At 38.7% G+C, this 121,896-nt stretch overlaps 2 protein-coding genes and 1 long non-coding RNA gene across 5 annotated transcripts; 1 reads left to right on the plus strand and 2 right to left on the minus strand.

The window, feature by feature from the left end:
- Window positions 1–18,549: 18,549 nt before the first annotated feature.
- On the plus strand, window positions 18,550–31,304 carry LOC308666825. Its single transcript, XR_014026168.1, has 3 exons — window positions 18,550–18,741; window positions 30,770–30,978; window positions 31,260–31,304. It is a non-coding gene; the product is annotated as an uncharacterized lncRNA (long non-coding RNA).
- A 4,312-nt stretch (window positions 31,305–35,616) lies between these two features.
- GPR88 (G protein-coupled receptor 88) lies at window positions 35,617–36,669 on the minus strand (the record flags this gene model as incomplete). Its single annotated transcript, XM_081326091.1, has 1 exon — window positions 35,617–36,669. The coding sequence occupies one exon, from the start codon at window positions 36,667–36,669 to the stop codon at window positions 35,617–35,619; it is 1,053 nt and encodes a 350-aa protein (XP_081182217.1).
- Window positions 36,670–39,564: 2,895 nt separating this feature from the next.
- On the minus strand, window positions 39,565–120,600 carry CDC14A (cell division cycle 14A). Of its 3 annotated transcripts, none has more exons than XM_081325772.1 (16): window positions 120,153–120,600; window positions 119,298–119,388; window positions 94,287–94,362; window positions 89,468–89,560; window positions 80,870–80,949; window positions 68,257–68,323; window positions 67,158–67,220; window positions 66,038–66,125; window positions 63,553–63,783; window positions 61,338–61,476; window positions 57,667–57,826; window positions 56,475–56,584; window positions 51,907–51,954; window positions 49,345–49,473; window positions 48,373–48,604; window positions 39,566–42,313 (listed from the first exon to the last, which is right to left on the minus strand). In XM_081325772.1, exons 1-16 carry the CDS (start codon window positions 120,265–120,267, stop codon window positions 42,284–42,286), a joined length of 1,752 nt encoding a protein of 583 aa, XP_081181898.1. In that variant the 5' UTR covers window positions 120,268–120,600; the 3' UTR covers window positions 39,566–42,283. The 3 variants fall into 3 exon arrangements, with proteins under 3 accessions (XP_081181899.1, XP_081181898.1, XP_081181897.1); XM_081325771.1 differs by having other exon boundaries at window positions 48,373–48,697; XM_081325773.1 differs by lacking the exon at window positions 48,373–48,604 and having other exon boundaries at window positions 39,565–42,313.
- Window positions 120,601–121,896: the final 1,296 nt, after the last annotated feature.

The raw sequence follows: 121,896 nt of genomic DNA on the forward strand, positions 1-121,896 counted from the left end.
CTCTTCTCTGATTTTTTTCTAAACTCTCAACATCTTTTTTGTGATATGGTGACCAAAATTGGCTGCAGTATTCCAGGCGTGGTCTTACTAGGGCTTTGTAAAGTGGTACTAGTACTTCACGTGATCTTGATTGTATACCTCTGTTTATACAACCCAGGATTGTATTAGCTTTTTGGGTTGCTGCTGCACACTGCTGGCTCATAGTCAAGTGATTGTCCACTAGGACTCCAAAGTCCCTCTCACAGTTACTGTTTTTAAGCCAGGTCTTGCCCAATATGTATTTGTGCTTTTGGTTTTTCCTGCCTAAGAGTAGGACTTTGCTTTTCTCCACATTGAAACTCATTTTCTTGGATAGGGCCCATTGTTCGAGTTTGTCAAGATCTTTTTGGATCCTGAGTTTGTCTTCTGGGGTGTTAGCTATTCCTGACAGTTTGGTGTCATCTGCAAATTTGATGAGTTCCCCTTCAATTTCCTTGTCTAAGTCATTTATGAAGATGATGAAGAGTACTGGGCCTAAGACAAAAGCTTGTGGATCAGCCTCTTTAAGACCAGCTGTAGAATTTTTTCAGTTGTCAGTGTTAAACAGAACTGATCTGCAGTATATTATAGCTTCCATTTCTCTATGATAATATAGGAGGCTTTAGCAAAAGCTTCAGCTAATTCTTCATGATCATGAATGCAATTCACCCGGCCCTGGAGATGTAAACTTATTCAGACAGTTCTGCAATCACTGCTTTGCCACTGAAATGGGTAGATTCAAATAGGAATGGATTAATGATCAGCCCTTGTGACTTTCTGCATTTCACTCTCATTTGACAGCACCTATATCCTTTTTTTTTAAGGGACACGGTGGCTCAGTGGGTTAGGACGCTGAGCTTGTCGATCAGAAGGTCGGCAGTTTGGCGGGTTGAATCCCGAGTGCCGCGTAACAGAGTGAGCGCCTGTTACTCATCCAAGCTTCTGCCAACCTAGCAGTTCGAAAGCACATAAAAATGCAAGTAGAAAAATAGGGACCACTACGGTGGGAAGGTAACAGCGTTCCGTGCGCCTTTGTCATCTAGTCATACCTGCCACATGACCACGGAGACATCCTCGGACAAGTGCTGGCTCTTCAGCTTTGAAATGGAGATGAGCACCGGCCCCTAGAGTTGGAAACGTCTAGCACGCATGTGCGGGGGAAACTTTACCTTTTATATCCTTTTTTACATGAGGAATCACACCGTGAGATATTTATAGATTGCTGGTACATTTCACCCACCCACCCCCAATAATAATAATAAAGTTGGAAGGGACCTTGGAGGTCATCTAGTCCAACCCCCTGCTCAGGCAGGAAACTCTATACCATTTCAGACAAATGGCTGTCCAGTCTCTTCTTGAAAACTTCCAGTGTTGGAGCATTCACCACTTCTGGAGGCAGGTTGTTCCACAGGTTAATTGTTCTAACTGTCAGGAAGTTTCTCCTTAGTTCTAGGTTGCTTCTCTCCTTGATGAGTTTCCATCCATTGCTTCTTGTCCTGCCTTTGGGTGCTTTGGAGAATAGCTTGACTCCCTCTTCTTTGTGGTAGCCCCTGAGATATTGGAACACTGGTATCATGTCACCCCTCATCCTTCTGTTCGTTAAACTAGACATACCCAATTCCAGCAGCCGTTCCTTATATGTTTTAGTCTCCAGTCCCCTGATCATCTTTGTTGCTCTTCTTTGTACTCTTTTAGATAAGAAAAGAGCTTATTTTCAACACTGAGGAAGTTCTTGGCATATGAAAAAAACAGTTTTTGACAGGAGGCCACATTTTAGCCCAACCATCTCAGTTTCTTGCCTTCTTAGTACCTCATGACCAGTGTCCAATCTTTTAAAATGGACTCAACTTCAATCAATCATTTACTTATACGAATGATACTATACATTCTGCTTGGTATGAAGCCGCTTGATATTTTCATGTCATCCATCAGCACTTATATTTGAGGACCCATTTACTTTTTGCAAGAAATATATCGTGCCAGCCTTTCTCCGCACTGTAGTCTCTTTCAGTACCTACTTATCACATATGGAAAAGTCCAAAAACAGACAGGATGTCTAAACAAAACAGATTGAAGCACCATTTTATTCTTTGCTGAAAACAAGGTCCTGACATGGACAAAAGTAATTGATATTTTTTCCTCTTGCCACTGGCTCTGTGATTCTCCTGATAATGCTCTGACCTCTTTGTTTTTCAAGGCTGCTATTTTGGCCCTTATTCTAAGACAAAGGGAAGAATCCATTGGAAGGAAAATTGTCATCCTTGCACATTTTTGTCCAGAGCTGCTAACACCACCCCCCTGCAAAGCACCCACTTGGGTACACTGAGCTCTGCGGATAAGGGTGAACATCTGCATTGGCAACACTTGGCTTCAATTACATCCTCGAAAGGAAAGCGCTAGCAATAAAGCTTGTAGGGATTGTCATTTGTCAGCAAGGTCACCAATCCAGCACCCTTCCCAAGCCTGTAGCAATTACTAAGTGTCATTTCAGACAAAGGTGACAGCCATATGAATGAGACTTTCTCAATGGAGCTAAATTAGAAACTGCTTCCACCAGCTTATCTGCTATTCTAAGCAAATGGAAAGAGGTTTCTTTGAGCTACTCGGTTTTCAACACTGCAGCTTTTGGGGGCAGGAGTCATTTCATTATCACTGTTGTTACTTAAAGAGATTATTCTTTCTCCAGCCCAGGCAAACTACTATGCCCATTCATGCTTTTGGGATAGGTTTATGGCTGCTTGTTGATTAAAATAAGGAATGGTGACTTGTAGGCATAAAAAGATACATGTTAAACACTCGGGACAGTCACGGTATACTTGTAAACCATCTCCCAGTTTCAGGATTTTATGACCATTACGACTGTAATCATTCCCAGAAATAGGAAAAATTCGATACAGGCCTCTGATCTTTTCTTACAATACAAATCAATGTTCAGCTTGGTTTGGCGGGGCATGTCTTGGCTTGATTGACTTGTTCTTATGATTTGATTGAGCTGATTAGTACTGAAAAGTTGAGATAAAGGATATAAAGCTAGAATTTGCTCACAAAGAAAACAAAACAGGGAACAATCATATAAAAATCCTCCCATGCTTATGCTGCGATTACATGAGTGGATCAGGGAGCTATTGTGGATGTAGTACATTTGGACTTCTGTAAGGAATTTGACAGAATAGACCAGGGGTCCCCAAATATTAAATGTTCCAATGCAGAAAATCTTTTTATTATAGCCATATGGATTTTTTTTATATCAAAATAACATCTGATTTAATATAAGATTTCTCTTCCAGATGTTTACATTTTAAATCCCATTTGATGTAGACAATTAACCAAAATCTTATTTTAAAATACAGCACTTTCTCTTGAGAATAATCTTTGTTACCCCACTAAGAAAATGGAAATGACTCATGGATGCATATTTCCTGAAGGAAAAGTAATTATTAAGGTTAAAAATATACAAATTATACAAGTGACTCATAAATGGCTGTTCGTATATTTAAAAGGCATATCTTCATCAGCAATAGATAGTATTTCCCTTCAGACTGAAAACTATCCTCTATCAGAATTTCCATTTAGACGCTCAGATTGATGAAGTTACGTAAGTAACATCAGCAAACGACCAAGCTCAAAGGACACCAAGGGCTCCATAATTCAGCTACATATATTCTATTCTATTGACAAATTTACCATGTTTAAAAATGAATCTAAAAAAATGGTAGAAAGCTGAAATATTATAAGTAGTTGACAATGTTCACTGAAGGAATGCTTATTACTACTAGACTTTACTTTGTAAAAACCAAAAACAGTTATCAATCTAAAAACAGATTGTGCAGTAGACATAACTGGCTAAAGTTTAGTAATGTAATATATCTTATCATCATATGCAAATAGTGTAGTTTTGAATATATCAGATGTATTTTTTATCATCCTTTTTTTTTAAAAAAAAGTCAGTCTCTTGAAATGATAAAGAGGCCCGTAGAAAACCAATTCTCCTAATTAAGCTGAAGAGCATGCAAAAATTGAACCACAATAACACTAAGGATAAATAAGCATGTCAAGGTATTGATCTAACAGCTAACCAGCTTATTTAATGTAAGATGTAATGTAATGATGAAAATGACTCAGCAGGGTTTGTATCTCTTTAAGAGCATTTGTATAAAGGGAAGGCTCTGCTGATGTGTTCTCTCTTCCGTTTCCTGCTGTAATTGTGGTTTGTTGGATCCTGCTGTATTGGCAAGTGTATGTATATTGTTCCTGGTGTATGATATTGTAGACAAACCACCATTTAATATAAACCACTGTTTACTGTGTTTATTCCTGGATTATCTCAGCGCAATAAGATTGCATGCTCTTACAGAGCACCATGTAAGAAATGAGCCAGATAGAATCATAGGGCTGCATGGGATCTTGAAGGTCTTCTGGTCCAACTCCCCTGCCTAAGGCAAGAGTCCTTATTCTATCATGGACAAATGGCTCTCCACTCTTTTCTTCAAAATATCTAGCAATGGATCAGCCACAATTCTGGGAGCTGACATATGTTAACAAAGGTGCAATGCAAGCAATTTTGGGGGAGGATCAAGGAGACATGCTCAAGTGGCATTCTGAAGGCTGTTTCTGAAGTAGGCATAGATGGAGAAGTGTGAACACAATCAGTGGGGGGAATTAACTGGTGCAGTAGAAGAAAACTGACTTTTCCCATCAAAATAATGGGGGGAAGGAGCAACTCTGTACATTAGCTAATTGGAAAAGGCCCAACTTAACAGAATAACAGAGTTGGAAGGGACCTTGGAGGTCTTCTAGTCCAACCCCCTGCTCAAGCAGGAGGGCCTATACCATTCCAGATAAGTGACTCTCCAATCTCTTTTTAAAAAACTGCAGTGATGAAGCACCCACAACCTCTGAAGGCAAGCAATAAACAATGGTTTATTGTTCTCACTGTTAGGTAATTTCTCCTTAATTCCAGGTTGCTTCTCTTCTTGATTAGTTTCTGTCCGTTGCTTCTTGTTTGCTTTCTGGTGCTTTGGAAAATAGATTGACCAGTTCTTCTTTTTGGCTGCCCCTCAAATACTGGAACACTGCAATCATGTCGCCCCTAGTCCTTCTTTTCACTTGACTAGACAAACCCAATTCATGCAACCATTCTTCATATGTTTTAGTCTCCAGGTGCTTAGTGATCTTAGTCGGTCTTCTCTGCACTCTTTCCAGAGTCTCAACATCTTTTTTTATATTGTGGTGAGCAAAACTGGATGCAGTATTCCAAGTGTGGTCTGACCAAAGCTTAAAAAGTTAAAAGTTTGTAAACTTGAGGTGAGGCAGTTCCTGCGGAGAAGCAAAATGATTCAACCGGCTTAAATCTGAAGCAGAAGTTGTGTGATTCAATTGGGAAATGTGCGGGTTTGTTCCCAGCCTGAATCTGAATTTTGCCTTCTCCTTTCTCTCTCAAAGGGGATTGGTTAGATACAGGAGAGACACCCTAAGCAATGGTGCAAAAAGCACAATTGAAAACTAGTGATGGAGCACCCTGGCAGGGCGGATCAAACCCATTAAGAGGATCCTTCAGTATGATATACAGACATCAGGCAAGATGTAAAAAGTGTGACAGAATCTCCAGTTAAAGTAGAGGGCGGAAAAAAGATGGTCCAGCTTGGAGTCAGTAGTAAAATTCAAATAAATGTTAGTCTAAGGCAGGGGTAGGCAACCTCGGCTCTTTTATGACTCATGGACCTCAACAGTTATCATCAACTTCATCTAAGATGGTGGCGCCTGGAATGGCTGCGGCTACACTGGCTCTTGAAGGCAAATAGTTTTGGGAGGGATAGTAAGGGCTATAGGCCACATGATCAGGAAGATTTTAATGTGTTTGAGCAACATGGTGGAACTAAGGTAACATACGACATACGACCGACAATCTTTGCTGGCATGGCAAGTTTCTAGTTGTTTTGGAACTGTTTGGTGAGACCGTTAAAAGTCGTTGGTACTGTTTGAATTTGTTCTACCAGCAGCAAGATCTGACTGCTGGCCCAGTGATGGATTGTATTGCAAATCAGGGCTGTTTCCAGAGGAGGCAGAGGAGGAGAGGACCTGGAGCTTATGGAGTGAAGGAAATGGATGAGGCTGTTGGCAGGCCCAGAGGAAGAGAGAGAGGCTTTTGGAGGAGTTGGTGGCAGCAGCAGCGTGCTCCAGGGGCGAAAAGAAGCAAGGCCTCTTTAAGGAAAAGGTGGAAGAGTCAGGATCAGAAAAAGGAAAGAAGGCGAGGTTTCAGAATACAAGCGAATTTGAGGGCTAATCCACATGGAGCCCCATTTCCATCTGTCCTGTGTGCCATTGTTCACTCCCTAGAGACTAAAATGGACAATGTGAAATTTGAGCGGGCCACGAACAAGAAGTATATATCGGAGGTGGTGACCCTTTGAGAGCTGTATGCAATGAAATTTCATTTTGATGTATGCCGATTGGTGTACATTCAAAGTGACAATAAAGTTATCATCGTCAGTTATCATCAACTCCCAGAATTCCTGAGTCAGCATAGCTGACTCAGAAATTCTGGGAGTTGGAGTCCCTGATTCATAAAAGAGCCGAGGTTGCCTACCCTAGGTCTAAGGCAAAAATGATGGAAAGGAAGTATGATGCTGAAAATTGGTAAGGCTGCTAGTGTAAGTGGTTTAAATAAAGCCAAAAAAAATGGATTTATTTGGCTTGTAAAGTGGCTGTGTGACTTAGCAAACTTCTGTGTGAAGACTATTGCTTCTGTTTCACCATATAAAGGAAAAGATAGCACAAGTAGATGCAAAAACTACAAGATGATTAATTTGTGATTTGGCAGAACTCTTACTGAAAGGATGATGAACAAAGTTTGAGAAATTTAGTGCAGCTTTATGCCAGGCACAGGATACATATAACAGACTTTTTTTTTTGCTTATGAGGCATGTATGAATATGAGAAAGAAAAATAGTTGAACGTTTGTTAATTTAGAGAAGCCATATGAACAAATGTTATGACTTTTTTGTGAATATGGAATTAAAAATTCTTGCTAACGACAGAACAGTGTACTGTATAGTTAAAGTGAAAAATATATCAATATATCAGAAATGTATCATGGCATGCTTAGAGAAAGTTCAGCAGTGAATAGGAAGAAAGACAAAAATAGATATCCTGTTGCTTCTTAACATATTTATGATGGGGATGTTAGAGGTTGTAGATTGGAGTATGGGTATGAAAATGTATCAACAACCAACATAGCTGATTATGAAATGAAAACAGAGAACATGGTGGAAAAATGAAATATGGAAAAAGTATTAGAACAAGTAGATGAATTTATATAAGTTCATAGAATATTTATAGGAGCCCTGGTGGTGCAATGATTAGAATGCAGTATTGCAGGCTAACTGTGCCCACAGCCTGGAGTTCAATCTTCACGGGGCTCAAGGTTGAACAAACAAGGATAGTTTGCAAGGCTAACAAGATATGGAAAGGTAAAATGAACAGTACTGATGTATATTATAGCTTATTTTCTTTTATCTTATCTCCTGCCTTTAATTTCTTCTACTTATTTTTTCTTGTTTTTCATCTATACATTCAACAGAGCTGAATGAACCTTTTGTTACTTTCTTCAAACACACATCAGGTGGTGCAATGTAATTTGACAAAATAATGTAATATTTGCAAGTACATTTACCTCCCTCAGGCATGCCTTACCATAGCTTGGCTTAAACTGAGGCAATGGAACTTACTTTCTTTTAAAGTGAAACCTCTTTTACAGAATATATAGAAATAATAGAATATACTTAAGTATATAATCCTCCCCATCTTTTAAAAGGTGAATTTGCAATGAAATCCTTGCACTGTTTTGCAATATACTTATATTGGTCCACAAAGAAGAAAGATTAGTAATCTTACAACAGTGTTTGTGCCTACAGAAGCAGAACTTAACACTGTTTATTCTAAGAGTTTAGTAATTAGTATAAAGCGTATATTGCAAAATGGGAAACTGACATTCAGGGCTAGCATCTAAGATCTGCATATTTACCGCAGAAGAGAAATTAGAAGTGATCTTTATACATAGTATTCTCTTGATCAAGATATCTGGTTAGTTAAGAAACATTATGTAACAGGAAATATTTGGAATGGGTGTTATTTCTTGGCTTGATTTCTTTATTTACTGATATTCTCTGGAGCTGTTTTTCATCTTAAATATTCTAAGAGCATGATTTCTTTTTTAAATATATATATATATACCTTTCTTGAGCTTTCCTATGAAATCCTGAACAACAGAAAACAGATTGGACAATATTACTAGTTCATTAAAAGTGTTACAAATTTCCCTCATGTTCAGTTTTCTATTGTGTAAGTCTCAAAAATATTGAATGAACCCTTATTATTATGGGGACATTTTTAGGCAGCCCATGTTTTTAATTTGCTTCTTAATTTACCTTTTATGATCCTGTACTAAATACCACTGTTTATTCCTATTATAGAAAACCCTGATCCAGAAATATTAAAGTGCATTAACTGATATCTCTTGGACTACTTATTCTAATGAACTGAGCATGCTTTACTTTATAGGATTATTTTTGGAAATCAGATCTTTTGACAATTATGTATGTGCAGTGGGTGGCCATCTAAATCAAATAAATATACAACTATTATTTCTGTTAAATTTCTGAGGAATTGTAGACAATCCTTTGTAGGCTAATGATGCAGGAATAAATTATATAAGGATATATTAAAGAAAAATGCATTTCTGCTGGGGAAATGAGAATCATTTTTTAAAAAAAAATCAGAAATGGTTGGAAATGGAGTGGTTATTTTAAAAATATCCTCATGCTAATTTTAAAGACACTTCTAAAATTCAAAATTTTAGAAGTGTAATGACAAAACAGTGATCTGTTTGGAAAAGGTATGTTGTGTCCTCTCTTTTGATACACATCAAAAGCAACAAGCCTTAAGGAAGACATATCCACAATCTCATCACAGACAACCAATAATTATTCTGCACAGGAATTCTGAGAATTATATTCCAAAGCATTGCAAAAGCACCTGCTTAGTCTAAAACATACTTTAGAATAATATGTATAAACATTTGGGGAACTATCAACCTTGTGCTATTTGTTTACGCAATAATTCCTAGATTTCCAAACTTCCAGTCAAATGTGCTTCTGAAGATCCATTAGCAAGATGTGGCTTAGTTGAATGCTTCTGTGATTACTTCACTTGTCATAATAACTTCAGAAAATTTACTTCAAAAGCAGTCTATATGTAGTCCTCAACCTATGACACAACTGAGCCCCAAAATTGCATAACTAAGCAAGATAGTTGTTAAGTGAGCTTTGCCCCATGTTAGGATTTGATTTGATTTGATTTATTTGATTTATATACCGCCCTTCTCCCGAAGGACTCAGATTTAGATTTATTAGATTTATATACCGCCCTTTCCCGAAGGACTCAGAGCGGTTTACAGGGCATTTTAAAATCATACCAATACAAAATACAAAGTTAAAAGACAAATAAAAGATTAAATTATCCCTGAAAATAAAACCCAGTTAAAATTCTCAGTCTGGGTCAGAGAGCTCAAAGAGCCAAGTCTTCAGGTCTCGGCGGAATGAACGTAGGTCAGGGCGGTGTACAGGGCAATAAATATCAAGAATACAAGCTACAAAAGTTAAAAAATAATAATTGTGCCCAATACAAGAAATTAGTTAAAATCAATGTAAAACCCCAAACCCATCAGACCAGGCCGGCTTGTTCGAATAGATAAGTTTTTAGATCACGTCAGAAGGAGCGGAGGTCGGGAGCCATCCGGAGGACCTTTCTTGCCACAATTGTTAAGTGAATCATTGCAGTTGTTAAGTTAGTGACATGGCTGTTAAGTGAATATGGCTTTCCCCATTGACTTTGCTTGTCAGAAGGATGCAGAATGTGGTCACGTGACTCCGGGACAACCCTCATAAATACAAGACAGTTGCCAAGGATCTGAATTTTGATCATGTAACCCTGGGGATGCTGCAGCAATTGTAGATGTGAAAAATGATAAGTAACTTTTTTCAGTTGTAACTTTGAATGGTCACTAAACAAATGGTCGTACTTCAGGACTAACTATAAATAAAAAACTAAAACACATATGTCAGAAAATCCCTTCAGTTTGAAAAGTTTCCCTTTGAAAAGTAGAGCAATCTACTGTAAGCAATGGCATCTCTAGAGGCCTTTGAGGCCTAAAGTGGTAACAATTTCAGCAACATATGCCAGAAACCAAATCACACAAGTAACAACTTTTTCTCTACTAGCTGTAGAATATATTATATATTTTAGCAGCTACACAGTTTATTCAGATGTACCTAATATACAATCCGTGTTTTAGATAGGATAGCTTAAACCGAATGGAATTTTGGATAGTCATACATATTAATGTATGCAGCAGCAGTTCCCAACTTTTCCAGCTCTGTGGAACGGTGGCAGCAGCAGTGGTGTGTGTGTGAGAGGGGGTTGAAGTCCACAAGTCCTAAAGTGGCCAAGCTTGCGTTAGGGTTACTGTGTTAGCCTGCCAATGGAGGTAACTTTTTTTCTCTTTCTATGACAATGGAAGTTCTTTAAACTCTCACTCTTAGAAACATTTCATGCAGACATAGTGAATAAGTCATGCACACTTAGACACCTCCTCTCGGGGGTGGGGGATAATAGGGTATGCAAATGATGAATAGTGTCTCTAAGTCCACAGCACAAAATTTCTTCAGTGTAATGACATTTTACACCATCGGTTGTTAATATAGATACCTCCACCCTTCTTTTTGCTGGATGTTTCTGCAATTTTATCTGCTCTTTGAATCTGAAATCCTGGGATTTGCAAGCAGCTATCATTAATCGAATCATCCAACCATGTTTCAGTGAAGCAGAGGGCTGCTGAGCTTGAAAAGTCTGAGTTGTTCCAATTTAAAAGGAGCAGTTCATTTAGCTTATTTACAAGTGAGGGAAGATTAGGTAAATACAGCGAGAGGAGGGGAAATTTTCTTACCCCATGCTTTCTGAGTCTTCCTAAAATGCCTCCTTGCTTACACCCCCTTCTCCCTCTCTTGCTTCTCTTCTGCCTCTTTCTAATTTCTGTGCCAAGAGAGATAATTGCCATTCCCTCAGTCAGTATTTCCTCCACATTTGCAAAGAAGGGAGACATAGACCCAGAAGGCTGCTTGTTATTTAAAGTCCACTGTCTGATCTTCAAAATCTGATCTCTTTTGAGTATGAAATTCGCAAAGTCGCAGAAACAAGAAGAAAACATCAGAGCCACTAGAGAAAATATTGTAATATTGTAATGATGTATATTGTAATAACGCATATCACCAACAATAGCCATATCTCAGAGGCTTTAGGATTATCACATGGTATTATGACCATAAAAGCTGATTTTATTTAAAGAGTCTATACATTAAATGGGGAAAATGTGTTTTTCAGTTGCATTATTGGGTGTGTACTGTATATATGTCCACATTTGTACTGTCTATGCTGCTGTAATTGTACAAGGAAGACATAATAAGCCTACAAAGAAATACTTAAAATATAGAGGACTTTAATAAACTTTTGGATAAGATAAGAGGAAAAAAAGCTCAACAGAAAGCTTTAACAGAATTATTCCTGCATCTCTATATTCCTTCTTATTCCTTTTACTGTTTGATGTATTATTCAGTTGTGTAATTAAACTTGTTATTAGTACAATTATGCATTCTAAAACTTTCCTTATTAATCATGGCAATACAGTATTTATACATTTGTATATGGCATTATTTGGCATTTTATTCTGATGCTTTTGTCTGATGCTGCCAGATATATTCAAGCTAATTTTTGCATTAACCTAAATTTAATTGGAAAGTAAATTTAGTGTAGTGATCAGGCTAGAAATTGGAAGACCACGAATTTTAGTCCTGTCCTAGGCACAAAGCCAGATATGTGAGTTTAGGCCAGCTCTTCCTCTCAGCCCTAGGAAGGAGGCAATGGCAAACCATTTCCGAAAACCCTTGCCAAGTAAACTGCTGGGATTAGTCCAGGTAGTTACCATGAGTCAAAAATTAACTGGAAGTCACATTTTAGAGTGTAAACAAAGGTCATGTTTGGAAAGAAACCTCAGACTTTTTCCACCTTGCAATTGATATGACAGATGTATTTTAAATCAAATAAAATTTTAGGGCTGTTAATAATTTAGGTTTTTTTTTAAAGTTCTGTAACCAGATTAGTGAGTTTACGGATAAATTCCTTCAGTTGTTTAAAATGGGCATGCTTTAGTGGCAAAGAAAATATGGGCATAGCCAACTGTTACTATTTGTAGTCAATGTTTATTAACACATTATGTGTGTGTGTGTGTGTGTGTGTGTGTGTGTGTGTGTGTGTGTGTAAGTTGTTTTGGCTTGCTAACACAAATATGAGCTGCCACTGCTGTGGCTACTGCCTGTAGATGGCCTTGGGTTAGGCTGAAACAGGAAATAAGATTTGCCCCATGTTCAGGGCCTAAGCAAGTGTATTCTAAATACTTAACAGACATTTAAAACATATATATATATATATAGGCTTGATCACCATCAGATGGCAGCAAAGGGTTGGCATTTTAGTGGGCATCTAGATTTTTGTAGCCCGGAACATATTGCTCCATTCAGAGTTCAACTCTGGAGCAACAAAGATAGCATTTCTATTAAGTATTACTGACATCATTCCAAAATGATCCCCTTTACTGTATGGATATTACTTTTTCTTCTTTGCCTAACCCATTCTATCAGTCTGAACAGAACTCAGATATAGTTAGAGCTGGATCAAGATAATATTTTTGCTGGTTTTAGATTATTGAATTCAGTTGGTAGTTGCAGAATAAAAATAACGCTAAACTCTAAATATATGTGTTCTTTTTTTGCTGAGAAATACCAATATACTTCCTGCACTCAGGACCTTCCTGAAAAAGAATAATGGTTCTTCTAGTACCAGAGTGCAAATCTGATCTTAACAGAGTGTTTTTATCAATATTATAGTCAAATAAGCATTTTTGGAGGAAAAACGCTGATGTTGTAACAGCCTAGCTTTTCACTTTTATGAAAACCTTGGACATTTATCAAGATCCTACATACAAGTGACATGAAGGGTTAAGGTTTTTGTAAAACCTACATTGTGGGGATCAAGCTACATCTGTTAAAAAGGCAGGAGGCTGACAATTCCTTGAACCTTAAACAAACAAAATAGACTGCCAATGTTACTAACATCAAGCAAGAGTTTCCATAAACAGGATTTTTAGTTCCTGGAAATTATAATCATGTACCTTGTGTTCTCTTCCTTCTTCCATAGTTATCGCCAGTAATAAGTTTCTGTTGCATCTTCCTTAACTGCTGCACATTATAAAATATATCTTTTATTTTTCTTCATGAGACAGTTTTGTGTCTGTCTCTTATCAGGGGCTCACAGTATACAAAATTTTCCTGACTCTGTATTCCCTGAACATGTCATCCTCCTTAGCAATTTCTACAACAAGCAGTATCTTCAGTCAAGAAAATTATGGCAAGGGAGTCTCCTAACTGGATAAACAGAACATGGTCAATGCAATGCTGTACAGATTATCCTGTGCAAACCCTGCTGAAAGGAATGGTTACAGTATTCTTTTTTTTTAAAAAAAATGAAGGTTGGGAGTGAGGAATTAGAATCAGGGACTATTGGTCTATAAATTGCAAGCCATGAAATACTGTAGATATTTCAGGGGTTTGCTGATCTACTTAAATCAATCCATTTTATAATCTGTGTTAGTATGAGATCTAGTCCATTTCATTTTTTAAAAGAACATATTTTCATTTAAAATTCTATAATCTGTTTTCTTTTACACTATTCGTAATATGTATATATGCATATGTAACATGTATTTTTTCTAGGCCATCTATCTATAAATGTAAATTCCCAAGAATTCTGTTTTTAAAAATGCACATCTGATATTCTTAGTTATGCAGTTTTATCACTGAAAGCTCTTCTTACCTCTTTTTGTTCCCAATTTCCAGTGATATAGCTTCATTTTCACTAGTTCACAAATTTGACAGGGGTTACGTTTTAAACAAACAAAGATGGTTGCATTCAGTGTTGCCAGTAGACCTGACTGAGAATACATTTTGGCAAAACTGCTGCATATAAGGAAAGGAACGCTTTGTTTAGCTTGAACAACCTAGGCCTGGACTCTCCAAACTCGACAATTTTAAGACTTGTGGACTTCAACTTCAGTTGGCTAGGGAATTCTGGGAGTTGAAGTCCACAAGCCTTAAAGTTGCCAAATTTGGAGACCGCTGACCTAGGCCAAGAATCATATAAGATTATATTATATAGAATCTGTGCTTTTTATAGTACTATGTAAGCTAACTTCATAGTATACTAATTTATGTACGCATTTCCATAACGTATAATTTTTAAATTTGAAAACTGCATTATAAAGCTAGAAAAAGCATGGATTTTGTCATATAGCATTTATTTGATTCGTTGAGTTCCAGGAGTTCTAATTATATAAAATTACATGTTACATTAAATATATAGATCTAATAAATGTATCTGCATCATTTCTATACATCTATGCTTTTGCTCTAAAAAAGAGGATTTTTTTTTCTTTTTTGAAATGTGGAATTTTAAAACACTTTTAAATTTTTCATAAATTCTACATTTCCAGGGAGAAGCTTTATCAAAAGGCATCTTAGAAATACTTTAATAAATAATGTATTCTCTCCCATGACATGGGAAAACCCCTAGTTCAAAGTGAAAGTCTCTTTCACTTTGATACCCACTTTTCCATTTGTTCTATTTGTTCTCACCACTTTAATCTTTGGACGGACTTCCTCTGAAATATAGTTGCTAAAAAGGATAGAGCTTGTTTAATAAAATAGCTAAGAAACCAGCCTGAAATCCATGACTGAATTTCCTGTCTAAATACCTTTCTATATAAGGAATTTTCATGAGTAAAAAGAATTTTTAAAATACCCAGTGCTGCAGATTTGACCCCACAACAGCTTTTTTTTACAAATATTTAAAGGAATAATTATTCCCTATCATACTTATTCTATTTCTAGATACTTAACTGAATTTGACTTGATAATTTTAAAAAATAGAACATTTATTTATCGTATCTTCATATATTTCCAGAAATGTCTTTCAATTGGAACTCCTTTTTAAAAAAAATTACATAAAGTTTTTTTTAGAATTATGATTGATGTCATTAGATAAATAAAGTAAATTAGAAGATACGTAATGAAAGGGGATCATGCCATCCTCTTCTCAAAATTTAGCCACTTTCATCATCTGAAAAAACTCTCTGGAAAGGCAAGGACCTGAAGGCTCTCAAAAGAGACCGTTGGAGGCAGGAAAGATTTGCCCAATTTGATTTACTATTTCTTACGCTCAAAAAGTTCATTAGGAAAGCATGAGATTCTTTCAGATGGCCATATTAAATACTTCCCCCAGGCTTTCATTCAGCAGAAAAATATGCCAGCACAAAAAATGTTGGCTCCATTGCCAATCCCTATTTTGCCTTACTCCCCCTCCCTCCCAAGAATTCCAGAAACGATTTTGCTGGCTTTTTCCTTTCCACCAAGCGTTACCCGCTGGTAGGAAAACAACTAACAGGTTGTGAAGTTAGGCAGATGCTTAGTCCTCTTTAAATTTCCCTGATTATCAGATCTCAGACATGGAGGGGACTATGCCAACGTCAGTTTTTGTGTTTCTGTCCATTTTAGTGCAGTTGGTCTATACATGAGGTGGCTATAACTGTGGCATCCTGGTAGTAGTAGTCTTGAGCAGAATGGAAGACTCATATGCACAGATGGAGAGGGGGAACAGGTGCAGAGCAGTGGTCCTGTAGGAGAACCTACATATCTCCATCTTGGCAGCCTGTGCCGTTCTCACTTTGGAATTTGAAACTGTGACATCAGCCCTACCGCTAATTTTCCAGAGCCAAAGTAAGCAATAGCCATTGTGGTGGCTGGTAGCTAGGTATGAAGATATGGACTAGTGAGGACATCTTTTCAGATTTTGCTTAGAGTAGAAGGCCTGGATGTGCTGACCTTGCCTACCACCCTCAGACAGAGGTGAGGGAGGAGGTTTTTCTGTCAGCCATATTGGGAGTGTGACTCCTTAGTACTTGGGTGAGAGTATAGTGCCTGGGTAAGGAAATGGATAGAGATGGATTAATAATGTGAGTTGTGGAGACTGACAAACCTGGATTTGACACTGAGCAGGGTTACAGAAGTGCTGATAACCTGGGTGAATAGCCTCATTACTTCCTGTTATGTGTATGTGTGGGTGGGGGTCCAATGATTCCCTTTAGCTTGAAGGTGGGATGGAATGAGGGAAGGGGGAGATGGTAATGGGGGAGAGGGCAGGTAAGGTCACTGTCAGAGTGATGGGCATGGAGGCATGCCGACAGACAGGGGGAGGTCTTCTTCCAGAGAAGGCAGCCTTGGTGTTTAAGACCAATTTAATAGGACTTGTTAAAATTACTCTTAGAAGGAAGCTTACCTTTCTATTCTTATTTCTTTCCACTTTTAAAAGCCAGTTTGGGGGCCTGACAAATTACAAGATAGCCCAGAGGAGTGACATAGTTTCTCTTCTCCAAGAGCTGGTATTTCTGCCCTGCTTTGGGATCAGAATGCAAAAACAATGGCAATGGGATGATGGGAAAGGCATTAATCTTTTAATTAAGAAACTTGTTTCTTGCTCTACTTATCTTCTGGTTCAATACAATGACTATTTGGGAATAGCGCAATAGACTCCTTTTCTGCATTACAAAAATTAAAGATAAGTGGTAAAGAATAGAACATTTGAGAAACTTTATATAAGCTCTTCTTATAGGGGGATAAAACAATTTGTCAAGCAGAAACTCTGAGCTTCCGCATTTTGACCCGCCTTTACTAATTAAGGACATTCCAGCCAACTTTCTTGTCAAGTGCTTTAAAACAAAGGGTGCAGTTATAATTATTTTTAAAATTCACTTCTATAAAGAGAATCCACTTATTGGGTATAAACGGCATTCATTTTCACTTCAACACCAAAGAGCACCTTTCAGTTCTATTATGTTCAGAAAGGGAGTGAAACCAAACTTAGTGTGAATCAAGCAGCAGCTCGTTTTTGATGGCACATTTTTATATACAATTGAGTAAAGAAAGAAAGTTGAAAACTAATGCATATGCTTACCATAAGCAACAGTAAGACAGACAAAAAAATTAGGAGCTTGCTATGAAACCTGATTTCTAATCATTTGTGTCTGTTTCCGCTGATGCTTATACTAACATCCTTTCTCTGTAAGGAGAAAATAAATTTCAAATTACTCTTGTACCCTCAGGTGCCAGTCTGACATGAAATCTGACTTTAGATTTTTATCTATAGGTAGTCCTCTATCTATGACCATTTATTCAATGACGGTTCAAAATTATGTTGGCGCTGAACAAAGGGGGACCTAACCTCCCTCATAACACAGAGAGAATGCTCAATGAATGACAGGCCCTTGCCTAAGAACCTGGTGAATTGAACTGTGGCTGCCTCAGAAATGACAACCATTTCTGGGATTGCATGACATACAGTTCAGGATGGCTTGCTCTCCTTCCCTAACCCGATCTCTGGAGATCTTTGAAAGGTGAGTATATAATGGGTGATGCAGGATGAGGAGAAGGGTGGGAAGCAGGCCTAAGGCATGAGGGTGACCCTGTGTGGGGGCGATGGGGGCGAGAAGATAGGTGAGAGAGGCCATTGAAATGTCTCTGCAGTTGGTCACAAAGGCAATACACGGGGATGGCCATAACTCTGGAACAGGGTTGTAAATAGCTTTGTGTGTGTGTGTGTGTGTCATAATTTTGAATGATTGAAGATGGGCTCAATCAATTTTTGAATCTGAAATGGGTGAAAGTGTTTGATCTACTACTGGCGCACTTTTGTTGTAAACAACTATCAGCGCATTTTTAAAGAAGCCATGCCTTCCTCTGAGTTCATACATTGGCCATGGGACAAAAACTAAGGAGGTAGCAACAGGATGGTGCCTTGTGACTACACTCTATTTTTCCCCTTCTCCCCTGCTCTTGAAATGATCTGGTTGGTTTGGGGTGTGACTTGATCAATTTTGCCCACCAGGAAAAAAAAAACAACTTACACTTGGGAGTAATGTTTTAAAACATTACTCATCATAAAGGCCAGCATCCGTGTGATCTGCATCAAAACGTTTACAAGAGCAAGTTACATTGTTATGAAAAATCTCACAAAGCAAGCTTTTAAGAGACACGGACGACTGGATGTGAACTTTAATTCAGTCTAAAAAGAAAACAATATATTCATTCAGATACGTCACTTCATCCTTGTAGCTTCAAATCCCATCAGGCTTATCCCTGGATGACTAGAGCATTGTTAAAGGAGCAAAAGAAAATTTCATATGCAAAAAAATGGTTATATAATATCTGATAGAAATTGATCTGTACTTAAATAGCTCAGCAAAGAACCTGGTCTTTTAAAATTTGGTACGGTCCCCCCCCCCAAGTAAACTGATTAGCAAGTATGATTCATTATATTTAGCACACTTTCTGCAATGAGACATGTGCGAACATATTTGCTTAACAGTAACAGTAGTCAGGCAGCAGAATCACTTACTGTATGTGTTAAAGCAGAAACTGGACAACCATCTGTCAGGAATGCTTCAATTTGAATTCGGTCCTGAGTAGGGAATTAGACTGAAAAGCCTGGAGGGCCCCTTCTGACTCTGTAAATCTGTGCTCCAGGTTTCATTGGTCAAAATCAGAGTTCTCCTTTTTTTTTTTTAAAGATGGTTAGGTGGCTGTAAAATGACAACTTAATAACAATTGCATGATATTTCAGGTAATTCTATTTCTACATCTGTTGATTATTTTTAAAAAGAAAAAAAACGCCTCCTCTTTATCTTCTCCAGACTTTCCCAATCTCATTCCTACCTTGCCATCTTTATTTTTCATTTTTGTCTCTTTTCTTTTTCTTTCTTTCTTTCTTTCTTTCTTTCTTTCTTTCTTTCTTTCTTTCTTTCTTTCTTTCTTTCTTTCTTTCTCTCTTTCTTTCTTTCTCTTTCCTTCCTTCCTTCCTTCCTTTTTATTTTGACATTTTATTTGTAAACTGCTCAGAGTTTTGGGGACCTGGGCAGCATATACATTCAATAAATTATTATTATGGTTGGTCACATCATCAGCCAGATGTTCAAACTGGATTTGGCATTTTTATCTATCTATTGAGTCCTTCCTAAGGGTCTATTATTATTATGAATGGGTAATCCACAACCAGTTCCGCAGTCCAAGACTGGTGGAAACTTAACAGAAAGTTAAAGTTTTTAATTGCTGCCCAAGATTTTTTGTTACTGAACCCAATGGGCTTATAACCACTGGGACGATCATAGTGAGTTTATGCCAGAATTGTTCAGTTTCTATTTTCAAATCTTGATAGTGATCTTCTCTAATTCTTTATCTTCTACTCTACTGTCTCCTGGTATTGACACATCACTTTCTTCTTTTTAATCATAGTTAAATCTGATGGTTATAAGCCAAGATCATATTTAGAAATCCTACAGTGTTTTCACCTTCTTATTTTTAACTACTTTTCCAACTCTATGTTCCCACCAATATTTCATTACTGGCACATGATAATTTTTAACAGATGTTCCAATGAATCATTTTAACAACTATGTTGTGTTGTGGTTTATAATCAGGTGTGCGATCTTCTTGCATGAATTGAGCATATGATTTACTGTTTCTTCTGCTTCTTTGCACAATCTGAATCTTTTAATTATTTTTCCCCCAATTCTGGCCCTGATTGCATTAGATTGAATAGCTTATTCATGCTCTCAAGACTGTATATTTTTAGATCGGTTATCCATGTGTGCATAGCTAGTGCTTTAACGTGAAGGAAAAATAGACCCTCAAGTATGAACGCTAACAGCATGATAAGAAACATAGACAATCAAATTTTGTAGACAAGCCAAGTGAATTGTGACATGAACTGTTATCAGTGTGTTCCCCTTTCAAGTGGGATGTTGGCTGGGCATCAAAGATGACCGCCCTGGTATTCAGCTATACATATTTGAGGGAAAATGTTTGGCATGACAGCATCACTCTCTATCAGAAAGTAGGTATTCTTTGGAGATAAGAAGCGCATAGAAACAGATGTGATGTGTGTCTAGAACTGCTTGTATATATAAATTTGGGAGGAGTGTGTGTATGAAAAATGATTTTGAAGGAGTTTCAAAATAGCAGATTGTTATATTTCTCCCTGAAGGGTATGGATTTTGGATTGTTCCGAAGGAAGACCAGGAGACAGCAGGCACGGTTAACTGTTTTATTTTGGGCTCAGGTCCCGGGCGAGGCACCGCCGGGGTTCCCCCTTATTTATAGAGAACTGTGGCAAACAACAACAATAACAAACCAATCAACTGGCAGTGTTCTCCCGCCACGCGGCGGCAGCCAATCGAGCGAGATCAGCTGTGACAGCCGCGGCTGTCAGCGAGCTGTTGCCGTGGCCAGCTGGCAGCTTTGACAGCTCCGGCTGATCTGCGCATGTGCGGCCCAGGCCGGTTTGACAGCTGTCAGTGTACTGCGCCTGCGCGGCAGTTTGACAGCTGTCAAAATCAGCCGCTAGCTGCGACGGTGGGGGTGAGCCGCGGCAGCCCTTTTGACAGCTGTCAACGGGCTGCCGTGTTTCCCTCACGAACGTGTGAGGAGACTTAAACTTGTGTTTTCCTCACGAACGAGTGAGGCGTACAACTTGTTAACATTAAATATATAACAGATTTCATTTGGAAATCCCTCCAGCGAATGGGCAATGTTATGTATCCAGGTGAAGAGAACACATACACACTTACATAGCAGTCACCACCAGGGGGCGTTGAACTGTAACTGTTTTGGTGGGAACCCAGTTTCGGCGGGAAACAGGTTCAAACTGATTGGCTGGCTGCTCACCTGGCCAGGTATAAAAGGAGGGCAGGTAACCCCTATTCCCCAGTACAGTCACTTCCACCTAATAAAGATCTGCCATGCTGTACTCATCGTCTCGGTGTCCTTCCTGGCCTCCAGAACCCACTACACAACAGGCAATGCCACGATTTGAGGTCAAGTTGTACTTTTGAGCAAAAGAACAATATACTGTATCTGTCAATTTTTCAAAAGCGAACTAATTTTGGACAAATATTTGTCAGAAAACTGGCCCTTCTTTTCTTATTCAGGTCCAAAAGTGCCAGTCTTGAATCCACTGTTTGAAAGCAAAGAGACAAGGACCTTGGAAAAATTCAAGAAAGAAAACTCATGCAGGCCCCAAAAGGTACGACTGGGACTAATGACTTTTCATATCATTCGTCAAAAGCTGAAGAGAAAACCTGTGCTGATTACTATTATAGGCACAACAAAATATAATAATTTTAGAAGATCCCATAAATCGTTGAAGGGGAAATAAGACGTTAAATAAGAATGAGTTAGAATTCCAGTGAACCAAGAACCATCTATCTCTATTATTGAATGTTTGCTCTCCTCATCCTCACCTCCACCTCCATTATTCTGTTGCCTTAGTCTTAAAGGGATAGAGAGCACAACAAGACTGGATTGAAGGTATATTTGGCAAAATTGGAGCAGCCTTCCATTCAGACCAAAGAAGAAATATGTACAAACAATGAGTGAGAGCTAGTTGGCTATTCTAAATTGAGGCTTGAATCAAAAAATATTTTTTTCCAAATGCCTTTGCAGTATTTTGAGTATCTGCATGGTTTACTTTGGAAATACTAAGAAAGAGAAACTTAACTAAATTTTGGAGAATCTTCAAAAATGTAAAATTCTAGGAAGAACCAATCATCCATTTGTCACCTGGACTCAGTTGAAAATATTTTCAAAGCACCAGAATTTGTGTTCTCTTTTCCAAGAGGTTGAATAAGGTAATTGTTTTTTTCCCTGAGTCTTCATATGTGTTCAACCATCTGAAAATCTTGTATCATCCAGCTTATTAGAACTGCACACCGGTAGTAATTGTGGTCTAACAAACAAACAACAACAACATACATCCAGTAAATTGAAAAAGGCAACTTAATCTATGAAGACTAAAGCTCTATTTAGTCAAAAATCTTAATTAAAGGATCCCAGCCAGATGTAGCCACAACACACTGCTGGTCATGTTCACTATGCATTAATTACTGTATTTTATCTTCCATTTATCTTTTTCACAAGTACAATTATCAACCCAGGAGTCCTCCTATTTATACCTGTGCCTTTGTTTCAGAAATGAAGAAATTTCCACTTGCCTTGGTTAATTTAACCTATCAAGACAGTTTTGAATGGTATTTCCATATTTTCGAATATTAGCTATTCTTCCCAGCGTTGTGTTACCTGCAAATGAGAGAAACACCACCTTCACCTTTTCATTAACTTCATTAACAAAAACAGAAAAGACTAGAAGATCCAGGACTGATCTTTGTGGTATCCTTTCTCAGATTTGATAATTAACATTGTCCAAATAAGATTTTAAAGCCAGCTGCGTGTCCACTTAATATCATGCCACGCTGCTTATACTCAGCTATTTTTCTGATCAGCATGTCATGGGATACTTGGTTAAATGCTTTCCTGGAGGCATTATATTTGATCTTAAAAGCATTCCCACTCTCTACTAAGGAAGTGATCCAATGAAAGTATGAGTTACATTAGCCTTGCAACATTTGCATGTATCTAATCTATCCTGACATTTGGTCGATATTCTCTTCTTTTAAGATGCTTATAAATCAATGCTTATATAAAAAAGTTGATCTTACAAATCAAATAATATTGAAAACATTCATTGTTTTAAGTTCCAGTGTCAAACACAAATGCAGTTTATTATAGGTTCCATTTTTCCCTTTTTTTTTTAAAAAAAAAAGGGGGAAGTAGACAGGATTTGTTCTCCACAAGTCATCCTGTACTTCACCAAAGCAAGTAAAGGAATTCTCTAAGATAATATAGGAGGCATCAAGCAAGAACATCAGCTAATTTCTCACGACCACGAATTCAATTCACCCGGCTCTGGAGATATAAACTCATTCAGACAATCCTGCAATCACTGCTTTGCCACTGAATTGGGTGGATTCAAATAAGAAGAGATCAGTGCTCAGCACTGGTGGTGGCTTTCTGCATTTCTTTCTCATTTGGCAGCAACTATATATATTCTTTTACGTGAGGAATCCCACCGTGAGATATTGAGAAGTTGCAGGTGCATTTTTCCCCCCAAGGCAAACCTGTTTCAGTTTCCAGGTGGCTTTATAAAATCCCCTGACTTATGCAGAATGTGAGGCACTGGTTATATTTCACAGGATGATGGATGATGTTCTGCTAAGGTTGCTGTTTGGACATAGCAGGACAGTTAAATCTTGAAAATGAAGTATTATTTGGGAGAAAAAGTCCTTGACAAAGTGCATAGGCAGTCTCTGAAAATAAATACTGTTTTAGATGAGAAAAGAGCTTATTTTCAACACTGAGGAAGTTCTTGGTGTATAAAAAAAACCCAACCCAACCCACTGTTCTGGAAAGTAAAATCCTTCACAAGAGGCCATACCTTTGCCCAATCACCTAAACCCCAGATTTCTGGTGCCTCATGACTAGTGTCCAAACTTTTTAAATAGATTGAACTTCAGTTAAACAATTACCTTTTTTATGCTGCTAGCATAATAAATACTGCTTTGCTGTCCTTAGTCTTCTTTCCCTTCCCCAAACCTCATTGTCTGCCTCTTTCCATATTATATTAAATACTGTTTCCTCCTTCCCATACAACTGAGCCCAAAATTTCTGTTGCTAAGTGAGACATGTTTTAAGTGAGTTTTGCCCCTATAAGTGAATCACTGCAGTTGTTAAATTAGTAACAAGGTTGTTAAGTGAATCTGGCTTCCCCATTGACTTTGCTTGTCAGGAGAGTTATAGAAAATGGTCACATGACCCCGGGACCCTGCGACGGATATAAATATTGGTCAATTGCCAAGCATCTGAATTTCAGTCACGTGACCCTGGGGATGTTGTAATGATTGTAAATGTGAAAAACAGTCATTAAATCATTGTAACTTCCAATGACTAAATGAACTGATGCAAGTTGAAGACTAACCAATAGTTTCTGATCACACCACTCCCCACTCCTTCCCCCAAGGACCTCACCCAACCGACATTGTTTCCCACGTACTTCATAGCCACCCACTTATCCTGCTTGGTCAGCTAGACATGAGATCTCTGGAAACTGAGGTTTTCTGCTGAAAGAACCCTCTGGAGCTGAATGCCCAAGGCTAGTTTAACAAAAAAGGGCTGCATAGCAAACATAGTTTTGACATGGATGGAAAGCAATAGTCCCAAGGATATCACTGCTATGATACTTGCTGCCTTGCTCCATCTACCATATTGTCCCAAAAATCTTCTGTCTCATTTGTACCATGCAAAACTCCATAGTTCCTGTGCTTGGCCCCATCTTGGCCTGCTGCCTGCCGACCCCACCCGCAATGGCCCCCTTCCCCCTCCCCCCATGCCTCTGCCTCCACCTGCAAAATAAGACACCCCTGAAAATAAGCCCTAATGGGTCTTTTGGACCAAAAACAAATATAAGATTTGGGCTTATTTTCGGGAAAACACGATAATGGTAGCTCTGGCCTTTCTTCATTGGCAACAAATGCTTCACGAGTAGAAAAATATGTGAGTGAGGCAATACCATTTTTTTGCTTTGTGGTTCTCCCTTCTCTATTTTATTTATTCATTTATTTATTTCTCACATTTCTGAACCACCCATTTCTCTCAAAGAGAGAGGGAGGCTTATACAGATGAATTATAAAACCTAATCTATAGATTTATAGTTTATCTTATTATCACATTACTGAATATGGTGTTCTGGCTCTTAAGCTGCTGGAGAGTCCTTGGCCTGTGTGAAACAATTAGTGATTTTCAAAGGATATTAACTGGATTCTTCAATGAGACCTTCATTACGTTATAATATAAGTCCTCCCTCCCACCCTGGCAAGCTCCACATTATATTCATATATACTCAATACAGGTAGTCCTTGACTTACAACAGTTCATTGAGTGACCATTCAAAGTTAAAAAGGCACTGAAAAAAAGTCATTTGTGACTGTTTTTCCACACTTATGACCGTTGCAGCAATCCCCTGGTCACATGATCAAAATTTAGATGCTTGGCAACTGACTCATATTTATGATGGTTGCAATGTCCTGGGATCAAGCAATCACTTTTTGCAACCTTCTGGCAAGCAGGTTCAATGGGGAAGCCAGATTCACTTAACAACCATGTTACTCACTTAGCAGCTGCAGTGATTCACTTAACATATTTGGCAAGAAAGGTCGTAAAATGGGTCAAAACTAACTTAACAATTGTCTTGCTTAGCAACAGAAATTTTGAGCTCAGTTGTGGTCGTAAGTCGAGGACTACAGTTATCAAAGAGTGTATAGAAATATGAATATGAATATGAGAACCATTGTGCCCATCATTAAAATATAACCAGAAGCCTTTGCAGTACTAAGGGCTATAATCCAGATGTTCAAAGGACAGGGGTTTTTTTTTAAGTGAAAAGGTGACAAATCAATAGAACAACACCTGAAGAGGACTCAACTACTTTTATTATCTTTATCAAATAATATAGCAAATATAACTGCTTTCTGCCCTGTATCACAAGCTACAAATGCTGATAAGATTGATTTCCTTTCTGGTGAAAGAACAGAAACAGCTTCATTGTCCTCTTTTGCTCCTGAGCCTATTCTACAAGGCTCCATAGCTCAAACGGCTTTTCTTCTTGATTTATGCTTTTGATTTCACTTAGTATAGTGAATGTTTCAGTATAATGCATGATTATTTCTGATTGATTGGATGGGGGCAACAGTATTTTAGTATATAAACATGCTGGCTTGTGTAGAATAGCATGAGTATGTTTGAGCTCTGATTGCACTTATGGGATATCAGCCATGATATGTCAAATGCAGTATGGCTGTAACTAAGATGGTTAATTCAGTTTATTCTTTATCTTATGCAAACGCCTCAACTGACCAAAGCTATAATAGGCATGGAAAATAAATATTCATGAGCCTACTTGCTGACTTGCAGTATGGAGTGTAAGAGGAGTAAATGATAAAGAGCATGAATGAATAAAGTTAACTAAAATAGATCATTCGTGTGTTTGTAAAATTAAAGAGAAAGGTGAAGGATGCAATAGATCTGAATAGGTCTGCCTGATTTTGTGGAGAGCAGCTGATGCACGTGTGCAAGAAAATGAAGGCGTAGGTTTAATCATGAATGAAAGGCTGAAATGTCTATCAGAAAATATGAATTAAATCTCATGTAGGACATTCTAAGTTTGTAAGAATTACAGAAAGGTAACAGTTGTAGTTATGGATAAGGTTCCATGATAAAGTAGACATCTCTGAAGGAGTAGGGATGGCTTTGTGGCAGAGATTGATGACCCAGATTGCCCACTTGCACTTTGGATGGTTGCTCCTCAAGAGGAGACTATAGAAATAAGAAAAGATGGGATCAAGAATGAATGGCTACTAAGAGAATATGAATAGAATACAAGAGTAAGCAGTATGAAAAAAAAGTGTAGTGAGATGGCTTGGTCATACAAACACAATGAATGTTGAAGAAGAGTTAACGGAAGGGGAAGCATGGAGTTGACGAGTTCCTGAAAAAGAGAAGTTTGGCATTGAAAGTACAAAAGGCTGTGTGGATGGTTTGCAAAGATGGAAAGATATGGAGAGGTATAATGAATAGTGCTACAAACTACATTTAATCAGAGCTCACTTCCTTTTATCGCCCGCCTTTAATTTCTTCTGCTTATTACTCCCTATTCTTTGCACATTAAGTAGAATTGCTTGTCCTGAAAGTGGATAGCTTATGAGTACGGATGGGTGTTGGACCTCACTTAGAATAAAGCAGAAGGCAATTGCTGTGTTTTCACAGTTAAAATTTAGATTTTTGTGTTGAAACAGGTATCCTACTCTCTTAACTGTAATACTTTGTGTTTTATCATCCAGACTTTCTCTCATCGAGTAATCTTGGGTAATGTTCCATTGTTCCTTTCAAGTTGGGCTACGCTCTTTACTCCACTTGCCCTGAGATGAAAGAAAATGAAGTTTTCATTACTGTTTGTCTGACACAAAATAGATAATTCCAGGTGGTTTGCTCAATATATGTATTATCTATATTTACCTTCTGCATGTATGTTTTACTATTAGCCTAAATTTAGGAGATGAGGCAATGGAAGTTTCTCTCCTTTAGAACCTAAAATGCAAGTATTTTTTAAATATTTACTGATATGCTTGAAGCTATTATCTGAAGCTTAGTATTGTTCCCCTTTATCAAATGGTACATTTGCAATGAAATATTGGCACCATTTTGGCAAATATTTATTTTTTCCACAGCCAAGAAGGATTAGTAGTCTTACAGCACTATCCCATGCATGTCTACACCAATGTTTGTGCCTATAGGAACAACTATCTTTTGTAAAATACTTATTGCGTTGCAATAAAATGCAAAACCTGTATTGAAAAATGGGACGTATTCAGAAGTAACATTTAGTTCAGGGGTATCAAACTGGCAGCCCACTGTCCGGATGCATCATGCACAGGCCACGCCCACCCCGGCTCCGCAAAGGCAAAAAAACATTGTGTTTACTTCACAATACATCATGTGAAGCGATTGAGTTTGACACCCGTGATCTAGTTTAAAAGCAACAAATTTAGCAATGAAGAGAAATTCAAATGGAATTTTATACTTCACAGGGTGATTTCTTATCCAGGGAGTGCTAGGTAATCTTTCTTTCTTTCTTGATTAAATTTAGGGCTAGGTAAAGGTAAGGTAAAGGTTCCCCCACACGTGCGTGCTAGTCGTTTCCGACTCTAGGGGCTGGTGCTCATCTCCATGTCAAAGCCAAAGAGCCAGTGCTTGTCCGAGGACATCTCCGTGGTCATGTGGCCGGCACGAAACGCTGTTACCTTCCCACCGTAGTGGTCCCTATTTTTCTACTTGCATTTTTTACGTGCTTTCGAACTGCTAGGTTGGCAGAAGCTGGGACGAGTAACAGGCGCTCACTCTGCTACGCAGCACTCGGGATTTGACCCGCCAAACTGCCAACCTTCTGATCGACAAGCTCAGTGTCCTAACCTCTTTATATTTTGACTAACAAATATTGCGTAACAGGAAATATTTGGAGTGCTAACATTTCTCATCTTGATTTGTATATTTAGTGGTGTTGTATGGGACTTTTTTTTTTACCTTAAAAGATATAATGAGATGGATCTGAATCATAGATTGTCTTATTTCCTTCTGGGCTGTAATATATATATTTTAAACAGAACTGCTAATTTTTTTTAATTAAGACATTTGAACTAAGATCCTGATATTGTATACTGAGCAAATTAGGTTAACCAGTATAGGCGATACATTTATCAGGTTGTTAACTCGTTGTATTATCTTATATATATTCACTATATTTTTCTTTTACCAATTTTATCCCAGATAAGATCATGTATTTAAATGTGTTTTTAATTGACATGGTCGTAAGACTAATCAATTAATAAACTGTACTGTACTGTACTGTACTGTACTGTACTGTACTATACTATACTATACTATACTATACTATACTATACTATACTATACTATACTATACTATACTATACTATACTATACTATACATAACATAACATAACATAACATAACATAACATAACATAACATAACACACCTTACTGCTGTCACTTAACATACAGTACTTCATCAGACATAAATTTTATTTCTTTTTCTTGATTGTTTACTAAAGAGTTTTTAATCTTCTTTGTCTTCACTATAGCAGTTTTTAAAAATGTAATAGCTGAAATGTATTTTTAAAATAGTACCATAATTATGTTACTATGGTACACAATCTAAGTTCTTTTGCCACAGTGATGTTCAGTATAGATCTTTGGAAATTTAATTAAACACAGTGATAAAAACAAGAAGAAAAGAATCATGTTACATATAAATAATAGTTAAAATAAAGCGGGGTTTTTTGCTTCTTTTGTAAGTAATTCTGAAGAAGTACACCATAGTGTTAAAGAAATTCAGGTATGCCATTAAGCATAACAAAATAGGACCTGGGTGGTACCCTCCATGCCTGCATCTGAGACAATAATCTTGAACCCATTTGCCACAGAAGAAAATCTTATCAAATTTAGCAAAAAAAAAAAAATGCTGAAGAAATATTACAGGACTATATAATTCATACAATGATGGCTGTAGCAAAGAGCTCCCACAGCCCATAACCAAAATATGGCATTTCTCATCACAAAATATAGCAATGGTGCCCAGCTTGGACAGTTACAAAAGTGTTCTTAATGCGAATTAATGGAGAATAAGTCTAGCAAACCTTGCTGGCATGATGGCTATATATTACCTCTAGCAAATGGGTGGCAGTAGATTTCTCATTACCAGTTGCTAGGAAACCAAGGTGAGACAGTGTATTGTGCTCATATCTCACTTATGGGCTTTCTACAGATATCTTATTGACTAGTGTGGAGGCATGACTCTGGAATCAACAGGGCTTTGACAGTAGATCAGTATTTTTGACACTAAAAATGCTGTGAAATATAATCATTAGGAAGAAACAGTTGCATGTAAATGTTTAAACATTCCATGGTCAAACTGTACATCTCAACAAATACTTAAGTGAATGGAAGTTACCGGTACAAAATTAAACACATCTTTCTGCAATATAAACACACGCTTACTATTTATGTGCAGCCATTTACGGAATTAGAATAAGGAAACATTGACTATGATGGGTTTGGCTGGTCTTTGAATTGCTTCATGAAGATAATTCATTCTTGCAAAAGAAATTTCTAAACACTTAGCAATTTTAATAGTGACAAACCCAAGAAATCTGTGCTAGAACAGCCCCAAACTGGTCAACTCTATAAAACAACTCCACTGCAAATGACCTCTTGAAAAATTCACATGTCTGTCAAACAATGTTGTTTATACAACAGTGATCCATGTGTAAGAGATGACAGGTTGAATCTTTTTCTCTAACCTCATCATCTAAAACCTGCAGAAGAAAACTTTGATAAGCCTGAATCCATATTTTGGATTCATTGTTTTTATCCTGAAACCATAAATGACTGCACATAAACAGTAAGCATGAACTCATATTTTTCATAAAGCTGTTTATGTTAACTTTTTACCAGTAGAGGTTGAATCAAAGCATGTTCATCTAGAGCAAGGGGTAGGCAACCTTGGCTCTTTTATGACTCGTGGACTTCAACTCCCAGAATTCCTGAGCCAGCCATGCTGAGGAGAAAGGGAGAGGTTTCCAAGCTGAGCCATGCTGGCTCAGGAATTCTGGGAGTTGAAGTCCACGAGTCATAAAAGAGCCAAGGTTGCCTGCCCCTGATCTAGAGCTTCATTTAAATCAGTGTTTCCCAACCTTGATCACTTGAAGATGTTTGGCCTTCAACTCCCAGAATTCCCCAGACAGAGTTGAACTCCAAACATCTTGAATTGTTCAGAAATATTGATTTAAATGTACAATTTAACCAGAGATACCTAAACTTTTGTGTGCAATTGAAGGAAAGACCTATTTTGGGAGGATCGTGATGATGTTTATAAATTAACAGATATGGGCTAGAAGGAAATAAGTAGTTCTTAATGGATCTATTCATTTATATCCTTTGCATTAAAAAGCTTGAATGTCAATAAAATAAAATATAGCATCAGCAGTATATAACAGTCTATTATTTGTCTCTCTTTCAGAATTTCCTACTACCAGCTTCTTCTGCAGTTACCGTGTTTGGCATGCATGTTTGCCTGTGAAAATGACCTGCTGGAACCTCATCAGGGGTAAACCGTGTGTAACACAAACGGTTTCATCATAAGAACCTTGGCAACTGAATAGAGATTGCAGTAAGATCCTGAGATACGGCAGAAGCAAAGCATATGTTACAATGAAAATGCGGCCAAAGGTAATTATGAAAGGAAAGAGTGGAAGGAAATAGGATGTGCAAGGAAGCTTCTGAATGCCAAACTGAACTGCAGCAAAGCTAGGCAACCATAGCTGGGGTTCCAAAAATTGTCAGAAACACTAGATGGCAGCAAAGAGGCAAGGAAAAGTTAACTCTTTGTGGCCATTTCGTAGTCATCTGGATTTTTGTGTTCCAGATCTGGCAGCTTTTAGCAAAGATATTTGATGCCTGACAATTTGACTCCACCTGTAACACAATACATCTTTTATTTCTGTTAACAGGAGAGACTTGTTACTTACATCAAAGACACAAAAGAATTCCTGGGTAGATATTTGCCAATGAAGAGTTTATATTTCTTGTTTGAGGACTGAACTTCCCTTTCCTAATAACTCTGTTACCCTTGTTGGGATTCTAACTGTAGATCTCCCACTATCAGCATGGAGCATTTCTCTGTTAACATGTATCAAAGCATCTCTTGCCATTCAGTCCAGGTGAGAACTGCCCTATATTCTTTCACAGGTTCCTGAGCAAGTTATAAGCAAAATTTAAAGAGCAAAATCCTGTGGGAAGTGGGGGGTCTGCCTGTATTTCCAATGGGACTGTATTTGGCTATGGCTGTCTGTTGAGGAATTTCTAAGCAGAAAACTTTGAGGCCTTTCCTCAAAGTCAGCAGCCCCCCTTCCCTAGAGAAGGAAATATTTTGGGGGATATTAAAAAGGCAGAATATTATATTTCCCAAAGGAATAATGGGGAAAAAATCTTAAAAGGCAGAAACTTCTCCCTCTCCCCCAAGCAGAAACTTAGCAGGCCAGCTCTGTAGAAATGCAGATTTGATAATCCTATTCAGAAAGACTGGGCCACCTATTCATAAGCAAAGTGCCCCAGAAAAGGGTTGAGCTGATGGGATTAGGAAAACAAAGTCTCCAAGGAACATGACCTTTAGGAGGATTAACCCACCACCATTAGAATACCAAAAGGGCACACTGAACCCCAGGTCAAAGTTCATTGCACAGGAATGGGAAGAGCTTCAAATACAATGCCACAGGAACAGAAACAATTCCAAATACAAAAGCCCCAAAAGGTATAAAAACCCACCTCTCCCAGCTCCATTTTGTCAGCCACCCAAGAAACATGCTGCTGTCACTGAAGTTTCCGGCAACTAAATAAACTGGACTTTCTTTCCTAAGCAGTCTCCATTTTGTTTATTCCCAGCTTGAACTGGACCCTGAAGATTTTTTTTCAACCCCTATAGAAAGTGTTCTTGGGTTTCCAAACATATTTCTTTCTCTTTCTGAACTCTTAAAAAACATTAACTTGATAAATTACAATTTAGAGTTTTCATCTTATTGTTGCAGTTTGCTGTGCAAATGGCATTGTTATAAAGGAGGCTGCAATATAAATAGAGGTCCCTTATTTTTTCAGAAAATTGTAATACAAGGCTTCTGAGATTTTTAATAACAGTCTCTGCTACTACCCTAGCTTCTCCTTACATCACAAAAGCTGGTAGGCAAAGTTAAGATTGCCCCCAAATTTTGATTCCCAAAAATTATTTGCACATACACAGCAAACTTTCAAGATGTACATTTTGTTTAAAACAGTACTGAATAGTACTGAAAAATGTCATAGTCACTAAATACTTTTCCTTTTAGATCTTTGACAATAGCAGAAACAGAAATACATAAGACAGGGTTACTTTACAGTAATTCATAGCATATCCCACAAGAGGCTTAATTTTGCAGCCTACCTTCTGTCAAATATTCCTTGTCTTCCTATTCTGGAGGAGGAGGGAAATGTTAAGGCAAGATGGAAAATTTCAGGTAAGGAAAGAAGAAAAGAAGTAGTAGGTGATTTGAACCTACAAAAATAGTATGCTCTATGTAAGGACTGATATTCTGAATCATAGGATGAAAGTAATCAACCAGATGGTCATTCCAAGCGTTAGGATTAGACCTGGGCTATAGGTCTAGATTCAAAAGCCATCTCTTTTCCACATAGTGAATAAGAAACAAAAAGTATATTTGTCACACAATTCCATCTCCTGAGAGCTCAACAAAAATACAAGACTGAAGTTACAACAAAATGACTTCGAGTTAATCTGTGGAAGAGCATATAAACATGCTGTAATATTGGCATGTGAGGTTGAGTTGTGTCTCTTCTCATAAATAAATATACCCTTTTTTTCTTAAAAGTGAAGCATAAGTTAAATGTCATTTTTTTTAAAAAAATGACACTTAACTTATGCTTCACTTTTAAGAAAAAGCAAATGTATCACTGTTGAGTTAAAATTTAAAAGGGCTTCCATTGGTCAGATACAATTTATCACAGAGAAAGATTTGGTCTATGACTATTAGTTGTGCATCCAAGATGTGTCACAAGAAAAGTATCGTCCCAGACCAGCTTTGCCTAAATCAAACACCTTTTGAATGTTCTTTTTGGTCAAGAATATTTTACTGGAGCAGTAATAAATTAAATCTCAGTGCTCCATTTTTTGTAAGATACAGACAGCAGTTATCTGGATCTAATTAGAAAACTATAGACATATCTAAGTATTTTTATGAAGTTATATTTAATTGCTTAAATCCTGTAAAATATTAAGGAAATTTGTTTCAACAGAGTTAAAATATGGTAATAACTTTTAAAATGGTATATAATGGAAAAAGAATAATGCATTTAACTTTTAACAATGAATACTTTGAGCTGAGATTACTTTTTTGATAATTAGTTCCATAGAAATTGATACAGCTTCAAAACAGTGAATAGGAGAGAAGATTATCGTTGTAATTTCTTGTCTTAGTTAAATCGAAATACCATCTGTGAATACTTTGTCTGAGTACCTATTCTTACATACAAATAACATAATCTAAGCATAAGACTACGTCCAAGCACAGTTTAAATAAGCCTGGGAGAATTTCAAGAGTTGCAAAAGTAGTGCAGATTAAAAACAGGGAGAAAAATAATAAAAAGCAGACCCCACAAAACAGCTTCTTGAAGCTTGAGGAGGCCCTTAGATATCTATCTGCTCATAGACTCAAACCCAAAGACTCCTTAAATTACAGTTATTCTCCTTCATTCTTTGTATCTTTCCTTGTCTATACAAGTACTCATAGCCGTGCAGACGATCTTAAACATAGCCTTATGGGAAGCTTGTGAGATATCAGACTAGGGTCTCCATTCACTTCCTGAAATTTACTTCCCAGCAGTCAGATGACCACAGGCAATGAAGTGAGAGGCCTAAAAATGTAGCTCAGCCATATTAAGCCAGCCGCTTCCCCAAGTCTGCATGATACCGCAAGTGCCGTCTCAGCTTCACTCTGTCACTCACCCTCTAGCTCAAGGGTCACCATACTTGAAAACTTTAAGACTTGTTGGCTTCAATTTCCCAGAATTCATTCTCTATGCTGAGTTGGGAATTCTGGGAGTTCAAATCCCAGAGCCTTGGTGGAGCAGTGGGCTAATGCCTCCTTAAGTAGTGCAGGTTCGCATCCCACCAGGCTCAAGGTTGACTCAGCCTTCCATCCTTCCGAGGTAGGTAAAATGAGGACCCAGATTGTTGGGGGCAATTAAGCTGATTTTGTAATAATGCCGCTTGGGTGTGTGTGAAAGCCCTAATGAGCAGGCATATACATAGAATGAAGGCTACTGCTAAGCTTGTAAGCCGCCCTGAGTCTTCGGAGAAGGGCGGGATATAAATGGAATTTAAAAAAAAATCCACTAGTCTTAAAGTTGCCAAGTTTAGAGGCCCTTGTTCTAAGCCAGGGGTGTCAAACTGCTGGCTCATGGGCTGGATGTGTCATGGCAAAACTGCGCCCACCCCATTGCTGTCAAGAGAAAAAAAGTCGCGATACATTGCGACACGTCACGTGAGATTGTGAGTTTGACACCCCTGCTCTAAGCTTATTACAAGGATAAGCCCTATGCTAAAAATCAAGACTACTATGCTGTTAATGATAAAAATATACAGGATTTCCCACCATCCAATTCTCATGCATACTTTCAATACAGAAGGAAGCCTTGAAGTCAAGGACCTGTCTGGCAACAACTTGTGTAGGTCACAAGTGCAGGTTTTTGTCTTTTCTCTTCTTCTAATTCTATTGCTGGGGTGCAATGTGGAGATGCTAGACATTTATCCTGGGATCCTTTTCATTATTATCTATCAGCATTATCTCCATGCAAGGGCAATTCCTTTGGTTCACCTTAATACTTTGGAGGACTGTTTAACCAAGAAAGGAGTGCATATATTTTCTTACCAAAACAAAACACACAGGCACATACACATACATCCCAAACCCCATACTTGTTTATCGTTAAGACATTTATAAGCCATTTGAATGGTACAAAGTGGTACAATATGCTTGCTTTAGCTTGTGTACAGTGAGCTCCTGTAAAATTGCACACAGTAATGTACTTTGTTACAAATACATACACTTTTCCCCCACAGTGACAAGCCTATCTAAAGAAGCTTCTCCTAAATAAAAAGCTTCTCCTTACGGAGTTGAAGTCTTCCTTTCAGTGAGTCATTTCCAATTGCAGCTTCCCTCTAGTACTTTTTCATTCAAGGGCGCTGTAGGTTTTCTTTGGTGATCACTGAGGTTTTAAGCTCCCTGTGCGTTCTAACTTGGTGCTGATCTGTAACGGCCCTCAGGTTGGAGGAGACACCATCGGAAGACTTGTAGAGGCTTCTGCTGCAGCTACTGCTACAGTTGTACTTTCTCTTCCATGTAGCATTAGGCGCAAGCAACGCCGAAATTCTTCATTCTTCCAAGTATAGAGCAGTGGGTTGAAGGCAGAGAGAGAACAGAAAAGGAGCCAGCTGGATAACTGCAGCCCCCGGGGGGCAGGCTGAAAGAAAAAGCTCAGGAGGCTTACCCACACCAGTGGTTGGGTTGCCAGGAGGAATATCAGACAAAGGAGCAACACAGAGATGCTGCTCAAATGGCGCTGGGCCCGACGGGGAGGTTGGCCAGTAGTATTCAGAAAGGGCATCTGTTGCAGCAGATGGAAGTCAAGGACACTAACCCGTTTGATGCTACCTTGAACCCGCTTCACAATCCTCATGTAGCAATGGAGCAGGAGAACTGTCTGGCTGAGAATCGCAAGGGCTATTGCTAAACTTGCATAGTTAGCAGTGTTGTTACTGGTGGCATTTTTAGACTCTTGCTGGATTGGTTGCCATCTTTCCAATCCTGGTGGAACCAAGGCAAGGAGAAGAGCAAATAGCCAGGTGAAACCTATCATCCAAGTAGTATGCTTCCTCTGATAAACAGTCTGGTATATGATGTGTGGTTTGGTGATGAGCACGTACCGGTTGAGGGCCACCAAGAGGTGGGAAAGTAATGAAACAAACAGCCCAAGAGCAACAAGACTCATCCGGAGTAAGCGGTAGCTTTCTGAATGAGCCGTAGAGGAACCAGAAGGTAGCAATCCCTGCATTGCTTCTTGTGGCATCCAAAAACCACACACACTTAGGTCAGCGATACAACCATTCACAATGAAAGCATTGCTGATGATATGCAGCTTTCTGGAAGTGAAGACCATATAAATAACCATGAAGTTGGATAAAGTTCCAGAGATAGCCAACAACAGATAGAGTAGAGACAAAGGCAGCCTAGTTCCTAGGGAGTCTTCATGACAAAGGAACAGTTGTAGGGGTCTGGAGCTCCGGGAAGAGGAGAAGGAAGAAGTGTTGACCATCTTGTTGCAGAGAGAAGTTAAACTGTCTCGAACCTCCAAACAAACATATTCCCTGCTTGATTCTAGAGGTGATAATTCAGAAACTAAGACATGTCTACAAGACTATACACAACAGACAGCCAAAGATGGAAAAGTCGAAGGCATCCCAAAGCATGCAGATAATATCTAAGAGAAGCAGACAAACTGGATCCCAGAGAAATCTATAAAACTCCCCGAGCATTCCAGATTTGGTGCCGACTGTAAGCAAGACTCAAAAAAGCATATATGGGATTCAGAAAATAAAGTGAGGAAGATGCAGCGCTGTCTGAACTAGCAATGAGATCCAAAAAGATGTAGTCTGGGTGAAGTGTAGCAGTTGCGAATAAGCAAATAATAATAATAATAAATCCAGAGCGAAAAGTAATTCAACCACATAGATGCCTTTCTAGATGCCCAGGAACTTCTATGGTAGCAATGAGCATCCTAAGACTGGAAGACGAAGAGCATTCCTCAACGAAGGAAAAGAAATACCAGAAATTCTAAAAGGTCTGAGCAGTGCATCTGACGATGTGGCGCTCTCTCTTGAGCTTTTCAAAATGCTTGCTGTATCTATCAGCACTAGGAGAATGTAGTGCTTCTGCGTCTGATCTTTATGAATTATTCAGAGATTATAGGAGGGAGAAGGGGAGTGAAAAGAAAATCCAACTTGTTTTGAAAAGGCAGCTGTTGCAGAAATTGATATTTCTCCCCCTACCCCTCCCTCCACCCACTGTGGTTCCTGAGTCACCTTTTGTTTGAGATGGTACTTCTGTTCTCTGCCCTCCTCCTACCACTGATGTTCAGCCCAAGCTGTACAGAAACTCTTGCTTACACATATTCTTAAGCCTAGGTTTGTTTTATGGTGAGAAAAGGTTTGATGCTTCTACCATTTTCAAAATATATGACCTAATTTTAGAGCATGTCTTAATTGCAATATTCAAACCTTGCTTTGATTACATGCTTCCTGCTCCTTGGCAACAAGGATTGTTATGTTACTGAGCTGGCCTGCTAATATAATCCCCTCTTCGCTAGGTAATGTCGTGTGTAAAATTAATATATTATACAACTTTCCAAATGTAGATGTTTGAAATTTTGTGTAATGTATTATTAATTTGCAGGAAAATATGTGCCATTTTGATCCCAATTTTGAAACCTGTATGGAAATGAAACAAATCGAAACTACAAATACAGAAATGAGTAACTAAATTTGACCGATATATTCTTTCACTCGTAGCTGTCCTAACTTCCCTGCAGCCTGTTCCATCATTTTCAAGAAAATAAAAATCAAGGAAAGTAACTGTAGTGAAAACCTGGTTGTCAGTAGTACTAGATGGGAGTGAAGGGTGTAACTCAGCGGTGGGGAACTATGGCCCCTTCGTGACTTGTGGACTTCAGCTCTCAGAATTCCTGAGCCAACCATGCTGGTTCAGGAATTCTGGGAGTTGAAGTCCACAAGTCATAAAAGGGCCATAGATCACCACCCCTGATCTAACTGGATATGAGACCTTCTAGATGAACTCAGGTTTTAGAGAACAGTTGGGACTACTCCTGGTGTACTGCCATCCTTGCTGCATAGCATCTTTCCTGTTGGAGCTGCAGGATTCCATTACTGAGTTGGTGGTGGACTCTATAAGGATAGTAGCTCTCAGGGATTTTAATATGCCTCCAGGGCAGGGTTCTTCAAACTTGGCCCTTTTATGACTTGTGGATTTCAACTCCCAGAATTCTTCAGCCAGGTATGCTGGCTGAGGAATTCTGAGAGTTGAAGTCCACAAGTCATAAAAGGGCCAGGTTTGAAGAACCCTGCTCCAGGGGATATTGAGTCCATAGCAGCTTAGGGCTCATGGCCACCCTGACAATCAGGCATCTGTTCCAAGTAATCAAAGGCTTGACATATACCAGGAGTTGCACTCTTAATAATTAATCTACTTTTTTCACACAGCAATTATGGTGTGATGTGTCATTGGAGAATATTAACATCAGTCCATTCCTGTGGACAGAATTCTTCCAACTTGATGTCACCAACTCTCTAGGGAAGACAGGGTATGCTGGATTGGCCCATCCCAGACAATTTAAAGACCATTTGGGGTTCTAGACGGAGCCTGGGATTTTCCCTGAGGATCTGGTGAGCAATTTGGCACAGCCTTGGCTGTAGCCTGGAATAGGCATGGGATGGAGGCCTTGGGCTTGTTTAATGACCACTCATCCAGTGATCATTCCAATTTATGATGGCATTGAATCAATGAAAATTATGACTGGTCCTTGTACGTACAGCTGTTGCAACATCCCCATGGTCACATTGATTGTGATTTGAGACTTTCCCTGCTGGTTTTCCATAAGCAAAGTCAATCAGGAAGTCAGCAGAATGTTGCAAGTCATGGTCATATGAGATCCTTGCTTAACTACCTGCATAGTGCTCACTTAACAATGGCAACTGGAGTTGCTGGAACTGCCATTGCTAAGCAGCATGGTCATGTTTTCTGAACTATTTTCTGTTTATCTAGGTATTCAGTAACACAGACTGCAAATTATTGATTTGTAATGGCGATGTACACATAGTCTTACAGAAATAATTAGATAAAGATTTTAAATGCTACCTTAATCTTACCCAATTTTTTAAAAAAATGATTACATAGGAACTCAATTTACAAATTGTTGTGTAGAGACTGGCAACAAATGTATTTGAAGAACAGAAGTAAATTTTTATTACTCTGATATAAAAATAAGCATTAATAGTTCCAAATGTTTTATAAGAAAGTGAGAATAACTGCATTTCATGAGAAAATATAAAATGGAATCTTTTAAATAAAATACAGATAACAAAGTTCAGAGACTATGACCACACTGAAATAAGAAAGCACCATTAATACTGCTTACCAATTCAATCATTTTTTAAAAACTAAATTTTATATTCAAATCTAATTAAAAATGGTTTTGCTCTATAATCCGCCTTGCTTTCAACTTTTTCTCCAGTTCAAAAAAACCACTCTGTATCTTTGTTTAACCACTCTAATGCTGTTCTCTATAAGGAAACATTCTATATGCTGAAGGTTATTCCTAGTAGAGATAAAAAAATAACAGACGAGATCAAGAAGGACCATGGTTCAAGCATGTCAATAACGAGACAACAAAGTGCTGGTATTAACAATAGTATTGTATTTCATAATATCTGATTAAAATAAAGGATAAACCTATGCATAATTCTGACATTCATTAGCATTTATATTTCTACATTGGAAAAATAATACATCTGTCTCATAAGTAGTTTAATAACAAAATACATGTCAAATTTTAGAGGTAGAATTACCTTAGAATTTGCCTATTATTCACTCATATATAGTACATTTGATGTACATTTGATAAAATATTGCATTCAGTAATTAAAGCAGCTGACAACAAAACACAAAACACCAAAAATTTACCCATCATAATTGGAACTACATATTTCCCTCAAATATTTAAATACCAATCATTGTTAGTTAATATGAAATAATCTATCAGCCTTTGATCTTCCCCTTGATGTGATTCATCAAATTAGCAAACTTCCAGTTAACTGGAACTGTGCATTTTGTTCCATCTTGGAAGCCAAAGTTGCCAGATTCAGAACAAACCATTACATTAAACATGAGAATGTATTTTATCATACTAACCTGTTATAAAACAAAGAATGATAATTTCTTTTTTTAGATTAAATAAGAGTATTTTGACTAACCACAGGATCCAGGGTTAATATAGTTTGCACAAGGAAGAGTGGAATGGCGGCATAACATGCGTAAAAAAAATATTCTTTCCTTGGTAGCCATTAATAGGGGAGCATTCTTGTAATCATAATACAAATGGTATGTGAATGTTATCAATTAGCGCATCCAGAATGGCACTAAATTAGTACTACAGACCCAAGACAATGCAGTTTCAAAAATAAATTGTGAATAGAGGCAGATAAGGTTTTACAGTCAGAGGGCCGTACTTCAATTTTCTTTATATTTTGCCATTTAGGACCTCAAGGCCTCTTAGCCAGTGACATGGTGAGATCATTAGAACAAATAATGAGAAGGAAACTTAGGAACAAGGAAGAAAAGACAGACTTTTTTTTTTTCTTCAGAGAAAAACAAGAAAGTCCAGTTGCCTTGTGAAAAAGGACCTTTGGAACAAGAAAGAAGTGCAAAACCTTATAAAAGCTTGATGGACATATTCTGTTCCTTATTTCTCAAACTGACAGCCCCGCCCCCAAAAATTAAGTAGTTGAAAATTGTCATTTTACTCTCAAAGTGGGGGTGTTCTTGGGGAACAAAAATGGGACTGGAGACTATTTGCAGCTCATGGCCCATTCTCCTCTGCTTTCAAATGAACTGGGAATTAAATGTTCAAGATTACATTAGCCACTAAGCTTCGCAGCATTTGCAAAGAATAATATTGATAGTATGGTTGAATGTATAAAAAATAGTGGAAAATAAGGAGGGATATACAGCTTTAAAAATGTTCTTACAATCTATAATTAAAATGTGAGTGAAAGACTTCCTGCCTCTTGGTCTCAATGTATAAGAAAAAGAAAAGCTGTCTGTCTTATTTCACTGAATAACCCAATGAAAATCAGATGACATTGTAGTCTCACAAATTCAATCAGTATATTAAATCTTCTCTGCTATGACAACCTTTTTCTCATGTTGTAACATTATACAACTTTTAGACAAAGCTATACAGAAAGGAAAACACAAGAAATAAAATCCTTTGACAAACAAATTATAGAGCCCAATTATTAAGAGATACAGGTTTTAATTAAACTTAGTTTCTCTTTGTAATTAAAGATGCTAAGGCAAGTCTGTTACAGACTTCCTGCAGACCTTTAAAAATGAACATTTTAAACATCAGCGTTTGAAATTAAAAAGTGGTATGACAAATATATTTGTTTTTCACTAGTAAAATTCATAAACCTAAAGCACAGTGATAGACAGATACAATAAAGCCAACAAGTAGCAGGATTGGTATAGCCAGGATCAAGAGATGAACAATTCTGCTTCCAAATCTGCAGACATAATTGAGCAGATGGTTGGGGTCTCTGGAGTCACACTCACAAGTTGTGAAGTACTATCAGCCATGCTTGCCCAGGATGACTGCAGATGGACATGTTTCTCTGGATCTTGGCTCACGTTTGAAGTATAAAACAATATTTGAAAAATACACATTTTTGGTAAAAAAAACACCACCCCACCTTGATTTCTAAAACAAAATATACTCTATTTTTATACAATATGCATGTTTTTGTGTACACATGGACACACATCTTTTACTCAATACATATACATTATAATACTGAACCCAGAACCATCATTATAAATTGCTATTGCTACAGTTCATTAGAAGTATTCTCAATATTAAAATCTTGATCTGTACACAAAATTGTAATATTCAGAAGTTCAATTACAACATATTTGCAGTAGTCACTACTGAAGTCCCTGATTATGCAAAGAGTTGGGGGTTAAGTTCTAATCATGTATGAAGAAGTATTTCTCCAGTGAAGTGTCTGCTTCAACATTCTTCCTCTTTGAAGAAAAATGATTTTTAAGAGATGTCCAGCTTTCACCGAAGCAGTAAGGCTTTAGTACTGAACATATTCAGACTGAAGGGACTGTGTAGGTAAAAACAAAAGCTGGTATTAAGATTCAGTTAAAAGTACTTCAATTTCAATCATATGAACTTTTTAAAAATCAGACATTTGCTGTCACAAACAAAAAAAACAGCTTTAGAGAATTTAAGACACATACATCCAAGTGTACTCTTCTTATAACATAACAAAAACTCACATGAGGGGCCCAGAAGCTGTAAATCACTAACCTGAAACTAACCCCAGTTGAAAACTGTAGCTAAAATATACATCTTTTTAGACAAATGAATTATTCCCTATTCCACTCTTCTGTAAGGCTTTTGCCTTCCTGTTAGATGTAAGCCTGGAGCAGTGACGTAACCTTCTCTTCAGAAAGCAAAAAACAACAGTAAGAGCTGAAGAAAAGATACCTTGGCTCACAAATTAAGAATTTTATTTCTTAACAGAATAACAGTTCCTATTCATTTTACCTCCAGGTTTAGAAAGCAACCTACAAATATTTGTAAATATTGTAATAAGCACTTTTTCTGGTTATGAAAATTCAAATAAAGATATATGGAAGAGAACAGAATATTTGGGTAACCTTATAAAACTATTTTTTTAAGTGATAAGACAATAGTTGTGCAGAAACTGGGCATTCAATAGTTCTTTATATTTTGTCTTTGTTAATTAAGAACATTCTAGCTGCCTTTGCTTTCAAGTGCTTTAAAACATAGGGCAGAGTCCTAATTATCTCTAAAATCTACTCCTGTACAGAAAATCTTATTGTATCTTAATTACATTCATTTCAGCTTCAATAAGGAAAGTATTCTTCAGTTTCATTTTGTTCAAATATGAATCAAGCAGGAATACATTTTAAAAGATGATGACACACTTTATATATATTTGAGAGAAGAAAATGGAGGAAGAAATAAAAATGAAGATATAGTTAATGTAAGCAACAGTAAGAGGGACAGGTAGAAAATTAGTAGAATTTAAAGCTTGCCGTGAAATCTAATTTCTAATAATTTGTGCTTCTGTCTGCTGATATCTGTAACAAATATTGGTTCAACTGCTAATATTTTCTCTACAAAGAGAAAGTAATTTTCAGCTTACTTTTGTCTCTCTAGTGGTAGTGTGGCATGGAATCTATCTGATTTCTGTATTTTTCAATAATAAGCTCATTTACCTGGTAATAACTTCCAGTAAAGACAACTGGACTTATTTCCAGTTAAAGAAACTGGAAGAAACTCCTCCCCTCATATGCCAGCAAATGATAGACTTCACTAGATTGCCTGGGTGACCTTACAAAGCCAGTACATATGCAAAAATAGCATGCAAATTAGTACACTTGTATAACAGAATTGGCTTAATGAAGTAAAACTTCAATTGTGAATACTCAAGTATATTTTAACAGTGTTACCTAATTATTTAAGCTGAAAAAACACACTGATTTGTCAGAATGAAGTTTTCGAATTAAGTTTTGAGAAATAAACCAGGTACTATAAATCCAGTACAATCAAAATCATAGGGCTGGTTTAAAAATGCATGTCGTGTATACTCAGCAACATTAGGAAACATCCTTGTTTGAACACAGTATGTCTACCTATTTTATACAAGTCAACAGAGATTTTAAAAATCAGAAAAAAGCATGGGTAATAGGAAAAATGCTTCCTAGCAGGGTTTCTAGTCTACTTTTTCTGTTTTTCATCCATGTGAAAGAAATGTCAGTTATTTATTTATTTATTTAATTGGTTTTATATACCGCCCTATTCCCGAAGGACTCAGGGCGGTTTACAGGGCAAAGTTAAAAACAATATAAGTTAAATATAATAAGTTAAATATATAACTTATAACAATATAAGTTAAAAATAATATAAGTTAAAATAAAGTTAAAATTAAATTAAATAACAATTAATAGCCCCAAAAGTTAAAAATTTAAAAATTTAAAACCCCTCAGTCCAGGCCAGATAAATCAAATAACCAGGTTTTTAGGTCCCGGCGAAACGAACGAAGGTCATATACTTATTATTTACATTTATTATTCAAATCCGCACATTTTATTCCACTGAGGCTGTTAAAGCTTTCTCTAAGTCAGTCACATGTATTACTATTGGGTTTTGTTTTTTTCATTTTTAAGATAGAAATTTTATGGAGGCACCTTTTCTCAGTATTATAACCTCTTTGTGCCTTTTCACAAAAGAAAATAGCAATATATCACAAGTGTAAATATGTACACTTATACCGAGTAACTAAGGAGTACTTCAAATATCAAATATCAATTTTATTGAATCATTCATTGTCTAAAATAGAATATTCTGTTGCATCTTTTTCTGTCAAGATAGAATGTTCTGTTCTATCTTGATCTGTTATGAACTATAAAAGGCTGTCCTTTTCTTCTTCAGAGCAATAACAGAAACAATAATAATGAACTTCAATATATATTTTCAGAAATATTTTTATGGAATTGAAGTTTTACTTCGATGAAGAGAGTGAAAGGTTGATGGTCTTCAAATTTGGTTGTGACTTTACATGACAACTCTTTTTTAATTCAATCAATACTGGTATTTTCAAACATAAGACAAAATTGGCCCTTATGGTTAAATTCACTCTGATAGTTTACTCATTTGTTTTCAATTTTTCTGCTAATATGTATAAACCTAAATCTGATTTTCTACTGCAATTACACCATGTCAAGTATGCATTTTAATTTATATAAAGCAACATGTCTCCGTTTATTATCTATGTGTGTGCCATGTTATATTTATTAAACCAAAATATTATTATTTTGACAGTGCTTTGTTTGTCGTAGAACGCACCGGAACAACATTCTGGCACCTTTTTTCAATGGAGTTTATGGGGCTAAAAAAAGTTCAGTCAGACCTTCCAACTTCTCGTGAAAAAAAAATCTGTTCACCATCACTCCATCTTGACTCTGAAATGGCGGAGGGGGACTAGACCTACCCCACCCATTCCATCCGCCGTAGTATGGCAGTCCGGCTCGGGGGGGGGGCTGAGTTCTGGCACCTTTTTTTCTTACAAAAAAGCACTGTATTTTGATATTTCCAGCTATATAAATATATCACTGTGAACTAAACACTTCTCAGCAAACCCAGCAGCAAATGTAGTATTTATAGCCAGCATCTATGTCTTTCAGCATCCCTTTGCTCAGGAAAGCAGGTAAAGACCATTTCAGTCAACAGATATCTTCTTCTCACACTTCTCAAAACTATGATGGATTTATACAATCCCATTTCTTACTACTGGTAGCAACTACTTAGAGTAAGAGAGTGGATGGAACTTAATGACACTGAATAATAGCAATAGCACATAGACTTATATACTGCTTCACAGTGCTTTTCAGCCCTCTCGAAGCAGAGTCAGCTTATTACCCCCAGCAATCTGGCTCCTCATTTTACCAACCTCGGAAGGATGGAAGGCTGAGTCAACCTTGAGCCCATGAGGATCAAACTGCCGAATTGCAGGCCGCCAGCAGAAGTAGCCTGTAGTACTGCATACTAACCACTGCACCACCATGGCTCATAATAACAATAAAGTTACCACCACCTTTTAGACTAGAAACAAATATTTAATGCGCTGAAACTATGAACACTATGAAGTCCAAGCTAGATGTTTTGGGGTAGATAAATATTGGTCTGATCCACTTCATTTCACAAGGAACCACTGCAATATGTTATCTTTTATATTTATGTTTGAATAGATTTTCTCTTTATATTGTTCTAACTTTTCAAACATTCGGGATGTTTCCTGGATTTCTCTTAATGTGTAATATTCTAACAAAACAACTGTGATCTAAGTTATGAAGAACTTTCTATTTTTAACATGCTCTTATCTTCCAAAAATAACTTACATTTTATGTACTATGCTGCAGAAATGTATTTTTATAATACAGAATGGTACATACTGTGTCTTTAAGCTCTCTGAGCAGAAAGATGTAAACAAGAACAAAACTGGTCACATGGTGCCTCCTGGTGGTCAAGGTAACTGAGAACACCACATAGGACACATACTGTATAAAAGTAGACAAATCCCGTGTGTGTGTGTGTGTGTGTGTGTGTGTGTGTGTGTATACACACACACAAACACACACACACCATTCTGACAGCTTGTAGGTATTCCTTCTTACAACCACTGAATTGCAGGGCCTGGATAGCTCCTAAAGCTAATGTATTGCATGAGGTCACCTGACTGGCAAAAATCCATGTATTCAATTTCCAGCAGAGGATCTGAACCCCAAAGAATAACACCTGGCTACCCACATGTGAGGAGTCCCAATAAGGATGACAATGATCACATGGTGCTTTCTGATGGTATTTAATTATAAGAACAATTTTCAGGTATGGAAAACATACTTGTTCTGTTGTTGTTTTTTAGTGGTGACTGGAATGAACTTATTTTAAAATAAAATCCTGAGATTACCGTAGTTTAGTTTCAAATTTGTGCAATATATTATTTCATCAGAAAAAATATTTTCAAGAATTCTTTTTAAAACAGAGTGGTATATGCCAGATGCTCTCAACAAAATGAACTCATATTGACCAGTAAAATAAATAAAATAAATGGCTTAGTTCTTTACTTTCATACTACATTCAAAAATTGATCTTCTAAGAGATAAATCTTACAAGTTCAAGTAGGTAGACAACAGCTGAAGTTGGAAATACTATAATTCCTTGCTGTTGCAACAAAGGCTTTTGCAGAGGAGATAATAGTTCTACACAAATGGCTTAAATTATATCTTAGGATACCAGTTTTTTGGCATTTTTTTAAAGTTATGTAAAATGGTGATGGTAGTCAGATGTACTTATTTATCCATTTCATTCACACAGAGGAAATATATATTCTAAACAAGAACATAAGACTAAATTTAGAGTAGACTGAGAACCAATACTGATTTTTCCCCTTTGTGGCCTATTATCTTACAGGTAATAGGTAATCCTGACCTCATGACAGTCATTTGGACTGGAATGTCCATCATTAAGCAATGCAGTCATGAAGTGCAATATCATGAGGCCATATCACCAAGTGATGGCGGCTGTGGCGGTTCTCACTGCTGTTAAGTAAATATCGTGGGTCATTAAGCAAGGACTTATATGGTTGTGACTTCCTGCCAGCTTTCCACAAGCATAGTCACTGGGGAAGCTGGCTGGAAGTCATGAGTCCTGGATGGCTTGCGAAGAATCCAGTGGGCAGGTGAGTACTATGAAGTGAGGTGAGCTGCAGCACTGTGTGAGTGTGTATGGGCTAGAGAGGGAATGCTGCAGTACACTATGGAGTATGAGATCTCTGGGCTCTCGCATTCCATAGGCAGTTCCCTGGGAGAAAAGGTAGCAGGAGCGACTTGCAACCTTCCTTGCAGGGTTCTCCAGTGACTTTGCTCATGTGAAGCCAGAAGGGAAGGTTACAGATGGCGATCACATGACAGCAGGATGCTGCAACCATCACATAAGCTAGTTGCCAAATGCCTGGAACTTTGAATTTTGAGGACTGATTATAAGCACCACTTGTTCAGCACTGTCACAACTTTGAACGGTCACTGAATGAGTGGTTATCAAACGAAAAGTACCTACAGAAATTAGAATTAGAATAACAGGGACCTTGGAGGTCTTCTAGTCCAATGCCCTGCTTAGGCAGGAAACAATGTAATTAATTCTTCTAACTTAGATAATTCAAAATCCTATTGAATCTCTCCATGCTCTTTGCATGTATTTAGAAAAAATGTAAAAAAAAACCCAACAACAACCTTGTACCTATAGGAACACCTGACACTTTCAGCATTTTGTTTACAGTGAGCTGAAATGGATATAAAAAGGAAGGTGCGCTAATGGAAGACACTACAAAAATTAGAGAATGAAACTATTATCTTTTTCCCTCCGAAGTGTCCCAGAAACCACAACAAAAAGTAGCTTGACTGGTTTTTGATTTGAGATAATAAGATACGAGTTGCGCAAGAGGAAGAGATCATAAATGAGAAAAAAGACCAGGAAAGAAGGTCTAAGAATTGTTAGGAGAAAACTTTGGAGAAAGCTTTGGTTGAAGGGAAGTTCTATAAGGTCTCCGAAAGGGCTGCTGAACTGTGAACTTACAGGAATTGATCGACTCAGGTATCTTGCTGAAGAAGCAGCGAGCCCCGTAAAAGATCTGAAGGTGTTGTACTCCTCTGCCAGGACGTTGGGAGAATTGACATAGTTGTTGAGGTTGGTAGTGCTATTGCCTCTCCTGTTGTACAGGTTGTTGTTCAGCTCATGATAATTTCCGGCAGGCAACAGTGCACTGCCATTCAAATGACTGGAGAGTTGGCTTACAGAATAACCTGTCCTAGAGGATGATAATGTCAGTTTGCTCTCAGCATCATCTGAAGCAGCATGCAGGTTCCCTAGAGAACTGGCTAACCTGGAGTTTATGGAAAAGCTGAATGGAAAACACACGTGGGGTAAAAAGACACACAAAATGTACGCACATGTGATGATCAATGCAAGACATGCTTTAAAAGGCACTTAGGGAGAAAAATCACTTTCTCGATATTAAATGGGGGCAACATACAGCTTAATTCTTTCGGTAACTTATGGGGAAACCATTGGGAACATTTTAGGATAAAGAACAGTTGCAAAATAATTGCAGTGCTTTGAAGAAATACATAGATGTTTATCTCCAGTGATGCTGGAACTTTATGCAACACTTTTCTTGCTGGTTATTTTTATCAGCTGTTATTTAAAGGGGATTTCCTTTAGGTTTCTATAAGCTGGAGTAGGCCAGTATGTGGGAAATTATTTTGAAAAACATGCATGTAGTTCTTTTAACATGAGATCAATGGGATGACATGAATGTAATTTTATTAGTGCTCACAGACACTTATTCCCATAGTCAAACTAAGGTATCTGAAGCAAGTATTTAAAGTTACATCATTTAAAGTTACGTCATTTAAAGTTACATCATTTAAAGTTACATTCAGAATTTCTTACACAAGAGATCCCAAATTGCAAATGGAAAAATACAGTATTTGTTCCTATACTCCCTCTTCCCAAAAGCTAAAAGACATAGCAGAGTAAAAAAAATACCTTTTAAAATGTGGAACTGAAGATGGAGCATGTCTATTTATTCTCTTTGCTGCAGGTGATGCCGAAACCATAACTTTGGTGGCTTTCAAAGGAGATATGGACCCTTGAGAGAGAGCTGCTGTATTCAGTCTGAAAATATACCAATAGGAAGCAAAAATATGTTCATATGATTGAAACAATATTTACTTTTCTACCCTTCATTTAGTTTTCATACCAGGATCACTGAATATAAATATTTACATAAATAAATATTACAACTTCCTCAGGGTTTGCGTATGATGAATTGTGTCTTCTACAATTGGGATCTAAAGATGTCTGGACACAGTAAAACATGGAGGAACAGGAAAATATTTTATTCTATGAGCACAGTTCTGTGTGTGAATCAGAACACTATGCCAAGGGATCTTCCTATCCTTTGGGTACTTTTCAGGGCTCGTGTTTGGTCTTGGACTGTAAATAAAATTTTGACCTAATTCAGGGGGGTCTCTAAAGAAGAATATAACTGAAAAAGTCTTTCATATTTGAAGAAAGCTACATATGAACCTTTGGGTACAAATTTCAAGCAGTGAACAGCATGGAGGTTTATTGCATAAGTATGTTCCCCCCACCCCCAATTTCTGTTTTTGAACGTTATTAATTCATTTAAAATTGTGGATGCCTACATAGTAAAACAGATTCTTAAAATATAAGTGCAGCCTCTTGCAGATGTTATTATTTTTCAGTACCAAATGCACATGTTAATTCCAATATTTTGATTCCCCCCTAATTATTTCCTATTTTTTATTTCATTTTACAAGGCAAGCCCCCCCCCAAATCAGAAAATTAACAGATATATCACTGAATATCCATTTCAAAAGTGACAACTATTTTGATTACAATCATGTTTGAAATTTAGCGGCAAATAATCCATCTCTGAATATCTGTATTGACTTGTCTACTGGTCTTCCCCACTAAGACACTGCTACCCTATATTTTTGCCTCTGGAATGTAAAATCACTCGAGGCTCTGCTAATCATCTTTGCTGTTCAGGTTCTGGATGAAATCATTTAAAGAGGTGGGAGAAAGTGCCGTTAATAGGTTGATAATAAATCTCCCTCTCTCTTTTCTCCATCTTGTAACAAATTCTTTGAAAAATAGTGGAAACCCCTAACACAGTGTAAATGCCAATGGAATTAGGATAAACAAACTGAAACACATGATCCTCAAAATGGATTAATAATGGCTTGAAGTATAGGTTATGTGTAGAATTTAAAGATTTAAATCAACAGTTTGGACATGCTTTTTCAATTTTGTAGTAACAGAATTTAGTAATAGAGAAGGTGGTTAGATATATATTTTATATTTCTAGTTAGCCAACTGCACCTCTTCCTAAAAAGGATGGCCCTGAAAATCATTCAAAGATTCGTAGCATCCAGCTTTATACCACACAATGCAATTTCCATAAAATCACCTCTGACTTGAAATTTCAGAGGTATTTCAAAGAATGAACCTGCTATTGAATTAACCAGGCTCCAAATCCATAATATCTGCAGACAATTGAGAAAGCTGATTTATACAGTGGTATCTTTGGTACTCATCATTAATTGGTTTCAGGAGGTGCAACGAGTAGCAAAAATGATAAATACTTAACAAATTTTTCCTATAAGGAATAATGTAGTGAGTCACAAGGCAGCCGACAACGACAAGTTCTAGCTTGTGCAATTAAGTACCAAACAAACAATGAGTACCAGGACAAAATTTTCATGTCAAAATGCATTGAGTACCAAATTCGATGAGTTTCAAAGCAGTTGAGTACCAAGGTACCACTGTACCTTTAAACTGCATCCCATCCTTCAGGTTAGCCTTCCTTAATGCTGGCATTTCTGCGTCAGCTCAAAGCAGTTTTCTCCTGGCAGGCATTTGAGGCTGTCTCCCTCACGTTTAGTTTTTAAATTGCTGCCAATAGTTTTCAGGAAAAGACAGCTGCTCTAAGGAGCTGCAGGCAAGTGACAGATAATGCTTTTTTGGAACTGAATCCAAAGTCCCATACATCTTCAAAAGGTAACTTGCCCCATGGAAATGTATCAGTGCTAGTATACTGCAACATATGAATCAGGCTTCAATGAGACAGTTCAATTTGCTTTAAATATTAGTATAGTTTTATCTATGAAGAATTACATATCAAGCCATGAAGCTGTATGTAAGATAGTTTTCCAAAATTTAATTTTTGCCCACTGAAGTCTCAAAGAATAGACAATAGACATGTGTCGTGTGCTATACATGTATAGACCCAGTTTATCCACAAGCACGATTGCATGGGATCACAAATATAAATGTTTGCTATTTCACAGTCTGATTAGTAAGGTTATGAAATATTATTAGTAAGAACAAATTCCAAAACCATTCTTTGATCTACAAATTTAACACGGTGAACAGCTTTTACAACTACAGCGCTATTCTATTTAGTAATATTTAGAAATTACTAGTAATATGTAATGATTACATAATTATTATTGCAACAGGAAAAATTCAGAAGGCTTCTATAAATGAACTTGCTTTTTTCTAAACAATCAAAACAAATACCTGAAAGGCTGGGATATGGATCTGACGTGTGTTTTCATATCTTCTAGCCTAAAAAGTCAATAATATTTTACATAAGAAGTGTCAAAGTAAAAAGGATATATTATATATTACTGAATTTATATAGCCAATATTTATTCGCCCAACAATCTAATACACTAAATTAAACACATATCCCACAAATTCAGAAAAGCAGTCAAGCAAGTGGGCAGGCAATTAAGTAAGTAAATATGTCAATAAATAAATAAATAAATAAATAAATAAATAAATAAATAAATAAATAATACATAAATACTGGAGTGTCACCCAGATCCCTCTCTGAATCTAGCAGATGTCTTCCTTAAAAGGAAATTATTTCTACCATTGCTCATGAAGACTGGAAATTGGCTGAATCCATCTCCCTATGGAAGGAATTGGCAAGACAGTGCCATCAATAAAAAATCTTCAGGCTTGGTGCTCGCACACTGTCGTTTACATAACCTGGTACTCAAAATAGGATTCTCTTCAATGATCCTAACATGAAGAAGGTCAAACATGCAATTGAATTACAATCCCCATCACCCCATGCTCTCATTTTGTTGGCTAGTACAGTAGAGAGTTCAGAGTTCGACACACTACCCATCTGTAGGATAAGTGATAGGAGTAACAAGTCAATAGTACAGCACACAAGGTTGTCATGGCCAGGTTCAATCACTAGCACCTTCATATAAACAAAATGAGGGACATATAGTAGATTAGGGCTAAAACTTTTAGCTGAACACTGGAAATATGCTGCCAGGTGATCATTTCAGTTTTTACTTTTACTTTCCATCTCGGTTATCGTTTATCAACCGGAAGAAAAGCAAGGTAGGAAAAAGCATGGAGAGCATGGCAGTTGGAATTCTCTCCAGCCTCCTCCTCATCAGTAGTTATAGGAGGATCTGCATTTTCTTTTGTGTATCAAAGAACTACATTGCATCTGCAAGTCCTTGCCCAACTGCCTTCCTCTTAGGAACACCCAGGAGGATTATATTCTTTTCTTCTGCAGACTTTTCTGAACCATTTCAGCCAACTTTTTCCTTCCCCCCCCCCGCCCCATAGTAAATTTTGCTGTTTTTCCATTCATCTTTCGTAGTTTTGTTTATGAACCAAGAGTCCCTTTGTATAATTTCTTTCCAAAATTCTGTTGGGTTGAAAAAAAATGATAACTATCAACAACTGCAGCGAAAATAATCAGCCGATATAAAAACCTTGGCTGGAAAGGAAGGAACCATAATTACTGGGACAGAACCGATGCATCAATAATCTGGAAGCTGATGCCTCGTTTCAGCTGCCTCAGAATTTTACAAAGCTTTTCTAGCATCCCTTTCAATTCATCTTGCTCTTTTAGGGCCTCTGACCACAAGATGACTATTAAGCAACCAAACGTATTCTGAACTTTATTAAAAATGCAGCCTGATTTTTTTTTTGGTGGGGGGGGGTGACCTTCATGGAACATAAAGACAAAAACAAATAGTACTCCACAGTCTAACGGACTGCTACAACCTTAGAAATGTCATAAGGATTGCCAATAGAGGCTTATCTCCCTGATAATCTTATGGACAAAATACATCCCTTTTTGTCATTATTGGTAGTCCTCGACGTACAGTCACAAATGGGATCAGAACGTCTATCACTAAAGTGGCTCACTAAATGGTTAAGTGAGTCACACCCAATTTTGCAACCTTTTTTTGCCACTGCAAGCGAATCACCACAGTTGTTAAGTGGGTATATGTCTGTTAAGCAAATCTGGCTTCTCCCATTGACTTTGCTCCCCTTCCCCCCTGCCGGAAGGTTGTAAATGATGATCAGATGACCCCAGGATGTTCCAACCGTCATAAATACATGCCAGTTGCCCAAACTAGATCACCTGACTCTGGGGACGCTGTGATGATTACGAGTGCAAGGATCAGCCATAAGTCGCTTTTTAAAGCACGTCATAATTTCAAACAGTCATTCAATTAATGATCATAAATCGAGAACTACTTGCCACTTCTTGTATGCTTTAGCAGCTGATCAAATTTACAGACGGCGCTTGGGTCTATACCTATCTCCCTCACTCACAGCCCGGCCGACGCCTTGGTGGACGCCTGGGAAAGGGCTGCCACCGAGGCGCTTGACCGTGTTATACCCTTGCGACCCCTGATCCGGCGCAGATCCCAATGGGCCCCATGGTTTTCTGTGGAGCTCTGGGAGATGAAGCGTCGGAGACGGGGTCTGGAGAGCAGTTGGAGATCCAGCCAGTCTGAATCTGACCGATTGCGGTTGAGAACCGCTACGAGGTTTTACCTCGTGGCGATGAGGACAGTGAAGTCTACTTCGCTGCCCTCATCGCGTCTGCAGATAATCGCCCGGCCGCCCTGTTTAGAGTGACCCGCTCCCTCCTTAATCAGGAGGTGAGGGGGGAGCCCTTGCAGGGGCGGGCCGAGGAGTTTAGTCATCATCTTGCGGACAAGATCGCTCAGATTCGGGCCGGTCTGGATTCTGACTGGGCGGAGACTGACGGGGAGGAATCGAGCGGTCTTGAGAACGTCATTTGGAATGAATTCGATCCTGTGACCCCGGATGAAGTGGACAGGATCATGAGGAGACTGAGTTCCACCACGTGTTTATTGGACCCGTGCCCCTCCTGGCTGGTGTATGCAGCTCAGGAGGAGACACGAGGCTGGTTCCAGGCAGTAATAACTGCTTCTTTGAGGGAGGGTATCTTTCCCGCTGCCTTGAAGGAGGTGGTGGTGAGACCCCTCCTCAAGAAGCCTGCTCTGGACCCCCCTATTTTAAACAACTATCGTCCGGTCTCCAACCTTCGCTTTTTAGCGAAGGTTGTTGAGAGCGTGGTGGCGCATCAGCTTCCTTTGTTCCTGGAGGAAACTGATTATCTAGACCCGTACCAATCGGGCTTTAGGCCCAGGTACAGCACGGAGATGGCATTGGTCGCGCTGGTGAATGATCTCTGGTGGGCTCGGGGCAGGGGTTGTTCCTCTGTCCTAGTCCTGTTAGAGCTCTCAGCGGCTTTTGATACCATCGACCATGGTATCCTACTGCGGCGTCTCAGGGGGTTGGGAGTGGGGGGCACTGTTTTACAGTGGTTCTCCTCCTACCTCCTGGGCCGCTCGCAGTCGGTGTTGATGGGAGGGCAGAGGTCCGCCCTGAGGCCTCTCATTTGTGGAGTCCCTCAGGGGTCGGTCCTCTCTCCCCCCTTGTTCAACATCTACATAAAGCCGCTGGGTGAGCTCATTCGTGGTTTCAGGGTGGGGTATCATCAGTATGCTTTTTCTTTCCACCCCGAACCAACCCAGTGATGCCCTCGACGTGATGTCCCGTTGCCTAGAGGCGATCTGGGTTTGGATGGGGAGAAACAGGCTTCGACTCAGTCCTGCCAAGACTGAGTGGCTGTGCATACCGGCATCTCGGATGAACCAGTTTTGTCCATCGTTAACTATGGGGGGTGAGGTATTACCCCCCGTTGATAGGGCTCGCAACTTGGGCGTCCTCCTGGACTCACGGCTCAGTTTGGAAGATCATATAGGAGCCGTGACCAGGGGGGCTTTTGCCCAGGTCCGCCTGGTGCGCCAGTTGCGGCCCTATCTGGACTGAGATGCCCTATGCACAGTCACTCATGCGCTCGTGACCTCCCGGTTAGACTACTGCAATGCTGTCTACATGGGGCTGCCCTTGAGGACCACTCGGAGGCTTCAGCTGGTGCAGAATGCAGCCGTGCGAGTTGTGATGGGTGTCTCCTGATACTCCCATGTAACACCTCTCCTCCACGAGCTGCATTGGCTTCCGGTTGCCCTCCGGGTGAGATTCAAGGTGCTGGTGATGACCTATAAAGCCCTAAATGGCATGGGTCCGGATTATCTTAGGGAGCACCTGCTGCCAGCATCAATTTCCCATTGTCCTGTGCGCTCCCACAGGGAGGGCCTCCTTAGGGTGCCGCCAGTCAGTGAGTGCCGGCGGGTGATCCCCGGGGGAAGGGCGTTCTCTGTGGGTGCGCCTGCCCTATGGAATGATCTGCCTGTGGATCTCCGGACTGCCCCCGACCTTCATTCGTTTCCCCGGGACCTAAAAACCTGGTTATTTGATTTATCTGGCCTGGACTGAGGGGTTTTAAATTTTTAATTTTTTAACTTTTTGGGCTATTAATTGTTATTTAATTTTATTTTAACTCTATTTTAACTTATATTGTTTTTTAACTTTGCCCTGTAAACCGCCCTGAGTTCTTCGGGAATAGGGCGGTATATAAAACCAATAAAATAAATAAATAAATAAATGTACTGTGGAAGGATGCTATAACCATACCCTAAATCAGGGATAGGCAACCTTAGCTCTTTTATGACTCGTGGAGTTCAACTCCCAGAATTCCTGAGCCAGCCATGCTCATGAGCCATGCTGGGCTCAGGAATTCTAGGAGTTGAATCCACGAGTCATAAAAGAGCCAAGGTTGCCTACCCCTGCCCTAGATCATTAGAAAAGTAAAATAAAATTCAGTGTGATTTTTTTTAAAAAAAATTCAATATTAGTACAGAATCATTCAAGTCTGAATAGGTTACCTAAGAGCTCCTGTTGTAGCTGAACGTGGCTGCCTCTGAAGTTTTAAGGCACGAAGTTGATCTCCCTGAGTCAAGTCACTCTTCATTTCTAAATCTTCTTCCAAATCATTCTGGAAAACACGAAATAATTTACTTAAAAAAAAACATTTTGAGGACAAAATCTATGACACAAGAATCACCACAGGTTTCTCTCTCTCTCTCTCTCATTATTTTGACTCCTCCTGACAATTTACTGGTAGCATTTATATCTATGAAAATATTTTAAGCAAAAAAAAAAAGGAATAACACAATGAAGACAAACTTAACAGTGAATGCGTGCACAACAGACTGAAGGGAAATTGTTGGAAAAGAAATACTTTATTAATAAAAGTACTACATATTTAAGCAATGGGGAGTTTAACTTGTCCCAGATTTCCATATGACTGAAGGTCAAAAAGCACAATGTAGTGTGAGCACATACATGCTTTCCTTCTTTTTACAGGGTTACTGGTGGGAGGCTGGCCAAGACTTTACAGTTAAGGTGGGGGGGAAAACCAGCTGCAAGACCACAGCTGATCACAGAGTTCTGGGTGACCATGGGCCAATCACTTTCTCTTAATCCAAGCTACCCCACCATTGGTATGCCCACTTAAACTTGCAGAGAAATGGTGCGGTACAAATATAAAACAAATTTAATAAATAATCACAGCGATTCTTTCCACACCTCTTTAAAATAGCAGGAAAACCTTTAACATTGACACGTGAGAACATTTTTGCCTTCTGCTTCTTTACCTTGCTCCTTGGAGTGAAACTTTTGGCTTAAATTAAACCAAAGTTTTATGATGTCAGGAATCAAGTTACAAAGGAGGAAAATAAGTCATCATTAATATGACGACACTGATTAATTTTCATAGTCACTAAAACACCTATTTTAGACTGCAGTTTTGGCAAAGGGCTATTGAACCTATCATATTTGCATGGGATACCACTGCGTTCCACCTTGTTCTTTATTCTTTCTTTGCCAAGTCCTGCAATTTGCTACTTCAATAATCATACTGACTTCTTTAATTATAAGGGTTACAACACAAATATACTATATATGTCAAACATTTTGAATATATTGCGCTGTTGTGATAAACTTCAAATATTTTATTTCTGAAATTATTGACATGTTCTTTAGGTGTGATTGGAGGTTATTCCAGTGCAACCTTACCTCTATATATTTATCCAAATTTTCAATTTTAGTTGAGGTTCCACTGATAGAAATTTCATCGAAGCCAGATAAAACTTTGCTCAAACTATCTTCAGCTACTTCTTTTGTTTTCTGTTTAGTTCGGAATATGTCGCCTTGGATCCACAACATCGACTGTTTTCTGTTCAATAGTACCAGAAATAAAATTAGTACCAGTGGTATTGTACTATAGAAGATGAAGTGTGGCTTTCTTTCAAAATATGTGCCTTTCCAATCTTTAAATCTGTGCAATCTCACACAATTATTGGATGATCTAGTTAGGGACACGGTGGCTCAGTGAGTTAGGACGCTGAGCTTGTCAATCAGAAGGTTGGCAGTTTGGCGGGTCGAATCCCGAGTGCCGCGTAACAGTGAGTGCCTGTTACTCGTCCCAGCTTCTGCCAACCTAGCAGTTCGAAAGCACGTAAAAATGCAAGTAGAAAAATAGGGACCACTACGGTGGGAAGGTAACAGCGTTCTGTGCACCTTTGGCGTCTAGTCATGCCGGCCACATGACCACGGAGACGTCCTCGGACAAGCGCTGGCTTTTCGTCTTTGAAACAGAGATGAGCACCGGCCCCTAGAGTTGGAAATGATTAGCACGCATGTGTGGGGGAACCTTTACCTTTACCTAGTTAGATTTTGGCCCTTATAATTAAAATGTTTGTCACTAGAAAAGAGCATTTGGAGGTCAGGGTCGAAATAAGAGGTCCTTAGTGCTCTCTGAGCTTGGTTGTTTTCTTGCAGACTTTTTATTATCCAAATTAGGTGACATCATCAGATGCAACAATACAATCAAGCTCAGAGAGCACCAAGAACTCCTAAAACACTTATTTTGGATATTCTCTGGGCAGCATTTGGGGTTTATTGCAGGTAAGAAAATGTCCACTTAGACGTTTGAAACTAACAGATGAAAGAGACTGTGGTTGATTTAGAAAAAAAATCAACACAACAACTGAATCTTATTTACAAAGCCTATTCTTATAGAAAGGGGGTTCGGTGACTTAGTGGTTAAGGTGCTGGGCTTGTCGACTAGAAGGTTGGCAATTTGAGACCCAAGTAAAATGTGATGGAGTAAGCTTCTGTTCTTGCCCCAGCTCCTCCCAACCTAGCAATTTGAAAGCATGCAAACACACGTAGATAGATAGATACTACTTTGCTGAGAAGGTAACAGTGTTTGATGCATCTTGGTGTATAGTCATGCCAGCCATGTGACTATGAAAGCATCTTTGGACAATGCTGGCTCTCTTGGTTAGGAAACGGAGATGAGTAACACCCCACTATACTCAGTCTAGACTGGCAGGGCAAACCTTTACCTTTTTAAAAATTCTTATAAAGTTAAATATATCAGCAGTATCCCTTTCTTTAATTTGTTTTCTTCTCTCCTTACATGTATGTGCTAAATTTTGCTCCTCTCATTCATAAGCAATCTTTCCCACCAGTTTTGCCTAGCTAGATAATTAAATATGACAGCTGTGGCAATAGACAGAAATAAACTGTCACCCGTATATTTAAATTCAGACAAAAATTCCTGTTGGGAGGTTAATGACTATGAAAGAGAATAGGATTAGGAAGATGAAAACAATATCCTTGGAAGGAAACTGCATGCAATAAAATTAAATAAGGCAAGCCAAGCTAACTCCTAGAAAAATTTGCTTAATGTGTATCATAAACACATAAATCAGGAAAAAAAAAGTCCTTGCAAGAATCAGTGAAGTTTATGCTTGTTTAGAATGATTTTACCTGTACATTGGTGGATAAGGACACCTCTTTCAAAGTTAGGTTGGAGACGTTATTAAGCTGACTTCAAAGATTGTTAATGGTTGTTAATCCAGAGCAGTATCACCTAATGAGCAGCAGTATCACTGTTTTAACTGCAAAGTATTGTATGCCTCAGTCCAATTTTTTTTAAAAAAATAAAAAAATATCCCACTCTTCTTCCTTATTTTTTAAAGCCCACTATGATAACTATCACCGATAACAAAACAAGGGGTCAAGGCAATGAATGTCAAAAAATTAGAGACAAAGGCAGTTTGTAATAGCATAGCAAGGAATATACAAGAAACTTCAATACAAAAATCTAATTTATGGCAGAAAAAGGTTTGGATGGTTAATCTGCAACACTTGCATACAAGAAACAAACCCATAAATCTCAAATCAATAATGGACCCAAATAATTATTTTTCAGAATTTATCCTGCCTGCTCTTTACTGAAAGTTGCCTTTCCACTGTGATATTGAGCTTTGCTATGTTAACCTCCATTGGACTGAGAAGATATTGCAAAATTGTCTGCCCTGCTCTCACCAAAAGCAGCTTGCCAATAGTTGTCTGGAGGAACAAGGCACTGATATAAACCAGCACAGAGAACAGGGTGAACAACTCCATGAAATCCCTAACCCCTGGCATAATCATCATGAAGCAGTGTCCCCCAAGCCCCATCTCTGGTCCCTTGTTACCACAGAGGGCACAAATCATGGGCATAATGCTCTGCATTTGTCAAAATACTATAATGCTGGCTGGGGAATTCTGCCACAGTTAAAGTTGCCACAGCTGAGGAACACTGGTTTATATTGGTCTATCTATATTGTTCCAAACCATTTCATACATGATCATGTACAAAAAAAGAAGGATGGCTTGTTTCAATAATTATTTTGAAGGTAGGGCGTTCACTACCTTGTTAAGTATGAAATAATACGCAGTAACACAGTAACAGTTTGGAGGCATTCCTCACACCTCATGCTTCATTTTATATGGCTCTTAGCAATTCATCCTGAAGGAATACCTGGGCAATATTACAGTATTATTATGGTATTACAGTATTACAATATTACAGTACTGGTATAAAATCAGAAAGCCCTGTGCAAATTTCATCCTTGGGTGATGTATTTATAGCGGGTATGTGCACCCAAGTCACGCTGTGGGGAGGATCATGCATTTTGTTGATGCACTAAATCAATTTTTATCACTGAGACATAACTACCAGATGTTCATTGCCACTGCCATAAATCCCATAGTGCAAACCAGATGGCTTGATCTGATCCATACCAATTAGCACCACAGATAGGCAACCTTGCTAATTATCAGCTTTTCTACACCTTTAGCTACTTCTAGCAAAGTTAATGAATGCATTTTTTTCTCCTTTTTCTCCAAAGGCAGATGAAAAATATTAGCTGACTTCAAACAAAAGTTGGAGAGTTACAAATGAACTTTAATTAGGTCCTGATGCTCTCTTTTGAGGATTAGATTGAGATACAGTTTACAAAAAAGCACAAAATATTGACAAGGGGAAGTAACTCGTTGAGATATGCTCAGGCAACAAAACCAAGAGAAGGGGCAAAGATTTTCCAGATACTTAACCGATTCCTGGAACTCTTTTATCCTGGAACTCTTTTTAAAAACGGCATATTGAGACATGAGTAATACAATAAACTGAATAACATAAAACATTACAGCAGCAGTGTAATACTATACACACCTTCTCCAGGACTCATTAAACTGTATAATCAAAACAATATACACAATTCGGTAGACGGAGTTCCCAAAGAAATTACCATGTTTTGTGGCCTTAATAAATATTTATTAAGCAGTGCAGGTGGGGAAAAGAACATATTCTGGAGCATCTATTATAGGATTAATGTAGTTCTCATACTTACTCTTCCAGGAAGTGTTGCTGGGGTCCAATAATAGAACCTGGCCGACACATTCGTATCCAGGCGATGGCTTCAGAATGGGTAAATTTATAGTGTTTGATTATGTAACAAGCAATCAGTGTTCCTGTTCTTCCTAGCCCAGCTACATTAATGAAAAAAAAGACATAAACATTGAATTTTTAGAGATCCAACAGCTGAATATTTGGCACTGAACAATGCAAAATATATTCTAAATATTTGTTTCTAGGTCTCAGGTTTTACAAAATTCATAGTCAAACGAGAGGAGAAATGTCATAGCTGTATTAAAGAAAAATTAACCTGTATATTCTATACAGCTTGATCTATGTTTTAACCACTGGGGCCTTTTCTATTCCTGATGGGGATAATCTAGAACATTTCACTTCCTTGTTCTACAGAACTCGGGTATATTGGTTTTTTTTCCGAGTGCTATAAATCAGAATACTGACGTAGCCATAGCTCCTGCTGATTTGACCAAATTGACTCAAGTCCTTTTATCATGATCTTCTCAGGTATATCCATGCACAGAAAATACTTCCAAAATGAAGAAGGTGTACTTTAAGCATTCCAAGCTTTGCCTTGATCCTCCAAAATGTTGATTCGGAAAGGTACTTTGATTACTTCTCAAGGGTTTGTGTAGCCCTATTTCTTACAAATGTCAATTCAAAATCATTTGCAGAGCTAGATCTGCATGGCTGGTTCTCAGGTTACAACCATTCATTGACTGACCATTCAAAGCTAAGATGGCACTGAATGGGGGGGACTTACAATGGGACCTTGGAGTTCCAGTCATTGTAGCATACCTGCAGTCGCATAATCGTGATCTGAGTACTTATCGCCCAGCTCATGGCTACAATGTTGCAACAAGCCACAGATATGTGATTGCGATTTCCAACTTTCCCTGCCAGCTTCCCACAAGCAAACTCAATGGGGAAGCTGGTAGGTAGTCAACACTTGTGGCCACACGAGGTTGTTTAACAACTCGAGTGGTCCTCACTTAACAGTGTCACCCAGGATTGCTGGAATTAATATCACTAAGTGACACAGTCACATGATGTCACACTTTACAACTACACACTTTACAATTAGTGGTCCTAATTGCTGTTGTAAACCAAGTACTACCTTAATATTAGTATCTTCCTTTTAATGTGTGGAACCATTTAACAGGGTGAAGATGTTAGAATATGAATTAAATACAGTGGTGGGATTCAGCCGGTTTGGACCAGTTCGGTAGAACTGGTAGCTAATTTTTTGTTGACCTCAGTGAACCGGATGATGCCCTAGCCCTTTTCACAAGTCCCAGAATGGACTGCTGGAAGTGCATGGATGACACTTCCGGAACTCCGTTCTGAGCCGGTCTCCCCGGTCCAGAACAGACTTCCGGAAGTGGCGTCCACACACTTCTGGTGGGCTGTTCTGGGCCTGAGAGGCTTCCCCAGCTCAGAATGGACTTCCGGAAGTGGCATCCACACACTTCCGGTGGGCTGTTCTGGGCCTGGGAGGCCTCCCCGGCTCAGAATGGACTTCCGGAAGTGGCGTCCATGCACTTCCGGTGGGCTGTTCTGGGCCTGGGAGGCTTCCCCAGCTCAGAACAGACTTTCGGAAGTGGTGTCCATGCACTTCTGGTGCGCTGTTCTGGGTCTGGGAGGCCTCCCTGGCTCAGAATGGACTTCCAGAAGTGGTGTCCACACAGAGAACCATTTGTTCAGGTATTTGAATCCCACCACTGATTAAATATATTATATACTGTATCATGAATTGACACAAATGGAGGCAGTCTGAGAATGTTTTTAATAACAGTCAGTTATTAATGAAAAAAGTGACATTGCTTCCTCTGTATTTTCAAGTGAAATCATTTCATTGAAATATTATGGAATAGAAGATTCAAGATGTTAAGGCATCCCACCTACAAGTCATGGAAGTTCATTACTATTCTTACACATGGATAAGAACTGAACATTCTAAAGAATACTAAAGAGAAATCTTTACAAAAAAAGGTAACAGCATCACTCAGTGGAATAAAAATGGCTCTGCATAGATACGAAAAAAAAAATCAATGCAACATTTTAGCTAAGGCCAGAGTTTTAAAATGTATAATTTGGAGTAATTTATACAAGTCGGCAAATATATTAGGATAGAAATTTTAATTCTAATTTTTATTTTTATGTCGAACGGATTTAGTATTGCAATTCAGACTTACCTTTACAGTGTACAGCTACAGCGCCTTCTGCTTCCTCACAGATGTTCAAAAACTGTTGCAATATACTGTCACTCGGGGTGCTACCATCAATGAAGAATAGATCATAGTGGTCAAACCCACCATCTGTGAAGCGTTTTGCTTCATAAATCTTTTTGTTGAGTCTTATGACGGTTGTTATGTTGTGCTTCCTAAAGTATGGGAAATAGGCTTCGGGTGCATGAAGCGGATAACCTACAACAAGCAGAGTGAGAATACTTGGATGTTTCCATCTCATCTCCAAGTAGCCGAACCCTTAAGAACACTATATGAGGAAAATAAATTATTTTAAAATAATGCACATATTGAGGGGTTCTGGCGCTCTTTGAGCTTGGTTGTTTTCTTGCAGACATTTCATTACCCAACTAGGTAATATCATGATGTTCTCTTCTATTGGTAATACAAATATTTATTAGGCAAGTCTATTCAAAGTTGCAAAGCTGAATGCTTTAGTGTTATAGCCAAAAGATCTTCAATAACAACATCACAGAACATTAAAGAGCTCCAGCTAATATTTGGAGAAGTTATTTCTTCTTGTTAGTTCTAAACCGGAAGAAAGCTTTTTTGTGGAATCTTCATCACCATGAAAAACAGATAATAGTTTAAAAAGTTTGAATATTTGGAAAGTACTACATACAACTGTAAATATTTGAGAGAGATTTGGCACAGTTATTTTGACTGATTTGCTATTTCTTCCTGTAACTAACTATATCCAACACAATGAAATTTTACATGCACACACTTTTATTTCCATCACTTCTTTTTATACAATTTCTTAAAATAGTACCAAAATGAAATTGTTTTAAAAATGGATATGTATTTAAGGTAATATTCACTGATTTTATAAGGCTGAGATAAAACTGATTTTTTTTGGGGTGGGGTGGGGGAATCAATTGGTAGTGATCATGGAATTGCAGGTGCATATCAACTATGTTTTTCTAAACATTCAAAAATCAGCAACAACCTTGTAATCTTTTATTATGCTGTAGTTTTTCTACAGATTGGCTACACTGCGTTGTGTCTAATCCTTGGAAAATAAAGTACGGTACCTTCATGTGATTACTTTCCAGAATCAAAGTTCTAATTACCCTTTTGATGTTTATTCAATTTTTTTTTCCTTAAACCTATATATAATCTTTCTTTTGCTAAGAATTGAAAGAAACTCACCCTGTGTGTTCAGACTCATTGATCCAAAGGATCCTAATAGCTGAAAAGCATTTAAAAAGCAATTTCTAAAAGTGATTAGAAAAGGTAGTATATGAATCTAGTGTCCTTTGAAGGTTCCGATGGGTGGTTTGAGCAAGATGGCTATTCCTTCATCTCCCAGAGCTCTAAACCCACTGGAGATCACTATCCTGCAGTCTCCTCATGAGGAACAACTGTGGGTGATCTCAAGTCCTCTCCTTGCCCAGAGAGGAGTTACAAAAAGCTACTCTACTAGCTGGCTCTTCATTTTACCACGGTTGTCACCTGTACCCCTTCAGTTTACCATATATTCCCCAGAAGTCACAAACCTCACTTCCTAATCACTTTTAGAAATTGCCTATTTATCATTTTCAAGTTCGTTGGCGCAAATCTTAATAGCTTTAAAATGGTTAAAATGTTTTCATCAGGTGAGTTTATCTTCAACTCTGAACAAAAGAAAAATCAATCATAGGCTTAAGAACTTAAAGAATTTGAAATAAAAAAGAGCTAAATAAGCTTTTGATTTGACTTTGGTTATAAGATTTTGCAATTAGCTATAAAAAATAAACAGCTTCTTGTGGGGAACAGATGTATTTTAGCTATCTTGAATAGAGTAAGTCATAACAAAGATAAATAATGATTTTAGAAACTGGTTACTAGAGGAGACTGAAAATTACAAGCAAAAGAAAGGGATTTTCATTACAATGGATGGCCTTAAAATGATGATCAAAATTTCAAAAATGTGTACTTGGATAACGTGGATTTAAGAAAAGAAATTCAACTGTGTTATGGGACACAGAACTCAATTCCACATTTTCTCAAAATCTACCCTGGAGATTTGAGGGTATTTTTAAAGGGGAAGAGGTGAAAAGTTTTAAAAACTAGAGGTAAAAACACAGACTTTGCTACTATAAGCAAACTCTCCCTAGATGGACTATTTTACTTGCTGAAAATGTGAAGTTGCCTTCATACTAAAAATTAATTTTTTCAGTATTGGTAAACAATTGTTGTTTCCTAAACAATATAATGTCCAAAAGCCTGCATTCACCCAAGGCCTTATTATGCATGAGATTCCTTCCTGGATTTCAATATTACCCAAAGTTGCTACTCAGGATTGCTATCAAAAGATTTGTCAAAACAATTCTTGTGGACAGTAATTACTTGAGTAAACATAGCAACTCTGGACTATAGTCAATGATTAGCCATAGGAAACAAAACCAAAATTCTACGCCACCACCCCTCAAAAAAAAAAAAAGACAAATACCATTTTCAATCTTGGTCTTCGGATGCGGTCCACTAAATGCTAAGAATTTTCCAGGGACAATCCAATTGAAGTCACCATTTTCTACCCTCTATGGAAAATGAAAGGAGAAAAAAAAGACTTAAAAAATCTCTTTTCAATTTTTGAATAGCATTTTGTTTTGAAAAGTTCATTAAAATGTATCTTTGCTTTAATGTCACTCAGAGAAAACAGTTTGCTGAAAGATTACCCAAGGAAATTTGCTAGTATTAAAAAAAACCCATCTAATTCTACTGATAAATCAACACAAGGACCAACAATTACTTTTATTTTCAGAATTCACAAAAGCAATGGAAGTATGCCATATTATTAACATTTGTAAAATTGATGTTTAAAACAATACACAATTAAAACCAATCACCGTTAACATTTTATGTTGTGAATACAGCTTGCTGCACTTTAATTTTTTTTACAAGACCAAATGTAACTCCTTTTATATCAAATAATGAATTATGAGTAGGATTTTGTGTCAGTTGAAATCACTGTACATTATACTTTTAGTAGCAAGATTACACAGATAAGTGGAAATAATTTTGAAGATTTAAGCACTGCTTGAAAATGTCAACTTAACAAATTATCTTAACATTACTTAAGGTAATGATTTTACATAGCAATTGGTTAATCTGCCTATTATTCCTTGTTGAAAAAAATGTGACTTAATGCATATATATTTTCAACTATACTCTTGAAGCATTGTTTCAGATTTAGTGCTAATATTAGGCTAAAAGATATCACATCACTTGCTCAATAAAACAGACACTAGTACAACCTAAAGTAATGAGGAGATTCCACAAGCTAATTGTCAAGTAAATGTAAGTCTTTTCTAGGTCTGGGAATTAATCAACCAATACATTTTCCTAGATTTGTAACAACAATGAATTTTCAATACCATTAAATATTATATAAATTATCTTATTCAGGTGTCAGATAATTCTGGAATTGTAACTAATCTTTTATTCCTTTTCCTTAGTACTTTTATGATAAAGAAACTCAAAACCTACAGAACAAATTTAGAAATCATTACTACTACACCAAATTTCCTATCTGTAAATTAGCAACTTCAGCATTTAAAAGATATACAGACCTCGTAATGTTCATATTCATCTGCATCAAATGTCTTGAAATCAACAAATCCATGTTGTAAGGCCTAGAAAAAAGCATATCAAATTTTCATGGAGCTATTCATAGAAAAAAAAGAATCCAGTCCCTTCTGAAATAATATACATGGAATTAGTGCTTATTTTACATCTTTAGACACTGTTTTTATGCTGTTGATAGTTATAATCAAGACAAGATTACTTGTTGCTGTAGTTTGTCACTTAGCAAAACCAACTATCTTGACTCAAAAGCTTCCATTTTGATCCAGAAAGAATAGCTAACTAAAAGTAAACAGACTGTAATAGAAACAAGAAACATGTTGCTAGAGATGCTACCTTTTATCTCTCCCAATGATTAAATTCAGAAGATGTATGTGCTTCTTTCTTAAACTAGAAACTTCTTGCTTTGGGGGGGGGGAACTTATCAGGAACTTTTGAAATTATCCATCCAGAGGCGTGGCAAGAAAAACAGTCCACTTTCTAAATTGGCTTAACATCTTGTTAGAACGTAACACCCAAGAAATTGGAATTTTACTGTTTGCCATTGTTTTTGCATGGTAACCCCCTTTTCTCTCTAGCAGCCTAAACAGACATAAGAAAAATAATTATTTTTCTTTAGGATTTATTTTCACTACGCTAGATACTGCACGTTCTTTGTTCTGTCCCAATCTGATATTCACATATTGTTAATACTGTGAAGCAAACCCTCCCCGCCTCAAAAAAAAAAGTAAAAACAAACTGGGGCTGCTTCAACCAAAACACCTTGATTGGTTTTATGTTTTCCATAGACTGGAAAATGTTCCTAGGGTATCCTAAATGGGCACTTAAAAAGGTTTAGTCCACTGCCCTCCCAATCTATGTTGTTATTTATTCTTAATTATGTCCTCAAAGGTTTTAAAAAACATGTAAAAAAGAAAACCATAAAACACCCAACTTGAAGCTACTGAAAAATTACTAAGCTATTGCTTGACTTGAAGGATGAAAAGGAAAGTAAGGCTGATCCTGGCCTACCAATGTCCCGTGTTATTACACTCTTGGAAAATTTCTAGGAAGCTATTTCCTTTCACGTAAACACTATGATGTTACCTTTTTTAGTCCTTGTAGACAGTCGAGGATAGATAGATTATATGTGCAGTTCCCAAACGAAGCATCCCTATGAAAAGAAAATATAAACATGTCAGAGCAGGGGTGTCAAACTCAATTTCATTGAGGGCCGCATCAGCATTGCGGTTGCCCTCAGGGGGCCGGGTGGGTATGGCCAGGATGGGCGTGGCCTACTGGGTGGGCATGGCTAGAGTGCGTATGGCCTACTAGGTGGGCATGGCCAGCTCTACATCGTTCGCATCCAGGGTGCCTATGGGGGCCTGGGCAGGAGTGGGACAGATCTGAGGGTCTCTGGGCCAGGGCCAAGGCAGTGGGGGCCGTTCCCTCACTGTTTCCAGGATGGCTTCGCGGGCCACATGAAACCACTTCCTGGGCCGGATCTGGCCCCGGGGCCTTGTGTTTGACATGTCTGTGTCAGAGGAACAGAAAGCAGCAATAACACTGAAGTGAGTGACATGTGGCCTCCAAGCTTTTAGATTTCTAAAAAATTCAATCTTGATATCACAGTTCAATTATATGTCTAAATCTGTAGAGGGGTTGCTTCTACTAACTAAAGAATGTGTACTCATCTAAAAGATTAATAGGATGATTTTTAAATCAAGTAACTGATTTTTTTAAGAGGATGAAAATTGTACAGTATCTCTACACACTTTACATTCCCATTTAATGGAATTATTCTAAAGCCCATTATTTTAGTGTATTTTAGTTAACAGTTTTCATACATTACTTTGAATAAAAATAAAATAGAAGACAACATAAGGTGGATTACATGTAAAAAAGCCCCCAGTAGTCCTCGACTTTTGAGCCCAAAATGTTTGTTGTTAAGTGAGAAATCTGTTAAGTGAAATTTGCCCCATTTTACGACCTGTCTTGTCACTTGTTGTGAATCACTGCAGTTGTTAAGTTAGTAACATGGTGGTGAAGTGCATCTGGCTTCCCCATTGATTTTGCTCATCAGAAGATTACAAATGCTGATAACATGACCCCAGGACACTACAACCACCCTGAGCATTTGAATTTTTATCATGTGACCGGTGGGATGCTGCAACAGTCATAAGTGTGAAAACAGTCATTAGTCACTTTTTGCAGTGCTGTTGTAACTTGGAAGGGTCACTAATGAATGGTTGTAAGTCAAGGACTTACAGACTTACAGACTTGGCCCTTTTATGACTTGTGGACTCAAACTCCCAGAATACCTCAGCCAGGCACACTGGGTGAGGAATTCTGGGAGTTGAAGTCCACAAGTCATAAAAGGGCCAAGTCTGAAGACCCCTGACCTAGATGAATATTATTTTAGGTTTTTTATTTATTTCTAAAATTCATATTACATAATTAATATTACATCTCTCAATATTTCTGGTCAAAATAGTTGTACTACCCTTGCGGTTATCTGATTCTGATTTGAATGGTTGGCAACTGGCTTGCATTTATAACAATTGCAGCTTAACTGTGTGATACAATTAACAACCGTAGCAAAAATAGCTGAAAATCACATGATGGCTTGCTTAATGGCTGCATTGTTTAGCGACCAAAATTCCAATTGTGGTTGCAAGTCAAGGAGTACCAGTAGTACGATACTGTTGACGTGTAAAAGCAGTACAGTTACTACCACATTCATATAATATATATTTCGTGATTACAATTAAAATTGAATACCTTAATGTTTACCAAAATGTCCAGTGTCTGTAGACAATTATGAATCTCTAATATCCATTTTGTAATTCCAATTAAAAACATAGTGATGTACTATTAAAAGTGTTTAGTTTTATTTTACTGGATTACTGTTAAGAGGACAACGTGTATATATTTCTGCTTTAATATATTTGTTATACAAATTTTTGCATATATATCAATCCCCATTCCTGTAACCTCCAGTTCAATCGACTTCTAAGAAAATGATCTTCACAGTAAGAGTATATGCCTGTTCTCTTTAACTTATGAAAGATATGGTTATTCCTATAAAATAATCAATAGTAAAAGGAACAAGGTGTATTTTTTCTCCTGTGAGAATTGTGTCAGTTAGTGCAACAAATATTACAGATATTGATAGAATTTGAATATTTACAGTTTGCTCCTGGAAGAAGCAGAAACCATATTTTTAAAACAGAGCAATTTCTTTGTTAATTAAACTTGTTAATGCTTTATAAAAGGAAAATTTGAAATTTATGCATGGGAAAAGCTGGGCAAAATACAGTTTCTTGCCCAAGGCGAAGTATATTTTTTGATTAATCATTCAACATTCAACAGAGTTTTACAGTGTTTGAGGCTTTATGATCAGGATTAGTAGCAAAGGCAACTAGATTCTTCCCAATGAGTTATATTAAACATAAAAGTTTGTAACGGGGCTAAAGTACAAAAAACACTACAATATATATAGTTGATTTCAATCAAACAGAGAACTCCATAATGTTTTAAAGGAGATGTAAGTGAAGATGAATTAACATGAAATAGCAAATGAACCTTTAAGGCAAGTTCTAAATGCCTGTCATCTAAGAACCAAGTGTGTGAAAATGATGTTCTGCCAGATCTGCTAATTAAAATTCACAAGTCTAATGTGACAACAACGAGCTATAATACTAAATGTGATCTAAAAAATAATCTGTTCTCAGAAGAGATACAAATAAATTTCAGGATCCCATTATTATAAAAGATACATTTTGTATGTTGGACAGGCTAACACACCTCCAATATATATCTTATTTAAGTACTTTTCTTTAAATGTTTAATCCCCCCCCAAAAAAACCCTTTAATTCATTGATTAAAACAAATGTTAAATAATATAGCCCAAAGTTTATGGATGAATCTTTCCACCTGCAACCTGACTAAACATCAAAGTGTCAGTAAGCTAATTTATCTTTATATCTTATTTCTATGTTATGCAACAAATATCTGAAAGTTCTCAATTGTAATTTATATATCAATCTAAAAAAAGCATAGAACTCCCAACTTCAAAATGGTTTTAACTCTTTGCTTAGTGTTCTGTACCAGCCTGCTACCGGCCCTGCAGAAAAGGCAGGGACAACCCCTCTACAAATGGCAAGAGGCTGGAATTACGCCTGCCAAATTTATTCACATAAAACAGAGCAAGACAAGACACCAACCATAAAACACGAGCTAAGAAGCAGGAACAATCCAAGCGGTTGCCTTCAGCAAACCAGCCCTCCCACACATTCCCCTTAAATACAGTTCAGGGTGTGGCCTCTCTGTGCCTCCTTCCGAGGTGCCCCATTGCCTTCCTGTTTACTCCTGACTGACTGCCTCCTGCGTCGGGTGTCCTTGAACAGGGCCAGCTGTGGGTCATCTTCATCCACGCTGTCAGGCTCACACAGCTGGGTCTGCATCGTGACCAGATGAGAGGGGCCTTGCTGGGGGCTCTCATCAAGCTGTCCAATCCCCTCAGCAAGCTCTTCAACACCCCCCTCCTCCTCCTCTGAGTCGTCCGACCCAACTGCCGAACCCACAGGCTGACCCTGAATCACAACACTTAGTATCTATGTTGCATATGTAGTCCACACTTATAATAGTATCCTGGCAGCAGATTTTACTGTAAAAGCACTTTTTATAGTAGTGTTTTTGTAGTAGTAGTTGCAATTAACAGAAGATGCTTAGTTAAAGCTCAGGTATCAAGATAAGATTAATAAAAATATGTGCAATTTTCTAGCTCTTCAACTAATACTAGAAAAAAAGTTGTGAAGAAGTATAAATTTGTATAAGTAAAATTAAGTTATCTTGATAAGCAGTATACAAAATTCTGCATGTGAAAGTTCCTCCTTAATTGTAAGGGTGAAGCACCTATATCTCTCCTCATCTAAAGCAAGACAAAATAAATGCACATGCAATATTGCAGTATAAATGAATATCACTTGATGGTCTCTGAGTATTCAGAAACAGAACTGAATTAGCAAATATTTTTATACCATGTAAATTACTGATTATAATATACCCAAATAATTTCTATTCCATCCAAACTGCTCTTTGTGTAGCATCTGAAAATTACTAATTTTCTTCCAGAGTCGATTTTTCGGAAAGTCTACTTTTGGATGCAAATATTCTAGTCTTCCTTAAATACACAGAACAACTTTACCCGGGAAACAAGCAGTCCTTTATTCAAGCTCTCTGAAGGAGGATTTGATATAGGTATCCAGATGCCAAATCTAATTTCATATTATGACATATCAGTAGCAAATTTGTATTTCTTTGTGCTGATATATTTCATCTTCCATGTCAGAAATCGGGCTGAATGATTAACAACTACGTTGCTCTTAGTCAACATCAAGGTTTGATGATATTTAACTGCATAGTATAATCCGATTGCTAAGTATTTTAAAACAAACAAACAGAAAATCTGGGAGAAAAGATACAGAAAATCTTTCAAAACACACTGTACTGGATTCTGTTAGGGCTGAGACCTAACATACAATTTGATTCAGATAGCGCTTGCACAATTCAGAAGCCATCTTAAAAATCAAATTTTGGTACTTCCCCATTCAACTATCATTGAAAAATTAAGAAACAGGTGTATGTTTAGCAATTATACTTAACACTGCTTGCAGATTCTGTTGCCTGTTACGGACAGAAAAAAAAATCCTCTATTGAGAAAGCAGTTACAAGGAGTTTTGTGCAAGAGAAACTTTTAAAGTTTGGGAGAGTTTCATTAAGAATCTTCCAGTTCTATATAGGCTGGGCAATTGTTATGAAAATGACTTACATGACAAAGAAAACTTCAGGAACAAATCATACCAATTTTTAGTACACACTTATTCAGAGAATTTAGGAGTAATCTCTATAGGTAGGTGTCAATTAATGCCATTACTTCAGTATTCTGCTGTGGTTCTTCAAAATAAGCCTTTCCCCCCCCCTCAAATAGAAACTTTTCTCCATTTTGCACAATCAAGTAGTATCTAAAAACCCAGCACAACTGTGCTCGTGCTAGCGTCAACCATGTGCATGCTAGTCGCACACTAATTGAATTTTCGATATTAAATGGAACCTGGTATCAAATTTTAAAAATCATATTAAATCAAATTTCACACAAATGGATTGGCTACAACCTATGTACATTGCAGAGCTGGCGCCAAATAGGGTTAAAAAACAGGATTTCATGTATAAAAAAATTTACATTTGGTAAGTTTCCTGCTCAGCTGACCACACTGAAGTCACAACATTAAGCGCTTCCTCCTTAAGTTAGTTGTAATTTTATTTTAAAAATTATGGAAAATTATACAATGTTGAAATTGAACGTGTTGTGCAGGATCTATAGGGGGATCTCGATCTATTTCTTTTACTACGTTTCAGTGACATGATCTTAGGATACTTTAGGGGCCTGAGACAATATTTTACTTCAATGAAACTTGGGAAACCAAAATTCAACCAACTCCATTTTGTGGGGAAAAGGAAGAGGGAGTGCTCGGTACACCACCTTGAACCTATGAAAGAAAATGAAGAAATAAAATAACAAATTCGATATTCACATCCAGTGATTTGAGCAAAAAAACATGCATTGGGGAGGTAATTTAGCAAATTAGCCTTTTTCAAAACACTGAAAGATTTGCAGGAACATCTTATGAAACCACAACTAAGGAGTTAGTACTATACTAAATCTCTAAAAGCTTGTCTGCTGAAAACACTCTTTCAAAGTGTGGGAGCCTTGTTTTTATTTGTACAGCATGTTCTGGCAAGACCATATTTGCAATGCACTATTAACAAAGCTATGACTATACTATATATTCTTTCCATAGCAACAAACATCAAGATGGGGCACTCATGTAAACAAAGAACATTCTTCAATGCCAGACATGCTTTAAAGCTCTAAAAGTTGTATATGTAATAAATTCTTTAAAAACTTTCTTCCACTAATTCCTCTAATGTATTACATTTTCAAATTGTTCTCTGTTCAGAGCCATGTGGATTACTGTAGTGTATAAGGACTGTTTCATTTTTGTATAATTTTCCATTGATGGATCCCATTCAAAGTATCTTTGTTATCCAATTCAACATACCTATGGTTTAATACAATCATCAAAATTAAATTATTAATTATGATAAGTATGATATACATAACATTTTTGCTCAGGTTGAATGTTTGGGCTATTGAAGTGGTACATATATTTGACAATTCATGCATGCATGAATTGTTTTACTGGCTAGTAGTGATTATTACATTCAAGAGGGCTCAATTTACAGCACAATAATTGAAAGGTCATATCTGCTCATAAGTTTTTAAATAAAAAGATCACTCAAAATTAAATCAGGTTATTCAAAATATCTTTTCTACAAAATTCAAGTACATAACACACTAACAAATATTCATTTCATGAGCAATGTTCGTTCACTATATGAGAAATTAGTGTACCTTTTTTAACCAACAGCACAGGAATTTAATGGGAGCATTGTTCTGTAACTTTTTCTTATGACTAATGTTCTAGAGATGAATTTCAACACAGCATGGCTCAATAGAAGCCTTTCTAAAATATATGAAAACTTATTGGCTTTTACATCTAGCAGTGTCCCTGTATCAAATCTATCCAATGAGGAATTCTTCAAAAATAAACCAATCAGAAGTCCCCCTACATAATCAGCAGTCCCAAAGACAGACCAACCAGAAACTGATACTCCTAAAATTTCTTCAGATTAGACCAATTGGACAAGGAACCAATCAGGAATCAGCTTTTTTGGATTGATGTGACATGGCCCAGCTTGCCAGGTTCAAATACAAGAACCAAGTCAGCCCAGTTCAGAGGCCTTTGTTACTGAAAGGTATACACAAAGCAACTCGTTCTGCTTCTGACGATGCCAGCCACATCAGTATAAAAGAAAAGCAGATGAGAGTCATTCAACCTTAAAGCTCAACAATACAGTGAAAACCTGTTTTAGCAGACTTTGATGCAAAGGTCTACTTGTTAGAGCATAATGTCAATACAAAAATAATGTAAATTGATATAAATAACATGCTGGTATCATGTATGGCATCAATGAGTAATTGAACTGAATTCCTAAATAACAGATATACTTCCTCTCACTTAATCTATAAGATTTAATTTTTTTGATATAAGTGCTTACATTTTTTGCATTTAAATGAACAATATTCTGCACTCTAGAGCTTGTTGGAAAAACTAATAAACAAAACCAAGAAAACACTGAACATTTTCCATTCCAGAGGCGACAGGTCCATCCTTGCTGCTACAAAACTGCTTAAACCTAAACCTGTTCCACAGATAATTTATGGTTCACAGGTATTCATCTATAATACCTTTAAAACCCCTGGATATTTTTCAATTCCAAGTTTTTGCATGTTTTCTTCATGATTCTTTGCTATGTCTTAAATGCTCTGATACGTGTGGAATCCAGACAAATTTTCCTTGAGGAAATAGCCTGCATTTGTCACCTCTTTTACTGGCTAAAACTTTCCTTCCCCTATCATTTTCTGGCCCTCTTAATTCTGACAACTCCCCTTCAGGACGGAAGACAAACATTCAGCTGACTTGCATTTCTGGTCTCCCCCAGTTTCTGTAGAGAAAGCCAGAGCAGATATCTGCTCAGTGAGTTTACGACATAGCATGGCGGATGGTCCTAGCGGTTATAGGTGCCTGCCATGGGCGAGTTCTAGATCAGCATCCCCTTGTTCCTGTTAAGTATCTATTCAATCCCACCTCTGCAAACCCTACAGTCTTTGACTGGCCTGGTTTGATATTTTTTTCCACAGCAATACTGAAGTGCCAAAACAAGCAAACAAACAAAAACAAGACAAAACAAAAAACAACCCCTTCTGTGGAAAGAGTTTGTTTTTGTGAAAAAGAATCTGTTTGGTCTAGTGGTTAAGGCACTGGGAAAACGTGAGCTTTAGTCCTGCCTTAAGCATGACAGCCAACTGGATGACCTTGGGCCAATCACCAGGAGACGGTCAGTTCTAGTACTAGCTTAGGCATGAAAGCCAGCTGGACGTCTTTGGGTCAGTCACTCTCTCTCAGCCCAAGTCACCTCTTGGACTTCAAAAAGGCACATTATATTAAACTCAGATAACAAGGAGAATCTACTGCAGAGAATGCTAATGAGAAAAGGAAATCAAGGTGGTTAAAGGTAAAGGTTCCCCCGCACATGCGTGCTAATCGTTTCCAACTCTAGGGGCCGGTGCTCATCTCCGTTTCAAAGCCGAAGAGCCAGCGTTTGTCCGAGGATGTCTCCGTGGTCATGTGGCTGGCATGACTAGACGCCAAAGGCGCACAGAACGCTGTTACCTTCCCACCTTAGTGGTCCCTATTTTTCTACTTGTATTTTTACATGCTTTCGAACTGCTAGGTCGGCAGAAGCTGGGACGAGTAACAGGCACTCACTCTGTTACGTGGCACTCGGGATTCGACCCACCAAACCGCCGACCTTCTGGTCGACAAGCTCAGTGTCCTAACCCATTGAGCCACCGTGTCCCTTCAAGGTGGTTACAAGTTCCTAAACAAGAAGAATTCCAATTAGGAAAACAAACAAGCAAATGCTGCAGAAGAAGCTCATCTGAAAAGCTTAGTGAACATTTGAAAATAAAAACCCCAAAAGACACATGCAAGAAATGCAAAAGGGGCCAAATCACAAAAGAGCTGCAGAGAGCCTGAAACTGTAAAGTTGATGTTAAGAAAGCAAAAACTCTAAACTAAGGTTAGCAAAACAAAAAGAATCAGGATACCAGTTAATGAAGATGGGAAAATGTTAATGTGTAACAAAGAAGAGACATGGCTATTTATCTTGGTTCAGACTTTTCTGACCAAAAAAAAAAAGGCATGTTGCTCCAACCAAGAAACAAGACTGAAGTTCGAGATTAAGAGAACTCCAATATGGAGTCCCTCTTTACTTTTGAATGAATTTAAATCTCCAGAACTCCATGAACTGCATCCTGGGAACTAGCTGATGGTTTGGCTAAACCCTTATGACAATTCACGCGGGTCAGACAGGGACAGGCAAAGGGCCAGATATGGCCCAAGGGCCGTAAATTGCCAAGGATTGCCTTATGGTGAATAGGCCAAACAGATCCTATTTACAAATGGAAGAAAAAGGAAGGTCCAGCAAACTGTAAGCCAATTTCTTTGACTTTGATTCTTACAAAGATTCTAGAGCATATGTTACACTGATTGGTCTCCACGTATAATGGAAACAATACAACAAATTCAGGCTACAGCAGAGATTTATCTAAAACAATTCTTGTCAGATTACATTTATCTCATTTTTAACTTTTATCATAGATTGTTTGAATGCGATAGACATGAAGTACCTTGACTTCACCTATCATATTCACTGCTGGATGAAAAAACGAGCACATTAGTATTTATTTACATATTTATTTGAAAGAAGAGAGGATCCACGGAAGAAGAGAAGATGAAAGGTTTATGCCTGCTTTTAGGATTTCAGAAGATTAGGTGTGCTCTTATTGATTCAAGGCCAACATTAAACTTTGTGCATTCCATTGAAGGTGCATTCTGCGGGTTTTTTTGGTCTTAAAAGTTCCCCAAATCCCCACAAAGCTCAAATTTTTAGTTCTATTTTAGAGAAGGGTAGGACTTTGAGAACAGCACAAAGGAGGCAATACTCCCCCTCACCTATAATTATATTCAGTACTGGATGGTAAATGAAAAAGGAAGGAAATGTATGTAGACCTAATAGCTTATGATCTTAAATACTGCAAAATAATAGTGAACGGGCGTTAATGTGATCATTCTTTATCTTAAGTCAAATAGTTTTTAAAAGTATATTCTGAGTGATATGGAGATGGTATTAAGCTGCAAAATCAAATGATTATTTTTTCTCTCTAACTCCAATACAAATTTCACATATGCATTCTTGTTTGTGATTTAACACAAATACAGATGGATATACAACCCAGCAGGCTTTAAAATAACTTCCCTATCATTGATGAACTGTCTCTAGTTTAAATACTAATATGTTCTATTCAGAATACATTCCTGACAATATTCTAAATTCCAGGTGATTACAAATAGCTTTGTCTGACAAACCTTTGATCTTAGCATTTTGCCAGGTTCTTCAGGCAACTGAATCAGCAGCTATTTTGCATTAATCAAAAGGTTTATCAAGCAATTTGTAACAATACTTTTTTTAAAAAACCAAGCACTGCAAAGTCATTGTGAAAAGGACAAAGAAATAACTTTCAATTGCAATACATACATGTTACGTTTCAATCCTGAGTTTATCATATCTATTTTAATCCTATAATTGCACTGAATTTGCACAAGGCAAAAAGCCTTAAAGAAACTAAATACAAATAGTCCTCACTTACCGACAATTCGTTCAGCAATCATTAAAAAAAACAATGGAGAAAGGGAGATCATTTGGCACTAGATGGATAGGAAATTTATTGCTGCCTAGAGTCACTTGATTGAGTTGGGTAACTATAGAAATTTAATTAATTAAATATATTTACCTAGCAGTAAAAAAATATTGAGTAAGTGGTAAAAGAGAAGATACAAGAGTCTTTGTGTAAAGAATTATGATCAAGATGGGCAATGAAGAGCTGAAGTTTTTGCCTGTGAGGGAGCTGCTTAGTATGTGCCTACATTTTCTCAATTCACAGTGCTCGTAGCATTTCAGAAATTTTTCCATGGCATCTCACAGTACCCAAGAAGCAAATTTACAGAGGCACTGTGGGATATTTTGAATTTTTGAGAAGCACGGCAATAGTAGGCTAATGCTTTGTGCTATGTTCTGCAGATGTTAGGTATTGCTATGTTTCCATTAAAAATGTGAAGTATCTCACAGTCTAGAGTTCATTGTAGCACCATGGCACACAGTTTGGGAACCATGGATCTAAAGGATTTAGCTAGAGATGAATTAAGGTTTGGAATGCCAAGAGGAGGGGAAGTGAAGAGAAGCAAATGAGAGGTGTAGGCCATAAGGAGGGAAGAGAGTGAGAGAATAATTGCTAGATGAATCTGCATGTCAAGGCAATCACAGTGAGCATATTGGCCTAATTTATTGGGGAAAGCTAGATTGTTTAAGGATGTTCTAGGTATCAGAAATAGGGACGTGGTGGCTCAGTGGGTTAGGACACTGAGTTTGTCAATCAGAAGATCGGCAGTTTGGCGGGTTGAATCCCGAGTGCCACGTAGCAGTGAGCACGTTACTCATCCCAGCTTCTGCCAACCTAGCAGTTCGAAAGCACGTAAAAATGTAAGTAGAAAAATAGGGACCACTACGGTGGGAAGGTAACAGCGTTCTGTGCGCCTTTGGCGTCTAGTCATGCCGGCCACATGACCACTGAGACGTCCTCGGACAAACGCTGGCTCTTCGGCTTTGAAACGGAGATGAGCACCGGACCCTAGAGTTGGAAATGACTAGCACGCATGTGCGGGGGAACCTTTACCTTTAACTTAGGTATCAGAAATGTAATGCATTTTTAAAAGGAATCGTTCAGTCTAATGTATAAGAAGCCAAGAGCTAACTAGGTTTCATGGTACAGTGTTATATATGCACAGTGGAAAACTGGGAAAAACTGTGGTGCCTGCACAGCCATCTGGTTGCCAGCTAATGACAAGAGAAAGGGAACAGATCCAGAAAAAACACAAGGAAGAAAGAGGTCTGAGGGAATATGTTACCCACCCTTAGCCATTCAGGTCTTTGGATTAAAGCAGTTTATATATTGTGGCAAGTGACTAACACTTTCCTTTCCTTGTTCCTTCTTGTAGTTTTATGTATGCATGTGTTTGCCAAACTTGACACCTGTTCCTTATCATAAATTAAAGATCTTATATATGAATTGCATTGTGTCAGATAATATCACCCAACCAATTAAGAAAATTAACAAAAGCAACAAGGTTTGAAATCAAAGTAGAACTCTTTAAGGCTGTTATTAATCAGAAATATGGCAAACTAATGATTAAATTAGAATAACAGGTTGAAAAAAAAATAAAGATTAGGAAAGTCATCAAGACCTGTACATTTTGTTTAATAGATATTTTCTGAAAAAGAAACAAGCTGGATGAATTGCTTGGCTTATCAACTGTGCAAGGAACAAGATATATCATTTTTATTTGGGATGCAACCAGACATATTTCCACAATAATAAAGGATGTGATAGAATAAGCTGTTAAACATTACTCAAGACTTTACAATAATATGAGCTGGAGAAAGCTGGAATATATTTGAACACAATCTTATGAAATTTATAGACCTGCTTTAGGCATGAATACTAGTTGGGTGGCTTTGGGCCATTCTCTGCCCAACACACCTCACAACGTTATTGTTGTGGGAAAATAGGAGGAAGATGTATTACATATGTTTGCTCCCATAATAAAAGTAGGATAAAAATCTTAAATATGAATATAGCCCATGAACAATCATCAGTATTAAGCAACATATTAGTATGGAATATATACAGGAAAGAATTCAGTACAGACTTATCCTCTCTTGCCTCATTATTACATTTTCATTTTTACGATGAGGAAAGCCCAAATAAATTTGCTCAGTGGAGAACACATATTGTATAGAATGCAAGATTGATGTCAGTAAAATATGAAATAATCTCTTCAGGATGGCCACAACTATGTAAATTGCTTTCAATATCTTGAACATTTTAAAGCATTATACAAAATTACAATTATACCTAAAGGAAAGATAGGGTGGATTAGATCCAGATAAGAGTATCCGATAAGCTTCTTCTGGTGTTTTCTTCAAGTAAGCTACCTGTGAAAAAAATGAAGATAAAAGAAACAATTTAATTTAGAAAATGCAAATGTACTTACAATTGTGTAATTCATTATATCAATATAAAGTCTGAATAGAAATCAAACATGACTTTGAGTTCAACATTTTAATTCCTACTATTTATGCTTGAGATTATGTTGATACTTCAGAAAATTGTTTTTATTCCAAGTTTAAAATAGGAACTCTCCAAATCAAGCTCAGCTCCTGGTGACTCCATAGATACAACCAGAAAGTTTATTAGGCAATAATACAGGAGTGTTTTCATACTGACAGCGTAGCTAACAGCCCTGCTAACTCCTTCTCTCCTGTTTTTATTGCTTTCATAAGAAAATAATACAAAAACATTTTTCTCCATTCTGAATGCAGATAATTGTTTACCTTCTCATGGGAAAAATAGGAAGCATTAATCAAATAAATCATTATGCATTGAAACAAATATACCCAAATATAAAAGATATATTTTTTAAAAACAGAATTATCAATAAAAATCAACTTGTAGCAATGAAGTAACACATTTTTAAAAAAGTATTCCCCAAATAGTTTTCTTCCTATTAAAATAACAGACTGATGCTTCCTTGAAAGGGAGCCAAAGTTATACAAAATTATTTGGATTTTGCACTTTCAAATTGGTTTGCTTCAGTAGCTTAAACCAGGGCTTTTCAACCTTTTCACTCATTGTACCGCTTTTAGGATATGGCAACATCCGAGTACTACCAGTCGCCTAGCAAGGTGTCAAAAACATGATGACATCCCCCCACCAAAAAGGAAAAAACTGATGAAGTACAGGTAGTCCTCAACTTACAACAGTTCGCTTAGTGACTGTTCGAAGTTACAATGGCACTGAAAAAGTACCCCCCAAGCCACAGCCAAGCAAGACACCTGCCTGCCCACCTGGCAGTGCTCTTCCTCCTGTCTGAGGTTTTCATTGTTGTGAGCATTTCTGTTGAGAATTGGAAGTGGGGGTGGGGTGGGTGTTTGGTTTTTACTTCCCCCGTCTGCTGGTCACTTCACACCACCCCGGGACACTGTGACCATCATAAATATGAATCAGTTGCCAAGCATCTGAATGTAAATCACAAGACCCTGGAGATGCTGCAACAATCCAGCTGATCGGTGCTTCTTCTGGGCTCAGAAGCGCCAGGATCAGCGCCGAGCTCCAGCTGGAGCCTTGACAGCCCCAAAGCAGCGCTGATCCTGGCACTTCTGCTGAGTCCTGACAGCCCCGAAGAAGCGCTGATCCGGGCGCTTCCGCTGAGCCCTGACAGCCCTGCAGCTCCAGCCGTCTCTCGCTCAGGCTTGTATGGTGCTGCCACTGGTTCAGCTCATTCCCCTCCCCTGCTACTTTTTTGGGATGGTCGTGTACCACCTGCCAGGTGCCAATGTACCACAGGTGGTACCCGTACCACTGGTTGAAAAGCCCTGGCTTAAACCTGTTTAGTAACTGTTTTTAAATAGTTCCAATATTTCAATTATTATAGCCTAGCATTTTTGTAATTCTCTTAAAATCCTCCACCCAATACAGTAAGGTAGGCCCTTAATACTTTTGTCAATCTTCCTTTATCATGAGTATTATTTACGCCCAACCTTTCAGAATCCCCAATATTTCTTTGGTTTATTTATCCTTTAGATTTTCAGAGCATATTATACAGGTGGTCCTCGGCTTACAACAGTTTGTAGTAGTGACTGTTTGAAGCTACAACACCAGTTAAAAAAAGTGACTTATGACTATTTTTCACACTTACAACCGTTGCGGCATCCCCATGGTCACATGACCAAAATTGGATGCTTGGCAACTGGCTCATATTTATGATGGTTGCTGTGTCCCAAAGTCATGTGATCCCCTTTTGCAACCTTCTGACAAACAAAGTCAATAGGAAAGCCAGTTTCACATTAACAACCACGTCACTACCTTAACAATTGCAGTGATTCATTTAACAACTGTGGCAAGGAAGGCCATAAAATGGGACAAAACTCACTTAACAACTGTCTCACTTAGCATCAGAAATTTTTGGCTTATTTGTGGTCGTAAGTCAAAGACTACCTGTACTAATATTTTTAATCTGAATTCATCAGAAGTGGCTTTCTTGAATTCCAAGGAATGTGATTAATATTTCCTCAGCTTTTCCTTTCCTACTTACCTTGCTTGCCAACATATTGTAGTTGCCTCCCTCAAAGTGACTGATACCTATGTTAATCAAGTTTTAATTCAGGATAAATGACCTCCTTCCTGAAATTTGTTCTCTGTAAACATGCTGCAGCATGTTTCAGGTATTGAAAACAAATGTATTGATATGCAAGGGTGTTTTGCCTTATACCTACATATCCTTCTGCCAACCTAGCACTTCGAAAGCACATAAAAATGCAAGTAGAAAAATAGGGACCACTACGGTGGGAAGGTAACAGCGTTCCGTGCACCTTTGGCGTCTAGTCATGCCGGCCACATGACCACGGAGACGTCCTCAGACAAGCGCTGGCTCTTCGGCTAGCATGCATGTGCGGGGGAACCTTTACCTTTACCCTACATATCTAGGGAGACTTTTAGAACCCCTTTTAAGATAGACTGAAATAGATGCTGTGGTGATATTTTGCAGATGAAGCAAATTACCACTGCTGATACATTTGGCAAAAAATTTATGGATGAAACTAGACTAGCATATATTTAACACTTAGACATGACAAAAGTGTTATGAGCGGGATTTCATACTCTTTAGTAAACTATTAAATATATGGATAAGAGCATTGTCCTTCTAACAGATGGATGGAAACAGGGAAAAAAAAGAATGAATGGTTGCATTTTTATAGCCAAATATATTACAAATAATGACAAACATTAAAATATAGGTTTCAGAAAAAAATTAGGAAGTCACAGTGTGTTCCAGTGTAGAATACACAACTGCCCCAGGAAGGTCTATTTGTAGCACATAATCTAGTATTTACCAAATCTCATTTGACACAATACTTTAGCATTAAGGCAGTACAAGATTGCTAACACAGCTAAGAATAATATATATGCAAAAAAATATCAGAAAACTATTTACCACACAGTATGATTATGCAATGCTGCCTGTTTTTAATTCAAGTTTATTGCTGCAAGTGCATGTATATTGCAATTCCGTTTTCCTCCAGCAGGAATGTAATATATACTATGATGTAGCTATAACAATCATTCTTGTAAATCAGCCAAAATTATTCCTTTAAAAATGTACAGATCTTACCCAATCTGAGAAGCAGGATTCTGCTTCTTGGTTGGGAATACCTATCCTACTAAAAGATTATCTTGCATCTACACACTGCTTGCAACATTTAAATTGGGCTAGATTTGCTCTACTTGCCAAAGCAATAATTAAATGGTATCAAAAACCTGCACCTGATTTGTTTGTTGTCCACATTAGGCTGCAAAATTAGAGATGAGTCTATAATTTTTTTAAAAAGTTTATTACAATCACTGACCAGTAATTAACCAGTAATATTTAATTATTCAGCTGCTTAAACAAAAAAGGAGCAGTGCACAAGAGGCCATAGCATAGGAAGGAAAAAAACACCCAGAAATATCTAGAAAGAACAGAAAACATGTTTAAAAAATGTTTCAATAAGAGTGCACACAATAATTTACTATGATGCAATGAGTGCAAGCATAAAACTAACAGAAAGTGATGAATTAATTAATAAGAATCCATTTAAGTGTAGAATATAGATAGCCTTTAGTTTAAGATGGGAATTGAGACTGGATTTGCCCTTGTTATCCAATGTGGTTGTAAAGAACAACATTAGGTGACCATGCTAGTCCCAGTTGCCATTTTTAAGCAAGATTGTCATGGGATCATGACTTCTGACTTCCTGCTGGCTTCCCCATTGACTCTGTGAGAAGCCAGCAGGATTATTAGAAATTGCAAACCTGTGACCACGGATTGTTATGATGTTGTAATTGCAAGCCTGGTGCTGAGCACCCAGATCATGATCACATGACTGCAGGGACATTGCCAGGTCAGAAACTTAAGAGGACCAGTCCTAACTACCACTTGTTCAGTGTCACTGTAAATTTAAAAGGTTGCTAAATGAGTGGTGTTTAAACTAAGACCACCTGCAGTGATTTTTTTTTAAATTTTATCAGTTTTTAATCTTCATGTTTGAAAATGACCTCCCTATGATTGAAAGTATGGATTTCGCATAACTGTTGCTGTTAAGCACAAATTTTCCCTAGATAATCAGGGATACCAAAGTCTGTGGCTCTTTCATGCTGCATCAGCTGCCAGAAATGCCCTTCAAATGTTCTTCTACTTTTCACGTGGGCAAACAGAGCTAGTCTTTCAGGACAATTAAACACTTATTAGACATTTGAAAAATTGGTAGAGAAATGAGTGGGAAAGCATTTTCCCCAGTCATACTGGAGCAGATCTTTAAAAATAATCATATTCTAGGAAGAGTTTCAAAGATAAACGTCTGTGGAAATTGCAAAATCAGAATCATTATTTTTTACTCTGAATAGAAATGTTGATTCTATAGATAGGACATGCACTTCTTTAATGTTTATTTGGATTATTCATCACCAGCAGCCTCTATGTTGTCAGGAAAAAGTCTCAGCTATGCTGATTTATTGTTTGGTTAATTACCTGGATTCTATATTTGCTTATCCTCTCCACAATACAACATCACTTGTAAAATAACCTCTCCAAAACACCCAATTTGTTCCCCTCCCTGAACAGCAGATACAGATTAAGGCAGAAGCCTCTGCGCATATTTGTTAAAACAGAGTAGAAGCTTATCCTAAGCTTCTCACTTTTGAGTGTGTCCTTTTATTGTATTTAGTATTATTTCAAATTGTATGCACTGAATACAATAGTGCTTATAAATGAACAGGAGGAAAAATAATGTTGATATAGCGTTAAACTGCTTTGTTATTATTGCTCAGAAAGTTTAAATTAAAATGCTTAGAATTTTCAGCACAAGGATTTAAATTAAAAAAAGAGATACAGAATGCTGGTAAAAATGCACTGTGTTGTGTTACAGTTTGCAGTAGACAAGCAAGACGCTACTCCTAAGATATTACATTTGGCCTTGACCTAGTTTATCTGAAGTGAAATGGTTTCGTGTAGGAGAAGGAGGAAAAATCTGTACCAGAACCCTTAAATAACCTGGGTGAAGATTATATGCTAAAGAGGATAGGCAGCTTACTCACACAACACAAGACTAATGACTGAACTATCTCATCTGCCTTTTCACCGTTGATCATTTCCAAGGCAAACATAGTTCTCATACTGTTATTCCTTCCTTTCTTCAACACAAAGATAAAATTAAAGTTCTACTAATTCATCTGCCTGCAACGGTGCTTTGCTGCTTCATAATGAACTATTTATTTCAATTAACATGATTATCTTAAAAGGGAGATTAAGAACATGAGCTATTTATATGAAAAGTTATTCATAATTCCATTTCACTTCATCCAGAGGCATTATTTTATAGCACATTTATTTTACAGCACAGTGAAGTACTAAAAAGAGTGCAGAGTAATACTAGATCGTATTTACTACAAATACAAAGCTAAGAGGATATGTACACATTACCTATTTAAATTAACAGTACTGTATATTAATAAAGACCTAGGTGATTGTAAAACAACACAAAGCCCATAAATCACAAAATACTAGCTTTTTAAAAAAAAAGTTCTACAATTTTGACCATTCATGTAAAAACATACCCCAAAGAAAAGTTTCATTTCTCTAAATAACTATTCTTAATTTAAAAATTAGGTAAAACATCTACAATAAAACAACTGCTGGGCTGCGGAACCGACCAGATGGTTCCGCCCCAGGCGCCTAATGGATCCAGAACGGTTCCAAATGGTGCTTGGGTCTATACCCATTGCCCTCACTCACAACCCGGCCAGTGCCTTGGTGGTTGCCTGGGAAAAGGCAGCCACTGAAGCACTCGACCGTGTTGTACCCTTGCGACCCCTGACTCGGCGCAGATCCTGCTGGGCTCCATGGTTTTCTGTGTAGCTCCGGGAGATGAAGCGTCGGAGACAGGGTCTATAGAGAGTTGTTGGAGGTCCAGCCGATCCGCATCTGACCGATTGCAGCTAAGAACCTTTATAAGGTCTTATCTTGCCGCGATGAGGATGGCGAAGGCTAACTACTTCGCTGCCCTCATCGCGTTCGCAGATAATCGCCCGGCCGCCCTGTTTAGGGTAACTCGCTCCCTTCTTAACCAGGAGGTGAGGGAGGACCCCTTACAGGGACAGGCCGAGGAGTTTAGTCAGCATCTGATGGACAAAATCGCTCAGATCCAGGCCGGCTTAGACTCTGACTGGTCAGAGTCTGACGTGGATGAATCGGACAGTCTTGAGCATGTTATCTGGACTGAGTTTGATCCTGTTTCCCCTGATGATGTGGACAGGATTATGGGGAGGCTGAGCTCCACCACCTGTTTGTTGGACTCTCCTGGCTGGTTTATGCGGCTCGGGAGGAGACACGAAGCTGGTTCCAGGCAGTAATAACTGCTTCCTTGAAGGAGGGTATCTTCCCCACTGCCTTGAAAGAGGCATTGGTGAGACCCCTCCTCAAGAAGCCTGCCCTGGACCCAGCTGTTTTAAATAACTATCGTCCAGTCTCCAACCTTCGCTTTCTGGCGAAGGTTGTTGAGAGTGTGGTGGCGCATCAGCTTCCTCTGTTCCTGGAGGAAACTGATTATTTGGATCCGTACCAATCGGGTTTCAGGCCCAGTCACAGCACAGAGACGGCATTGGTCGCGCTGGTGAATGATCTCTGGTGGGCTCGGGACAGGGGTTGTTTCTCTGTCCTAGTCCTATTAGACCTCTCAGCGGCTTTTGATACTATCGACCATGGTATCCTATTGCAGCGTCTCAGGGGGTTGGGAGTGGGAGGCACCGTTTTACGGTGGTTCTCCTCCTATCTCCTGGGCCGCTCGCAATCGGTATTGACGGGAGGGCAGAGATCCGCCCCGAGGCCTCTCGTTTATGGAGTTCCTCAGGGGTCGGTTCTCTCTCCCATCCTGTTCAACATCTATATGAAGCTGCTAGGCGAGATCATTCATGGTTTCGGGGTGGGGTATCATCAGTATGCTGATGACACCCAACTTTTTTTCTCCACCCCGAACCAACCCAGTGATGCCCTCGCCGTGATGTCCCATTGCCTGGAGGCGGTCCAGGTCTGGATGGGGAGAAACAGGCTTCATCTCAATCCTGCCAAGACTGAGTGGCTGTGCATACCGGCATCTCGGGTTAACCAGACTATTCCATCTTTAATGATGGGGGGGTGAGGTGTTACCCCCTGTTGATAGGGCTCGCAACTTGGGTGTCCTCCTGGATTCACGGCTCAGTTTTGAAGATCACATAGGATCCGTGACCAGAGGGGCTTTTGCCCAGGTTCGCCTGGTGCGCCAGTTGCGACCCTATCTGGACCAAGATGCCCTACGCACAGTCACCCATGCGCTCATGACCTCCCGTTTAGACTACTGCAACGCTCTCTATATGGGGCTGCCCTCAAGGACCACTCGGAGACTTCAGCTGGTGCAGAATGCTGCTGCGCGAGTTGTGATGGGGGTTTCCCGATACTCCCATGTAACACCTCTACTCCGCGAGCTGCATTGGCTTCCGGTTGCCCTCCAGGTGAGATTCAAGGTGCTGGTGATGACCTATAAAGCCCTAAATGGCTTGGGTCTGGGATATTTAAGGGAACACCTTAAATACAGTTCCCTTCGTCCTGTGCGCTCCCACATGGAGGGCCTTCTCAGGGTGCCGGCGGTAAAAGACTGCCGGCGGATAACACCCAGGGGGAGGGCCTTCTCAGTGGGTGCGCCTGCCCTTTGGAACCAGCTGCCCGTGGAGCTTAGGACTGCCCCCGACCTTCGGTCATTCCGCCGGGACCTGAAGACCTGGCTCTTTGAGCTTTCCGGCCCAGGCTGAAAGTTTTTAAATGGGGTTTTATTTTATTTATTTTTATTTATTTATTTATTTATTTATTACTGCTAAGCTTGTAAGCCGCCCTGAGTCTTCGGAGAAGGGCGGGATATAAATGGAATTAAAATAAATAAAAAAATAAAATAAATAAAGAATGAGCCTGCAAATCCCAGGGTCCTGATGCTAAAATTTAGCAATAAAACTTCATCAAAATTCAGCAATAATTTGCCACTCTATGTTGATGGCATAATCTTTTTGTTCCCAACTCCACCCTTCAAATCTGTCTTGCAACTCTCTAAATGGGTGGGGTGGGGGATAAGGGACAGGAATGAGCGTGGAAGTGTGTGGGAGGCAGATCATGTTCATCCCCTCCCTTATCACCTCCCAGGTAGTAATTTAAGCAATACTTTTACGGTTGGGAGCAGCTTAAAAATGCAAATGGGAACTGCTTCCTTCCAGAGCCTTCTTCCTCTCACTGTTAAAATCCTAAAAAAGCAGGGTTGCTAGCTTTTGCAGTATCTATTTAGAGACTGAAGTATCAGCAACTTTTCATTAGAAATGCACACAGCTATTGATACTTACTGCGTATGCTCCTATTAAAAATGCTGCATTTGCTCTTTTCCGTTGGTCAAAGCTGGTATAATACACAATTTTCTTTCTTGATAGACTGAAAGACTGTTTTAAGATACAAATAAATAAAAAGATTAGGAGCAGACCACAAAATTATGCCAAATGTCTCAGCTCACTGATTCATCAGTTAAACAGGCTTCTGGCATGTCCTTCAAATCAGGTCATATCCCAATCAAATTTAAACCAGAGTACAAAGAAAGTGCTCCCTAAACCCCTTCCCCCATATAATGGGAGTATTTCTTCTCTGCATGCAATTCTTTAGACCCTCTGTTAGTCTGAATACTATGTTAGGTGTAGGGAATCAGAATATCCACCCTCTTCTATCTCATGAATTCTAAGACAATTCGTCCTTTATTTAAGATTACTGTGCTTTAGAATTAAATGTCTAAATCAGGCATCTTCAAACTTGGCCCTTTTATGACTTGTGGACTTCAACTCCCAGAATTCCTCAGCCAGCATGCCTGGCTGAGGAATTCTGGGAGTTAAAGTCCACAAGTCATAAAAGGGCCAAGTTTGAAGACCCCTGGTCTAAATCATAGGCGTCCAAATGTTGGCTTGTCTAGGTCAGGGGTCCCCAACCTCTGAGCCATGGCTCACTACTGGGCCATGGCCTATTAGGAACTGGTCCATGCGAGTGGCGGGCTGGCGCATGCATGCACAACTCAACTTGCACAAGCAGTGAGGTGGGGTGCGGGCACACACACAGCTCAACTTGCAAACATCGAGCTGCACGTGCATGCGCACCAGCCCGCCACTCACCCACCCCGGTTTGTCCCTCTCCCCCCAACCCCCAGCCAAGCCACCAAGCTGCAAAGGTTGGGGATCGCTGGTCTAGGTCACATCTTGGGCGACATAAAATATACAATGTAGTTAATGTATATCAGTCACATAATAATGTTAAAAGTTTACAATCTTGTGCGGCCGCATTATTAGCTGTCCAGGGCCACATGTGCCCTAAGGGCCGTCAGTTGGACATGCCTGGTCTAAATCATGTAAATCATCTATCTGCCTGGCCCCAATTTCAATTTGTTCTTTACTGTATAGAAAATTAGCCATGTTGAATCTTAAGTCTCTCATATAAATAACAAATAGGACAATGACATAGGGAGGTTTTTTAAAAAAATCCATCCAACATTAACCAAAGTATATTAGTAATACTCTTAAAGAAATGAGTATTCAGAGTAAGCAGGAATAGGTATTAATTCTAAACACTGGTCTTGATAGCTATAATTTATAGCTATAATTTATTGGGAACACAGGTAATCCTCCATTTACAACAGTTCGTTTAGTGACCATTCAAAGTTACAACAGCCCTGAAAAACGTGACCTATGACTGTTTTTCATAGTTTCCACCTTTACAGCATCTCCATGCTCATGTAATCAAAATTCAGATGCTTGACAACTGGTTCATGTTTATGTCCCAAGGTCATGTGATCACCTTTTGCGCCCTTCTTACAAGCAAAGTCAATGGGGGAGCCAGATTTACTTAGCAACTAGGTTACTAACTTATTAATTGCAGAGATTCACTTAACAACTGTGGCAAGAAAGGCCTTAAAATGGGGCAAAACTCACTTAGCAACAGAAATTTTGGGCTCAATTATGGTCGTAATTTTCAATTCTTTTGAAAAACTGTTTTTTAACAATGGAGTCCTATATTACAAACATAATGTATATAGATATTTAAGATTGCTAAACATGAATTTGCATAAAATATTATTTTACTTACTAGTTTTCATGCTTAAATCACCATTAATATAATAAGAAACTGAAACCATAAAAATAGGTTTTCTATGTTGCTTTTATTATACATTTAATTTAACATTACAAAAGTAATTAAAAGCTGCTCTTGTGACCAGTCCTTGATGTTGCAGCATCCCTGGGGTCATGTGATTGTGATCCAGCTGCTGCACAACTGGCTTATAATTACAGTGTGATTGCATCCTGTGGTCCCATGATTTATTTAATTATATCCCACCGTTATTGTTTTTACAGATAACTCAAGACTATGAACATACCGATACTCCTTACTCTTTCTATTTTCCCCACAACAACTATGTAAGGTAACTTGGGTTGAGAATAAGTGACTGGCCCAAAGTCACTCAGCCTTAGCCTCATGGGCCATAAGATGGGACTAGAATTCACAATCTATTCCTTTCTAGCTTGATGTCTTCAACCACTAGATTACTACTTGCGTCCTGCTCTACAGGTTTCCCAGAAACAAAGTCACTGGGAAAACAAGCAGGTCATCACAAATCACTCCAGGAAGTCGCCCCCATTGCTTTTTCTCCCAAAGTCTTCCTGGGTGGTCATGAGAACTGCATGTCCTGTAGAGCCCACCTGGACTTAGTGCTTGCCCATCTGCCCGTACACTGTAGCGCCCACCATGGCAACTGACAACCAGCTCATACTCCATAGTCTTGTCGCCCTGCTTGCCTGGGATGCAGTTTCATTGCCTCTTTCCACATTATGGTCACATGGGGTCCTTGCTTAACAAAACTGCCATAATGATGGTATTGGGGACTGCTGGTATTACCATCACTAAGTGATGTGGTCATGGAATATCACACTTTAGAACATTGCTTAGTGATGGAAATTCCATTCCCAATTGCCATCATAACCTGAGGACTATTTGTACGGTACCATTTTATTTTTCGTCTTATTATTAGGTGGTAAGAAGACAATTACATATATTGTTTCACGCAACTCCCTTATTAAAGGAAAACCTTTTGTGTTGTACATGAGTAAACAACAAGGTGAGAGATTAATTCAAGTATGATTTTAAAAGAGGACAAGATCTTAACTGTATTAGTAAATATACTGTTCATATCATCATTCAGAGGATCTACTCTCCACAGGAAGCAATATATTGGACATTTAGTTAACATGCAGCCCAATCCTATTTATGTTTATTTAGAATTCATGGCACAGCTATAATATTTCAGTGAGGTAATAAATGTAAACCAGTTCTTTTTAATACCACAAAATCCTGTTGTTTTGTTTAGAAAAATTAAACTTATCTGCTCAGAATATTTACCCTAAGTGATCTCAGCTATAGTATTTCATACATCTTTAAATTAGACAGGTGGTGAATATTTACAATAGAACATGTGCACTTATCACGTGCTTTTACACATAATCCAGGAACTGGTCAGAACATGCATAATTTGTTTTGCTCTAGCACGTTCTTTTAACAGTAATTAGCCAAAATCACTTTCCTCTAAGAATTTATTTTTTTTATTTTTATTTTATTTTAATTCCATTTATATCCCGCCCTTCTGATAGGGTGCTGTAATATTGGGAAGGCTCCACTAATTACTACAGGACATCTTGATTGGAGTTTGGTAGACAGACTCTTTACACAGCCTTTAGCTCACCCACTTTCACATATATAGCACACCATCAGTCACTTATTTATTTATAACGCTGCTTCTTTGATCCATCTGGGTATTATGATACAGAAGCATATTCATTTATACAGATTTGATATTTAGCATTTTGGGGAAGACGAATCCTTAGTGGATTTAAGGACTTTTTTTGGTTTAATAAAAGGCAAAAGGACAAACTAAGGGTCCAGATGGATTTGAAGAACCTTCCTGTAGGAAAATACTTGTTTTAAGTTCTTAAAAAAACATAATATGGACTTCGATTGTTAGACACTAGAGGGTACTAAAGATTATAATTAAAGGATAAGAATGTTTAAATTTGACTTATAAATACAGAATGTAGCAGAATATTCTAACATTGGATATATTGAAGTTTATTTTTGAACAATGGACCTGGTACTTAATTATAGTAATGTGTGCCTCTCTAGATAGATTCTGTTTAAAAGATCTTAGAAGAAGCAAGTTTTACTTGACAAGATTAAGACTGATCTGAAAGTGGATTTTAAAATCACAGGCTACAAAAGTAACATGGAAAAAGAGATTACATTGGTCATCAAAAAAAACAACCCCCAGCTGATGTCTTCATAATTAAAGGAGAGTGATCTGGATAATATTCCTTTATTTGATTTACAGAACAATGTTGTTGGAGGTTTGAATAATTATGTGAGAAGGAATGAAAAAATATTGGAAAGAAATTAAGATCTAGGACACTATTTGAAGGAATTGAAGATCAATAATTGTTAGGAATATAAAATTATTTCATTTGATCAAGGTTGGAATACCGGTAGATATGCTATCTCTGAAATGACTTCATGAACTTTTGCCGACATCAGAACTGAAATGACAAGGATTTTTTTTTTATAAATAAGAGATGAAGGGTAATTGGTGCTCTTTGAGCTTTGCTGTTGTTTTCTTGCAGACATTTCATTACCCAAACCAGGTAACATCATGCATGCACTAGTTTGGGTAATGAAATGTCTACAAGAAAACCACCAAGCTGAAAGAGCTCCAAGGATCCCTCATTTCAATCATGAGTTACAAATATTCCCCCTTAAATAAGAGATGGGATATGGGAATAAGAAATTATCTGTTATATTTTAAGAGAAGGTGATGTTACTAAAATTGTTTATACTTGTTATGAAGGGGAAGTCATTCCTTTATATATTTCCTTTCCTTTGCTATATTTTTTTCATTTTTTTTCCTTTTCTGCATCTTCTACTTTTCTTTTTCTTTTTTATTTAGTTTGCATTAATTTTTATTGTTCAGTGTAATTTTTATAAAATTACTATTTAAAAAAATCAGTTACTAAAGCCAAGCACTCACCTACACCTCTGGAAGCTTACAGAGATTAATAAGATCAATAAAAAAGTAATAAAGGACATTCTTACCTTTAATTTTTTGTTTACTTTGCAGCAGAATCGATACACCAGAGCCAAGTTTAAAGGTCCAAAATCTGCATAAAAACTAAAACATATATATCCAGATGAAACATTGTTCAAAGTAATATTAACAGCTAATCAAATACTTCTAAATGTAAGTACTTCTTTTATTAGGTAGCTACATTTCTATTGAGATCTTTTATATGGGTACTGGGTAGCAGCATTACAACCAGAAATGTGTCACACTATCCATTTAATATTTTCTGTTTTATATCACTGGTTCTCAACTGCAGGTATATAAAAAAATCAATTGGGAAATTGAAGTACACAACAGACACCTGCACCGTATAAATTTAATCTACCTCTGATATAATACTGATTTGCTAAGCAACAGGTTGCTGCATTTTAGGACTTTTATGAGTAAGGCATTGACCTATTATCTGCTTTTGCAATTTATTACCTAGATAATGCACAATGCATATAGTCTGTTCTACAATTAAATGAAAGCTCAAACTCCACCTTGTAATTTTGCTGATTAAGGTCCACCTATTCCAAAGTTCAGAAATACATAAGAAGTAAAATGCCTAACAATGTAATGATGGACAATCTTTTGTAGAGAGGGACTGTGCTTTAATGGCTAAGAGCTGAAGAAATGGCTGGCTGGGACTGAAGAAATACAAGATAGTCCACATATTAGCCTAAATGTTACCAGCATTATAAAGATAAACCCTTGGGACATTCTGATTTTATAATTCTGCTACACTGCTATAAAGAAGGCATAATAGCTTCATCAAATATTTGTGCAATTTGCTTAAATTTATAATAAATATGGATTTTGAGCATTAGCTTTCAACTTTACTAGATTTTTTCCCTACACTTTCACTTCAAATCAGAGGCATATTCAGGTGTAATACAATTATGGTATAATAGTTTCAAGCTTCCAAGGCAAAAAAGTATAGACTGGAAAACCTAGATCTTGTTCCATAGTAAATGAATATATTTACTAATGAATTAATCCAGAACATTTTACTTGTAACAGTATATAACGTTCTCTAGGAGTCTGTATTTTTGTGGCTAACTGAAATGTCATGAGAATAGTAATTTTTAATGGGGGGGGGGGGAAGGATTACCTGTAGGATCTGGCAGGTGCCATGTTCTAATACCTCATGTGGTACATTGCCATATAATATTGAACAATTAAAAGCAACTAAACAAAACAAAAGCAGCTAAATGCATTTTCAGAAGGTGAAAGTCATATTTTACTGAGGTAAAATGAGCTATTTCATATGGAAACAGTTACAGGCCACCCTAAAATATGCTGAGCAAATGAGTCTATTATGAATTAACAAGTGAAGTGTGACATGATCAACCTAGATCCCCTTACAAAGAATTGAGTAAGAGCTAACATTCCTCTTGAATAATCCAGTTACCAGTTTCTAACTCATTAAATAATTAGAAGACTGACTAATTCAGCTCTTTATCTACCAGCAATGTTTTCCTGTTTTAATTTCAGCCATCTTAATTAATTAATTAATTAATTAATTAATTAATTAATTGAATTTGTATACCGCCCTATTCCCGTAGGACTCAGGGCGGTTTACAGGGCAGTTAAAAACCATAAAATACAAAAATTAAAATCAACTAAAACAATTAATTAAATTCAAGCCCCAAAAGTAAATCTAAAACCCAATTAAAATTAAAAACCCCTCAGTCTGGGCCAAACAGCTCGAAGAGCCAAGTTTTCAGGTCCCGGCGAAATGAGTGAAGGTCGGGGGCAGTCCTAAGTTCTGTAGGTAGTTGGTTCCATAAAGAAGCAGTACCCATGAGTAAGACAAAGAAATACCTTTAGTTACTTGTAAAGCTTTCTTTACAAAACATCTGTCAACTGAATTTGATTTTCAACAGGTAGCACTTGAATCCTACAATTGGCTCATTTGGCCTTTTATTTCAACTAGCAATACACAGGCTCATTCATATTTTTTGGCACAGGTTCTAGTGTTTAATAAAGTACTTAAAAAGGCTTGGCACACTTATGTTGATAGTTAATGGCATTTTAATAATTGCAGCTTCTACATCAGGGGTGTCAAACTGCTGGCCCACGGATCAGATGCATCATGGCAAAACCGCGCCCACCCCATTGCTGGTAATGGGGAAAAACTCCCGATACGTCGCAACACATCACGTCACGTTGTGTGTTTGACAGCCCTGATCTACATCATCAAAATAATGCTGCTACCAAATAGATGTAATATATTGCTGCATTAGCACTAATAGAAATTACAAATGAATAAACAAGATTTCAATCATAAATTCGGGTCCATGGATTTTCACTTTGTAAAATATACAATATTCAGATTATCACTAAAAGCATAGCATGGAATAATACTTAACACACAATCTTTGAAAATAGCCTTAAGGACAAAGGATCTAACTATTTAAATAAATAACACAGTGATAAAAATGTCTGTAATAATAAAAATAGGATCAGTCTAGCATAATCTAGAAAAAGTTTTAGAGTTAAATGTGCACATGCTTGTATTAAAGCAAATCTTGTTCTTAAATTATAATCGTATGGGGGAATGATCTTGAGGGTTGAGTGGAACAGAAGCTGCCTAGGGAACGATACTTAGTGATCAGAGAATGAAACTTAGGAAAAACCTGCCCTAATTGATAGGTGGTTAAAGCAACTGCAGAAGGTTTGTATTTTCAGACTTTGAAAAGCCTGTCAACGTTGTTGTTGTTGTTACTTGCGAAGTCGTGTCCGACCCATCGCGACCCTATGGACAACGTTCCTCCAGGCCTTCCTGTCTTCTAGCATCTTCTGGAGTCCGTTTAAGCTCACGCCTACTGCTTCAGTGACTCCATCCAGCCACCTCATTCTCTGTTGTCCCCTTCTTCTCTTGCCCTCAATCATTCCCAGCATTAGGCTCTTCTCCAGTGAGTCCTTCTTTCTCATTAGGTGGCCAAAGTATTTGAGTTTCCACTTCAGGATCTGGCCTTCTAAAGAGCAGTCAGGGTTGATCTCCTCTAGGATTGACCGGTTTGATCGCCTTGCAGTCCAAGGGACTCACAGGAGTCCAGCACCATAGTTCAAAGGCTTTCACTGGGTATGACCCAGTACAAAGCACTGATTACAAAATTAAAACTACAGTACATTTATAAAATGACTTTGCAATGGATGTTTGTTATTTATGCAACAAATGAACAAACTCCCTACCCTCTACCAAGTGAGTTTGCTTCAATAATTCAGGGTACATCAATAATTCTCACCCAGAGGTCTTCCGGTGGCGGCGCGGCGCCGAAGACAGCCTTCCCGGGCTGCCCGCGGCTCAGCTGTTTGTTTTTTCGCCCGAAACAGCGCCGATCAGCTGTTCGGGCGAAATTGAAGCCCCCTCCTCGGGAGAAGAGGAGGGGGTGAGGTCTCAGGTAGGGGTAGAGTTCTCCGGGGCCGCCTGAGCTTGGAGCTTGGGCGGCTGAAGGATTGAACTCCCCCGAAGCCTGGGTTGCTCCCAGCTGGCCAGCGTCTCTGCTCCGAACTTCTTGGAGCAGAGCCAGGCGTCTGCGAACCATCCCTGCCTGAAGAAAGAACTATGATTTAAAGGAGCAGGCAGAGCGGTACAAGAGGGAAAGGTGAAGAGGATTATTTTACTATACTTTCTAGCTTGTTGGACTTTTTAAACTTTAAGTGAAAGTGCGTCATAATTGAGGACTAAAAGATGGCGGCGAAACCTCCCCCTAAAACTCTTCGGAGCGGTGGATCCTCGCCGGTGCAACAATCATCACTACAGGCGTTGCACCCTCCTGAAGTGCTGACACCGAAGGACTTACGAGATGCTCTGGATAAACTTTTGGAATCAATCAATCAATCAATGGGTGATAAATTTGCACAGATGGAGGAGAAATTGGAGAAATTGGAGGAGAGAATGGAAGAGAGGATGGAACAGAAGTTCAGCGTGATGAAGGTAGACATTTTGTCTTCAGTGCATAAAGTGGCGGGATGTGTGGAAGAATTAGATGAAAAAATGGATGATCTGGCTCAAAGGAACGCTATATTAGAAGTAAAAGCACGGGAGAATGAAAATGCAAGAGACAAAATGGAAAGGGAGTTAAGCCTAGCCCAATATTACCAGATGCAGTTTGCTGTTAGAATCAGAGGGTTAAAAGAGAATATTAAAGAAGATTTAAAGCAGCTGATCTCTGAGGCTCTTGAAGTGGTATTAAACCAGCCAGCATCTGAAATAAGAGCAGCTATGGATAAAGTGTTTCGGGTGAACTCATGGATTGCCAGACAGAGAAAGTTGCCCAGAGATGTGGTGGTTTATTTTGCAAAAAGAGAGATTAGAGATCAAGTTATACAAGCTGCCTATGATGCTAAAGTGGTGATTGCTGAACAAGAAGTTTTGGTTTTAAAAGAAATTCCTCCAAGGATTTTAAGGGGAAGGAAGGACTATACATTTCTCGTGCATGAGCTTAAGCAAAGAGATATAAGGTTCAGATGGGAGATTCCAGATGGGCTGATGGTGATGCATGAAGGCAAAAGGTATCGGCTGATTACTGTGAAGCAAGCGCGTGATTTCTACAATAATGTCTTGAAAGCAACCCCATCAACACTTCTGGAAGCTGGAAAGGGATCGGGAGAAGGAGAACATCAAGAGGATGAAACAGAGGAAAGTGGTCCTGGAGCAGATCAAGATATAACTTCTTTGGATGATCCTAGAGAGCAAAGAGTAACGCGTGCTGCTTTAAAACGAGCAAAGAAAATAAAAGAACAAGATCAGCAAAAGTCTTCAGATTCTTCACAACGTACGCAAGCTGTGGGAGGAGCACGGCCTAAAGAAATTAGCCCTATCAAAGCTGTGCTCCAAGAGCTTTGGGAGGATATGCATGGCAACTAAATTTCTAACCTGGAATGTTAATGGACTAAATTCACCGCAGAAGAGGAAGAAAGTTTTTCAATATTTAAAACAATTTAAGATAGATGTTATATGTTTGCAAGAAACGCATATTAGAGTTTTGGATCAAAAGCATTTATTGAACTCGAGACTGGGTACGCAATTTGTTGCCTCTGCAGAGAATAAGAAAAATGGAGTGGTTGTTTATGTTAAAAGTGCCTTAACAGCAGACTTAATTGAAGCAGATAAGCATGGAAGATATGTTATGATTGAGCTGTTGTTAGAAGGTAAAAAGACGCTTCTAGTTGGATTATATGCACCTAACCAACAACAAGCTGATTTTTTTAGCTTACTCCACACAAAGCTTACCCAGTTGGATTATAAATCTTTTATTTTTATGGGAGACTGGAATGGTGTTTTGGATGTACAGTTGGACAAGGCTGGAGCTTTTAAGCGCATTCCAAGTCATGCTAGACTGCCTAAATCTTTTTTTTAAATGAAGGATGACCTGGAATTGCGAGATATTTGGCGTGAGAGGCATTTGCAGGAGAAGGATTATACTTTTTATTCTGATAGACACCAATCTTTTTCGAGGATTGATTTTATTTTGTTGACTAATGATTTTTTTTGAGAACTAAAAAGGTGAAGATTTGTGCAAGAACTATTTCTGACCACAGTCCAGTTTGGTTGGAGATTGATAAGGAGAAAAGAGACAGGCGCTCATGGCGTGTAAATGAGAATTTGTTTAGAAATCAGAGAAATGTGGAAGAATGCAAACAGCGGATGAAGGACTTTTTTGAGATTAATATGAATAAGGGTACCTCTATGGATATGGTTTGGGATGCTAGCAAGGCCTATATGAGAGGGGTGTTGATATATATGAATAATAGACATAGACGTGCAGTGGAAACTAGAAGGAAAGAACTGGAGAATGAAATAAAAAAAAAGAAAAGGCTTTGATTCTGAATCCAGAGGATGTGAAGGTCAAGGAGGCTATTAGACTGCTAAGAGGACAATTTGATAAATTAATGGCAGATCAAGTGGCAACCAATCTGCGGTTTGCTAAGCACAATACTTTTTGCAACGCTAATAAGCCAGGCAGATGGTTAGCTTATAGACTGAGGAAAAAACAAAGGGCCTCTAATATAGATAAGATTGAGTATAAAGGAAGGGTTGTGTTTCAACAGAATCTTATTAAGGATGCTTTTGTGGATTTTTATTCGAAATTATATACTAAAGAGGAAATTAATGTAAAAGATATTGACATATATTTGGAGAATGCTAGCATCCCAGTTCTTACGCAAGTACAAAAAGAGGGGATTAATCAACTGATTACAGAAGAAGAAATTCTTACAGCAATTAAGGAATTGAAGTTGGATAAAGCGCCAGGTACGGATGGCTTGACTGCAGCCTATTATAAAAATTTACAATTTGAGATGATAAAGCCGTTAAAGGAACTGTTTCAGACAATTCAGAGGGGGGGAAAAGTGCCACCGTCTTGGAGAACAGCTTTTATCTCTTTGATTCCGAAGGAAGACCAGGATGCTACTCAAGTTAAAAATTACAGACCGATATCGCTTTTGAACACAGATTATAAGATATTTGCTAAGGTTTTGGCTAATAGACTGATGAGGGTTCTGCAACAGGTGATTCATGGGGATCAAACGGGGTTTATTAGTGGTAGGCAAATGAAAAATAATGTGAGACATATAGTTGATGTTTTAGAGTTTTTGGAAAGGCACAACCAGATCTCTGCAGCGCTAATTTTTTTAGATGCTGAAAAGGCCTTTGATCAATTGAATTGGCAATTTTTGTTGAAAGTTTTAGATAAAATGGATTTTGGGGAAAATTTTTTACAGCCGATTAGGGCATTATATCAAAAACAAACTGCCCGAATCATAGTTAACAATAGCCTGACAGCAGTATGTAACATTGAGAAGGGCACAAGGCAAGGGTGTCCGTTATCGCCCTTGTTATTTGTGTTAACATTAGAGATACTATTGGTTAAGATTCGGAGTTCGGAAAAAATTAAGGGGATACAAGTTGGAGATCAGGACTATAGATTGAGAGCATTTGCAGATGATCTGGTTGTTACAGTGACCCAGCCAGAGAACTCTGTTGTGGACCTGATGGAGATAATAACACAATATGGGAAGGTTTCTGGATTTAAGGTAAATACACGGAAAACTAAAATTTTGGCTAGAAATATGACAGTTTCACAGAAGGCTCTCTTAGAAGGATTAACTGGATTTGAGATTGTTAAGAGGGTTAAATATTTGGGGGTGATTTTGTCGCCCTCTAATACAAAGCTATATAAAAATAATTATGAAAAACTATGGGGGAAAATTCAAAAAGAATTGGAGAGTTGGCAAAAATTGCAATTGTCTTTGTTGGGACGGATTGCAGCAGTGAAAATGAATGTCCTGCCCAAATTTTTATTTTTGTTTCAAATGATACCGATTCTTAAGAAAGATTCTAATTTGGAGGAATGGCAGCGTGGTATCAATAAATTTGTGTGGGCAGGGAAAAAACCACGAGTTAAACTTAAGATTATGCAGGATACTCGTGAGAGAGGTGGTCTTAAATTGCCTAATTTTAAATTATATTATGAAGCTGCTGCATTAGTAGGAATAAGTGATTGGATTAATTTGACGCAAGGGAGGTTATTAAATCTTGAGGGCCATGATTTGTGGTTTGGCTGGCATGCATATTTGTTGTATGATAAGAAGGTAGACAATGTGTTTAGGGTGCATATTTTAAGACAGGCATTGCTGAGAGTTTGGAAGAAGTATAGACATAAGTTGAGTTGCAAGATACCATTGTGGGCAATTCCAAAACACGCAATAGAAAATATACATGCTGGCTTCAAACATGATGTGACTACGTACAAGGAGATCCTAACTTTGGAAAGAAATGTCTGGTGTTTGAAGTCATATAGCCTCTTGCGAGAAGAGAAGGTTGTTCAAAACTGGTTTCAATATACTCAGCTACGGGCCAGGTGGAAAGAAGACCAGAAAAATGGTTTTACAATGACTGATGAAAATTTGATAAAGCAAGTTAGAAATCAGGGACCAGCACATATCAAACGGATATATCTTGCATTGATAGAGATTGACTCAGAGACAGAGCTTGTTAAGGATTGTATGATAAAATGGGCCCAAAACATCCAGGAAGTTATCACAATGGACATGTGGGAAAAGATTTGGGTGAGGAACGTAAAATTTACTCAAGCTCAAAATCTAAGAGAGAACTTTTACAAAATGTTTTATAGATGGCATTTAGATCCTAAAAAGCTTGCAAGTATGTATCCGAATTACCAGCCTAAATGTTGGAGGTGTGGTGATGAAGATGCAACATATTTTTTTTTTTTATTGAAAAGTTTTAAAATACAGTTTTCCTTTAAACCCCCCCCCTTCCCCCTCCCTCCTCCCCTCCCTACCTCCCCCCTATCCCCCCCCTCCCCCTCTCCCTCCTCCCTCCCCTGCCTCCCCCCCCCTACTTCCCCCCCTCCCCCCCTCCCCCCCCCCGACTTCCCAGAGCAAAATACAAGGTATATATCTAAAAAGCAATCATAAACAATCATATACTAACAATTATAAATTCTAAAATCCATCACTCTCTAGCTTATATAGAGTAAACCAATCCTTAATAATACTAAATGTGTATAAAGAACTAAAATAAAAGAAAACTAGCGTCATTCCCATCTATGTTCTTCCACAATTCACTATTTCCTAAACATATTCTCATTTACACATCACAAACACCTATCCCTATTAACCTCTCTAGCCAAAATAGGCTATAATAGATAGTTCTTACACAAATTAACCCACATTAACCCACAAAACTTTCTTCCTCTTCCTCTGTAATAAATTGTCCATTAATTCCAAATTAAAGATTCTGTTACCATACATATCATCCCAAAACTCTTAAAAACACAACTACCACTTGACTATCAGTATGTTGTGGAAGTTCCATAGATTTCTACTAGACCTATTTTCTTTTCTTTTTTGAGCGTTTTAAGGCAGCACGCGTCACCCTCTGTTCTCTAGGATCATCCAAAAGAGTTGCATCTTGATCTCCTCCTGTACCATTCTCGTCTATCTGTCCATCTTCATCCTCTTGATGTTCTCCTTCTCCAGATCCCTCTGCAGCTTCCAAAAGTGTTGATGGGGTTACTTTTAAGACATTGTTGTAAAAATCATGCGCTTGCTTCACAGTACCCAAACAGTACCTTTTGCCTTCATACAAGAAGCTCAACCCAGCTGGGATCTCCCATCTGAACCTTATATCCCTTTGCTTGAGCTCTTGCACAAGAAATATAAAGTCCTTCCTTCTCTTTAAAATCTTTGGAGGAATTTCTTTTAGAACCAAAACTTCTTGACCAGCAATCACAACTTTAGTATCATAGGCAGCTTGTATAACTTCATCTCTAATTTCCCTTTTTACAAAATAAACCACCACATCTCTAGGCAACTTTCTCTGTTTAGCAATCCACGAGTTCACACGAAACACTTTGTCCATGCCTTGTTTTATTTCAGATGCTGGATGGTTCAATACCACCTCAAAAGCCTCAGAAACCAGCTGCTTTAAATCTTCCTTAATATTCTCTTTTAGGCCTCTAATTCTAACAGCAAACTGCATCTGATAAAATTGAGCCAAACTCAGTTCGCTATCCATTTTGTCTTTTAAATCTTCAATTTCCAATACTTTTGCTTCTAATATAGCATTCTTTTGAGTCAGTTCTTCCACTTTGTCATCCAGCACCTCCACACATTTAGCTACTTTATGCACTGAGGACAAAATGTCTACCTTTATCTCTCTAAGTTTCTGTTCCATCCTTTCTTCCATTCTCTGCTCCAATTTCTCCAATTTCTCCTCCATCTGTGCAAATTTAACACCCATTGACTCCAAAATTAACTGGGTATGTTTTTCAAGATCCTTCGATGTCACTACATCTGGAGAATGCAACGCCTGCAGTAGTGATTGTTGTTGCACTGGAGAATTTCCAGCACTCCGAAAAGTTCTAGGGGGAGGTTTAGACGCCATCTTTTACTTACAATTGTGTCGCACTTTCACTTTAAGTTTTAAGCAAAGTCCATCAAGCTCGAGAGTAAAATAAAATAATCCTCTTCATCTCTTCATCTTTCCCTCTTGTACTGCTCTGCCTGCTCTTTTCCTTTCATAGTCTCTCCTTCAAGCAGGGATGGTCGCAGACGCCTGGCTCTGCTCCATTCCGAAGCAGAGACGCTAGCCAGCTGGGAGCAGCCCAGGCTACGGGGGAGTTCAATCCTTCAGCCGCCCAAGCTCCAAGCTCCGGCGGCCCCGGAGAACTCAACCCCTACCTGGGGGCTCACCCCCTCCTCTTCTCCCGAGGAGGGGGCTTCAAATTCGCCCGAACAGCTGATCGGCGCTGTTTCGGGCGAAAAATCACACAGCTGGGCGACGGGCAGCCCGGGAAGGCTGTCTCCGGCGCCTCGGAGCCACCGGAAGCCCAGATGCAACATATTTTCACATATGGTGGACATGTAAGAAGGTTAAGGCTTTTTGGATAAAAGTCTGGTGGAATATGCAGAAGATTTTTAAACAGAGGATAAAGTTTTGTCCGCAACTTTTTTTGTTGGGAATAATTGCAGACGCTACAGTTGTGGACACTAAGTTGATGTTGAACCTAATTACGGCAGCAAGACTTTTGATAGGCCAATATTGGAAGAAAGAGGAATTGCCGACCATAGAAGAGTGGACTTTAAAGGTTTCCGACCTGGCAGAGATGGCGAAGATTTCGGCCTATTTGAAAGATCATTCGCAAGAACGCTATATTATGGAATGGAGAAAATGGATTGAGTTTATCCAGAATAAGTATAGGGTTAAGAAGTTTTATGTAGCATTCGAATAAGTCTTCTTTCGTTTTTTTTTCTTTTTTATTCTAGTTTTTTTATATATAGTTAATATTGTTAAGGTGTGTCTTATCCTATATAAGCTAGAGAGTAATGGATTTTAGATTTTATAGTGGGTAGTATATGGTTGTTTATGATTGCCTTTTTATAGATATATACCTTGTATTTAGCTCTGGGAAGTCGGGGGGGGAGGGGGGATGGTGGGAGGGGAGGAGGGAGGGAGGTTGGGGGGAGGTAGGGGGGGGAGCAGGGAGGGGGAAGGGGGGTTTTTTAAAGGAAAACTGTATTTTAAAACTTTTCAATAAAAAAAAAAATAATTCTCACCCAGAAATAATAACTTATAATCCTGCTGTATCCAGAACAAAAATTTAGGACAAGCCTAGTATGAAAATAGACACCTAGAGTACTGAACATGAGAACAAATTAGCTATCTGACCTCACTTTATGTTGATAAACTCCACATAAATCCAATAAAATCAGAAATCAAAGGCACAACATAGTTTCACTGTAATATTTATGAAACTACGAAGAGAAACAAAACAACTACAGATAGCCCTTTCTTAATGACTGGTTCTTAATGACCATTTGAAGTTATAACAGACTTCAAGAAAGCTTCTTACAAGCTGCCCTTGAAGTTATGACTGCCACACACCTTCCCAATGTGGTCACATGACTCTATTTCCGGCACTTGGCAACCAGATCAGTTTATGACTGGTTGCAGTGTCTCACAGTCATGTCACCGTGATCTGAGATTTTTTTTTTGCATTTTTCTTCAGCAGAATACAGCAAAATTTTTCATTAGATATGGCTGGATTCACTTGACAACCATGTGGTTTGCTTAATATCATGATTTGCTTAACAACTATAATGACTTTCTTAATGACTTACAACCCAAATTCTGCACTCAATTATAAATGTAACTCAAGGACTACCTGTATCTTACTGAAATATCCAAAGGTTAGGGTTAAAAAAAAGATAAGCCAGCAGCAGAAATAGTGGGTTCAAAGCTCCGCTTATTTTTTATGTTTGCACCCACTCCTTTGACTATTCTCTTTTAGGAGCTCTGACAATTGAGACACGGTTCCATTGTCAAAAGGCCTCAGATATCAATGTACGGTAATACAAAAGTGTCATGAAGCTTTTGTATATACAGTACTGTGCAACAGATAAAATTGATGACTGTCCTTGAAAGGTCATGTCATAACAATTTTCAGGCATTTCAGCTTTTTATTTTTCTTGCAACAACTTACATGACCAGTCTTCTCTCCGAATGGGCGCAGGTGCGCGCGCACCTCCCCAAACCTTTGGAGAGGTGCGCGCGGACCTCCGCGCGAATGGGCGGCGGTGCCGCTCGTTGGGAAAGCTGCTGCGGCCCGTTTGCAGGCTGCCGAAAGCGGCAGCTCTGCAAACGGGCCGTGGCAGCTTTCCCAACAAGCGGCGCCGCTGCCCATTCCGAGAGGTGCGCGCGCACCTCTCCGAACAAACGGAGGTGCGCGCGCACCTCCCCAAACCTTTGGAGAGGTGCGCGCGGACCTCCGTGCAAACGGGCAGCGGCGCCGCTCGTTGGGAAAGCTGCCGCGGCCCGTTTGCAGGCTGCCGAAAGCGGCAGCTCTGCAAACGGGCCGTGGCAGCTTTCCCAACAAGCGGCGCCGCTGCCCATTCCGAGAGGTGCGCGCGCACCTCTCCGAACGAACGGAGGTGCGCGCGCACCTCCCCAAACCTTTGGAGAGGTGCGCACGGACCTCCGTGCAAACGGGCAGCGGCGCTGCTCGTTGGGAAAGCTGCCGCGGCCCGTTTGCAGGCTGCCGAAAGCGGCAGCTCTGCAAACGGGCCGTGGCAGCTTTCCCAACAAGCGGCGCCGCTGCCCATTCCGAGAGGTGCGCGCGCACCTCTCCGAACGAGCGGAGGTGCGCGCGCACCTCCCCAAACCTTTGGAGAGGTGCGCGTGGACCTCCGCGTGAACGGGTAGCGGCGCCGCTCGTTGGGAAAGCTGCCGCGGCCCGTTTGCAGGCTGCCGAAAGCGGCAGCTCTGCAAACGGGCCGCGGCAGCTTTCCCAACAAGCGGCGCCGCTGCCCATTCCGAGAGGTGCGCGCGCACCTCTCCGAACGAGCGGAGGTGCGCGCGCACCTCCCCAAAACTTTGGAGAGGTGCGCGCGGACCTCCGCGCGAACGGGCAGCGGCGCCGCTGTTAAGCGGTGAGAGGGCAGACGAAAGAAAGCATGCTGTATTCTCATCTTCGCCGTTTCGAAATCCCTGAATCTCTCTTCTTCCACCGACCCCCCCCCCACCCCCGGGCACGCCAAAGAAACCAAACAGAGCCAAATCAGAACCTCGTTAAAACGGGATAGAAAACCAAAAAAGTCCCAAAAAGTTGAAACGATTCGCCTTTTAAAAGACACACGTTCCTCAAGCCCAGCTTTAAAGCGGTCTCAGCCTCACCGAGTATATCGGGGGACGCTCTCTCCCCTCCCTCTTGCGTGAATCCTTTATCATCAGGACGCGATTACACGCGAGTCGTTCGAGGCGGGCAAAAAAAAACAAACCCGACGCGGCCTCGGGACGGTGAGGCCGGTCCAAAGCTGACAGGTCGGCTCCCTCAACCCCGTAACGCAATCAAGGGGAAGCAGGAGATCATAAAGGCTGCGGTCCTACATTGCTCAGTCGACCCAAAGCCCTATCAACCATTTTATGGCTGGCGACGAGCGGGAACGCAGCTGGAGCGTGGAAAGCAGCTTTGGAACTGACAAAAATATTCCCCAGTAACCGAAGCGCCGTGAACTGCAGTCCCCGACACTATTAACATGCAACCAGTGTGGGTGCAACTACTGCCCTTCCCCCTCTCCCCACCCCGTATCGCGGATCTCTTTTCCTTGGCGGAGTTATCTTGGGAGTCACTGCAAGCAGCAAATCTTTTTAAGATGTTTCTGACAGAGGCTTGAGAGTGGGGATGGGGAGAGGAACTACACCTGGGGTGTTGGGAATTATTTTCTCCTTTATTCAGAATTACGGATCCATTTACTTCCAGATCAGTGGTGCCACCGCCGTTGCCATGACAGCAGGAGGGGCAGGGCCTCCGCGATTTACAACCCCCCCCTTCCCCACCCAAACGAGCAGCCCCGGGAAAGTGGCTTCGGGACTTCTTTTTCTTGCTTCTAAGCATAGGCACCAATCTGGGAAAAGTAACGCGCGCGTCTTTCTCGTCTCCCGCCACGCCTCCCATTGGCGTCTGCTACGGCATACATAGGAAAAGCGAAGTTAGCTGGGGCGGTTCCCCGCGGCGGAGAGATTCTTGAATGGGATTCTTGAACCCGCGGTCCATCTTGGCTCCTCTCGGGGAGGGGGGAGGCGGCTGTGTAGCCGGCACCATGGACGAGGCCTACGACGTGATCGTGCTGGGCACCGGCTTGACCGTGAGTCCTTCGGAGCCACTCACCCTGCCTCTTCCTCTCCCCATCCCGGCATCTTCCACCCCTTGCGCCCCTCCATGCAATTTTGCATTCCTTTCCCTCCGGCTCCTGCATCCATGTCCGTCATCAGCAAACCATCACACATTAAAAAAAATGGCAACCGCGTGCGTCCTCGCATGCACAAGAAAAACCCGTTTTGCACATGCGCAAAACGTTTTTTTGCGCATGAGCATGCATGGACGCACGCATGCGGCTCCCAGTTTCTTTTATGTGTCATGGAACCGGTTCCCAGTGGCTCTTTACCTTTTTTAGGTTGCCGACCCCTGATATAGACAGTCTACAATATGCAAAATCTTCCAGGTTCATAGCGGAATGGTGGATTAGGCCAAATCTCTGTTCCATTTTAATCCTGCTGTGAGCAGAAGTGCAGATCAACTGTAATCTCCAATTAGATCAGTGCCTCTAAAGAAAGGGTGATTTATTCAAACCCAAATCATATATAGGATCTAATCATAATTTTCTGCTTAGAAAGAGAAAAAGGTTCAGTACTATCTTCAGAAAATTGGTGGCAGATAAAATAATTAAAATCTTAACAATATTAAACTAGTAAACCTCAGCATTGACCATAGAGATTTGTAAGCACTGGGTCTTGGAAAAATCTACACCATGAATTTAAACACAATAACAACAAAATGCTAGTGACAGAATGGTAACATCTGTACGTTTTAAAAGCTGGTTTGCAGGGATAAAGTGCACCTATTCTGGTTAGTCTAAATTGGTAAAGCTAAAAAAATATTATTTCACTAAATAAAGTAAAATCTCTTACATGCTACATATGTAATATATATTTAAGAATAACTAATAAAATATTCCTATTTGCAGATACATCAAATTATTCAGCATGGTAAAATCTCACAGTGGCAGAAAAAAGCCTTGAAGAATTGTTTTCTCTAAAGTTGCCTGCTTGGAAGGGAAATGAAACTGAAATTTCTATTCAGACTAGTGCTATGTGAAGTACATCAAGCAAAAGATAAGCATAATTATAGGTGAGCACTTGACAGATTCTTTTAAAAATTATAGTATATTATACCAGGAAGGAAATTTAACACTGCAAAAACACTGCATGTTTTAATAATCCTACTCAAATCCGGTTATCATAATGTTTATAATACTGCACGCAATTCTCAAGACAGATTACAGCTTGAAAATATACAGGGTATGCGCATATTAATGTTGACTGGGAGGTGAAGTAGCAATCCTATGATAAATGTTTGAATAGCTGGACACCTTTCATTCAGACAAGCAGTGGTCAACTTACAACTGTTCATTTAACCACCATTCAGTTATGCACTGAAAAATGTGACTTACAACTCTTCCTCAAAGTCATGACTATTGCAACTTCCCCATGGTCACTTGATCAAAATTCTGGTGCTTGGCAACTGGCATGTTTTTAGGATGATTGTAGTATCCCACTGTCACGTGATTGTGTGACCTGCCCAAGGAGCTTCAGACAAGCAAACTCAATGAGGGAAAGTTGGATTCGTCAAATGATTGCATGATTTGCTTAATAACTATGACAAAAAAGGTCATAAAACTGGGCACGACTCATGTTCCAGTTCCAAGTGTAGTCGTAACACAAGAACTACCTGTAAAACAGGATGAGTATAAGGAGTGAGGGACATTCACAGAGAAACCAAAAGGCAGTAGAACTCATCAAATTTGCAGATGACACCAAGCTGGCAGGAATAGCCAATACTCCAGAAGATAAGCTTAAGATACAGGAGGATCTGGACAGACTCGAACACTGGGCACTATCTAACAAAATGAAATTCAATTGTGAAAAAAGTAAGGTTCTGCATTTAGGCAGGAAAAATCAAATGCACAGGTATAGTATAGGTGGTACCTTGCTCGATAGTAGTAACTGTGAGAGGGATCTCGGAGTCCTAGTGGACAATCACTTAAATATGAGCCAGCAGTGTGCTGCAGCTGCCAAAAAAGCCAACACAGTGCTAGGCTGCATTAACAGAGGGATAGAATCAAGATCACGTGAAGTACTAATACCACTTTACAATGCCTTGGTAAGGCCACACCTGGAATACTGCATCCAGTTTTGGTCACCACGATGTAAAAAAGATGTTGAGACTCTAGAAAGAGTACAGAGAAGAGCAACAAAGATGATTGGGGGACTGGAGGCTAAAACGTATAGGGAACGGTTGCTGGAATTGGGTATGTGTAGTTTAATGAAGAGAAGGGTGAGGGGTGACATGATAGTAGTGTTCCAATATCTCAGGGGCTGCCACAAAGAAGAGGGAGCCAAGCTATTCTCCAAAGCACCTGAAAGCAGGACAAGAAGCAATGGATGGAAACTAGTCAAGGAGAGAAGCCACCTAGAACTAAGGAGAAATTTCCTGACAGTTAGAACAATTAATCAGTGGAACAACCTGCCTCCAGAAGTGGTGAATGCTCCAACATTGGAAGTTTTTAAGAAGAGACTGGACAGCCATTTGTCTGAAATGGTATAGGGTTTCCTGCCTTAGCAGGGGGTTGGACTAGATGACCTCCAAGGTCCCTTCCAACAACAACAACTACTTCTTCTTCTTCTTCTTCTTCTTCTTCTTCTTCTTCTTCTTCTTATTATTATTATTATTATTATTATTATTATTATTATTATATAATGTCTAATGCCACTGGGGATTTATATATATATATATATATATATATATATATATATATATATATATATATATATATATATATATATATATATATATATATATATATATATATATATATATATATATATATATATATATATATATATATATATATATATATATATATATATATATATATATATATATATATATATATATATATATATATATATATATATATATATATATATATATATCTTTCAAATGAAAGCCAGCTGGGTGACTTTGGGCCAGTCACTCTCTCTCAGTCCAACTCACTTCACAGGGCTGCTGTTGTGAGGAAAATAGGAGGAGGAAGAAGAAATATTACGTATGTTCACCACCTTAAGGTACTTATGAAGTAATAAGGGTGGGATGGAAATCTAATAAATAAAAATATAAGAAAAGAATAACCATGACTAAACTGTTATTTGCTTTAGGGCAGCTTGCTACTGATTACAAGATCCTGGTGGCACAGAATAAATATGTAGTAATATATTTTCTTGGAGGGTTGTCAAGAGCAGCTGGTTGACTGACTATCCCCTTGAGAGAAGGCAATCAGTCATTTTGTAACTGAGTACACAATTTTGGTGTAACACTAGGAACTTTGACTATCAAATCTATTGTTAAATAAATTTTAATTGTAGAAGATTGACTTGTCCTCTGACAAAACTAGAAGAATGCCTACCTACGGCAACCTGAGTCAGCAGTCTATTATGTATCCATACAAGCACCTTAAATAGACATTGTTCTCTTTCAGTCAACAAAACAAACCTCAGAGTAGAGGAAGATTTTGCATAGGAAAAGGGGGCTGGGGGAGACTGCTGTGGAGCTAGTAAAGAAGGCAAAGATTTAAAAAACAGAAGGTCTGTTGGGAAGGGGAAACTGGAAAAGGTTGGAGAGATGGTGGCCCAAGATGAATCTGGACAGTAGAGACAGTTTAACATTTGCTGCTGGTTTTAGTAAAGAACAATGTTGGCTAGTGAACCTAAAATGGGCAAGACAGTATTACACAACTGAATGCATGTTGGTTCAAGGGGAAACTGAAGTCTTCTGAGTGGACCTGGAGGAAACTTGGAGGAGAACAACCAACATCCAAAGAGGAAATAGCACTATGGGTCCTTTTTACTTTTTCTAAAAGACCTCTGTGAAAGACTGAAGCCAGACAGGAAAGACCAAGTCAGAAAACCAGCACCAGCCTGAAATAGGGAGTGTTAGCTGCTGTTTTTAGCTTCTTACATCTCTCTCTCTCAATAGAAAGGGCAAATGTTAAGATAAACAACAATTTGCAAATATTTTCAGTGGAAAAATAATTTGCTTTAAAACAACTGAAGCCACTGTGATAATCAGGCATGTGGGCAGAGGAAAGAAGGAGGAGCAGAGAACGGAATGTAACTATCCAGCTGGAAATAACTCTTGCAAAGGAAGGTGATAAAAAGTTAATGTAAATACTGGTTTAATTGCTTTCTTAATAAGAAGGAAAAATTCACAAGAGGAACTTTGTGTTATGTCTTGCATCAAATCCTACGAACCCATAGAAGGTTCTGTAAAACCACACTACATATCTAACATACTTCGTATGTTCAGTTTGAGCAAATAAGCAATACAACATCAACAAGACTGAAAGTAAGTCTCCACAAATTTATCCATTTTGGGGTACTGGCAGTCATTAAATACTTGTCTTCCTTCAAAATAAACTGTTTATACCGTTCTGATTTTGGCATATGTACACCACAACAGTGTGAGGAAAACCACAGGATCCAAATTCCAAAAGCCTGAAGAAAAAAGGGGGAAGAGTTAAGAATTGGAGGGAATTAAAGAGAGCCTGAGAAAACTTTAAACATCACAGAATATATAAACATTTGTTCAACAAAAACCCAGAAATACCAAGAGGTATGAGAGTTAATTTCAATAAATTAAATATTTCAAACCACAATCAATGTATTTCAGGAAAAAAACTGGATGTTTGCAACCAAAAGCAGAATAGGCTTACAATATCTGGTAGACAAAGACAGAATTAAGAAGCTACTGTATCAGATTTGGAAAAATACAGATTGCCACCAGATTTCCTACCTCTCCCCTTTTGTTCTTTATTTTTAGAAGATTACAAACTATAGAGTATCAAAATACTAAAAAATGTATAAATATATTATAATCAGATAATTACTTAATGTTACCACTATATATAAATTATAAAAAATCTATGTCAACGAAGATCATATTGCTTCATCCTTCAACAAAGGCGCTTTCTCAAAAGGCAACTAGACTTTGTTTTTCCTTGAAGACATTTCACTTCTCATCCAAGAAGTTTCTACAGTTTGGAACTGAAGAACTAAAGAAACTTCTTGGATGAGAAGCGAAATGTCTTCAAGGAAAAACAAAGTCCAGTTGTCTTTTTGAAAAAGCACCTTTGGGACGAACACGACCTGGATGATTGAGAATCTCCATAGACATCCTTTGGCTAGTAGAAAATATTGCCTTTTCCAGAAGCAAAAGGTTACACATTTCCAAAAGTCATTCCTTAATATCTGGAATAGTGTAGTATCACTTTTCCAATTTTCCAATATAATTCTTTTGGCACCCGCTATGCCCAGTATAACTATAATTCCTCAAGGACAGTCAGATTCCAGGGTTTGATATACAGGTAATCCTCCACTTAAAATAATTGGAACCAGAATTTCCACTGCTAAACAAGATGGTTTAAACAAATCTTTCCCCAACATAGCTTTCCCCATTTTCTTTGCCCATTGGAAGCCAGCTGGGAGGATCGCAAATTTGATCACATACTCCAGGGATGCTGCAATTGTTGTAAATACAGGCCAGTTGCCAAGTAACCAAATGTTGATCATGTGACCATGGGGATGTCGCAACAGTCATGAATATGAGGATAAGTTATAAGTCACTTTTTTCAGTATCACTGTAACTTTGGAAGGTCACTAAATAAATGGGTGTAAATAAAGGGCTACCTCCTGTACAACTCAACATCACATTAATATCTTTAATATTGAGAAGCTTTCCGATATAATCAGTGTTTGCAATCAAAAGCAGAATAGGCTTACAATATCTGGTTGTGCACATTAAAATACTATTCCAGAAAAATAACAACAGAATTGGAGGGGACCTTAGAGGTCATCTAGTCCAATCCCCTGCTCAGGCAGGAAACCCTATACCATTTCAGACAAATGGTTGTCCAGTCTCTTCTTAAAAACTTCCAGTGTTGGAGCATTCACAACTTCTGGAAGCAGGTTGTTCCACAGATTAATTGTTCTGTCAGGAAATTTTCCCTTAGTTCTAGGTTGCTTCCCTCCTTGATTAGTTTCCATCCATTGCTTCTTGTCCTGCCTTCGGGCACTTTGGAGAATACCTTGACTCCCTCTTCTTTGTGGCAGCCCCTGAGATATTGGAACACTGTTATCATGTCACCCCTAGTCCTTCTCTTCATTAAACTAGACATACCCAATTCCAGCAACTGTTCCTTATATGTTTTAGCTTCCAGTCCCCCAATCATCTTTGTTGCTCTTCTCTGTACTCTTTCTAGAGTCTCGAGATCTTTTTTACATTGTGGTGATGTAAAAGCACCAGATACAACCATACCATATGGATCAATGTTCCTGAAAAGTTTTTTTGTATCTACAATGAAAAGAAACCTATCCTTTTGAATACATTCTTAAGGAGTCCAACACACTATAAATGCAGTTTTTTAATGAAGCAACTTTAATCTCAAATCCATTGATGCCATTTTAATATTATCAAGGACCTGCAACCGCTGATAACAGCTTTAATAGAAAATGCACATCTTTGGAGTAGAACACCACAAAGAGGTAGCCAAGAGATACAGAAATCTGTATTGCTACCTAATGGGTGGTTGAGTATTTGCAGCCCAGATATAATAACTATTATAGTATGCTTTAAGTACATATCTCTGTTGAAAATAGCTAGTTGGGAATTGGTAGATAGTCGCCATTTATATTTGCAGATTCAAAGCAAATAATTATTCAATCCAATCGAAAGAAGCTGTGCATTTTTTTTTAAAAAAAGTCAATCAACCTCTAGAGATGTGGGTGATAATGGGTTAACGTATGGCAAAAAAAGGACTACCGTACATGAAAAGCAAATTAATCCAGCAGAACTGGGTTTGCTAGAGAATGAAAACCACAAAACCAAGTACTATGAAAAATTAAAAGTGAAGTCATGTCCCATTGAACACTTTTTAAAATTACTGATGTCAATGAAATGATATAAAGGGCCTGCAAAAAAACAACAGAAGAGGAGAAAACTGAAAAAGAGCAATTGGCTATAGAAGAAGCAACAGAAGAAAAAGCAGGTTTGCTAAGAAGCATGCAGATGCAACAATACAAAAATTACAAGTAGAGACATAAGTAAAATCTTCAGTTAACATAGTAGAAAAGAAATCGGTAACTGCGGTTAGAAATTAGGGTGCCAGGCAGAGCACAGTTAACTACAGCTGTTGAAAGAACTGAGTACAATAGAAGTGGTAGTGGTGAAAGATTTAAAAGCAAGGGAGAACTAAAAGAATCCTTGGCTTCAACAGAACCATTAACTTCAAACTTTAAATACAATTATTTCTCCAGGAGGTGTTAAGCAATCACATGAAATAGGAAGTGAAGAAAGAAGCGAAGTTGCTGAAAAAAAAGAAAGACAAGACAGAAGAGAGCAAAAACACTGAAGGATCGGAATAAGGGCTACTGTATTTTTATGCCAAGGGACGCGGTGGCTCAGTGGGTTAGGACGCTGAGCTTGTCGACCAGAAGGTCGCCAGTTTGGCGGGTCGAATCCCGAGTGCCGTGTAACAGAGTGAGCGCCTGTTACTCGTCCCAGCCTCTGCCCACCTAGCAGTTCGAAAGCACGTAAAAATGCAAGTAGAAAAATAGGGACCACTACGGTGGGAAGGTAACAGCGTTCCGTGCGCCTTTGGCGTCTAGTCATGCTGGCCACATGACCACGGAGACGTCCTCGGACAAACGCTGGCTCTTTGGCTTTGAAACGGAGATGAGCACCAGCTCCTAGAGTCAGAAATGACTAGCACGCATGTGCGGGGGCACCTTTACCTTTATTTATATGCCATAAAAATGATATTCTTAAAAAAAATATATCAGGCTCAAATTGCTTCATGATATGGCCAGGGAACAACTTTTTTTTAGTGATGACTGCATGAAATTCAAGACACATAGAGGACAGAGCAATGATGGAATGATGTCACCTTTTCACTGGGCTATTAAAATTGTGCATTAACCTTAGCAAATGATCAGCCTGCTTGTTTTAGGCTTGATTTCAATAAAGAGCAGAAAAACATTCCACTGTAATTCAGCAATTTGCAATCAAAGCCCTGTGGTGTAGTTCAATGAGGCCAAATGCAGCTCAGAGGCGACTATAACTGCTTGAAGAGGTGGAGGTGAAGGTAATAACATTATAGACATCATTTGATCAATATTCACAAAACTTCAAATACTCTTATTAATATAAGTTAATAACTAACAGGTGTCAAACACGTAAACGTTTAAGTGTTAAATGTGTAAATGTTTCTATTCTCTTTTCTACAAACATTTAACATCACAGGTTTTAGTTGTCATACTTGTTAATCATTTGGATAGTTTTCCCACAAAAATATTGTATCTGTCCAATAAGAAAATTTAAACATAACAAAGCAATGGAACTCAGATTTAATGTAGACAAAAAAACCTGAATTTAGTTGTAGCACCCAAATGTAAACATTTTGAAATAGTAATGCATGAAAATTAACACACTATATATGCTTCAGGAAACTAATCTATAACAGAAGCTGAGTTTTCATCAACATATAAAACTTTCATCCAAACTTCTCAGATATATTGAGAGCTTTTGTTTTTAACTGATGCTACATGGCTTAGTTTCTTCCTGTTTGCCAATGAGTTTTGATATATTATCTCATAACACATGGTTATATTCTCATGGATTACAGGTGTGTGGATGGCACATCCAGCCATATTTAGATTAAGATATACTACAAATTCTTGTCAAGGGAAATTATGTTGTTGCTGTTTAGTTGCGAAGTCGTGTCCGACCCATTGCGACCCCATGGACAATGTTCCTCCAGGCCTTCCTGTCCTCTACCATCTTCTGGAGTCCACTTAAGCTCACGCCTACTGCTTCAGTGACTCCATCCAGCCACCTCATTCTCTGTCGTCCCCTTCTTCTATTGCCCTTAATCTTTCCCACCATTAGGCTCTTCTCCAGTGAGTCCTTCCTTCTCATTAGGTGGCCAAAGTATTTGAGTTTCAACTTCAGGATCTGGCCTTCTAAAGAACAGTCAGGGTTGATCTCCTCTAGGACTGACCGGTTTGATTGCCTTGCAGTCCAAGGGACTTGCAGGAGTCTTCTCCAGCACCATAGTTCAAATGCCTCAATTCTTTGGCGCTCAGAAGGGAAATTATATCAGACCTAAATAAACTTCTGAACAAAGAAGTTGATGCTATGCTAGATATTACAAAACAGACTTTTTAAAAATCATATGGCTAGCTTAGGAGATAATATATTTAAAAACAGATTCCATGTATTATTTGAGTTAACACCTTAATAAAAGTGTGTAAGATCAAATAATTAAATCTGTAATTGTATACACTTACTTTTAAACCCCACTGAATGAATCAAGATAAACCTCTGAGCGTTCACTTTTTAGAACTGCACTGAAAGTCCCAGAGAGTTTTACTTGACCTTGTTTGCATCTCTGCTAAATCGTAATATGGATTAGGCAAAAGCAAGTATCTTTCACAAGCAAGGATATTTAACAAACAAGTCTGTTGTGCAACCTTGGGGCTCTGGCTAATTCTGAGAAATACAAGCCAAAGTCTATGGTATATAATATAAAACATTAAATAACTCAAGGACAAAGCTTTCTATAATACTTCATGCATTCATGGGAGTAACCCAAGAATACAATCATGTTTGTTCCTAGTTAGGCTATATTATTTTATATGAATAAACCTATCAATCTAGAAGTAAATCCCATTTAACTCAATGCAACTTAATTTCATGTAAACAAATGGTTTTTAAATTGTACTGAAGATACACACACACACACACACACACACACACACACATATATATATATATATATATATATATATATATATATATATATATATATATATATATATATATATATATATATATATATATATATACGTTTGTTAAGCATTCAGAATACACTTGCTTAGTCCCAGACACGGGATAAATCTCCCTTTATTCTTTGTTAGCAAGCCAAAAAAAATTCACACACACACACACACACACATATATATACACACATACACACATACATAACCATGGAGCATGGTAGTCTAAATTGGTCTTGTAGAAGGAAAGCTAATTTTGTTAAAACCCTTCATAAATAATCTCAATAGATACTGGCTTTTGTTCCAGAAAGAATTATCACAGTTCACAAGTTAAGAATAAACACCACATTCCTGTTGCTGACAATTAATATTACTAAGAATGTTTTAAACACTCATTCAACAGAGATTTCATAATGCCATAAAATCAAATGCAAACATACTTTGCTTTTATTGATGTGAGTTTCGCATGCAGTATTTTTTTTTACTCTAGTGCACCTAACACTAACTACTAGGACATGAAGAATACTGTATAATATTGTGCAACTATAATCTTTTGTTTTTCCTAAACCTTGGGGTAGATGAACTGTTGTTTTTTTTAGAAGATGAGCAGATGAATGTCAGAAAAGTATTTTAAATCACAGACCAACCGTTCAAACAATAACATCCCTGAAAATTAGTGTCCCTTTTGCAAAAATAAACTTGGGGCAAAGAAAAGAGAAACATCCACTTTCTAATTAAAGAGTTTACAGTACAATACAATTAGTCTTAAAAATAGCCCTAGGACTTGATAAACAACACAATGGCAATACACTCTCTTCTATGTGATTTAGGATGATCTGACAGGATCTCGCTAGAAAGAGAGACAGAAAAGCCCCCATGACCTATTTCCTCTAATCACTTGGAGACGACAGGAACGGAAAACAAACGTTGCCAATGAGAAAACGAAAGTAAAGCGGGGCTGTCGGAAGAAGCATCGGGGGTGGGGGGTGGGGGGTGGGAAAGGCAAAAAGAACAAACTTACTTTTCATAAACAAACTCCTCATCCGTACAGAAATAGTGCGTGTTGACTGTGCTCTTGGGTCTGTTCCGCAAAGTAGCAAAATATAGTCGGTCTGAAAAGCGGGGAGGAGAGGGGGGGGTTAGAGAAAGGAAAAAAAAAGAGGCGATGAGCTGCTGAAGGGTCTGATCTTTCCACGCAAGTTGATCGCTCCCCGTCTTCCACATCTCGGCTCCGAGCGTCATTAATAATAAAGCCACCCACCCACCCCGGCCATTATTAACTTCAATGGTAAGCCTTCGGGGCTCCCATTTAATGGCAGGGATCAACGAGCTCAGGGATCGTCCTGGAGGAAAGCGTTCGGGTCAGGCTCTCCCGAGGGCGCTGTAAAGCCTCACCTCGCGCCTCATCCGAGATGGGGGGTTTCGTGCTTAACCCTAACCCTCGATCCCTCGATCCGCCTAGCTATCCCACTCTTTTTCCCGCGCCTCTGAACACTTCTCCTTCTCTCTCTCTCTCTCTCTCTCTCTCTCTCTCTCTCTCTCTCTCTCTCTCCCTCTCCCTCCCTCTCTCTCCCTCCCTCCCTCTCTCTCTCTCTCTCTCTCCCTCCCTCCCTCTCTCACTCTCTCTCTCTCTCTCCCTCCCTCTCTCTCTCTTTCTCTCTCCCCACCCGCAAGTTTAGGCGATCCTGGGGATCCAACCAAACGGATCGCCTTCGGACAGCTTACTTGCAGCCCCCCCACCCCACCCCGCCGCTCCCCATCCCCGGGGCCAGGCAGGTGCTTCTTGCAAACCACGGAAGTCAACAACTGGGGCGGGAGAGGGGAAAGTTACGAGCCGGCGCCGCCGGGGCCCCCCACCCGCGCTTGGCGCGCTCACCTTTGAGGAGCTCGGAGGCGCCCAGCAGCTGCTCCGAGGCCACCGGCGGGCTGGGCTCCATCCTAAAGAGGGCGCGGAGGTGCGCAGACGCGCGGGACGACGTCTCGGCACTCATGAGCGCCTCTCGGAGCGGCGAGCTCTCCGGTGGCGGCGGCAGAAGCAGCGGCAGCGGCAGCGGCGGGGGCAGCGATGGCAAGAGCCCCGCCGCCCAGCCGGATTCACCAAAAACGGCGCCAAGAGCGGGACATGCTCGGGGAAGGGAGAGCCGGAGCCGCCTGGCCGGCGTTGCACTCCAGCGGCTGCGGCTGCGGCTGCTGCTGCTGCTGCTGCTGCTGCTGCTGCTGCTGCTGCAGCCACCAGAGACTCCTTCCCCGCCGCCGCCCGCATGGGATGGGAGTGAGCCCGCGAAAGGAGGAAAAGGAAAGGCGAGGGCTCCGGGACCCAGCGACCTGCGTGAGTGGCGGAGGAACCGGCCGGAGGGTGGGGTGGGAAGGATTTCTTCGCCTCCGTCCCGCCCTCCGACGGCTTAAAGGGGCAGGACCCGGTTACCAGGCAGCGGCCGCCGCGGTGGCAACCGCGTTACCAGGGCTTTGTTACATACGCACCTGGGCTCGGGCCGAGGAGCTACGCGCCTCCGAAGGGCTGTCCCCGGATTGCACCTGAGGCCGCCTCGCCTCCTCTGCCCGGCCAGGTTGCAGAAAGAAGGGAAGCTCTCCTTTCCCTCTCGCTTGTTTTCAGCCTCCACGCGGTGGTGGGTGGTGGTGGGTGGTGGGTTTAAATAGAATACTTGTATTGCCCGAGTGTGGTTGGACACACAAGGAATTTGTTTCCGGTGCATAAGCTCTCAGTGTACCTAGTCATGATCATATACAACATGAAAATACATTCATCACAAATCGTGAAATACAACACTTCACCATAAATCATAAAGATGCCACACTTAGTCATAGTCTTAGAGTACTAACTAAGCAAACAACATAAATCACACTAGGGTACAAAAAAACCCACTATAAATTGTAAGATACAAGCAGCAAAGTTATAGTCCTAAGAAGATAAGGATAGGTGATAGGAAAGAGGAGGAGAATCATAGTAATACAGCTTTACTAAGTAGTTTGACAGTGTTGTTGGAATTAGTTGTTAAGCAAAGTGACAGCATGGGCGCTGGGGGGGGGGAACTGCCCTTATGTCTGTCTTAGTCGTTCTGGTGTGCAATGCACTATAGCATAGTCTTGAGGGAAGCCGTTGAAATAGTTTTATGTCCAGGATGTGAGGGGTCTGTAGATATTTTTGCAGCCCTCTCTTTTGCTCATGCAGTATATAGGTCCTTAATGGAAGGCAGGCTGGTAGCAATTGTTTTTTTCTGCAGCTCTAACTATCCCGTTGAAGTCTGGGTCTGTCTTGTTTAGTTGCAATGCTAAACCAGAAAGTTATAGAGGTGCAAATGACAGATTCAGTATTTCCTTTGTACATCGCCTTGTACCAGAATTAATAGGAAATAAAAGGTGGAAATGTTTTTAACCTACCTTCCTCCTCCACCCCTCACCTCATTCCAAAAGACTTGAAAGAGTTTGAACAGCAAATAGAAAGCTATTTTTTCAAAAAGATGTCCAGATATATTATATAGAAATATATCAACCTTAACTCGGTCAATCAAGCAATCTGATAATATATCGAACTATTGTACTATATCAAGAAATGTTGTATGATAATCTATTACCCTACCTAGTCAGTGCTTTTTTTGTAA

This window comes from Vipera berus, assembly GCF_964194415.1.
Source record: "Vipera berus genome assembly, chromosome: 3".
Classification (NCBI taxonomy): domain Eukaryota; kingdom Metazoa; phylum Chordata; class Lepidosauria; order Squamata; family Viperidae; genus Vipera; species Vipera berus.

Coding starts and splice junctions, on each gene's coding strand:
- CDC14A (XM_081325771.1), bottom strand. CDS start 120,267: ATGAGTGCCGAGACGTCGTCCCGCGCGTCTGCGCACCTCCGCGCCCTC. Junction 61,477..63,552: donor TGTAGCTGTACACTGTAAAG/GTAAGTCTGAAT, acceptor TCATTAATGTAG/CTGGGCTAGGAAGAACAGGA. Junction 51,955..56,474: donor GCTACAACAGGAGCTCTTAG/GTAACCTATTCA, acceptor TTGACTTTTTAG/GCTAGAAGATATGAAAACAC.